The sequence below is a fragment of the Brassica napus genome, chromosome C9 (genome assembly GCF_020379485.1).
Source record: "Brassica napus cultivar Da-Ae chromosome C9, Da-Ae, whole genome shotgun sequence".
Classification (NCBI taxonomy): Eukaryota; Viridiplantae; Streptophyta; class Magnoliopsida; order Brassicales; family Brassicaceae; genus Brassica; species Brassica napus.
In genome coordinates, this window is record NC_063452.1 from 12,675,820 (window position 1) to 12,819,998 (window position 144,179).

Here is a 144,179-nt window from a genome sequence, read left to right on the forward strand (position 1 = left end):
ATTCGGGAAGTGGTTTAAATTTCATTCCACCGTAAAAGTTCATATTCTTTACCAGACAAAGATTGATTAGTTATCATTTATCAAGATTGAGAAACCATTTTTAATAAATAAGGAAGTTTTAAAGAGAAATTGAATATCACATTTTGATGTTGTATAAATATTGGTTTAATGAGTTGTAAATTACTTATTTATGTAAATCCTAAAACAGATTATATGCCTCAATCGTGTTTTTTTGCAAGTTGTTCTTGTTTGATTCGTGTTTGTGCACAACAAATCTCTTCTTGCTTTGTTTGTGTGTGTGTTTTTTATCCGAAAATAGAAAAAACTGCTTATAATTAGTCCACGATTAGTTCCTGCTTTTTACTAACTCGTTAGGTTCATACCAACAGTCCAACTCACATCTATCGTACTTACATTGATACTTCTACTGTTCTACATATTATGGGTAACTTAGGAGATCTCTACTTTCCTACTAGTGTAAATGGCTTTGATGGTGCTGAGAAATCGCTTATGTAAGCTGTTAATGTAAAGAAACCACCCTTGATAGTGCTTAGCACTAGGCCAAGACCGTAATACCCGAGAACCCGAAATAAACAAGAAAACTTTTAAGAAGATCTCTCAAAGAGATTTAGAGAACTTTGAGTAGAACACTCTTTCTTTAAGAAAACTTTCTTAAACTTTACTTGTTCAACTTCTTGTGTTACTACAAATGAAAGGATGATGAGGTATTTATAGCCTCCTAAACTATCTTAGAAAGATCTAGATTATTCCACCATCACCTCCTTACTTCTTAGATATTTTCTTATTCTCTAGATTTTTCTAATACAATATCTAGATTTTTTTTTCTTGAGGAGGTGATGATAATTCTAGAAAGATTCTAGAACTTGAGCTTAATTTTGGGTTTAGTAGTTTATTGGCCCATAATTAAGCATAACCCAAAATCAAGTTTAACTTCAATACTCTCCCTTAAACTTGATTTTATCCACCATTCCGAGCTTGGAGCGGAGTATCTCGAACTGACCTTTAGGTAACGACTTGGTGAAGATATCAGCAATGTTGTCCTCGCTTCGAACCTCCAATGCTTCAATTGTTCCATCAAGCACCTTCTCCCTTATGAAATGATGTTCCAATTCAATGTGCTTCGTCCTTCCATGGAACACTGGATTATTGGCCAGCTTAATGGCACTTTGATTATCTCCATAGATGGTAACCGATTTATTTATTGGCTCGAACAAGTCTTCAAGGAGTCTTCGAAGCTATATACATTCTTGGGCTGCGAGTGTTGAAGCTTTATACTCTGCTTCGGTAGTGGACAAGGACACCGTTGCTTGTTTCTTGCTGCACCATGAAATGCTTGTATCTCCACACAAGAACACAAAACCCGAAGTTGATTTTCGATCATCTAAATCTCCACCAAAGTCAGCATCTGTGAAACCATGAAGAGAAACCTTGGCATTATACTTGTACATCAGTCCCATGCCAAGTGTTGTCTTCACATACTTCAATATCTTCTTTGCTGCTTCTAGATGTGGCTTCCTTGGTTCCTGCATAAACCGGCTTACAAGGCCAACCGCAAAGGCAATATCTGGTCTTGTAATGGTTAAGTATAGAAGACTTCCAACAAGAGAGCGATAAGGTCGAGGATTGGCTAACAAGGATCCTTCATCGTGTTTGAGCCTTATGTCGGTATCCAGTGGAGTAGAACGTACCTTTCCTTGGTGTACTCCAAACCTGTCAACAATCCTTTTCGCATAACCTTGTTGGCCGATGAATATTCCATCCTTTACCCTCTCGACCTCTAGACCAAGAAAGTGATTCAGCTCACCTAACTTCTTCATCTCAAACCTCACCGACATATCCTCTTGTAGACGAGCAATTTCAGCATCGTCATTTCCAGTAATGATCATATCATCCACGTAGAGGAGAACTACTACATGAACTCTTCCACTTCTCTTGAAGAATTGGCTTGAATCAGCACTTGATGCCATATACCCGCAAAACTGAAGAAATTGAGCAAGCTTTCCATACCAAGCCCGTGGAGCTTGTTTTAACCCATACAAGGCTTTCTTTAGCTTGCATACATGGTTAGGATACTCTTGTGACTCAAAACCAGGTGGTTGCTCCATAAAAATTTCCTTATCAATCTCACCATAGAGAAAAGCATTCTTCACATCTAACTGCCATAGTTTCCATCTAAAGCTTGCAGCTAGTGATAAGAGTGAGCGTACCGTAGTCATCTTTGCTACCGGACTGAAGGTCTCATCATAATCTTCTCCGTACTTCTGAGAGAATCCTCGAGCAACCAACCTTGCTTTGTATCTATCGATGCTCCCATCCGCCTTTCTCTTTAGTCGATACACCCATTTACAAGAAACATGTTTAGCATCCTTTGGTTTCGGAACCAAATCCCATGTTTCATTTTTCATGAGAGCATCAATCTCTTCCTTCATTGCGATCATCCATTCTTCAACTCCTTTTGCTTCTTCATAAGATGATGGTTCATCTTCATCGAAAGGAGCTGCAAAGTAACAAGAGTAAGTGGTGACGAACCTTTCATCTCTGAACCGAGCGGGTTTGACAATGTTCCTTTTTGGTCGTTGATTGGCGATAGAACCATGATCATGCTCCTCTTCTTCATCTTGGTCAATGCTCCCCCTTTCACCTTGAGTCTCCTTTTCAAAGCTTTCATTACTACTTGGAACTTGAATAATTTGTTCATCTGTCTTGGAGGAACATGAACCATCATGCTCATCTAAGACTTGATGTGGTCCATAGTAGGATGAAACTTCGTCAAAGACAACATCACGAGACACTGTGTATTTATGTGTCTCTGGATCCATACACCTCCAGCCCTTTCGTTGTTCATCGTAACCGACAAAGATGCACTTCTTTGCCTTTGCTTCCAACTTTGTTCTTTGGGAGCACTACAAGAAATATGTACATTGTTAGCGCGAGAAATATGCTATATTAGATGTTTTATAGCGAATTCATAAATGCTATGTATACGGCAGCCATCATAGGTACCCCATCTATGATAGCGTTTTTTGAACGCTACGAAATGTGAAGATATGATAGCAATACTCGAATGATATTATTAACTTAACTATAACGCTTGATTTGTGCTATGATGTATTTATAATGATATCGATATAATGCTATAATTAGAAATAAAATAATTAAAAATTAATTTGATTATTTAATTAAAATTAATTAATTAGAAATTAAATCGAAAATTAAATATAATTAGAATGAAATTTTATTTATTAATTAAAATCAGTTTACAAATAAAATCAGTTTTACAAAACTAAACCAAAAAGTAAAAAAAAAGGTAAACCATAACAAATTAAACCAAACACTAAGTAAACACACATTAAACCAAAACCTAATTAACCAATCCTAAACCTAATCCGCCTCCTTCCTCAAGCACCACCGCATCTACTACGTCTTGCTTCCGCGTCCTCGTGCTTCATGCCTCAGGCTCAAAACACCTTTCTCTGAACCACATCTACCACTGCCTCCATGTCTGGTTCGTCACTACCACCATCTCCGCCGCATCGTCTTCTCCCTCTGTCATCTCCGCGCCACCTCCGCTGCATCTTCTTCTTCCTTCTTCATGACGTCGTCTCCTTTCACGCCTTCATATTCGCTACCGAACCAGAGGACGAGGCTTCACGGAGAAGGCGGCCGGAAGAGTAACACAGAGGAAGCTTCACGGAGTAGGCATCAGGGAGGAGAAGGAACCATCCGGATAGGAGGAGAGGAGGAGTGTATAGGAGTGATGTGTATTTGGATCTCATGTGTATTTGCAGATTGAAGTGGAGAAGAAAGACTTTGTGGTGGTTAATTCTGGATGGAAAAGAGAGAAGAAGATAAGAGTTGGCCAACGAGAAAAGAGAAAGAAATCACAAATGAATGTTTTTGAGCCATTTGATTAAAAATCAGTGGTCAGAAATGATAATCCTTCTTGTGCAAGATCAACCAATGAGAAGAGAGTACGGAGATAACAAAAGAATGCTTTTGGGCCTTTGGATTAAACCAATCAATCAATGGCCAATATAATTCCATGTTTTTATGATTACCAATAAAATAATTTATTTTCTTCATTTATTGGTGTTAATAATATCAGTTGTATAAATAACTTTATTTTTCATGTTTAAGCTGTTGTTATTAATAATTATATATTTGAGAATATGGTTCGTTTAAAGTTTAATGGTTACTTAAAGTTTTATGTGTATAAGTTTATGGTCTAGGGTTTGAAATAAAGTGTTAGTGATTAATTTTTTAGAATATAAAATTTATGATTTGGAGTTTATAATTAATTAAATTTAGTGTTATGATGTAAGGTTTGGAGTATGTGGTTTGGGATTTAGATGAAATTTGAGAATAAAATTTGAAAATTAGCTAGATTTGTAATTTATGTGTTAAGTTTGGTGTTTAAATTGGAAATATTATTTTTACTGAGTAGATTTATAATTTATGGCACATTAAATATATATTTTGGGTTTGAAGAATAGGGTTTGGAGTTTAGATATAGGGTTTGGAATTTAAATAATTTAGGGGTTATAAATGTTAAAATAAAGTATTAAATATAAATGTTAAGACTTAGTTATAAAGTTAAAGTTATAAAACTAAAGAATTTTAGAAATTACAAATTAGGTTTAGATATAAAAAGAGTTTATGAATTGGTATTTAGTTTAAGTTTAGAGTTTTAGTGTTTGAAATATAATGTTTGAAAATGGTTTTTCTTAGCGTTATGAAAATGCTATTATATGCTTTTGATATGATTACTGAAGCCGCTAAATAATGTCTTTGACGCTTAAGTATAATTTCCCGCTAAGTATTGGTGGGTTCAATAATTTTATCTTCCGCTCACTTAATTTTTAAAATAACATTAATTAAGTGCTATTTTAGGATTTACTCTATCATAGCATTTATCTAATGCTATTATAGAGTACCGAAATTTCAAACTCATCTACGATAGCAGTTTAGTAAAACGTGTTATAACAATGTGCTATCAATGTGAACTTTTTTTGTAGTGGAGTCGAACACATGAACGTAGCAGACCGATCTAAATATCCTTAGATGCTTCACCGTCAGCTTCTTCCCGTGAATCATCTCGTAAGGCGACTTCATGTTGTTTGGACTAAGTGGCATCCGGTTGATGACATAGGCTGCGCATCTCATGCCTTCTGCCCATAAGGCCTTTGGCAAATTCTTATCATGTAGCCAACTTCTGCACGTCTCAGTTAGATGTCTAATTTTTCTTTCTGCTACTCCATTTTGTTGAGGTGTATACGGACATGTATATTCTCTCTTAATATCATTCTTGTGGCAAAAAGAGAGAAACTCTTTTGACATGAATTCTCCTCCATTATCCGTCCTTAGAGTCTTTAGCTTCCGGCCAAACTCTCCTTCCACGGTAACCTTGAATTCTTGAAATCTTTGAAATACTTCTGATTTTTCCTTCACAAAGTATACCCAGGTGTACTGTGAGAAATCATCTACGCACAGCAACATGTAGCGAAACCCGGAATAGGAGGATGTTCTTGCTGGACCCATCAAATCACTATGGACCTTCTCCAATGGACCGTTGCACCTTGAGGTTGAATGATCAAATGGAAGTCTATGTGACTTTCCATATTGACAACCTTCACAAATTTTTCCTCCATCTTGAATCTTCAATTTTGGAAGCCCATGAACCAAATCTTTATTCACCATGACCTTAAGCTTGGTCATATTTATATGGCCAAGTCTAGCATGCCAGATGGAAGCATTGTCATTCGTACTCATCTTCTCCACATAGGCCTGTGAGGCCGATAAAACATATAAATCTTTGACGCGTGCTCCAGTGTGAACAACATCCGCCTTTAATTCTTTAATATTCCTTAAGAACTTAACGTCTCTTGGGCCAAATAGAACATAATTACCTGAGTCGACCGCATTCACCACCGAAAGAAGATTCTTCTTTACTCCAGGGACATGGTACACATTCTTGAGGGTGATCGGTTCTTCATCATCTCCTTTAATGACAACAGTCTCTTCTTTCTCAACTCGATGGATTGAATTATCAGCGGTAATAATGGCTTCTTTCCCGTCATGACGTTGAAGACTAGAAAATAACTTCTCATCTCCGGTAATATGATGGCTACAACCCGAGTCTACAATCCAATCATTTCTCAAGTTTTTAGTTGTGGGTGTACCTGGATGTGTAGCCTCCACCGTGAAACATTTCCCCCATTCTTCATCTTCCGTATGACTTTTTGACTCCACCATATTTGTTTCCTTCAACTTGACTCGACAATCCCTTTTGAAATGCCCAAGCTTTCCACACCGATAGCACTTGAACTTTTTCTTATCCATAGAAGATCCTTCACTTCCATCATTGTGTCTTGAACCTCCATCTTTGTATTTCGCCTTGAAGCTTTGTTGTCTCCGAGCTACAAAGGCGCTTCCCGAGTCATCATTGATTTTGACTCCTGACATTTGCATGGCTAATGACTCTTGCGAAGCTAGCAAATTTTCAAACTCTTCCAAGGAAGGTTGTGTAGTCCATCCTTGAACCGAAGTCACAAACGGTGTATATTCAGGCCGTAGACCTCGAATGATAGACCGCTTCAACCGTGCTTCAGAAATTGACTCCTCCGGATTTAGAGTATTAATCTCAGAGCATAGGTTCTTTACCTTGATAAAAAACTCCGAGATTGAAGACTCCCCCTGCTTCGCATTCGCAAGCTCATTCTCTAATAATTGTAGTTTAGCCTCATTCTTCTTGTTGAACAATTGATCTAAAGCTTGCCAAATGGAACTAGCGGAAGTACACCTTGAGACATGCTCAAATATGCTTGAAGATATGGACCTCTTCAAAGCAAACTCCGCCTTGGCATTCTTCCGTGTCCACTCCTTTGTCGCTTCCGGGGTTGCAGCATTTCCCCTTGGTGGTGTTGTGTTGTTACCACCGACGACATCCCATAAGTCCTCACTCACCAGGTATGACTCCATGCATGACTTCCATAACCGGTAGTTAGATTGGTTTAGGATTTTCATTCCCAATCCAACAACACGACCCGTTGATTCCATACTTATATAGACCCGAGCTCTCTTTAAAAACCGATCTTGATGAGCACAAGATTAGCTTGGCTCTGATACCATGTAAAGAAACCACCCTTGATAGTGCTTAGCACTAGCCCAAGACCGTAATACCCGAGAACCCGAAAGAAACAAGAAAACTTCCAAGAAGATCTCTCAAAGAGATTTAGAGAACTTTGAGTAGAACACTCTTTCTTTAAGAAAACTTTCTTATACTTTACTTGTTCAACTTCTTGTGTTACTATAAATGAAAGGATGATGAGGTATTTATATCCTCCTAAATTATCTTACAAAGATCTAGATTATTCCACCATCACCTCCTTACTTCTTAGATATTTTCTTATTCTATAGATTTTTCTAATACAATATCTAAATTTTTTTTCTTGAGGAGGTGATGATAATTCTAGAAAGATTCTAGAACTTGAGCTTAATTTTGGGTTTAGTAGTTTATTGGCCCATAATTAAGCATAACCCAAAATCAAGTTTAACTTCAATAGTTAAATTTCCTTTCTTTTCTAATTCGACGAACTAAACACTTCAAAGTTCCACGTCGATGAACTGGAGACCGTTCCAAACACATTTAAGCAAAGCTTGAATAATATAAATGTGAAAGGGCCATAACACAAGATTCGTTGTTTCTAGTTACTCGTAGACTTGGAACCGAACTTTGTTTTTCAAAGTCTTTACTACTTTAATAAATAGTGAGTGGTCTTCTCTTTTTGAAACATATTTATGTGGAACAAATGCATATATTAAAGTCTTGTGTACATATTTTTTTTCCAAGCTTATGTTGAGGACCCCAACTTAAAGAACTACACATATGTGCACTACAAGAAAACAGCAACATACTGAGGGAAAAAATCGTCGGTATGTCATCGGAATAACGTTATTCCGACGACATACCGACGAAACAAGTCCTCGGAAAGAACTCCTCGGAAATTCATTTTTTCTCGGAAATCCCTCGGAATTTTCCGACGGAATTCCGAAGAAACAAATTTCCGAGAAAATTCCGAGGACCACATGTTCGTCGGAAAGCTCCTCGGAATATACCGAGGGAGAGCTTCCTCGGGATATTTCGATGGATTTTCCGATGGTCCAATCCTCGGAAGTTCCGACGAAATGTTCCTCGGAATTTTCATCGGAAGATTCCGAGGAAAGTGTCCCTCGGAAAATTCCAAGGATCGGTGTCCCTTGGAATATTCCGAGGAACGATATCCCTCGGAATATTCCGAGGAACATGTCCCTTGGAATATTCCGAGGAACGGTATCCCTCGGAATATTCTGAGGAACATGTCCCTCGGTATATTCCGACGGACCCCGTTCCTCGGAATTTAAAAAAAATATTTTTTAAAAAAAAATAAAATTTTTGAAATTTAAATTCGAAAATATAAAATTTAAATTAAAATTGAAATCATTAAAATTAAAATTAACATTTATATTAAAATTTAAATTCGAAAATATTCAAAGTTTCACAAATAAAAATAAAACATTCCAAGTTTTTGGAAAAAAAAAACTACGGGTCTGGCACGTCCGGGAACACCTCGTTCGGGTACATCCTCTGCATCATCTCCATCATTTGCTGGTTCAGCCTCCTCTGTGCCTCATAGCCCGTCTGTTGAGCCGCCATCTGGGTCTCCAACAAAGATATGCGATCATCCTTGTCCTTAAACTGAGCCGTAAGTACTTCTGGATCAACAAAAGGCGGTGGTGCAGAAGGAGGAACCGACCGGGTGCGACGACCCAAACCGACCAAACGTCCCCTGTTCTTTGGAACCGACTGAAATAGAAAATAGCCAAATTTACAAATTTAAATCAAGAAATAAATGAATTGAACTTTAAAAAAAAAAAGAACTTACGGATTCAACGATTTCGTTGATTCGAAACCTGGACAAGTTGGTCGAAGCCGTCGAAGCGTCATCCTCGGTTTGAAGCTGAGACACTTCGTCTTGCACCTGAGTTTGGACCAGGCTGACCACTTCCCTCACAAGACCATCATCAATCTGGCCGGTCTTCTTGTTGGTATACGCCCTCTTCATTAGAGCGAGATCATCAACCGGCTCGCCATCATTTTCTTCCGCCTTGAAAAAAAACATAAATTAAAGAAACATTAGAAATTAGAAGAAATGGACAAAAAATAAAATTTCAAAACTTAAATAATTGAAAAAAAAAGCAGCTGAACTTACCATGCGATCTCCCAGAGAGGCAATAGATTGAGCACCCAGGTTATACTTGAAGACGCCCTTCCCTTTACGGTCGCTCCTGCGGTTGGTGGAGTTGGTGTAAGAAGTTTCTTTCGTCTCTTCCTTATCCCGATGCGCACACAACTCCGTCCAGACCGTGTTGTTTATCGACTTTGGGACCTTTTAATAAAAAAAAAATAGTTTAATAAATTAAAAAATAGTTTAATAAATTAAAAAATTGTTTGATAAATTAAATCAAACCTTATTGATTTATCACTTCTTCTTCCACTCGTGGATCTGCTTCCCGTAGTTGTCCATAACTTTATGGACGAAGTGGTGATAGATAAAGAGCGTCTCATCGGAATTCCAGTTGAACTCTTGCTGAAAAAAAAAACACAATCAGTAGAAAATTTATATTAAAGATTAAAAATATAAATAAAAAATTAGAATACTTACCGCAAACTGACGAAACCACAGATGCTGCTTGTCGGTAGGGAAGTGAGTGAAAATCGGATGTCCATTGTCGATGGCCGAGTACATCATACGGTTGATCCATGTGCTGATCCCGTTCCCGGATCGGTTGAACCTAATAAAAAGAACAAACGCTTAATAATGAATCAAATTTTAATGAAAAAAAAAATATGTTTAATTACCATGTTTGACCCCGTCCATGTGGATACGGAGTGAGATAGGGAAGATGGTCACGACCAGGCTGTCGAACCAACTCCGTAACACTCATCACGCCTGGAGGACCCGGAGGAGCAGGAGCGGCTGCAGCAGCGGGAGCGAGAGGAGCGGGAGCGGGCGCAGCAGAGGGAGATGTATGGTAGGAGCTGTGGGGCGAAGGAGAATCCTGAAAATGGCTGGAATCCCGAGACTGGCTCCCCGTACCATCACGACCACGACGTTGTCGAGGCCGAGTCTGATCATCATGAGACCTGTAAATTAAAAAATATATATTTAATAAATATAGAAATATATAAATTAATTTTATATTTTTTAAAAAAAATCCCAAATAATAGTTTTTAATCACAAAAAAAGTTTTATAGATATTAAAAATGTTTAATAAATATAGAAATTTATATAATATAAATATATATATAAATTTTTTTTTTTAAAAAATCCCAAATAATAGTTTTAAATCACAAAAAAAGTTTTATAGATATTAAAAATGTTTAATAAATATAGGAATTTATATAATATAAATATATATATAAATTTTTTTAAAAAAAAATCCCAAATAATAGTTTTTAATCACAAAAAAAAGTTTTATAGATATTAAAAATGTTTAATAAATATAGAAATTTATATAATATAAATATATATATTAAAAAAAAAATTCCAAATAATAGTTTTTAATCAGAAAAAAATAATAAAAAATTCTAAATCAATTCAACAAAACAAATTATTCAACCAAATCACAATTCTAAACCTATTATACAACCAAATCACAATCCTAACCAATCACCCTAACAAAAATCTATCAAATCTACACAAAAACCTAACAAATATAACCTAAGAGAGTGGGATAGTGTCCTTACATGATTTGTGTAAGAGAAGGGGGAGATCGCCGGAGATATCGTCGGAATTCAGGGGGAAATCGCCGGAGAGGAGAGAGGAGCCGCGCAGAGGAAGAAGAGAGAAATGGGGAAGAAGAAGTGGCTCGTGGTTATAAAACCTAGGGTCCGACAGATACTATCCGTCGGAATTCCGTTGGAATTCTAATTTCAATTTTCGCGAAATATTTGCCCGGTTAAATGAAAATATTCCGAAGAAATTCCGACGGATACTAAAATATCCGTCGGAATTCCGTCGGAATATTCCGAGGAAATACCGAGGAACTAGTGTTTGGGGTTTCAAAACATCAATTTTTTTGCCGTATTTCATTTCTTATACAATTGTAATGCATACCATTGAGGATTCTTTGTATAGATGATCATAAACCATGAAATAACAAATTTCAAAACGAATTGAAAGTATTCCCTTTACCGTTCATTAAAGTGTATAAGTGTTTCTCTTATGTTGTGGGGATTTCGTTCATACAATCGGAAAAGTGTTTATTATAGGGTAAGGAACAAATTTTTGACTTCATAATCAGTCTAAGACACTTAATAAGGGTTATATAAGTGTTATTCAAACCGCAAAACGTTGTTTTCGGTTTAAAAACCCTATTTCCTCGGAATTTCCCCGGAATATTCCGAGGGAATTCCGAGGAAAACCTTATCTTCCTCGGAATTCCGTCGGAATATTTCGAGGAAATACCGAGGAACTTGTGTTTGGGCTTTCAAGACATCAATTTTTTTTTGCCGTATTTCATTTCTTATACAATGGTAATGCATACCATTGAGGATTCTTTGTATAGATGATCATAAACCATGAAATAACAAATTTCAAAACGAATTGAAAGTATTCCCTTTACCGTTCATTAAAGTGTATAAGTGTTTCTCTTATGTTGTGGAGATTTCGTTCATACAATCGGAAAAGTGTTTATTATAGGGTAAGAAACAAATTTTTGACATCATAATCAGTCTAAGACACTTAATAAGGGTTATATAAGTGTTATTCAAATCGCAAAACGTTGTTTTCGGTTTAAAAACCCTATTTCCTCGGAATTTCCTCGGAATATTCCGAGGGAATTCCGAGGAAAACCTTATCTTCCTCGGAATTCCGTCGGAATATTCCGTAAAAAAAAATCGATGCTAATCTGTTTCTGAGTCATCATCACCAGATGAATCTGAATCTGGATCTTGGTGAAACTCTCCAATCACTGGTTCATCCTCTACGTGAATGACGGCTTCCTCTTCGAAGTCGGTTAAATCGACAACAAGGCCAACTCCAGCTAAATCTTCTGCTGCACTTAAGTTGCCGGATGTGCTTGGTTGTAGTGGGTCTTCCAGCTCAGAACTTCCCTGAACTCGGTCTCTCGGGTTGAGTCTTGTAATAGTAACCCATGGATCATCTCTGTTCCTTACCCGGGGGTACTTGATATAACAAACCTGTAATATTTAAAAAATTATTAGTAAAATTATAAATTAATACACATGATGATGAATCATTACACATGATGAATCATTCTAAATAATTAACATTTAATTACCTGATCGGTCTGAGAAGCAAGAATGAAAGGATCATAATATTGCAGCTTTCGCCTCGAATTTACTGATGTAACACCAAATGCATCTGTTCTCACACCTCGATCTAGAGTGTTGTCGTGCCAATCACAATAGAAAACAGTACAGCGCAATCCAACTATGCCCAAATACTTGATTTCCAAAATCTCACGTATGTGTCCGTAGTATACATCATCTCCTGATGCAGAACAAACGCCAGCATCATAAGTCGTACTCGAACGTCTCCTCTTCTGAGTTGTGAATGCATATCCTCGAGTACAAAACCTCGGATATGACTTCACAACAAATTTTGGTCCAACGACCATCTCGCATATCCAATCGTCAAATGTTTCACCTCTGGCCAAACCAGCAGACACCTATATTAATAACACATATATATGTTATATCAATAAATGTGAATTAGTATAAATATGTGATAAATGATATTTTAATTTGTTTAAAGCACTCACATAAGAAAACATCCATCCAGATAATTCTCTCTGCTTCATTTCTTCTAGCTCGTCCTCTGTGGCGTATCTATATTCGAACCGTTTTTCTGCCATGAAAATCCTGTACATATGATGACAATAATGTAATTAATTAAGATTTAAATTTCAACTTGTTAAAATAAAAATTTGTAAGCTAATTTATTTACCTCTCATATTGAAGAACATCTTCGCAGTTGGTGAGCAAATATGTTTGCAAATTACTGCGCTCCTGCTTAGTAAGTCGACGGTCCTTTGGTTTTCCGCTAAGTCGTCCAACGTCTGTGAAAATGTCTGGAACCGTAACATGATATGTTGCTCGTTCGCCTCTATCATCATGCCGAGCAGGTCTTCTGTTTTTGGTCTGAACTTCTGCTGGAAAGTAGTACTCGGCAAAGTTTGAAGTTTCTTCATTGATCATCTGTGCGACTATAGAACCTTCCACCCTACTTAAATTTTTCACCATCTTCTTCAAATGGAACATATACCGCTCATACAGATACATCCATCTACACTGCACAGGACCTCCAAGTTCCAATTCTCTTGACAGGGGAATAACACGATGCTCCATAACATCAAAAAATGAGGGAGGAAATATCTTCTCAAGGTTGCACTGAATCACGCCTATGTTAGTCTTAAAATTTTCAATACCTTCAAGAGTCACTGATCTCGTGCATAAATCGCGGAAGAAACCACTTATCCTTGCAATTGCTTCATGAACATTTCGTGTTAATAGTTCCTTGAAGGCAAACGGAAGGAGGCGCTGCATCATTACATGGCAATCGTGGCTTTTCAAGCCAGTAAACTTTCCTTCCTTTCTGTCGATACAGTTACGCAAATTAGATGCGTAACCTTCTGGAAATTCCACATCGTTTGAAATCCAATCAAAGAACGCATTTTTTCCCTCTGCATCAAGTCGGTATATGGGAAAAGGAGCCCTACCATTCTCTTCAACATGAAGTTCTGAACGAGCACATATATCGACTAAATCCAGTCTTGACTTCAAATTATCCTTTGTTTTACCTTGAACATTAAGGATCGTGTTCATGAGATTGTCAAAAAAAGTTCTTCTCAATATGCATGACATCTAAATTATGCCTTAGCAGATGATCCTCCCAGTATGGCAGATCCCAGAAAATACTTTTTTTGTGCCAGTTATGTAGGTCTCCAACAGCATCTACCGGAAAACGCTCATGTCCACCGACGTCTGGCGTCCTTTCTGCACCAAAATCTCTTAGTTGTGTCTTCAAATCTTTCCCACAAATTTCCGGAGGTGGACTGTCAAACACCCTCTTGTTCTTCGTAAACAAATTCCTACTCCTACGATATGGATGATCAGGTGGTAGGAATCTCCTGTGACAGTCAAACCAACACGTTTTCCTTCCGTGTTTTAGTTGGAAAGCATCAGTGTTATCTTGACAATATGGACATGATAGCCTTCCATGCGTTGTCCATCCAGATAACATACCATATGCTGGAAAATCACTTATTGTCCACATTAGTACTGCCCGCATTTGAAAGTTTTCTTTACACGAAACATCGTATGTTTCAGCACCTTGAGCCCATAGTTGTTGCAACTCATATATTAGTGGCTGAAGAAACACATCAAGTGATCTCTTAGGATGCTCTGGTCCGGGAACGAGAATCGAGAGAAACAAAAACTCTCGTCGCAAGCACAAGTTTGGGGGTAGGTTGTATGGTGTAAGAATGACTGGCCATAGAGAATACTGTCTTCCACTCTTGCCAAACGGGCTGAAACCATCAATACATAATCCAAGGTAGACATTTCTTCTCTCATACGCAAACTCGGGATACTTTGATTGGAAATGCTTCCACGCTTTTGCATCTGAAGGATGTCTGATCTCACCATCTGTTGAGTGCTCCGCATGCCATCTCATTGGTTGCGCTGTGCGTTCAGACAGATACAACCTCTGCAACCTTTCCGTCAAAGGCAAATACCACATCCTTTTATATGGCACTGGAACTCTTCCACTCGTATCTTTATAACGAGGCTTTCCACAAAATTTGCATGTAACCCGCTGTTCATCCGCCCTCCAATAAATCATGCAGTTGTCGCTGCATACATCTATTACCTGATACGATAAACCAAGACCGGCTACGAGTTTCTGAACCTCGTAGTATGAACCAGGAGCTACATTATCCTTGGTAGAATACCTTTTACAAAATCAGCAATCGCATCCACACAGTATTCAGCCAAATTATAATCTATTTTAATGCCCATCAATCTTGTAGCAGATGATAAAGCTGAATGATCATCTCTGCAACCTTCGTACAATGGTTGCTTTCCAGCATCCAACATATCATAAAATCTCCTAGCTTGTGCATTGGGTAAATCTTCCCCTCTAAAATGATCATTTACCATCTGCTCAGTACCTACACCATAATCTACATCCATTCTAATTGGTTCTTCTAATCTAACCGCTGGCTGAGGTTCGCTAGTACTACCATGTTCATAATCTGTTTCCCCTTGATGATACCAAATTTTGTAAGTTCGTGTAAACCCACTCAAATATAGATGAGTCCAAACATCCAACTCTTTAATAACCTTTCTATTTTTACAGTTAGAGCAATGACATCTTAACATACCTGTTTTTGCTTCCGGTTGTCGGTGAACTAACCCCATGAATTCGGTTATACCTCGTTGGTATTCTTCCGTAAGCAATCTCGTGTTCGGATCCAAATGAGGTCGATCGATCCAAGAACGAAAATAATTTGAAGAAGACATGTTTTTTATGAATCAAATTCGTGTGTAAAGAGAGTAAGAGGGAGGATGAAGATATGGAGTGAATGAAGAGGAAGAGGGGTGCTTGTATTTATAGTTGAAATCCTGCCGACATACCGAGAAAATTCCGACGGAATTCCGACGGAAAAGGCTAGTTCGTCAAAATTTCCTTGGGAATTTTTAAAATCGCCCAACGGCTCTCTAACGGCTATAATATATCCTCCCTCGGTTTTTTCCGAGGAATACATTTTTCCTTGGTATTCCATAAGAATATTCCGACGGATTAATATTTCCTCGGAATTCCGTCGGTATATTCCGAGAAAATTCCGAGGAAACCAAATTTTGTGTTTTCTCAGAATATCCTCGGAAATTCCTCGGGATATTCCAAGGATTTCATTTTTCATCGGAATGTCCGTTGTTTTCTTGTGGTGGTGGTTGTAGTTTGTGTACATAGCTTAAAGTCTTGAGGTAGAGAACAAATCAATCTTCCTCTCTTTTAAGTTCAAGACTCCTCTCTCATAAGTCAAGATTTTGCCTCAATACACAGAAGGATCTAAGAATTGATCTGGTAAAACTTTTAAATTACTTAGTAAGGATCTAAGAATTATGGGTTCAATCATGCGGTGAGAAGTCTGCTCTCCAAAGAAAATTAAAAGATGGAAAGTATAAGCTTTGCCGTAAGGGATCGATGTATAGACTTAAAGATCCAGTATTTTCTTGTCATTGAAAAAACATTTCTAAGTCACTTGCGCAAGCAGTTTGAAGTAAGATAAGGTACTCATGTTTCTTATGCGACTTGAAGAAAGACATGTCGTAAGTAATAACCAACATGTTTGCTGGAGTTGCTCAGTGTAGGAAAGTAGGAGATACCATTCTTTCATTATTTTTTCTGTCAACTTTTTCTTTTCATATATAACTATGGTCGATTGGAAAGGGTGAAAGCCTCCTAAGTTTGAAACCCCTAGATACTCATCTTTGTGACTAAGCGGCATGGATTTTTAACTTCCACGTAGAACAAGAAGGTTTGCCTGTCGCCGGTGGACCAGCTTCCTAGAAATTAGTCTGGACTTCGGCCATAAAAAGCCAGATGAATACAGGATAGTATACACAATTTAAAATTTATATCTGATCATGACTCATTTTTTATTTTATTTTTCTCTCAAAATCTCTTTTATATCGATAATAAAAGAATACAAATAATTAGGGTCCAAAATATCCGAGATTGTTTTTCCTTTGTACGAATAATGAAAATTTCCAATTGTGAAATATCCAGGTAGCAATTAATTGGTAGTTTCCAGTAAGATTCTTACTTAAAGTCTTTTTAGGGAACCATATCTTACTTTTCAAAGGTCTTTTGTGAATTATGCACAGATGCTTAGAAATGAACGATAGCGAAGATTATTAGTCATGCCACAATCATTTTGTGACATTTTAAACTTTAAACGACCACCACGTAACAACTAACATTAACAACTCCGTAAATACAAAGAAGCATCCTTTTTTTTTTCTTGTAACACAGAAGCATCCCGTTTAATTTTTGTTTTTATATAGCTTTCCATTACACATTTAATTTCAACATAGCTGATTTTATTTATCTTAAGACTACTCATTACACATTTCCCTATCTCTTAGCTTGTCTCTCATGGCTTCTTCTTCCTCATTTACGTCTCGTAACTACAGCTACAATGTCTTTGCGAGCTTCTACGGTCCTGACGTCCGTAAAACACTTCTCAGTCACATACGTGAACAGTTTACCCGCAGCGGGATCACTATGTTTGACGATCAGGAGATTGTGAGAAGCGCAACCATCGCCCCTTCACTCACAGAAGCTGTAAGAGAATCGAGGATCTCGATTGTGATTCTCTCCAAGAACTATGCTTCGTCAAGCTGGTGTTTAAATGAACTAGTAGAGATATTGGAGTGCAAGAAAGCTATGGGGCATATAGTCATGACAATCTTCTACGGAGTGGATCCTTCCGATGTACGGAAACAGACCGGGGAATTCGGGATAGCTTTCAGTGAAACTTGTGCAAGTAAAACAAAGGAGGAGAAGCAAAGATGGAGACAAGCTTTGAACGAAGTGGGTAACATTGCTGGAGAAGACTTCTTAAGATGGTAGGTCTTTCTTAATTTTACTTTATTATTTCTTAGTCTTTAAAGTGTTAATTTTAAGTTTTTTAACTTTTCTTTTCATTCTATTTTCTCAGGTCAAATGAAGCAAAAATGATCAAGAAAATTTCCAGAGATGTTTCAGATAAACTGAATGCTACACGGTCTAGGGATTTTGATGGCATGGTTGGACTTGAACCTCATTTGAGAGAAATGGAGTCTTTGTTAGATTTCGATGATGATGGAGTTAAGGTGGTCGCAATCTCTGGTCCTGCAGGCATTGGTAAGACTACCATTGCTAGAGCAGTACATAGCTTGCACTCTTATAGGTTCCAACTTACTTGTTTTGTTGACAACCTTAGGGGAAGCCATCCCATCAGTTTTGATGAGTATGGTTTGAAGTTGCGTTTACAAGAAGAGTTTCTTTCGAATATTTTGAAACAAGATGGTATTAGGATATGCCATTTAGGTGTGATAGAAGAAAGGCTACACGACCAGAGAGTTCTCGTCGTTCTTGATGATGTGAACAATATAAAACAATTAGAGGCGTTGGCTGGAGATATTTCTTGGTTTGGTCCTGGAAGTAGGGTTGTGGTTACCACAGAAAACAAAGATCTTCTGCATCAACATGGTATCAACAATACCTACCATGTGGGGTTTCCATCTACAGAAAAGCTCTTGAGATCCTGTGTGGATATGCTTTTAGAAATAGCTATCCACATGATGGTTTTCAAGAGCATGCATTAAAAGTAACTGACCTTTGTGGTAACCTTCCGCTGGGTCTACGTGTGGTGGGTTCATCTTTACGCGGGAAGAAAGAGAACGAATGGGAAGATGTAATGAAGAGGTTGGAATCTGTTCTTGATCGAGATATTGAGGAAGTACTAAGAGTGGGCTATGAAAGTTTAGATGAGAATGAGCAAACGCTATTTCTCCACATTGCAGTATTCTTCAACTATGAAAACGGCAATCTAGTGAAAACCATGTTCGCTGAGAGTGACTTGGATGTCAAATACGGGTTAAAAGTCCTTGAAAACAGATCTCTAATAGAGTTATATAACAAGAAGGAAACAATAAATATGCACAGATTACTACAACAAGTGGGTATAAAAGCCATCCATAAACAAGAGCCTTGGAAACGTCGGATCCTGATAGATGCTGCGGAGATACGTGATGTTCTTGAACTCGCCAAAGTAAGTCCTTTCTCTTGTGTGTTATATTCTTTGTCCATTGGAACTTTATTGCTAACAATATGTTATCATTTGGAATGATAATGGTGTAGGGAACTAGATTTGTCTCCGGTATATCATTTGATATATCTGATATCGATGAGGTATCTATAAGCCCAATAGCTTTTAAAAGAATGCCAAAACTTCGATTCCTCAGAGTATACAAAAGCAAAGAAGGTGGGAATGATGTAATTCATATACCTGAGGAGATGGAGCTTCCGAGTCGTCTAAGATTACTAGAGTGGAAGGCATACCCAAACAAGTGTCTTCCTCCTACCTTTCATCCTGAATATCTTGTGAAACTTGATATGCAAGGTAGCCAGCTAGAGTACCTCTGGCAAGGAACCCAGGTTAGTGTTGCATTTTCATCCTGAAGATATATGTTCTTTCCTGTGTTTTAAAAATTGCGGCACTAGTCAGCAAATCCGATGTGAACGGAATGATTTTTTTTTAAAGTTGGTTTTGGCTTCAAAAGTCTGTCTAGACGCCCGCCTAAACACCACCTAACAATGTATTTAACAATTAGTTTTTTCTCTTCATGTTATATGATGTTCAGCCGCTTACAAATCTCAAGGAGATAGATTTGCAGAGGTCTTTTCAGTTGAATGAGCTCCCTGATCTCTCAAATGCTACAAATCTTAAAGGATTGTATCTAAGTTATTGCCAGAGCTTGGTAGAGCTTCCACCCTCTTGTTCAAGTCTCGATAAACTAAAGGATTTGTGGATGGATCACTGCACAAACCTACAAGTCATTCCAGCTCACATGAAATTGGCATCTCTTAAACGTGTCAGTATGAAAGGATGCTCAAGACTGAGACATATTCCATTTATGTCAACCAACATTAGGCAGATGGATATATCAGAGACGGCGGTTGAAGATGTGCCTGCATCAACCAGCATTTGCGCTCGTCCTATGGATTACTCCATGATCGGCTGCCAAAAGCTTAAGGAAATAACACATCTCCCTCTATATGTAACTGAACTAGACCTAAGAAAATCTTCTGTTGAAAAGATTCCAGATTGCATCAAAGATCTTCGTCTACTACTTAAGCTAAAGATCTCTGTGTTGGAATGAAAAACTTTGTAGAGATGGAGAAAGTGTTTTAAGTGTTTGAAGAGAAAGAAATTTTGTGAAGAAGAAAGATTTAATAACTTAGAAGAAGATTTTTATTACTTGTTACAAGCTTTGTTTATTTCTTGGTGATACAAAATGAAAGGGGAGTGGAGGTATTTATAGCCTCCAAAATACAAAATATCTTACATATTTTAATCATAAATCTAGAGAATTCTACCATAATATCTAAGATTTTTTTATTATAATTATCTAGATAATTCTATGAGAATGTCTAGATTTTTATTCTAAGGAGGTGGAGGATAATTCTAGATATTGGACTAAGTTTGGACTAAAATGATTAGTAAATTATTAGCCCAAAATGTGATCCAAATCAAGTTTAACTTTCAACACCCCCTCTTAAACTTGATTTGGTTACTCCTAGCAAACTCCTCATCTTGATAAAGTCTTCTCGCTTGAGTGGCTTGGTGAAGATATCAGCTACTTGATCATTTGTCTTCACATACTCTAACTGCACATCCATCTTGGTAACACATTCTCTAATGTAGTGATAACGAGTATCGATGTGCTTACTCCGATCATGGAAGACTGGATTCTTCGCCAATGCTATTGCCGACCTGTTATCCACAAAGATCTTTGTTGGCTCCTCTTGTGGTAGGTTCAACTCCTTTAGCAAGTTTCGTAACCAAATGGCATGGCAAACACATGAAGTAGCTGCCACATACTCCGCTTCACAAGTAGAAAGAGTGACAATTGGTTGCTTCTTTGACATCCATGTGAAAGCGGTTTCTCCAATGAAAAACACGAAGCCACTTGTGCTTTTCCGGTCATCTACGTCTCCACCCCAATCGCTATCGCTATATCCAACAAGCTTGTAATCGTCAGAAATAGAGTAATACAAGCCAAAGTTGATTGTACCTTTGATATAGCGTAGGATCCTCTTGGCTGCCTTGAAATGAGTTGTTGTTGGATGCTCCATGTATCGACTCACAACTCCAACTGCGTGTAGGATGTCGGGCCTTGTGCACGTTAGATATCGTAAGCTTCCAACCAAACTCTTAAAAGTGTTGGATCCACACTCTCTCCTTCTTCTTCCTTTGATAACTTGACTCCACATTCCATTGGCGTGCAAACTGGATTTGAGTCATCCATCTTGAACTTCTTAAGCACCTCTTTAGCATAGCCTTCTTGAGTAATGAAGATTCTATTCTCTTCTTGCTTTACTTCAATGCCAAGGTAGTATGACATCAATCCAATGTCGGTCATCTCGAACTCCTTTGTCATCTCCATCTTGAAATCTTCAAACATAATCGGATTGTTGCCCGTGAATATCAAGTCATCAACATATAAGCATGCAATCAATATATCATTGTTTTGAGTTTTGATATAAAGTGCATGCTCATATGGACACTTGATGAAGCCTTTCTCCTTGAAGTACTTATCAATCCGAGTGTTCCATGCTCTTGGTGCTTGCTTTAATCCATAAAGCGCCTTCTTCAGCCTTAAGACTTTGTCTTCTTCTCCTTCAACCATGTAGCCTTGTGGTTGCTCAATGTAGACTTCTTCCTCAAGGTCTCCATTTAAGAAGGCTGATTTGACATCCATTTGATGTATCCTCCAACTCTTTTGGGCTGCCAATGAAATGATTAGTCTAACCGTTTCTAAGCGAGCAACTGGAGCAAATACCTCATCATAGTCGATCCCGGCTCTTTGACTATAGCCTTTTGCCACCAATCTTGCCTTGTACCTTTCAACTTCTCCTTTAGAGTTCTTCTTTGCCTTGTACACCCACTTCACACCAATTGCCTTGTGTCCATTTGGAAGTGAAGCTAACTCCCATGTATCATTCTTTTGAATCGACTTGATTTCCTCATCCATTGCACTTCTCCATGACTTCTTTTCTTGGGCTTCTTCAAAGTTCATAGGCTCGCAATCCGCAAATAGACAAAATAGAGTAAGATTGTCTTGATTTTCGGTTACCTCGTAGATGTCTTGTAGACTTCTAAAACGTGGAGTCCTTTCACTTGAGCTTTCATCTCCTTGAGAACTTGTTGTTGGTGAAGTTGGTGGTGTAGCTGGCTCTTCTCTCGGTTGCTCCACATTCTCTTCTTCAAAGGATGGAAAGAAGTTGTAGTCTTCATTATTTGATCTCCAATCCCATTCTCCTTCTTCATCAAAGATGACATTCCGACTAATGATTGTCTTCTTTGTTTCAGGATTGTAGAGCTTGTAGCCTTTGGAGTTAGCGTCATACCCAATGAAGATGTACTTCTCACTTTTATCATCTAGTTTGCTCCGCTTCTCGTCTGGAACATGAGCGTGAGCAATGCTTCCAAAGACTCTTAGGTGTGAGACTCCAGGCTTCCTTCCGCTCCAAGCTTCTTGTGGTGTTTTTTCTAAAACACTCTTTGTTGGAGAACGGTTTGATATATAAACCGCACAAGCAACTGCTTCTGCCCACAACTCCTTTGGTAGCTTCTTACTCTTGAGCATGCTTCTTGCCATCTCAAGTATTGTCCTATTCTTTCTTTCCGCTACTCCATTTTGTTGAGGGGTTCTTGGCACCGTCAACTGTCTTCGAATGCCATTATCTTCACAATACTTCAGAAACTCCTTGGACATGAATTCTCCTCCTCGATCTGATCTCATGGACTTGATCTTAAGACCACTTTCCTTCTCAACATGGGCTTTGAACTTTTTGAAATTTTCAAACACTTCTGATTTTTGTTTCAAAAAGTAAACCCATGTTTTTCTTGAAAAGTCATCAATAAAGAGAAGGAAATAGTTACTCTTACCAAGTGAACTTGGTTTGATTGGGCCACATACATCTGTATGTATGAGTTCTAGTGGCTTTCTTGCTCTTGTCTCCGACTCCTTTGGAAAACTCACCTTGAATTGCTTTCCAAGTAAGCAACCTTCACACACTTGATTTGGATGATTGATGCAAGGTAATCCTTTCACCATTTCTTTCTTGGAAAGTAGCTCTAAGCCTCCGAAGTTGAGATGACCAAATCGAAGATGCCAAAGCCAAGATTCCTCCTTGTAGCACATCTTGAGACATCGTGCAATGTCATTTTGAATGTTTAGGACAAACATTCTATTGCTTGACATTGGCACCTTTGTGATGAGATTATTTGCATTATCTCTTAAAGAAAGGCTATTATCTTTTAGTCGAATGTCATAACCTTTCTCTAAGAGTTGTCCTAGGCTCAAGATGTTGGTCTTCATGCTTGGAATGTAGTAAACGTTGGAAATGAATTGATGATCTCCATTCTTCAAGCGGATGAGAATATTTCCTTTACCTTTTACTTCCATCCTCGATTCATCTCCTAAAGCCACATCAGTTTTCAACGATTCATCAAGCTCCACGAACATGCTTTTATTTTCACACATGTGGTTGCTTGCACCACTATCAAGGTACCACTTGTGAACCTCATTTGGTTCATCCTTCTTGTAAGCCATCAATAGCATATCTTCTTCTTTACTCCTTTCTTCAACATAGTTGGACTTCTCTTCAACTCTATTGTTGTTTGGAGTTTTGCATTCAGAAGCATAATGTCCAAACTTTCCACAACTATAGCATTTGATGCTTGATTTATCGTACCTTGATTTTGGGTTTCCTCTTCCACGACCTCTTGATGAATTATCTCCTCTTTGGTTGAAGTTGTCTTCATATGGTCTCCAACCTCGTCCATTTACACCACGACCTCGTCCTCGAAAATGACCACCACCACGTCTCGGATGATTTCGGCCACTTTCTTCCTTGTGATCAATTCTCATCTTGAGAACTTGCTCCACAATATCTTCTTTTTTCTTCTTCTTTTCTTCATAAGCTTGTAGTGATCCAAGAAGTTGCTCCATCGTCATAGTCTCCAAGTCTTTTGTCTCTTCAATAACGGTGACGATATGCTCGAATTTTGAATCCAATGATCTAAGAACTTTCTCCATGATTCTCACCTCATCTAACTTCTCACCATTTCTTTTTAGGTTATTAGTAACCGTCAAGACTCTTGAGAAGTAATCTGAGATGAGTTCTCCTTCCTTCATTTGTAATGCTTCAAATTCTCCTCTTAGAGTTTGAAGACGTACCTTCTTAACTTGTTCCGCTCCCTTGTAAGATGTCCGAAGCTTCTCCCATGCTTCTTTGGATGTCCTTGCTCCAGCAACCTTCTCAAATGTATCTTCATCTAATCCTTGATAGATTAGACAGAGAGCGTTCTTGTCTCTCTTCCTTGAATCTCTCAAACCATCCTTTTGTGTTTGAGATAAACCACCATCATTCTCCGGTTCAACGAAGCCTTTCTCGACTATCTCCCACACATCATGTGCTCCTAAGATAGCCATCATCCTAAGACTCCAATTGTCATAGTTGCTCTTAGTGAGCAATGGAACTTGGAAGGGAACACCATTGTTTGCCATCTTCAAAACGAACTTGTGGCTCTGATACCACTTTGTTGGAATGAAAAAACTTTATAAAGATGGAGAAAGTGTTTAAGTGTTTGAAGAGAAAGAAGTTTTGTGAAGAAGAAAGATTATATAACTTAGAAGAGGATTTTATTACTTGTTACAAGCTTTGTTTATTTCTTGGTGATGCAAAATGAAAGGGGAGTAGAGGTATTTATAGCCTCCAAAATACAAAATATCTTACATATTTTAATCATAAATCTAGAGAATTCTACCATAATATCTAAGATTTTTTTATTATAATTATCTAGATAATTCTATGAGAATATCTAGATTTTTATTCTAAGGAGGTGGAGGATGATTCTAGATATTGGACTAAGTTTGGACTAAAATGATTAGTAAATTATTAGCCCAAAATGTGATCCAAATCAAGTTTAACTTTCAACAATTCAATAGTCTCTAAGGCAGGGGTTTCTTCCGTCCATATCTGCGCGCCACATTCAGTAATCTCGAAGTCCGGTCCGCTCTCGATTTTGAACAGTATCTCACTGAGGACGCCAAGTGAATGGTCTTCTTGATCCAAAACATAGAGAAATACGAACAGATGCTCCGTTGAAAAGTGAGCTAACACTGAAGATATTGAGATTTTGTTGTAAACTGGGAAGTCGTAACATGGGCAGGAGCAGACGAGTTTGTTCATGCGAAAACACATTATTTCTGGAAGGTTAGATCCTACCTTGTTCTTCGGAGAAATCACGACGCAAATCTTGAAAATTGCTGAAGCGTAAAGAGGCTTGTCACTACTCTCAGGAAGAATGGTCAAAGAATTTCCTTTGGCTCTGTGATTGAACTCTGCAGGTACTTCGTTTCCAGGTAAGCATGCCCACCCAGGTAACCTTGCCCACCCATTAGTAGGCCGAGTCCCCACATATTTTCGGCCGTCCAGAAATGATCTTTGGATTATTGATTTTCTTGCTTCTTGGCTTAGATTGAAGCACTTAGTGAAATTTATAAGAAACCTCAATATCACACACAAGATGAAGAAAATAAAGTTTTAATCTTTATTCATTTCACCATCGGAGGCTGTTCTCTTACAAAGGTTGCATATTTATACAAAGAAGAGAAAGCAAGTGAAAGCCCTAAGCTAAGACAGATGGCTTTATCCGGTATCAGCGTCTCCATCAATGGCTGAGAATGCATTGGACAGCTTTACACAAAACGCTCTATCCGTACTGGTCTTGAGCTGTGTTTTGTCGTCAAGCTTCTTTTGGGAAAGACTAACTCTTTGTGACCGTTGATCACTTGAGTCTGAGCTGTCACACTTCGATTGGAGAACAGCACAAGGTATATCTTCTTCATACATCTTAGCTTTTCCCTTTTCTTCTCGAGTAAGTCTTGTTTTGGCGGGAGTTTGAGATGATGTTTGAACTTGAGCTTTTTGTAGAGCTAAGTTCACTAATATCCCCCCTCAAACTTGGTGTAGGTGGAACATCAATACCCAGTTTGAAACGAAGAGATTGGAAAGCAGCAGTAGGAAGAAACTTGGTAAATATGTCAGCAATTTGCTAATGAGCCGGAATTTGCTTGACCACCAAGGCTTTCAGTGCAACTCTCTCCCTAACGAAATGATAATCAAGCGCAAAATGCTTTGATCTCTTCTGATAGGGTGGATTAGCTGTGAGATGAACAGACGAAAGATTGTCTCCATGGAGCTCTGGTGTATCAGGGAGTGGAACACCAAGTTCTCGAAGAAGAATGCATAGCCATGTTATCTCACAAGCTGTTTCAGAGAGAGAACGATACTCAGCTTCAGTAGAGCTTCTTGAGATAGTAGGTTGTTTTTGAGAGGACCAGGAGATTAGATTGCTGCCAAGAAATGTGCAGTATCCTCCAGTTGATCGTTTAGTAGTTGAGCAACCTCCCCAGTCACTGTCGCTATAAGTGCGAAGCATGAAGTATGTATCTTTGATGATGCTTATGCCCATTGAAGTAGTACCTTTAACATACCGGAAGATCCGTTTCAGCAAGTTGATGTCTTAAACCATAGGAGAATGCATCTTCTGGCAAACATAGTTTACAGCGAACTGAATGTCAGGTCTAGTGAGAGTCAGATACTGCAACTTGCCTGCGAGAGTGCGAAAGAGCTTCGGATTGGAGAACTTCATATCATTCTCAATGATGAGATTCAGTTGCAGAGGCAAAGGTGTGGCTACTGGCTTGCAATCGGCCATAGATGCAACGGCTAGAATGTCTTCAGCATAGTTCTGTTGGCTCAAGAACAATCCATCTTTGTGGTGTTTGACTTGAATGCCAAGAAAGTAGTGCATAGGGCCGAGATCAGTCATACGGAACTGAGAGTCAAGATCAGCTAGAAGTCTCTCAAGAACCGAAGAGCTATTGCCAGTGATAAGCATATCATCGACATAAAGAAGGAGCATAATCACATCCTTGCCTTTTGAGTAGATGAAGAGAGAAGGATCCTTGATACTACAGATAAATCCAAACTGAAGAAGGTACGAGCTGAATTTGTCGAACCATGCTCGAGGCGATTGCTTGAGACCGTATAAGGATTTGTGGAGCAGACAAACGTGATCAGGCTTGCTCTTGTCAACAAAACCAGCTGGCTGACACATGTAGACAGTCTCAGCAAGATCACCGTGGAGAAAGGCATTTTTGACATCCATTTGTTTGATGTTCCATCTCATGACTGTAGCAATGTCAAGCACTGACCGTACTGTTGCTGAGCGCACCACAGGACTATAATTCTCGAGATAGTCGACGCCTCCAGCTTGTATGTTGCCTCTGGCAACAACTCTAGCTCTATGCTTCTTGAATGTACCGTCAGCATTGAGCTTGTTTCTATAAACCCAAAGGCAACCTAGGACATTCATACTCGGATTATGAGGTACTAGAGATGAAGTTTTAGTTGCTTGACAGTTATCAAATTCTTCTGTCATTGCATTGTTCCACCCCGGATGATGAAGAGCTTCTGAGACAGTCTTGGGAGTTGGAAACACAGCTTTCTGAGTAAGAAGCGCATAACGAGGATTGGGCTTCACTATACCAGCTTTAGATCGTGTAATCATGGGTTGAAGAGGAGGATCTGACTGAGCCTGAGATAGTTTTGGCCAATTTTGTGAAGAAGCAACGTTTGTTGCTTATAGAAACAGGATCAGAGCCTGACGGACACCCAGTACGATGCTCTATACAAGACGTAGTACTAACAGACTGCTTTGGATTTGAAGTAGGAACTTGTTGCGGAGACCTCAAAGGTAGAGGAGGAAAGTCTTCAGGGGAGAAGATACTGGAGCTGGTAGATCCAATAGAAGAAGCTACAGGAGATGAAACATTGATGATACTGATTGGTTCCAAATTAGACCTGATAGGCTTCTGAACTTCAGGTGGCTTTGTCTGTCGTTGAACAAAGCTGTCTTGCCAAGCTTTCAAGAGTGTAGACTTGGTAGCTGAATGAAGATGAGAGTAGCTGTTGGCAAAAGGGAACGAAGTCTCATCAAAGATAACGTGACGAGTAATATAAACTCTGCCTGTAGTGGGAAGCAAGCAACGGTAACCCTTAAACTTCTCATTATAGCCCAAGAAAAGGCATTTGAGAGATCTTGGATCCAGCTTATAAGAAGTGTAGTCACGAAGCATAGGAAAGCAAGCACAACCAAAAACTCTAAGTGATCTGTAATTTGGTCGCCTGTTATGAAGAAGCTCAAAGGGACTTTTGGAGTCAGCTAGAGCAGTGTGAGGCAACAAGTTACTAAGAAAATTGGCTGTGAAGAAGGCTTCTACCCAATATTTTTGTGGAATCTTCCCATGAAACATAAGAGCAAGACCGATCTCTGTTATCTGACGGTACTTACGTTCGGCCAATCCGTTTTGTTGGGGAGTGTGAGGAAAAGAGAGGTGTTGCTGAATTCCATGAAGTTCTAGGTGATTCAGAAACTTATGACTGATGAATTCACCTCCACCATCACACTGAAAGGTACATATTTTCTCTTGACAAATATTTTGAGCTAGAGCTTGAAACTTTAAGAAGATTTCATAAAAGTCTGATTTGTTTCTTAAAGGATAGAACCAAGAGTATCTAGTGTAGTGATCAATGAATACTACATAGAAACGAAAACCTTGGATAGAAGAAACGGGAGAAGGGCCCCATAAATCACAGTGAATCCTTTCCAAAGGTCTAGTAGCTACAAAACTAAAATAAAAAAAAGGTAATCTAGAGCTCTTTCCAAGATGGCAAGCTTCACAGATAGTCTTGGAGCTTTTACTGATGAAGATTGCCTTATTTGCAGAGAGCTGTTGCAGAACAAGCGGATTAGGATGGCCAAGTCTCTGGTGCCACACTTCATCACTCGCACTGATCTGTCTGTTGGAGTAGAAGACCTGAGGAGGTGAAGATCGCAAAGAGTAGAGACCACTAGTGTGAGGCCCTTGAAGAAGAAGCCGCTTTGTTGCCTTATCATAGATACGCACATTATCACAATCAAAATCAACAGAGCAGGGATAGTCTGATGTAATCTTAGAGACTGAAAGAAGAGACTTAGCGATCTTTGGACATACTAAGACATCAGAGACAGGAATCGTACCTGACGTGGATTCCAAGCTAGTGGAGCCAGTGTGCGTGATAGGGAGGTACTCTCCATTACCTACCATAACAGAGTCAGACCCAGTGTAGACCTGAGACTGATGGAGGTGATGAGGAGAGTTAGTAACATGAGACGATGCTCCAGAATCTGGAAACCACTCATGGCCATTGTTGGTAAGGTCAGTTATGCGGAGAGAAGTGAGTGCAGCAGGGAGATCATCTAACTGATAACTGTTGTCGAAGCGATGCTAACAGCGTAGAGCGTTGTGGCCTGGTTTACCGCAGATCTGACAAGTTGGTCTGTTGTCTGAGTCTGAAGCAACTGATGAACCCGAAGGAGAGCTAACATGTTGATGAAAACCTCTACCATGAGTTGAGTAAGAGCCTCGGCCTTGGCCTCTTCCTCTGGAGCAAAATTTCTGACCACGGCCACGCTGAGTGTAGAACGCTAGATGCAGAGACATCAGACTGACTGTTGTAGCTCTGTAGTCTGTCATCAAAGCTTGTTAACCGAGAAATGACGTCTTCAAAGGTTGGGGTGGGGATCGTGTCCATTGAGCTCTCTATGATAGTTTTGATAGGTTCATAGTCTCGACCAAGACCATGAAGAGCAGCAAAGACTTTCATGCGTTCGGGAACTGGACTACCAATAGACGAGAGTTGAGAGCAAACGAACTTAATCTCTTGAAGATACTCGGCCATAGGCTTGGTGAGCTTGAGAATTGTCTGGAGCTTCCTTTGGAGTTCGAACAACCGAGAAGATGTGGAGCGGTTGTAGTAGCAAGCTAGAGAGATCCAGACCTCATGAGACGTTTGACAATCGACGACAAGATTGAGGATATCTTCAGAGAAGGAGCCTAAAAGCCAAGACTTTACCACTTGATCCGTTTGAAACCATTTGGTAGAGTCAGGGTTTGGCGTTTGAGTAGCAGAGCCGTCGATGCCAGTGACGGTGAGAGTAGCAGCGGGTTGAGAAGATTGACCAGTGACATAACCGAGAAGACCTTGACCATTGAGAAAGGCTTCAAACTGTGATTTCCACAGGATGTAGTTCTTCTCTGTCAAAGTGACAGTGACACTGTTTGTGATGCGAAGAGAAGGAGGATGATAGACCTCTAGATGTTGAGCTTCCATGGCTCTGATACCATATAAGAAACCTCAATATCACACACAAGATGAAGAAGATAAAGTTTCAATCTTTATTCATTTCAGCATCAGAGGCTGTTCTCTTACAAAGGTTGCATATTTATACAAAGAAGAAAAAGCAAGTGAAAGCCCTAAGCTAAGACAGATGGCTTCATCCGGTATCAGCTTCTCCATCAAGGGCTGAGAATGCATCGGACAGCTTTACACAAAACGCTCTATCCGTACTGGTCTTGAGCTGTGTTTTGTCGTCAAGCTTCTTTTGGGAAAGACTAACTCTTTGTGACCGTTGATCACTTGAGTCTGAGCTGTCACACTTCAATTGGAGAACAGCACAAGGTATGTCTTCTTCATACGTCTTAGCTTTTCCCTTTTCTTCTTCGAGTAAGTCTTGTTATGGCGGGAGTTTGAGTTGATGTTTGAACTTGAGCTTTTGTAGAGCTAAGTTCACTAATAAAATTGAGTGCCACTTTTGTAGAGTGAAAACAGTTGGGTACTCTTTAGAGTGACTGGCAATTGTTCGCAATTAGGGTTATGAGTTCAGTAGAAACAGTGTCTGGCAATGATTGGAGTTTCTCGCAGCTGGTAAGAAAAATATGTCTTAGGTTGAAAGGCATGAAACTTTGGGTAAAGGTTCTTAATCGTAAGCACCCCACCATATTGACTGTTTCAATAGACATCAAGTTCAACCCCTCTGGAATTACTTCTAGGTTTATGCAGAACATCATCATCAGTTCCTGTAGTTTATGAAGATTTGAAATAGAGGATGGAATCTCTACCAAACTCATGCAGCCGCTCAGATCCAATAACTCGAGGTTCGTGGCATTTGAAAGATCTGGAACCTCTTTCAAATCCCATGACCCTGACAAATTCATCTTCTTGAGATTTGCAAGCGGCTGAAAGATGAAGAATTTATACAGCAGATAAGTGAAGGAACTTGACAAGACAAGAGTGTAATTTTGGATTTTTCAACACATAAGACTAACCTGGGTTCCTTCCCAAAGCTTTTCGAGCTGGCTATGCTGCATATCGAGTTCCACAAGATATTCAGGGTGAAACGTAGAAGGGAGACACTTGCTTGGGTATGGCTTCCAATGTAGAAACCTCAGTCCATGTGGAAACTCCATCTCCTCTGGTATGTGCACTTCAACATCTCTATCAATTCTGCTTTTGTAAACTCTGAGGAATCGGAGATTACACATTCTTCTAAAGGTTTTCTTGCTTATAGACACTTTGCTGATTTCAGTTATATCAAAAGATATACCCATCACAGTACCAGTACCCTAGAAATTTTCCCAAGTATTTGTTAGCACAATATGTCAGATAGCTTAACAAGGAAATATAGTATCTGCAAAATAGTACTCTCTCCTTTTCATTTTAATTGTCGTTCTACGTTTATGCACACAGATTAAGAAAACATATGATTTTATATATTTCCAAAATAAAAATGCAATTACTTATACACGTAACCATATTTCAACTAATAGAAAAATAAAATAGAGAATCTTATTAATAAATTTTGCATTGAAACTCTAAAACGACACTTATTTTGAGACAAATTTTTTTCCCTACAACAACAACTAAATCGAAACGAAATGAGTATAAGTTTCTGTTTAAGAAGTAAATTAATGAAGATCTTACTGTGCTAGATTGAAGGACATCACAAATCTCATAAGGGTCAATTAAGATGTGTCGTTTCCAAGGCTCTTGTCTTTTAATTTCTTGTGTACCCACTTGTTGTAGTAACTTGTGCATCTGTATATCCCCATTGGTAGATATACATATGAGAGATTTATCAACTAGGGTTTTCAACCCGTCTCTTTCATCTAAGTCAGCAAGCATGGCACTCAAATGGTCACACTTTGTATAGTTGAAGAAGACTGTAATGTATAGAAAGAGAGCTTGATCTTTCTCATGTAAACCATCATACCCGATCTTAAGTATTCTCTCGATATCTCGATCAAGACTAGTTTCTAGTCTATGCAGTACAACTTCCCACTCGTCCTCCTTCTTCTTACGCAAAGATGAACCCACAACGCAGAGACCCAAGGGAAGATTACTGCAAAGCTCTGCTGCTCGTTCCGCAAGCCTCCCAAAACCATTAGGTGGAGAAATTTGTTTGAAAGCAGATAGACAAAAGATCCCAAGAGCTTCTTCACTAGATGGAAAAGCCACATTGTATACATTGTTGATACCATGTTGCTGCAAAAGCTCTCGATCTTCCGTTGTCACAATAATCCTACTTCCATGACCGAACCAAGAAATATCTCTAGCCAAGTGCATCTAACTGCTCAAGATGATCCACGTCATCAAGAATGATGAGAACCTTTTGGTTGCCTAGCCTTTCGTATATTACATTTAAGTGACTTATCTTCATTCTTTTTTGGTTCAAAATTTTCTTAAGTAGTTGTTCTTGTAAACGCAGCTTCAAGCCATGCTCATCACAATCAGTTCTCCTATAACTCCCCTTAACATTTCCCATAAAATATCTAAGCGGAAAAGAAAAAGAGAGTTGATTGAATAAAGCTCTCGCAATGGTAGTCTTACCAATGCCTGCCGGACCAGAGATTCCAACAATCATCGCTTCATTGTTTTCTAAATGTAACAAAGACTTCATTTTTTCCAAATGATCTTCAAGTCCCACCATGCCATCAAAATCCCTTGACAATGACGCATTTAGTTTGTTCGAAACATCGGTGGCAATTTTCTCAATCATATCCGCTTCGTTTACCCTAAAAATGAGATGAAAAAAATCATTATATCCATCATGTCTATATGGCTAAGTGTAAACTTTAAGCCGAGTTTTGTAGCATAACAGCTAACCAGTTCAAGGAGTGTTCTCCTTCTATGTTGGCGACATGCGTCAGGGCTTTAGTCAAACTCTGTATCTCCGTCTCCGTTTTCCTTTGGCAAGTTTTCTTGAAAACCTTCCCAAATCCTCCGATTTGCTTCCTCACATCAGATGGGTTCACTTTGTAGAAAACTGTCATCACTATCTGTCCGGTTTCCTTGCAATCCAAAATCTCCTCCAGCTCGTTCAAGCACCAACTCGAAGAAGCATAGTTCTGGGAGAGCACCACAATCGAGATTCTTGATTCTTGTATTGCCCGAGTGAGCTCGGGTTTAATGGTCTGACTTCTCTCGATCTCTTGATCATTGAACGTTATGATTCCATTGCGTTCAAACTGTTTGCGTAAGTGACTGAGATATGAACTGCGGACGTCAGGCCCGTGGAAGCTTAAGAATACGTTATATCTCCAGCTACGCGAAGATGAAAGAGCCATGAGAGACTAGAGAGATGAGAGTAAAGAAAGGTTGAAGAAAATGAGTACACAATACAAAACGAGGGTAGAAATTTCAAAAGTGTTATAAATCATATTGTGGATGTCCATAACCGGCCCGGTTCATAACCGGCCCAATGCTAGAGAGAGAAAGAGTCGACCGTGAGGAGAGAGAGAGAATCGGCATCTTTCCTTTTCTTTATTAGATTATGATTTGTACTCTTTCCATATTTGTATTCCCTTTCTTTAGTCTTTCCATTATTCTATGACGGTGTAATTCCCTATATATATAAAGGGTTCCTTATGTTTATAAATAATACAGAAACATAAATTTCATTCTCTAGTTTCACAACACGTTATCAGCACGATAGAATCTAAATCCCTAAGCTAAAACAAACCGCCTAAAATCCTAACCCTAATCGGCGAACATCCTTACCGGCGAACCATCCTAATCCCGATCGCGAAACCTTACATCTCGATCCTTGTTTGCAATTCATTCCCGATCAGCTTCAGCTCAAGGCGTTCCTGATCCTAGCTCAGACGATCTCGGCTTGTTCAACCTCAGCTCGCAAACAAGACGATTTCAGACAGCTCGCGGACAGCTCGCGTTCCCGATCTCAGCAATCAGACAGCTCACGACAACATCAGCTCGCGTTCCGATCAGTTTCAGCTCGCGGTTCATCTCTTTGGTGGTCCATTCAACCCTACTTGAGGTTAAGGTAATTCGAAACTTTAAAGAGAACCCATAATCGAATTTGATTGTTAGATAAGAATCGAAACCATAAAAACTACAAACCCTAATAGTATGATCTAATGTTGAAATCAAAACAATAGGGTAATAGATCAAAACCCCAATGAGTAAATCGAAGCTCATAATAATAAGTTTGATACCACAATCCCTAATCGAGATTGATTGTTTGATCAATTAAAATCGAAACCTTAATGGTTTTGAATCTCAAAACCCCAATGATCTAAGATCAAAATCGAAACCCTAATATCCATGATCCTAGCCGCATACATGCTTATTGCATGAATGCATGAAATCGATTTTATTTAAAACCCTAATACTAAAACACATTCGATTTTATAAACCCTAATTCGAAATCAAATTGATTGATTGAATGAATTAAAATCGAAACCCTAATCTAATGCTTTGAATCGAAATTGATTGTTTGAATGACTGTATGTTTGGATATAGTATGCTAGCCTTGATTAATTAAAACCGTATTGAATTTGATCACATAGAAATCGACTGCTAGGATTGATAATCTCATTCTTGAATTTGGTTGTTTGAATTGATAAAACCGATTGAATGATTTTCAAATTGAACTCGTATTGATTGTTTGATCGAAATCCTAATGTCTTGAAATTAAAATCGAATACTATCTTGTTTGATTGATTAAAACTGAATGCTTGAATTGAAATAGAAATCGCTTGCTAGGTTAAATGATTTATGCATTCTCGTCATGATAATGATCTGCTAGTATTGATAGTTTTCATACATTCTCGAATGAACCCTAATTGTTGCATTGCTCGACTGTTGAATTGCAATTACACATTGAACTCTTAGAAAACCGTTTGCTAAGATTGAAAACGAATAACTATTGTATTGATTGCATTAAAACTGTTTGCTAAGATTGTAGCCGTGCGGCTTGTTTGCATCATGCATGCATAATAGTACAAACTGATTGCATATAGAATCTGAATGCTAAGATTGAACATGTATGCATCATATAAGAATGACCTATTTGCATCATACCTAGAATCCGGATTGCTTGAGCATACTGATTGCATTCGCTTGAACACTTTTAAATCTAAATTATGAAACATATGATTTCAGATGTCGAAAATCAACAACTTGGATTTTGCTGCCCTAAATCTCTCTGGAGATAATTACTTGCAATAGGCACTTGATGCTAAGATCATCCTAAAATCCAAGGGACTCGGTGAATGTATCGCCGAGGGCAATAATGCAAGTGAGAAAGATAGATACAGTGTGATATTAATTATACGCTATCATCTTATTGAGAGTCTCAAATATCAGTATTTGACTACTGAGAATCCTCTAGGCCATTGGACAGAGTTGAAAACGAGATATGATCACCAGAGAACGGTGTTATTACCAAAGGCTATGTATGATTGGAGGAATCTCAGAATCCAGGACTTCAAGTCCGTGGACGAGTATAAATCGGCCCTGTTTAAAATAGTTTCAAAATTGAAACTGTGTGGTGAGGATATAACGGATAAGGATATGCTTGAGAAAACTTTTTCCACCTTCTACACAAGCAATGTGTTGTTAAAACAACAGTACCATGCGAAGGGCTTCACAACTTATGCTAATCTGATCTCTTGCCTCTTGCTCGCTGAGCAGAACAATGAACTGTTGATGAGAAACAGTGAATTGAGACCTCTTGGAACAAACCCATTACCTGAGGCACGTGCGACCGTAGAGGCTAAGAAAGAGTCAAACCATGTCCAGAGTGATAGCCAACACAACCGTGGTCGTGGAAAATGGCATGGACGTGGTGGTCGAGACCGAACCTCGTTTGGTCGAGGCCAAGGCAACTCATATGGCTGTGGCTCCTATGGAGGCTGTGGACATGGCCGAGGCCGTCATACATCTTTCAAGCCACAAAACTCGACCAAATCCGTGTGCCATAGATGTGGTATGGATAATCATTGGGCTAAGACATGTAGGACTCCCAAACATCTTGTTGACCTCTACCAAGAGAGTTTGAAAGGAAAGAATCCTAAAACTCATATGACTTATCAAGATGGTGAAGATGATTTCAATCATGAACGAGACGATCTTATGGATTATGAAACTTCAGATTGTTTAAAAGAATGAAGTTGAATTCGACATCTATGTTTTGTGTTCTTTGCTTTGTGTTTTCCATGTTTTGATTGCTTTGAACTTATTTTATTAATGAATGAAAGTATTTATATGAAGTCTCTAAAGTATCATTCCGGGTATAGCCAGTCTCATAGAGGGCTACGGCCAGGCTAACATCCTGTTGCCTAAGGGTACGCATCTAGAGATATCTAATGCATTGTATTCACCCAGCTCTAAGAGAAGCCTATTGAGCTTTAAAGACATTCGAATGAATGGTTTTCATATTGAGACTAAGGGCGAAGGAAATAAAGAGTTCCTTCAGATCATAGATATCGGCCAACGCTATAAGAAAGTCCTAGACTCTATACATGCGCTCTCTACTGGCCTTTTACTATGCTAATGTCGGAATGATAGAGACCAATGCTGGTGAGTTCACGTCCCAGGCGTTTAATGATTACTGTATGTCCATGGGGGTAAGTGTGGAACACTCCGTGGCACATGTACATACACAGAACGGCTTGGCCGAATCATTCATAAAATGAATTCAGGTAATAGCTAGACCATTGCTTATGAGGTCTAAGCTTCCGGCCACAGCTTGGGGACACGCAGTCTTGCACGCGGCCGAACTGATTCGTATCAGACCGTCTAGTGAACATAAATATTCTCCATCACAATTGCTTACGGGTCATGAGCCAGACATATCACATCTTAAGACATTTGGTTGTACCGTCTATGTACCAATTGCTCCACCACAGAGAACAAAGATGAGACCTCAAAGGAGGATTGAGATATATGTTGGATATGATTCCCCCACGATTATAAAATACCTTGAGCCAACTACGGGTGATTTATTTAAGGCCAGGTATGCGGATTGTCACTTTGATGAATCCGAACATCCAACATTAGGGGGAGATAGCAATAAGCTGGTAAAAAAAAAAGATTACGTGGAATTAAACATCTTTATCTTGTCAAGATCCTCGGACTCATGAATGTGATTTAGAAGTCCAAAAGATTATACATTTACAAAAGCTAGCTAATCAATTGCCAGATTCCTTTGCTGACCCGAATAGAGTGACTAAGTCATATATACCAGCTGCTAATGCACCAATCAGAATTGATGTTCAAGAAGGACACAATCAAGTTGCTACAGAGTCTAGACAACGTTTGAAACGTGGTAGACCAATAGGTTCCAAAGATAAGAACCCTCGGAAAACGAAGAAATGTGCAGATAATGAAACTGAGGTTGTTGAAACCCTAGACACGACCGCGGCCGTTCCTAAATCCCGGGACTTAACCGCGGCCGATCCCAAAACCCTAATAGCGATCGCGGTCGATCATGAATGCTTAGATGCGGCTGGCCCTGATGTATCTAATACTGATTCTTGGGACGCCAAGATTCAAGGTACGGAAGGTCCTGATAATAATGAGATCTCAATAAACTATGTCTTGTCTGGGATACAATGGAACAGAAAGAATGTCGACATTGATGATATATTTGCATACAAGGTAGCACTTGAACTTATGGATTTGAATGAGGATCATGAACCCACGTCTATTTATGAGTGCACTCAACGATCAGATTGGATCAAATGGAAAGAAGCTATAAACGTGGAGTTAAACTCTTTAAATAAGAGAGATGTCTTTGGACCAATAGTCCGGACACCATATGATGTTAAAACAGTCGGCTATAAGTGGGTCTTTGTGAGGAAAAAAAATGAACACGGTAAGGTCGTGAGATATAAAGCACGGCTTGTTGCACAAGGATTCTCACAGAGACCAGGAATCGATTATGAGGAGACATACTCCCCTGTGGTGGATGCTACTACTTTTAGATTCCTGATAAGTCTGGCTATAAGAGAGAAAAATTAGACTTGCGGTTAATGGATGTAGTAAGTGCATACTTATATGGTCCACTGGATAATGAGATTTATATGAAATTCCCAGAGGGTATTGAATTGAAAAACAAAGAGAGTTCTCGAGAACAACAATGTATAAGGTTGAATAAATCTCTTTATGGACTGAAACAATCAGGTCGAATGTGGTACAATAGACTAGTGAGTACCTAGTAAAAGAGAGCTATAAGAACGACCCGATCAGTCCATGCATTTTCATAAAGAAATTTGAAAATAAAGGATTTGTGATCATAGCGGTGTATGTTGATGATCTGAATATCCTAGGAACCTCTGGAGAGATTTTCCAAACAGTTGAATATCTTAAGAAAGAATTCGAAATGAAAGATCTAGGAAAAACGAAATTCTGTTTGGGATTACAACTTGAGTACATTAAAGATGGAATCCTTGTGCATCAAATGGCATATACAAAAAAGTACTCAAGAGATTCAACATGGCCGACTCACACCCTTTATCCAGCCCCATGGCCGTGAGGTCCCTCGGCCTGGACACTGATCTGTTCCGTCCTCAGATGGACGATAAAGATGTTTTTGGTCCTGAAGTGCCATATCTCAGTGCCATAGGAGCTTTGATGTATCAGGCTAGTCACACGACCAGATGTATGTTTTGCCGTGAATCTATTGTCTAGATTAAGCTCCTGTCCAACCCAAAGGCACTGGAACGGGATTAAACATGTTCTTCGTTACCTGCAAGGAACGAAAGATTTGGGTTTATTTTATACTAACCAAAACAAAGAAGGTTTAGTTGATTTTGCTGATGCAGGTTATCTTTCGGATCCACACAATGCTCGATCACAGACAGACTATGTTTTCACACATGGTGGAACGGCCATATCATGGCGTTCCATGAAGCAGGCGATCGCGGCCACATCTTCAAACCATCCGGAGATCTTGACTGTTCATGAGGCCAGCCGCGAGTTGTTCAGAACAGGGGGAGTAATACGTGTTATACTCTTTTTCCTTCACCATGGTTTTGTTCCACTGGGTTTTCCTGGTAAGGTTTTAATGAGGCAACATCTAAAGTGTATTACAATCCATGTATGGTTATGGCATCCAAGGGGGAGTGTTATAAATCATATTGTGGATGTCCATAACCGGCCCAATGCTAGATAGAGGGAGAGTCGACCTTGAGGAGAGAGAGAGAGAATCGGCATCTTGCATTTTCTTTATTAGATTATGATTTGTACTCTTTCCATATTTGTATTTCTTTTCTTTAGTTTTTTCATTATTCTATGACGGTATAATTTCCTATATATAAAGGGTTACTTATGTTTGTGAATAATAGAGAAACATAGAATTCTAGTTTCATAACAAAAAGAGATTAGTTCCCAGATTATTGGTTTTTAAAGACTTTCGGTCCCTATGATAATGTGTGCAATGACGCAGAACTCATGATGAAAGGAGAAATTTCAAAAGAGATTATATTCTCTTTTTCTTTTTTAACATCACGAAACTGTGTTATCAAATTTCAAGAAACTACGACAACCATCATGTTTCTTAGTCAACCTTGACGTTTAAACAAAATAAATAGAAAAATGGATCATTTTCTTATATGGTCCTCTAGAGAGCCAAAAAAAATATAATATAGATCCTTGTATTTTGTTTTTTAATTTAACATTTTTTCTATTTAAATAGAAATCATAAAATTATTATAAATATTGTGAAAATTATTGACTAATAATCACTTACAAACACTATTTTCAAGGGGGAAAAGGCATCAGCATTAAAAATGTTAAACTCAAAGAAAACAGGTTTAAAATACAAAAATTTAAAAGAAAAGAAAAGTTATTAATTCAGAACCAAGTATTTTTGGCCTAATGGTAAGAGTTCACAGCTGTGAGTACTGTCATAGGTTTTATTTTCCTTGGCCACTCGGAGCACTTTAAGTGGTAAGAAAACGTAGATTATGTGGATTCATGGTGATTAGTTTTTGGGCGTAGAAAATCTTCGTGAGGGATCAGATGGTTTGACTATTGAGAGCGCTCAATTGTCGTAACAGGCCGAGCGAAACACTCTTCTCGCATTATTAGCGAGTTATTAACCACTCATCACTTCCCTTTTAACTTGCCTGAAGGATCATGCTTTAAAACTAATTCAACGCTAATCCTTTTATACCCAACTAATCATTCCCTCATTTCCCCCAACTAGTTGATGTGGGACAACTCTCAATTTCTTTCTTTCTTTATCAAACTAATTTCCTGATGTGGGACAACTTTCAATTTTTTTTTTGAACGAATGTGAAATTATATTCAAACAAGACTTTTGTTACATCTATTGCTTCGTTTTTGAGAAATTTTCTATAGCTTAAAGAATGTAAAAGGAATCTAAGAAAGGATGAAATAAATGCTCTAAGTGTTCATCCTCGAAGCAAACCACCTTGACTATAAAACTGTCTTTTGAACCACTGTGTAGTTTTTCTGATTACAAAAAACTGTCTTTTGGGTACATGTTTTGACTATATACTTTCTCTTACACTTGTGTCATGGAATTTGCAGCTAGGAGAGCTGACACTTCCTTTCCCTGCTGAATAGCTGCTAAGGGCATTGGTATTGGTGGGACTCAACCCACGGGCCCTTAGCATTTTTTATTAAGTTTATATGTTAAGGTACCTAAGCTAAGAACATTGAAAAATTTGGTAGATTATTAGTGGGACTTTTCTGATCCCTTAGGTTATTATTTAATTAATTTATTATTTTAATAATGAATAACATATAAAAAGAAGTTTTAAATAAAATATATAAAAGAGAAGTTTAACATTAAAATTGAAATCTTAAGAAAATTACAAAGTTGAAAAAAAAAATATCAAACATCATAATAAAAAAAAACACACACACACAAACATTTATTCCAATACAAATAGGAACTTATAAATTATATGTTATGTGTAAGATGTCCAAATTTAGCCCAAATATTTTCAATCAAATCATATTTTAAATGTTCATGGACTTGTCTATTACGAACGCTTATTCGACGATTAATTGTACTCACGATAGGTGAAGGCATATTGACGGAAAATGTAGCAACCTCCTCTCTTTCTTCAAATTCATGAACGTTGTCCTCAGTTCCTGATGATCGTTCATCTTCGACAATCATATTATAGAGTATGATACATGCTCTCATAATATTTCATATTTTTTCTTTATCCCAAATATTAGATGAATTTCTAACAACGGCAAACCTAGCTTGTAGGACTCCGAAGGCACGCTCGACATCTTTTCGCACAGCTTCTTGGGTTTGAGCAAATAATGAATGCTTCTGACCTTGTGGTAGTCGAATAGATTGAATAAAAGTAGCCCATTTTGGATAAATACCATCCGTGAGATAATATGCCAAATAGTATGGATTACCATTAACATAGAAGTTAACTTGTGGCGCTATTCCGTTAATAATGTCATCAAAAACGGGTGATCGATCGAGAATATTAAGATCGTTCATAGTACCTGGAGCTCCAAAAAACGCATGTCATATCCAGAGGTCATATGAAGCTACCGCCTCCAAGACAATCTTTGGTTTTCCGGTTCCTCGTGAATACATTCCTTTCCAAGCTGTGGGGCAATTCTTCCACTCCCAATGCATACAGTCGATGCTTCCAATCATCCCTGGAAACCCACGTTGTTCTCCAATATATAGTAGTCTTTGCAGATCCTCCGGTGTGGGACGTCTTAGGTATTCATCGCCAAACAAGTTGATTATTCCCGCGGAAAAATTGTGCAAACATTTTCGAGCTGTTGTTTCACCAATTCGGACATATTCGTCAACTGTGTCAGACCCACCACCATACGCCAATTGACAAATTGATGCGGTAGATTTTTGGAGCGGAGTTAGACTCGACCGTCCGGTTGCATCTACTTTGGGTTGAAAATACTCAACTTCTGTAGAGAGACGATGCACAATACGCAAGAATAATGCCTTGTTCATTCGAAACCGTCGCTGGAATACATTGTGTGGGTATGTTGGAGTTTCGCTAAAATAATCATTCCAGAGCTTCTAATGGCCTTCCTCCCGGTGTCTCTCGATAAAAACTCGTGTTTTCCGCTCTTTTGGTTTTGGATTGAAATCAAATTCTTCAAATAAATCTTCAAATACGTCATCTAATTCATCATCATCATCTTTGTGGTAATGATAATGGGAAGAAGAAGCCATAGACAATTTTTACAACAGAAAAAAAATGTTTAGAAATTTAGAGAAGATGAGACTTTCCACATTTGTAATGAGAGAAGAAGTTTCAATACTTATATGATAAAGAAGAAGTCTCTACGAATCCTCCCGTGAATGAATATTGATATAAACTCTTTAGTACATCTTGTGACTTATTGGTAAAAAGCAAAATAAACATGTGGCTTTGGATCATGTAACTTATTTTTACAAAGAAACCCAACTTGTGACTTATGGTTATAAATGAAATAAACATGTGTATAAACAATCTAACTTATGACTTATGTTACAAATAAGATCATGTGACTTATGGTCAACCATTCTATTTGGTTACGAGCACAAATAAGATCATGTGACTTATGGTCAACCATTCTATTTGGTTACGAGCACAAATAAAAGAGTACAAAACCATATCGGTTACATCCGAGAAAAGAAAAAACAAAACCATGTCGGTTACATCCGAGAAAATACATCGATTACATAGTTAAAATTATCCAAACATAACCACCAAGCCTATTACAACAACAAGAACAACTATGCCTATTACAAAGCACTCAAACCCATAACTAAAAGAAGATTTCTACTTAGCCATATCACCCACAATCTTCTCTAGGTTTCTTATCTTCTGCTATGTGTCATAGTCAGTCAAAAGGGTTAGGCTTTCTACCTTTTCACCCAGCTGAAGCATGTGTATATCTCTGGCTCTCATCTCCTCCATCAGCGCCTCATCCCACCATTTGTAGATATGGCATTCGCCGTCGTCTTTCTTCGCACAAGTGTAATATCTTCTCCCTGTTTCACATACGCAAGACTAGCTAAGCACATACACAAAGTAGCACATAAGCAAGTCAGTAACTAACTAGCACATACCTTGATAGTGTTAGACGTTGCAAGCAGTGGCTTAGCACCACAATAGCAAACCTGCGGGAAACCAAAGTCAACCTCCGGTTGCGGTGGGTAGTGAACTTGTGAACTACATTCCAAGCTTAACTCAGCTTGGTCACGTCGTATGAGATCATCCGTCTCGCTGTAGTCAATGTCGTCATTGTTTCCAAATAAATCCTCGTCATCTGATGGCTGCGTATAGCTGTAATGTCCCATAGTTACTTAACCTGCATACATTGTCGAAATTTAAATTAGATACACATAGAGCTATAAAGTTAGAAACATAGAGCAAACACATTAAAAGAAAATGATTCATTTATAAGAACCCATTTAAGGAAACCGGAACTACATAGAGCAAAACCAAACAAGAACATAGAGCATACAGAAAATTAAAGACATAAAGAGACATCTTCTTCATAAATTTTTTCAGAATAACTCGGCTAGGAGCTTATTCTTCACAACATCTTCCGCCTCACTGAATGGTTGAGTCTTGCCAAGGAGCGTGTCTAGTATTGCTAGCCTCGACAGTCTCTCCTTCCTCACTAAATCGTCCTTCTTCATTTCCCAAATGGTCGCAATCTCAGCCACGGACTTCCCTTTACCCGTATTTCTTTTAGCCTTAGCAGCCTTGACACCTTCGGGCCTGCTCTCAACATCAACGAAGCCTTCGTTGGTAGAAGTTTGAGAATTTATCTCCACATTCTTCCTCTTCGAAACGCCACCCGCCGTGGGTGTGGTAAGGCTGAGCCACTTCTGTTCATACCTCAACACACACCAAGCATGTTCAAGTGTGAACTTGTGCTCTTGATCAGAGAAGAAACTGTCATGCGCCTTCTTCAGAACGTCAGTGTCAGTCTCACCACTTCTCATTTGTCGCTCTGCTGCCGAGTATGCGGCACAGAACTTGTTAACATCCTCATTGATTCTGTGCCACCTCTTCTTGCAACAACCGTGTTCTCTCACACCATCCTCTCTTCCATGAGGACTTGATACATAATAAGCAGAAACCCGTTTCCACAAGGCCCCCGACCTCTACTCATTTGCAACAATAGCATCCTTGGAAGTGTTAAGCCACGCACTGATCAGCACCTCGTCATCTGCTGGATTCCATTTGCGTCTTACAACACGGGCTGCTGGTGTCTTTACTGGTGTCTCCACTAGTGCGTCTTGAGATTGTTGTGAACTGAAAGCCGGAAAAGTCTGTGATTCTCCAAAGTTAACACTAGAATGAAAACTTTCATAAGGAAAGTTTTCATGGAAAACGCTACCTTGTTGACTGTGAAGCAGTCCTACGTAGCTAGAGGACTGGCTACGAAGATTGCTTGGATCCATAACAGTAAGAAAATATAAGAGATTTCTTGGAGAAAGACTAATGAGATGATAGAAGAGAGAAAAGGTAAGATATTTAAATAGGAGGAAGTGAAGAATAAAAGTACATCACCGCCTTAATAGCAAACTCCGAACAAGAAATCTCAAATCCCATGTTGTTACACAACTAAAAAACTATCAAATTTCTTTTTAAACATCAGTGGCTTAAATATATATCTAGCATTTAATATAAACATTAATCTATAAACTACAAACTATGGAAAATGCAAAGTCTCATGAAGAAAGCTAATGAAGACAAATGACATGAGATATTTAAATCTATACGAATCAAACTCTAAACTATTAGTCTATACGAATCAAATCTATACGATTACTGAGGGCCAATTTGCATATAGAATATGACAGTATACCGTCTTGACTTAAACTATGAACTCTTTCTACAAAAAAAAGTCAAAAGGTATAACCAGAAAGAGTTATCAAAGACATTCACGTACACAACAAAGAAATTTTATAACCAGAAAGAGTTATCAAATCTATACTAAACAATCAAACATAGAAATTTGAACCGAACAAGGATGTTTTTTTACCAACTAAATAATCATACAATCAAAACGAAACAATCACACAAGCTACAACGAAACAATCATACAATCGAACCATAGAAAGCTTTTGAAATCTATACGAACTATCATAAATGGCCGAACCCTAGAATCTATACAATTGTTCTCAAACCAATGAATCTATATCTTTTTGCCATCGAATCTATCAAACAACATCGGATAAATACCATTTTAGTCGTCGAATTTCGAGAAAACCCTAAAAAAAATTTGAAATCAGATCGGACTTGAAAAACAAACCTTGTTTTTTTTTTGTTGCTGGGACGATTCTCAAAGGTTTTGGAGAGGATTGGTTCTCGTCGTATTGGAACGGAAGCGAACCGATGTGGATTGAGCATTGGAGGAGGATCGGGGGATCAAACGATGCCGGAAGCTGCGACCTCGCCAAGGGAGATAAAGAGATCTCCCACTCTAGTGAAAGAGAGAAGACGCAGGGTTGGCTTTCGATTTGAAGAGATGGATTTGGAGATCAAGGCTTCGCCATCGCCTTCGCCATCGCCATCGAGCTTTTGATTTTTTTTTTGAATTCGATTTCGGAATTCTCGAGGAGAACAACAGCCCAACAACACGGATTCCATCGCCCACTCCCGTGCTGCCACGTCGCCTACGGGACGAGCCCGAACAGCCCTTACTAAAGGCCCGTCCCACTCTCTTCTAATTTCTTTTTCATTTATTACCGATCCATTTAAAACAACGGGACGGGCCTAAGGGCCCCCGATACCGATGCTCTAAGGTCGGAGCTAATGGCACCCTTACCAATGAATCAAGTAAAGCAGAGGTATGAAAAATGTATTGATAAATACTTTCTTCATTTCTATATGTAAGTAGTTTTAGCAAAAAAATATTTGTTTCGCAATATAAGATGTTCTCAAAGCCCAAAGAAATAAAACAATTTAAATAAACAACATTCCACTAAAAACTTAAAACCTTGTCGTTAGTTTTCAATTTTTTTATTAATTTTATTACTAACAATAATCTCTCTCTAATTAAATGTTGCAAACAAAACGTATGTGTGCAATAAATAAATAAATGTTTTTATTGCTGCTTTAGAAAAGGTTAAAGTTTCTTAATACCCGTGCTTTTAAGCAAAACTATTTACATAACGAAACGGCGGTATTAGACCCAATTTTGGTCCATGTTCCGAATGGGCCGAAGGAAGTGTGGGCCGCGCGACCCAGAACAAAGAGGAGGCCCATGTCGAACATACGAGCTCGAGGCGGAACATTCTTCCCGATATGATTTAAATAGTTTAAAGACTAAACCGACGATAGATGAACAAGTCAAAGAAAGGTAACAACACTCCACGAGAAACGGTCTCGACATCCCTAAAAATAAGGAAGCATGTGCTGTATTTGAGGAGCACGTGCAGCAACAAACCAAGGGGGACAGAGGCAAGATCTTCTATAAAGGGCAGAGACGTAGCTCTGGTAAAGGGGGTCCGGCGGGAGAGAACGAGAGCTCCCATAAGAGAACCTGAGGAAAAGAGATCTCACGAGCTCAACAAAACACAATTATATTATTCTACTTGTAAAGACAAAGAGAGGGGATCAACGACGTGCTGCTGAGTGCTTTACGGATCAAGTACAGCCATGTATTTGATCAGACTAAAGTTCTTCTCTCAAGACACCTCAACGAGAAGACGGGTTGTAGAGACGTTATCCTTACGTCACGATGATACGCATCCATGATTGATGAAGGACGAGAGCCCTTCATACTATGTCTGATCTAGTATGTAACCAGCCCGCCCGAGTCCTTAAGGACTCATCAAACATTCATAAACGGTACGAGACTGACAAAGCCGATCTCTCGCTCGAGATAGCCAAACCGATATCATGATAATGGCCCGAGCTTGTATTTCATACAATGACATTTATATCTCACTCAATACCGATGAAACCGACCTCTCATTCGAGATGAACATAATCGAACTACGTTTAGACTTGATCCCTTAACAGGTACGTAGGCAGCTCAACCCCGAGTTCAGTCACGATCTTTCTCTCCTCCGAGATCTCGATGTTATTCGGCATAAGAATAAAGTCCATTCTTGTCAACTCGAATCCAATTCTATCGTTGTGTTCTGAGGATATTGTCGTCCACGAAGTTCTTTCTTCCCTAGTTTTATATCTCAAACACTATCAAATACTTAGTGTAGATTTTAGGATCTACCGGAAGGAGTACCTTTTCTCATTGGGTTCATGCGTTTATTAATGTGCAAGTTTTGGAGAATGTGAAAAGCGTTTGTAAACTTAACAAGCTCAACTGTAATGTAATCTTATACCATTTTTCACTTTCGTCAACTTAACAACTGCCAGATAAATATTTGTTATCTACGTTATTATGCGTATACATTTGTTTGTCTCCAAGATATTTGTTTTATGGGGTTTGGATTACCATCTTCAAGAGGTATTAACATTGGTACAATATAAGATATACTTTGTTAACTCTTTGCTTAAAGTCAAACATGTCAAGGAGGATGGGAGAGGCTCTTGGATGTGGCGAAAACTCTTGAAGCTGAGGTCGCTGGTGTATGAGTTTATGAGGTTTGAGGTAAATGATGGAAGAACTGCATTTTTCTGGTTTGATGATTGGCTGCGTATGGGAAGACTTATAGACATCACGGGTAACGTCGGAACTTGTTATCTGGGTATAGCTCGCAATGCTCGGGTCAATGATGCAGCTAGACAATCAGAGTGGAGGGTTAGGGGACAGAGAAGCCAACACTATCATGAGCTTCATGCCCGTATACAGGCTGAGCCGGTACCAGATGAAGAACGAGGGGGAGATGTAGTGCTATGGAAACATTCAGATGACAACTATAAGACATGTTTTTCATCAGCTAAAACATGGGATCAAATTAGAGACCGAAGGCCTGTAGTATTCTGGAGTAAGAGTGTTTGGTTCACACAAGGAGTGCCAAGGTTCTCCTTCATTGTTTGGTAGGCTGTGAAAAACATATTATCTACTGGTGACAGGATGAGAGCTTGGGGGATTCAGCAGGGTTGTGTTCTTTGTGGAGAGAGGGATGAAACTAGAGACCATATCTTCTTCGCCTGTCCCTACCCATTTACGGTATGGGATACTCTTGCGAACAGACTTACATGTAGCAGAACTGATCCAGATTGGATGCATACTGTGCAGTTTGTGAGCAATAACAACCTTCAGCTGCTAGACAAGATCCTGGTAAAAATGGTCTTTCAAACCTGCATCTATCATGTGTGGAAGGAAAGAAATGACAGGAGACATCAGACTGGCTATCGTACAGTGCAACAAGTCGTTCGAATCGTCGACAAGGCAGTGAAAAACAGAATCACATCCCTTCGGTATAAGTCTGAGCATAAGTTGGCTGGACTGATGCAGAGATGGTTTGCGGTCACAGGATAATACTATGGCAGAAAAAGTTTATACTTTGTAAAGTTTTCTTCTAGAGTTTTGTAGTCTCTTATAAATGGTCATTCTTTACACAGATCAATAAATTTCACATTTTATTTAAAAAAAAAAAAAAAGTCAAACATGTCTATCCTGAAGATCAACCAAGAGCTTTTACATTTTCACTACAAGAAAACAGCGGCATACTGAGGGAAAAAATCATCGGTATGTCGTCGGAATAACGCTATTCCGACGATATACCGACGAAAAAAGTCCTCGGAAATAACTCCTCATAAATTCATCTTTCCTCGGTAATCCCTCGGAAATTTCCGACGGAATTCCGAGGAAACCCTATTTCCTCGGAATTTCCAAGGACCACAAGTTCGTCGGAAATTCCTCGGAATATTCCGAGGAAGATGTCGTCGGAATATTCCGAGGGATAAACTTCTTCGGAGTATTTCCAAAATTAAAAAAAAAATTATAAATTTATTTTTTAAAATTGAAATTCGAAAATATAAAATTAAAATTAAAATAGAAAACATATTTAAAATACAAAAAATAATAAAATAGTTTTTATAAATAAATAAAATGTTTTATAAATACAAAATTAGTTTTAATAAATATGAAATCATCTTTTTATAAATACAAAATAGTTTTTATAAATACAAAAAATAATAAAATAGTGTTTATAAATCAAAAAATGTTTTATAAATACAAAATTAGTTTTATAAATATAAATATTTTTATAGATATGAAATCATCTTTTTATAAATACAAAATAGTTTTTATAAATACAAAAAATAATAAAATAGTGTTTATAAATCAAAAAAAATATTTTATAAATACAAAATTAATTTCAAAATATGAAATCATCTTTTATAAATCCAAAAAACGAATTTATATACAAAGAACGAATTGTATATTTAAAAATAGTTTTTATAAATACAAAAATAAAAAATAGTGTTTATAAATCAAAAAAATGTTTTATAAATACAAAATTAGTTTTAATAAATATAAATATTTTTATAAATATGAAATCATCTTTTATAAATCCAAAAATCGAATTTATATACAAAAAACGTTTTGTAAAATCGAATTTATATAGAAAAAACGTTTTGTAAATAAAAAAATAATGAACAATTTATAAAAAAAGTTCTAAATCAATTCAACACAACCAAATCACAATTCTAAACCTATTACACAACAAATCACAATCCTACCCAATCACCCTAACAAAAATCTATCAAAAACCTTTTAAAATCATCAAATCTACTTAAAAACCTAACAAATAGGACCAAAGAGAGTGGGATAGGGTCCTTACATGATTTGTAAGAGAATGGAAAGGATTCGCCGGAGAGATCGTCGCGAGAGAAGGTTGAGAACGCCGGAAGGAGAGAGAGATCGCCGGAGAGGAAGAAGAGAGAAATGGGGAAGAAGATGCGTTTCGAGTTTATAAAACCTTGGGTCCGACGGATATTTTCCGTCGGAATTCCCTCAGTATTTTCAATTTCAATTTTCGCGAAATATTTGGCGGCTTGTTTGCCCGGTTAAATGAAAATATTCCGAGGAAATTCCGACGGCCACTTAAATATCCGTCGGAATTTCCTCGGAATATTTTCATTAATTCGAGGAAAAAGAATATCCTGTGCATGTATTTCTATTAATTTATATTGTTCCTCAGAATTTCCTCAGAATATTCCGAGGAAATACCGAGGAACTAGTGTTTGGGGTTTCAAAACATCAATTTTTTTTGCCGTATTTCATTTCTTATACAATTGTAATGCATATCATTGAGGATTCTTTGTATAGATGAGCATAAACCATGATATAACAAATTTCAAAACGAATTGTAAGTATTCCATTTACCGTTCATTAAAGTGTATAAGTGTTTCTCTTATGTTGTGGGGATTTCGTTCATACAATCGGAAAAGTGTTTATTATAGGGTAAGGAACAAATTTTTGACTTCATAATGAACGTAAGACACTTAATAAGGGTTATATAGGTGTTATTCAAACCGCAAAACGTTGTTTTCGGTTTAAAAACCCTATTTCCTCGGAATATTCTGAGGGAATTCCGAGGAAACCCTTTTCTTCCTCGGAATTCCGTCGAAATATTCCGAGGAACTAGTGTTTGGGGTTTCAAAATGTCAATTTTTTTTTAAACGGATCGATCGATGGATATATGTCCAAAAACGCATCGATCGATCACTAAGATGGACCAAAGCGTAACAATGTGATCGATCGATGAGATTATCCCATCGATCGATCGAGGATATCAAGTGTTCCTCGGAATATTCCGAGGAAATTCCGAGGAACTAGTGTTTGGGGTTTCAAAATCTCGAATGTTTTTTTATAAACGGATCGATCGATGGATTTATGTCCAAAACGCATCGATCGATCACTAAGATGGACCAAAGCGTAACAATGTGATCGATCGATGAGATTATCCCATCGATCGATCGAGGATATCAAGTGTTCCTCGGAAATTCCGAGGAACTAGTGTTTGGAGTTTCAAAATCTCGAATGTTTTTTTATAAACGGATCGATCGATGGATTTATGTCCAAAAACGCGTCGATCGATCACTAAGATGGGCCAAAGCGTAACAATGTGATCGATCGATGGGTATATGTCCAAAAACGCATCGATCGATCACTAGTTCGTCCGAATTTCCTCGGAATTTTGTAAAATCCCTATAATATTTCCTCGGAATTCATCGGTTTTTTCCGAGGAACACATTTTTCCTCGGAATTTCCTCGGAATATTCTGACGGGTTGATATTTCCTCGGAATTCCGTCGGTATATTCCGAGGAAATTCCGAGGATTTCATTTTCCGTCGGAATGTCCGTCAGAATACCGTTGTTTTCTTGTATATACACATCTGTAGTATACCCTTTGTTTCTTCAGGTAGTCACTGTTTTTGATGTCCGTATCAGGCATAACGTTGTTAATGAAGATATTAGCTTCAAGACCATACTTGAGATTGAAAACATTTGCTAATGTTCTTTCTGTTATGGCATGATACCTTCGAGTCTTTGTTTATGTACTTACTACAAACTTAAAATGTCCTCAAATGGTGTACGTGAAGCAATAGATTTTCAACATCATTTTAGTAGTACGAAACAAGAAGACAAAGAACCTCATCTAGATGCGTGATAAATTGACCAAGATTATAATCAGAATTAAAACCGTAACAAAAGCAGAGAAAACATAGAGAAGGGTTCGACTTCAAAGTTACTTTTCAGATACATTGGAAATTAAGAAAACTTAAGAGAGAGAGATGTACAAAAATCGAGCTCTGCTTCAATCAAAATGAAAACTACTTCCAACGATCATGTTCATGCAAAAACTAATTCTAATCGTGATAGATGTCTTAAATTCCGATAAAGCTTGCACACCTCCCTCCATTCATCAATCCCCAATCCCGAGTTCAAGACCTCAGATTACCTTCACTTTTGGATTTAGATTCATCTTCTTCCCCATTGTCTGATCCTTAAGAAACAAGGCAAAGGTAGACGTGGAATAAACACATGGTTTAACAGATCTCTCAAGAGTTATCAGTGGCTGAAGCTATGTTTCTTAGCCGAGCAGGCTCCTCCTGACTCTGTTCTTTCCTTCTCCAGAACGCCCGTCTCCACCAAACTTCAAAGCCTCTCTGGATATTAGGACAGTCGTTCGAGTTCAAGAACCGATCAAACCACGCCAAGAAAAACTCTTGCTGCCAAGCAAGAGGAAGAGTGAGAATGGTATTGCTCAAACCATCCTCCACTAAATACCGATCCAGCCCTTTCGACGCCCTCTTCATCCACGCGAAATCGTCATAGAAAGGTGTCAACCAGTTCCTCAGCAACAAACACCTCACTTCCTTCGGTGTCAGAATCTGCCCCTTTCCAATCCCAACAAAGATCCTCGCCGTCACTCTGCTAATCTCAAACCTGTGAACAACGGGAACCTTACCGTGCACGTCAGACAGCTCAGAGAGAGAAGCCCACATCACAAGAAAATCCTCTGCGATCTGTCTATCGATCAAAATATCCAAAATCCAATGCAGGTTATCCGCTTGTCTCGCTATCTGATCTACATTCTCCAAATCAGACTCCGCCGCTTGTAGAAACTGACGCTTAAGCTTATGCAAACAACCATCACAAGCCAGATACAGTGACTCTTTCCTAAGATCATTACCAGACGAGTTCTCTCTAAGCATTTTCGAAACAAGCGTCTTCATGTCACGCCTCGCCTTCTCGTCTTTCCCCTCGAGAACTATATGCAAAAGATTCAGAAGCACCTCATCGTTGCTGCCATTGTTCTGACTAGCTTCTACAGAGACCCTTCTCAAAACTTCTGTTGCTCCTACGTTCTCAAGGTGTAGCTCAGACAACAACGAAGCAATTCTATGTTCTTCATCTTCAGACCACGGTGCTGCTTCCAAATACTCCAAACACGACAGCACTCCAGCATCAAACCCAATCGCTGCCGAAACCTGAACAGAAACAACAATCTGAGATTTCAAGATTCCAATCTTTCATTATAAAGTTTTTAACAAATAACCTTCAAGATACCAAGAACCCTAGACACGTCCTGCCTCATCATCTTCTTCCTTAGATCCCTACAGTACATTAACATCAACGTCTCTATATAAACCTCCACGTCATCACAATCAGAGATCTCGACAATGTAGGGAGACGACGACGGCGCCATCTGCTGCTTGGACCATCGATCAGACAACTTCACAGCGAAGAACCTACTGTGAGCTACGAGAATCTGCCTGTGCACGCACATCGTGATGCTAATCCCGTCTTTAGAGCTCAGAGTCAGCTTCACGTCGCTCGAAGCCGGGTCGTTGAACTGGTTCCCGGGGCTCCGAGTCATTAAAAGATTCGAAATCCGCTGCATTGCGAGCGCCTGCTTGTCCTGAGCCGAGATGACGAGATGGCTCCTGTTCGCGTTCGTCGTCCTCGACGAAGACGGAAGCGCGAGGTTCTGGATCTGAACCGGAGATCCGGCTTCGCTGGACATCATCTCGAATAGCGTCGGGCTCGCTCGGGACTTGTCGAGCATCGCCGGAGGAGGAGGAGGAGGAGACATCGGATTGAGAAGGCCCGCCGTTAAAGCGGAGTTGAACTTCGTGAAGCTCGAAGGGATTGATGAGTCTCGCGGCGAGCTGTAACCGTTCGCCGCCGTGGAAGTAGTCGTCGTCGTTGTAGAGAAGTCCATGACGGTTAGGATCGAAAACCGGGTCGGGTCGGGTCGGGTCAAAATCTCAGGTTCAAACTAGAGAGAGACTGGCGATGGTATCACTGCGGAAGGAGCATAAAAGACTGAACCCGGGTCGGGTTTTCGGGTTAAACCTAATCGGGTCGGGTCAAAATCTCAGGCTCAAACGAGAGAGTGGCGATGCTCTATCACTGCAGAAGGAGGATAAAGACGAAAACCGGGTCGGGTTTTCGGTTAAACCGGGTTTTAACGGACCCTGACCGGAGATTTTGGAGGTAGTTGCTCGAGTCTCGTGAATGTAATTGACAGTGCCAGAAGTTAATAAATGCGCATCGCTTAGATTTTAGTGCTGATTTTTAGTTTACAATTATTATATTTACTTTCTGTGGTTTTTATCGATGGGTTTATCGTCATCACTGTGGATATTATTGGCCTTTGGTAATAACAAAGATGCTCGTTTTTTCTCGAATTTATCATTATCCCGTTAAAATCTGAAATGTTTTATTATTGTTTTCTTAATTTGTTACTTTCTTAAAAGAAGAAAACGATGTAATTTATTGATAAAAACTCGAAAAGTAAATTGTTTTGCTTGTCGAGAAGCGATTAAATTTTTCAACGACATTTTGTTTGTAGTGTGGGCCAAAGCCCAAAGGACTCATGAGCCACGACACTGTGATGACGACTTTTATTTTGGAGGTTGCAAGGTACAATGTGTGGAGACCATCTCACTACACTATCATCAATCCTTTTTGTTTCATTCCATTTCAGTAGCCCTTTTCTTAGATTTAATCATATTTTATGTTTACTAATCATTAGATATCGTTTGATTTAAAAAGTTTCTGGATCATTAACTATCAATGTATAAATCAAAGAAAGGGATGTAACACTAACATCTACAATATAGGGATAGTGATAACATTACAGTTTTTAACTCACATACGGATTTAACTTTCCTTATGGTTTTTCCGAAAATATGTTGTTCTGTTATAGTATACTCTGATGTGTGATTCTGCTACATTTGATCATCTTGTAATCAATAGTTAAATAACTTGGTAGAAAATTTAATAACTTTAGAATATGGTTGTGACTTGTGAATGTATTTGTATGAATTGTTTCTTGAATTGAGGCTTACGAATATTGATTTTAGACTTGTTATGGGTTCAGAAATTTGGATATTCATACCCTCGTAAGGCGAGTGTAATCAAGCATTAAATCCCATATATTATGGTTGTATTGTATTCCTATGACTAGTGGGCTCTTCCAACATGTGACCCAATTTAATTATGTCAATAAGACATGCGCAGTATAAATTTATCTCAAAATTATTTAAAAAATATAGTATGGAAAATAAAATTTATATTATTAATCGAATTAATATTTTTGGTCTTTAAACAAAATTTTAAAAAAAAATTTATTAATTACATAATTTGTTTACTAATTAACTGATCCCTTTTAAAAATATTTTATGTCAAAATATTATTTATCGCATAAAAGCCTAACATTTGGGCCGAATAATCTCATACCTACTATTTGGTTATAATGAAATTATGTCAGCTCGGTTTTATATCATGATTTAACAATTTAAAAGTTAATTATAGTTATGAGAAGTTTACGTTCACGTGCCAATCCTATATATCTTCGATATTTTTTCTTTTTTGTGTCATTTTGGTTATTGTTCGATATAAATATTGATTTTTGAGTTTATTCTCATTTCTTTCTTTTATTTTGGCCTGGGATTTAGAAAATGTTTAAGATTCAAAATTATTAAAGAGATACATACTTAGGTTAAGATATGCGTCTTGTGCAGATAAATATTTTATACTTATTACTTATAATATATTTTTCTGCATATTATGAAATAATATAATAATAATTATATATTAAATAACTAAGAAATCAGTTACTATTATGTAATAAATTGGCTTGCACATATAAATCAAATGACTGCTCGTGTTTATTCACAATCATTTTAGGATAAATAAATCAAAACAATCAATCTTATATATCGTATATGATATATAATTAAATGTAAACGATATGAAGTATATATATATATATTAACATAAACACCTATTAAAATAAAATTATTTATTTATATGATTTTATTATCGTTGTATCTTATTATAGAAAAAAATTAAACATTGATCACAAAAATTTATGTGAGATTTTTAACAGTTTTAGTAATTTATACTCGTTTTGAAAAATTCAAAATACAACATATACAAAAACAATAATTTTTAAATATATGATTAATATAATTGTGTAATTTATTCTAATAATAAATAATTAAACAAAAATGATAGAAAGTATACAGATTATTAAATCTTCGTTATTTAAAATCATTAATTATTATATATATCATAATCATATTAAGTAATTCCGTAGGTTTTATTTAAGGAAATAATATATAATAAATTTCAATTTGATAAATGAATGGTCCATAATAGACATACTATATAATATAACATTCTCTACCAATTTAATTTTGGACTAACAAAATTCCCAATTGATTTTCAAGCCGCCATATAAACAAATTAACATTTTAATTACGTGACAACTCAGCATAATATTTTTTTAGTTAGTACAAACTACATGTTCTAAACTTTTTAAATGTTTCTCTATTAATATATGAGGGATGTTAAACCATTGATCATTAATTTTTAACATAATAATTTTAACAGTTTTAGTAATTTTGTCGCTTTTTAAAATTTAAAATATAATATATACGAAAAAAATTATATTTTATAGCTAATTTGATTGTTTAACTTATTTTAATAATATAAAATTAAACAAAAAATGTGGATGAGATATAAATTGTTATCAAATCTTTATTATTAGAATCATTAATTGTCATATATATATTAGTCATATTTGGTAATTCAGTAGTTTTTATGATTAGTTTAATGAAAAGTATAATATATACTTAATTAGATGAACATATTTTCTAAGGATTTTGAATTTCATTTTGGTGATGGCACGTGGCTATACTTAAAGGTTGTAATGTTTCTCAATTAATATATAAGGGATAGGTGTATGTTCAGCTGAATTAATTAGTTTTTTTTTTAAGAATATAAAATTTATACAAAAAAAAAATTACATCATGTGTGGTATGGTTGTCATTGTTCTAGTATGAATAGAAATGGAAAAAAAGTTGAGCCTAAAGTAGTTTGCTAGGACTGTCGGGAAGCAAACCAAGCTATCATAGCCTTATCAAAGCGGGTTCGTCTTCCTCGGATGAGTGACGGATCCTTTTCGAACCAGTTTGTGGATGAAACCAAAGATTATAGTCGCAGTCTGATGATTTTTGCCATGTCTGCGTCCAATTCTCTCCCTCCATATCAAATGTACAGCTGCTTGAAACACATATCGTAACAGAAACATATGTGTCTTATCTCTTACTCCATTAACCAGAGTTTTCATAATTATGTCCCAAGAACATGAATAGCTTGTTCGAAGAATACTCCTGGAGAGATTACTCCATTTTTCTTCCGAGAAAGGGCAGCAGAAAAACAAATGTTCTAGCGTTTTAAGTGGATGGGAACAAAGTATGCATTTCGCGTCTGCCAGCGAATTCTATTTCAGAACACGATCACCAGTACAGCCAGCCTGTTATGCATCACTATCCAAGACAGCCAGACAGGACATGTCACACCCATATCTCGCTTAACCGAAACGGCATGAATTCACATTGCCTTCATCAATAAAAATACTTAAATAGGCCAACGCAAATCTCATTCCCAAGGATCGAATTCAAATGTTTTACAAAAACGTACTAAAACGAATATGAAACGCTTAAAATCAAATCACTAAGTCTTAAAATAAAATAACTTAAAGAAAACCAAACACCCGAAAACCAGCACCACACCGAGACGATCACTCCTGCACTTCCTCGAACTCACCTGAAAAAGAAAGGAGGGCTGAGTATTTCGACCAATACTCAGTGAGGAAAGCTCCAGGAGCCCCGAAATCAATCACCAACAATCATCACACAACATAGCATAAGCATCTAACTTTAACATTCAGTAAATCAAAAGCAATCAACAAGAAACGAGGATAAACCCCGGCGGTGCCAACAATGAGACCACGCCACCTAAATCGGTACCCGCGTTCCTCATGTTGTCGCGTGAGAACTTTCATGTTGCGTTGTCTCCACGACATCACGCTGTATCACGCCTTCACGCAATCAAGTTACCGACACCGGTTCACGCTTGATCCGCCACCATGTTCATACGTTCCACGTTGTCTCCACGACATAATGCTTCTACGTTACTTCATTTACAGGCACGCCGCATGCCCGCTCCGGCGATGAATCATGCCAACTCAAATGATTGCCACATAACCCAACAAGAAACGATGTAACGCCCGAGACATACATATATGTCATTCCACCACGTTACACCGGCACACATAGGCCTTAAAGCCTTTCTCTTACTCATTTACATCTCCCAATTATGAAGATATCATCCTCTTATAATAATAACCCCAATCAATACAATCATCACATTCAATCCTCAAACATCATTCAACCATATTTTAACAACCTTAGCAATAGATCTATGTTTTTCACACATCAAGCATCAAGATATTTATATATATCCACTACAAGAAAAACGCGTTTTTATAGCGGACGAATAACGCTATCTAACGATAGGATAGCGGTTTGTTAAGCGTTGTATCATCGCCCGTCATAATAGGTCGAGGACATTAAATAGCGGTATTTCGTTGTGCTATCTTTTCTTCCGCTACGATAGCGCTTTTATTTCTGCAATTAAATATTATTTAATAGCGTCTTTTTACTGCTATTACTAATTTTATAAATAGCGTTTTCTGTTTGTTTTAGTTAATTCTACTATAGCAGTTACCAAAGTGCAATGTATATATGTACTACTATAGCAGTTTCATTTGTGTTGTATATATAATGTTAATATATTTATATATTTTAAATTTTAATTTTTATATATTTATATTTTTAAATTTACACAAATTCGTTTTCTGGGATTTTGAAACAAAACATCAACTTATATAAATAAACATAAATTTCATAGATTCAACTTAAACAGATTACATAGTTGTTCACACATCCTTAGAGATTACATTATAAGTTCACACTAAAGCAACATTGTAATCCTTAGAGATACACAATCTTATCATTTGGCCAAGCCACGGTGCTTCCTACTGCATCACCCATGAATTCGATTTCAGAGTTTGGCCTCCACACTCGAGCCCCATCGAACTCGGAAACCTCTACCCAAACCTTCGTAGCATTGGGACCTAAAGGAACGAAATGCACTTTCTCTGCTGGATCAGTTGAGAACACACGACCTAAAGCAACTCTCTGTCCTAAGTTATGACAGTCCAAGAGAGCAACCTTCTGTTTGCCACCTTTGTTGCTACTACTAGTGCTGTTACCACCACTCTAAAACCAACAAAGAGAAACACATTCACCACAATATCAACACCGGCAACCTAACAATTCAATATCTAATCACCTTCTAAGAATTTACAAACTTACCTGATTGGATATCTTGTTTGATTCAGTAGGTGAATGTTGATCAGTAGGCGAATTTTGATCAGGTAGTCATATCTTATCTAGAGGCCACACTATTGTCCCATGTACTGCATCACCCATCTTTGTCATTTCAGGTGTAGGTCTCCAGATATAGGCATTAGGTTTAAAAACCATTTTGACTCTAAGAACTGCTGCATTCGGTCCCAGTGTAATTTGGTTGACGAGGTGAGTAGGTTCGGTTGTCAACAAGACACCCTCAGCTATCAACTCCTCTTCTATTTTCCAGTAATCAAATATTTTAACATTTCCTAAAGATGCAGCTACATCCTGAATCATGTAAAATATATTCACACATTTCAGGAGTACATTAATGAATGATTATCAAACGTTGGAGGACGGAATTTATTTATCTCTGACTCGTCGTTGTTGCCATTGTTTGAAATGTCAATGCCATCATCCAAGATGAGCTTCTCAGATGGCCATGCAATTTTGACTCCAACAGCCTGACTAAGCGATACACAAGTTGGAGTAGGTCTCCATATAGGCGCTGTTACGACTGATACAGACTTCACTATAACAGCAGCCGCATTAGAACCCAGTTGAATGCGACCAATCTTATATGTGGACTCACTAGAGTAGAATTCTCCTTCAGCAACAACCAAATCATCATTCGAAACCCAATCCAGTATTTGGCACCTTATTCCTCCCCCCTTGCTCACATCGCTTCTCTCAGAATTAGAATCAAATCCGTTTTTTTCCTATACCCAACAACCACAATCATTTTTGTTACAACCTTATACATATCAGAAGTTTGAATAATAAAACAAGAAGAATAACGAAGTTACCTTTTTACCAGCCAAGTCTTGAACCACATTTTGCAAATCTTGAACCTTGTTGATTAGTTCTGCTTGAGTTGCTTCAAGTTGCTTGACATGTGAATCTCTAGCATGTAAGAATGCCAACTTGGTTACAGTAACCCCTCGTCCCAACCCCCTAATTCTTCATGGCTTATCTTTTCTTAGAACCTGAGTGACAGCATCTTCACCGATATTATCTGCTGAACTTGATTCCATTTCACTGTCAATTCTCTTTATCTTCTCCTGCAATTAAAAATTACACAAGTTATGTAAATTGTATTCTATAGCCAACAATATTATTGTTACAAGTAATCTTACTATTGTATCTGCAAATTCTTGACGAACGGGTGTTCCATCAAAATGTGTATGACCAGCGACCCAAACCTTAGTTCTAGTGACTAGCTTAGGATCAGAACTGTTTTTTTTTCTACAAGTTAAATAAAGTAGTTGTCATCAGATCTCATAAACCCAATAACACACCAATTATTATTTCAAATTGTAAAACATACCATCTCCTCTGCAAGCCGATTCATGTCTTTTTGACTAGTGGTGTGGGGAATTTGAGCCTTCCTGAGTTCCCTGTACTTATTACTTTGCTCCTACATAAACCAAATACCATTTTTTAATAAATGTTACTTACATAACCCAAATGTAAATACGCAAGACACAAAATGTTACCTGAAAAGCTGCGGTACATCTTCCTTTCACCCAATTGTTCCAAGCTGTTACCGATTGTATGTTGCTGGGTTTAATTATCTGTAGTTGCGCCTTGTTTTTTGCTGCTCTAACTATGGAAGAGAGTCTAGATTTAGAGGCCCTCCACAAACAACCCATCTGCTTAAAGACTACATCCTTTTGCCAGTCTTCTGTCAAGTTGAATCGTCCCTGTACATAATATTCATATTAATACTGAACTCGTGTGTATGTATATACATAGGTAACAGAATTACCTGTATTTCCTCCCACAGAGCGTCTTTTGTTTTCTCTTCCAGATGTCTCCAGTCATCTAGCAATACAGGCACATGCTCTCTCACAAGAGGACCAAGGAATGAGGACAGTGTCACTGATCCACGGCCAACATGCTCTCCCAAAGAATTGAACTCCACATCTACCTTGTCCTCTATATGTTTCGCCACTTTTCGTATTTTAGTTGGACCTCTAGTCTTCTTCACTTGGTTATCAGATTGCTGTGTTTGTGTCTCAGAGCTAGGAATGACTTCTTCTTCTTCTTCGTCTTGTACATTTTCCTCGTCATGTTCTTCTTCAGCTGGTTGTGTTTCGTACTGATCATGTTCTTCGGGTGGTTGTGCTTCATCATCATCATTTTCTTCTTCGGCTTCTATAGTTTCTGGTTCTTGTTCCACTTCTTCTGAACCGGTATGTTGCTCGAGTTCATCGTGTTGTGACTCCTGTTCCACATTCTTCTTCGGGCAATTCTTCTTCTGTTTCTTGGTAGTTAAAGACACCACATGACTAACAGCAAGGCCTGCTTGACGTTTACTGCGACGCGCCTTCTCAGTAACAGCATTCTCGTTCATTGTATCAGTTTACCTGTTACAACAACAAACTTATTATTAATCTCAAAGAATAATACCCCCACAATCATTCCTAACACAAAACTCTCGTCATCTGAAGCGTGATCTCCAATATCTTCATCATGCTGGACTGTTAACGTTGCAGGGAAAATTTCCTCTTCAGTCTCTAACTCATGATATCCTCTCGGAGGTGCTCTCATAACAACATACCAAGGAGAGCTGTCATCCTCTCTTGAGTAAAAAACTTGTTTAGCTTGAGAAGGCAGAATGTATGGATCATTAACAAATGCTGACTGGTTCGTGTGGAGATTCACAAGTGTAAAACCGTCTTCCTCTTTAACACCTTTCCCTTTATGTGCCCAACTACACTTAAACAGAGGCACATGAAACATGTGGTAATCAAGCAATATGATCTCCTTTATGACTTCATAGTATGCTACCATGTCCGCCATTTGATTAGAATCTTTCGCACTAGCTCTGCACATGGAGAATGCTTCATTTGAAACCCCACAGTTCTGAGTCTTCCTTTTGACATCGTCTGTCTGGTATCGATGTCCATTAACTATATATCCCTTGTAGGTGTGTGCGACATTCCTTGGTCCAAACGCAAGCCATCTGAGCCGCTGAGAATGATCCTTTGAGTTATTTGGTATCTAGCATGAACAGATCACATATCAATATCATTACCAGATCACATATCAATATCATTACCATGACCAGATCACATACCTTATCTTTTATCCATGTTGAAAACCTTTCTGTATGAGTTTTCCATAATATGGTACCATTTCTTGCACATCTTCCATCTTTTGCTTGAAGTTCCTCTAAATGCATCCTGTAAAGGCAAAAATATCTTCATCTACAGTTATCTACACTGATAGTAAAACATAAAATATCTATATCCACACTTACTGAACATAAGGATCCATCACTGCAGTATTCATGAGGACATAACGATGAGCTACATCTCTCTCCTTATCAGTAAGTTTCACTTCTGTAGCTTTTTGCAGAGGGCGCCCTTCAAGTACATTATCATGTGCCTCTAAATCTTCATTTCTTGTCATTGGTTCCTCAACTGGTACCGATTTCTGTAAGAACTCCATAAAAAATGCAAGACATTCACCAGCTAGATAACCCTCTGCCATACAAGCTTCAGGTCTTGCAAAATTCTTCACAAAAGCTTTCAGTGTCTTCATATACCTGCAAATCAAGATGGTTAAAATATTGAAATTCGCTTCATATAATAATTAAGCTTCTAATGAAAACAATATACTTACCTCTCAAATGGATACATCCACCTGAAGTGTACAGGGCCACCCAATCGTGCTTCTCTCGCCAGATGCAGTGGAAGGTGGTACATGATATCAAACAATGAAGGTGGAAAGAATCTCTCTAACTGGCACATTGTCTCCACAATCTCTATTTCTAGAGCAAGTAGCTTCTCAGGATCAAGAACGCGTTGACAGATTCTGTTGAAGTAATTGCACATACGACTCACTGCAATCCGAGGTCCTTTTGGGAGTAAACCTCTCAACGCAACCGGAAACAGATTCTGCATAAGAACATGATGGTCATGTGACTTCATGCCGCCAATAGAAGGAGGATCCAGTGAGACACAATTGGATATATTTGCACAATATCCATCAGGGCCTCTGAAGTTGGATAATCTTCTGCAGAATTTTTTTTTTCTTCTTTAGAGAGCCAATACGCAGCTGGAGGCAGATAAATTCTCTTCCTCCTTACTTGTGTATGTAAGCTGCTTCGAATACCCATATCTTCTAAATCCTTTCTCGCTTTCAGGCCATCATTTGATTTGCAACTATTCATCAGAATAGACAACAGGGCATCGCTCACACTCTTCTCCACGTGCATCACGTCGATGTTATGCCTCACAGGCATATCCTACAAGAAATTTTACAAGTATTTAGCATAAATAATATTAACAATTTCAGACTAATAAGATAGGTTAAAGAAGGTAAATCAAATAAAATACCTTCCAATAAGGTAACAAAGAAAATAGATTTTTTCTTCCACCGCCACATATCATGATCTTCTTCGTACTCCTCAGCTGAAACAACATCATCCTCACCTCCTTCACTCCTCTTTCTCTTACTCTTCTTAGGTAAGAGTTTTCCAAAATCGTTTTTAAAGTCCCTTATACTGTCTAATATTTCTGAACTGCTCTGAATCCTCTTTGCAGAACCAACCTCAACCGTATTGTCAAACCATCCTTTCTTTCGTCTGTATGGATGACTAGGCATGAGCCGCCTCCTGTTCTTCATGTTTACGACTGAACTTTAGCCACCTATGTGGTGTATCCTTCCCACAGACATTACACGCTTGCTTGCCCTTCACTTTACAACCAGCTAAAGTTCCTAAACCAGGGTAATCTGTGATACTCCACAGCAACATGGCTCTAAGAGTGAAACTCTCCTTCTTAAAGGCGTCATAAACTTGTATACCTTCTGTCCACAGTTCCTGCAAGTTTTCCATCAATGGTTGTAGATATACATCAATATTGTTGCTAGGTGCGGTTGGGCCAGGAATTAGCATGGTCAACATAATGTTCTCGGACCTCATACACTGCGTTGGAGACATATTGTAGTTGACCAAGAGAACAGGCCATGTGTTGTGGTTGGTGTTCTGGATGGAGAATGGATTCATGCCATCGGTTGAAATACCTAGTCTTAGGTTTCTTGCCTCAGCTGCGAACTCTGGCCATTTGTTGTTTATCTGCACCCAAGTCAACGAATCCACTGGATGTCGCATAGTTCCATCTTCAGAAGCATTAGTGGAGTGCCAACACAACTCCTCAGCCAACCGCTTTGATCTAAACATTCTCCTGAACCTGTCTTTGATCGGGAAATACCTAAGCACCTTAGCAGGAACCCCTTTCTTCTCCTCACCAGATTGCTTATCCTTCTCCCATCTTGATTCACTACATCTTGGACAGCTGACCGCATCTTCATACTATTTTCTATATAAAATACAGTCATTCTTGCAGGCGTGGATGACGTCGTAGCCAAAACCAAACTGTTTCAGAAACTTCTTCATCTCATCAGTAGACTTAGGTAGCACATTTTCACCGGGAAGCATGTCATGAACCAAGGACAGTAGCTGATCAAAATAGTTCTCAGACATCCCACTCTTCACCTTTATCCCGTAAAGTCCCATGATTGCAGCAACTTTTGAAAATTTCTCACACTCCGGGTACAACGGAGTTTCTGCATCCTCTAACTTCTTTCTGAACTCAGCCTCTTCTGGACTGTCAGGCCCCTCAAACGCTCATGCATTCTCTTGTTCAGCAGTCTCATTGCCTTCACTTGCCAAGAAAGTCGTTCTGAACAACTCGTAAGCCTCATTTTCAGATGAGTACACATCAGCTGACTTATCTGGTCTTGTCTCCCCGTGTTTTGTCCAAAACACACAACTCTTGTACTTCTGATCCATTCCTCTAATCACCAGGTGCTCCAAAACTGTCTCACAAGCTTGATGGCAGACATTGCGACAATCAACACAAGGGCAGAACATTTCAGCTGGATCTCCTAAACGTCTTGATGAAGAAGACACAAATTCACTAGCTCCAGTCTCATACTCAAGGATATTCCTGTCATGTAGAACAAATGAGAATACAACATTCAGTCTACCAAATAAATGAGATCAACACAAAACAATTTCTAAAAGATAGTGAAGTGAAGTTAATACCTTGGTAACCAGACCCACGATTTATCCATGTTACCGCTCCGAGCAATTGTACATACAAGACGCTCACTTTATCAACTCAGAAAACCAAAACAGAACGAGTTTTGTAAATAAAAGATGATAGTGTCACTTGTTTTTACCTTTCGATAAAATCTCTTCAATTTTGCTTCGAGTCAGCTACAAAATAAGAGAATTGTGTTAAAATAGAAAGAAAAAAAACTAAGTAAAAGAGAGATGAAAAGAAGAAAATGGACCTTAATCCGAAGATCTACAAACGAAATCCTTCCTGCAAAATAGTATACAGAAACACATCAATTGACAATGCAATAACACTAAAACATATATAAGAAAAAGAAAATCAAAATATAATCTGATGGGTTAGTAAAAGCGAACTCACCTTCGACGGATTGGGAATGGATTACGACAAGAGAAGAGGAATTGAAAATGGATTCGACATTACGAGAAAGTGGATTCGAGATGAGAAAAGGTAAGAGCTTAGGAATTAAAAATGAAATTAGAAGTGATAGAGATTGAGATTGATTCTTTCCAGCACAAAAGAGGCAAGGAGATACGAGAGAGAGGGAAGATCGTAACCCTAATCATTTGGGTTTTTTTCGACACTAATCTTGTTTAGGAGCCAAAATTTTACCAAGTGTCCCGGGTATAACCGCGAAACTCAACCATAACACTTTTAATCATTTATTGCTATTATACACTCCTATTTCATCTTTAAACATACCCTTAATTTTTTTTCAGTTCACAACTCTAACATAGCGTCTCGAAATATACAAACGCTATTCCGGTCTGCTATTAAAACCCATTTTTCTTGTAGTGATCATATGTATAGTTATTTATATTAGTAGATCTATAGAAAGTAACAAATAAGGATGAATGATCAACCTAGACACTTCTACCATGATGAGATAATAATAGAAGGAGATAGAGATTGCAACAAGCCCTCACCTTAGCCTAGATCTGCGAGATGAGATGAGAGTTGATGTAGATCTGAGTTCTATGGATCCTTACTAACCAGATCTACAAGAAAAAGAGTTGGTTTCCACCCAAACCCTAGATCAGAGATCAAGAAGAAAAAAGAGATATGAGAGATCTAAAGAGAGTGATGAGGGTTTCCTTACCCTCACCAGTTGCTGGATCTAGAAGAAAAATAGTAGAAGACTCAAGAAAACGACGAGAAGGGATCGAAACACGGCGAGATCTCCTCTCCGGTGAGATTACACGGTCGCCGGCGGTGCTCCGGTGACTCGCGGTGGCTCCGGTGGTGGTTTGGTGGCCGGCGGCTGCTCTCTCTCCAACTGGGCAGGGCTTCGCTAGGTTTTGAGTCTCTGGAGAAAACCTAAGGGGCTGCCTCCTTTTTATAGAAGAGGAAGGGGAAAACCCTAGGGTTTTCTCTACATGGGCCAAATCATCACGGGCCTTGTCACTAAAAATTGGGCTCGGGCCCGGGATGTGACAACTCTCCCCCACTAAAAAAGAATTCGCCCCCGAATTCACGTCAACCTCCTCTGGTACCTCATCACTTGAAAACAACTCTGGATTAAACGATCGCATCTGTGACTCTGGCTCCCAAGTCTCCTCACATATTCCATCTCTTTCCCAGCTCACACGGATCATCGTGGTCACTTTCCCTTGGACATCCATGTCTTTAATCTCTGAGACTTTAACTGGTTTGCTTTGAGCTGTTAAATTGCGACTAACATCTTCTGGTGGCTGCTGTAAAATCAACTCTGGTTCTCGAACAACTTTCCTTAGAACTGACACATGAAACACATTGTGGATATCCGATAACTCTTGCGGTAACTCAAGTCGATATGCTACTGCTCCAATCCTCTCAATGATGCGATACGGTCCTAAAAATCTTGGCTTCAACTTTTTCAACTTGCGGTACTCGGCTGTTCCTCGGTAGGTTCTCATTTTCAAGTATACTTCATCTCCTACTTCAAACTCCAAAGCTTTTCTCCTCTGGTCAGCATAACTCTTGTGTCGATCGTGAGCCTCTTTCAGTCTAGACTTGAGCAATTCCACCTGTTCTATGGTTTCCTTAACCATTTCCGGCTCTAAATCTTGGCTCTCCCCCACTTCTGTCCAACATAATGGAGTTCGACATGGTCTCCCATATAGAGCCTCATATGGAGACATCCCAATGCTCGAATGGTAACTATTGTTGTAAGCAAACTCTGCCAATGGTAGAAATTGGCCATATTTTCCTGCCCAATCAAGTACACAGGCTCTTAGCATGTCATCAAGTATCTGTATCGTCCGCTCAGACTGTCCATCGGTCTGTGGATGATAAGCCGTGCTAAGGTGTACCTTTGTACCTAGTGCCTTCTGAAATGCCTGCCAGAATGCCGAAGTAAACTTTGGATCACGGTCTGATACGATACTTACTGGCACTCCATGCAATCGTACCACCGTTTCCAGATACTTTTGCGCTAAACGATCTGCTCCATCAGTTTTCTTGATAGCTAGAAAATGTGCAGATTTGGTGAGTCTATCCACAATTACCCAAATCGCGTCCTTATTCCCAGTTGTTATTGGTAGCCCAGTAACAAAACCCATTGTCACCATATCCCACTTCCATTCGGGTAATGGTAACTCTTGTAAAAGCCCACTTGGTAATTGTCTTTCTGCTTTAACCATCTGGCAAGTCTGACAATGCGAAGTCCAAGTAGCAACATCCCGCTTCATACCTTCCCAATGGTAATAGCGTTTCAACTCCTGATACATCTTAGTGCTTCCTGGATGGATAGAAAACTGAGAGTTGTGCGCCTGTCTCAAGATCTCGTCCTTCAGATCCTTACTATTCGGCACACACACCCTATTTTTGAATAGATAAGTTCCATTTGTGGTGGTACGATATCCAACAACCTCCTTTGAAATCATTCTCTGCAATGACTCATCTCCTTGTTGAGCTTTACTGATCCTTTCTAACAAATCTACTTGATCTAAGGCATCCAATGCAGCTGTCCTATCCTCAACAGTAGTAGCACATAACCGTAAACTAGCCAAAGTAGCAACCAACTCTTGCACCTCTTTTGCCTCCGAGACGTCGACCTTACGTCTGCTGAGGGCGTCGGCCACTTGGTTTGCTTTTCCTGGGTGGTAGACGATATCTAGATTGTAATCCGCTAATAACTCTATCCATCTGCGTTGTCTCAGGTTCAGGTCTCCTTGGGTAAATATGTACTTCAAACTTTTGTGATCCGTGAACACTTGCACCTTCTCTCCATAGAGATAAGACTTCCAAATCTTAAGGGCAAACACAACTGCACCTAACTCCAAATCATGAGTCGGATAATTGACCTCATACGGTCTCAGTTGTCTTGATGCATAAGCGACCACTTGCTTCTCTTGTATAAGCACACATCCTAGTCCCGTTCCAGAAGCATCCGTATAAACTGTGTATTGTACACCTGGCCTTGGTAATACCAATACTGGAGTTTGGGTTAGTTGTTCCTTCAGCCTTTCAAAACTCTTAGTACAAGCGTCTGACCACACAAACTTCACATCCTTTCCCGTTAACATTGTCATGGGTTTAGCAGTACTTGCAAATCCCTTCACATACTTCCTATAGTATCCTGCCAGTCCAAGGAAACTACGGACCTCAGTAGCACTTCCAGGTGTAGGCCACTTTGTAATGGCGATAATTTTCTCTGGATCCACAGCCACTCCGGCTTCAGATACAATATGCCCAAAAACCCAATCTCTTGCTGCCAAAAGCTACACTTGCTTGACTTTGCGTACAACTGCTGCTCTCGCAACTTGTTCAATACTACTCTTAGATGCCAATCATGCTCTCCTTTGCTCTTAGAGTATACCAAAATGTCGTCGATGAATACAATCACACACTTGTCCAAGTATTCCTGAAACACATTGTTCATCAACTTCATAAACGCTGCCGGTGCGTTAGTAAGTCTAAATGGCATTACTACGAACTCATAGTGCCCATAACGTGTCCGAAAGGCCGTCTTCCTTACGTCTTCCTCCGCTATCGAGATTTGGTGATACCCAGATGCCAAATCTATCTTTGAGAACCATGACGCTCCTTGTAGTTGGTCCAACAACTCGTCGATTCTTGGCAGAGGGTACTTATTCTTTATCGTCACTTTGTTCAATCCACGATAATCGATGCAAATTCTAAAATTTCCGTCCTGCTTCTTGACAAACAGGACAGGCGCTCCCCATGGTGAGCTACTTGGTCTAATGAATCCCTTATCCATTAGATCCTCCAGCTGCTTCTTCAACTCAGCCATTTCTGCTGGTGCCAAGCGATACGGTGCCTTCGACACTGGTGCCGTACCAGGTTCTAATTCTATAGTAAACGCATCACCTCGCGTTGGTGGCGGTCTTGTCAAGGGTTCAAAAACATCGGTATACTCGGCTACAACCGGAATGGTGTCTAAGTCGGCTTCCTTATCTGATCCCCTGATGTTGATAGTGGCGAGATAAGCTTCACTTCCTTTCTCCAATAACTCTTCTGCTTGCATCATGGATATGATGGGGATTCCCGTACTTCTCTTTATCCCTTGGAAAACTATTCTCCCTTCAGTCCTAGGGATGTAGACGCGCGTCTTTGGGCAATCCATCACGTCCTTGTGATATGTCAACCAATCCATGCCTAAGATCACCTCGTAGTGGTTTAACTCCATCTCCACCAAATTTCCATTAAGCTCAATGCCTTCTATGAAGATGGGGACATCCTCATACGTTCCAGTAGACCTCATTAACTCAGTCCCTGCGGTTTCTATTCCTTTGGCGTTCGAAATGAACATGCCCACAAAGGTCCAACACTTTGTCAAAGTGGGAGACACAAAACTATGTGTTGCGCCAGTATCAAATAAGGCATGGACATTTATTCCCCCAACTAAAACCGATCCTACACAATTTGAACTATGTCTAAGTCTACTATACTTGGACCAAACAAGACTTGTAACTAAACATCTAGACTAGTAGGTATAGGAAACATACCAACGATCGGTTCTCCTCCTTCGTGGTCCCCGACTACGAAGGCTCGTCCAGCCACATCTTGTCTTTTTGGTGGTGGCGGTAACTGCTCATTGCGCCCAGCTCCCTGCTGCGGTGCTCCCTGCTGCGGTGCTCCCTGCTCTGGCATACGACATGCATTCGAAGTGTGTCCTTCTCTAATACAACGATAACATCGAACATTCAGTGGGAATCTACAATCCTTTACGTGGTGTCCTTTCTTATTACACCTATGGCAAGTTACTCCTCCTTCACTTTTTGCGGCTTGTGGTGTATTAGCGACTTCCCAAGTTCGCTTGGTCGCCTTTGACTGAGTGCTCCTTGTAAGCTTGCTTTCTTCTTCCAAGCCAATCTCCTGTAAAGCTGATGTCTCAACAAGTTTCGCAAAACGGTCATACTTCCTAAGGGAACACCTGTTCTTCAAATCAACCCTTAGTCCATTCATGAATTTTCGAATCAGATCTTGCTCATCCATGCGTCTGCGGGCGAACCTTCTCAAACGATTGAACTCTTCCTTATACTATTTCACTGTCTTGTTCCCTTGGCGCAGATTCTCAAAGTCGTTCTCCATCTTGTCTGTAGCCTCAGGGGGAACATACTCTCGGGTGAACTCATCCTTAAAGTCCTCCCAAGTCAACTCATAGCGTCCTCGCGCTAATTCCACGACACCTTCCCACCATATCATGGCTTCGTCTTTCAGGTAATGAACAGCCAATTCCCTACGGAACTCGGCTGGACACCTGGCTGCATCCAAGTTCTTCCCCAGCTTCCTCCTCCAGTTATCTGCAGAGGTGGCACTGGCCTTCCCACTGAAATGATCCATTTGCATGTCCCACATATACTTCATCACTTCCCAGTAGGTGGGTCCACGAACATGAGCTGGCACAAACGGTGGGGGCGGAGGCGGATGACGGTGACACACTCCAACACCCGGTACATACCCGCGAGCATCAGCCTGGTGTGGTGTTCCATCAGCGGATTCTTCACGCATTTGATCTCCAAAACGCTCACGGTATCTTTGTAACTCTGCCATCATTTTGGCATATCCTGCTGGTTGGTCACTTTGCTGACTCCCCTTTGTTGAGCTTCCACCATCAGTCTCAGTGTTAGTTCCATTCACACTTTCCACAGAATTGGTCGGGCTAGCTTCCCGAACCACACGTGTTGCAGTGCCTCTTCCCCTAGTGGTTCTTCTTCCTCTTGGTGCCATCCTGTTCACGCAAAACTAACACTTAGAACTTTTTCTTGTTTATGAATGACGAATGAATGAGTTCAAAGTAAAGGAGTGGTCTCGATGGTGCTCTTGACCTAACTTTTAAAATCCCCATTTATCCTTCTTTAAAATCCAAACCAACTTTAAAATCCGAAAGTTTTTAAAGATCTTAAACTTTATTCCGATAGGAACCGGACAAAAAAATGTTTCCTCTCTACAGCCTCCCAGGTTAGGACGGGGGCTATAACCTCAGCTATGATACCACTTGTCACACCCATATCTCGCTTAACCGAAACGGCATGAATTCACATTGCCTTCACCAATAAAAATACTTAAATAGGCCAACGCAAATCTCATTCCCAAGGATCGAATTCAAATGTTTTACAAAAAAGTACTAAACGAATAGGAAACGCTTAAAACCAAATCACTAAGTCTTAAAATAAAATAACTTAAAGAAAACCAAACACCCGAAAACCAGCACCACACCGAGACGATCACTCCTGCACTTCCTCGAACTCACCTGAAAAAGAAAGGAGGGTTGAGTATTTCGACCAATACTCAGTGAGGGAAGCTCCAGGAGCCCCGAAATCAATCACCAACAATCATCACACAACATAGCATAAGCATCTAACTTTAACATTCAGTAAATCGAAAGCAATCAACAAGAAACGAGGATAAACCCCGGCGGTGCCAACAATGAGGACCACGCCACCTAAATCGGTACACGCGTTCCTCATGTTGTCGCGCGAGAACTTTCATGTTGCGTTGTCTCCACGACATCACGCTGTCTCACGCCTTCACGCAATCAAGTTACCGACACCGGTTCATGCTTGATTCGCCACCATGTTCATACGTTCCACGTTGTCTCCACGACATAACGCTTCTACATTACTTCATTTACAGGCACGCCGCATGCCCGCTCCGGCGATGAATCATGCCAACTCAAATGATTGCCACATAACCCAACAAGAAACGATGTAACGCCCGAGACATACATATATGTCATTCCACCACGTTACACCGGCACACGTAGGCCTTAAAGCCTTTCTCTTACTCATTTACATCTTCCAATTATGAAGATATCATCCTCGTATAATAATAACCCCAATTAATACAATCATCACATTCAATCCTCAAACATCATTCAACCATATTTTAACAACCTTAGCAATAGATCTATGTTTTTCACACATCAAGCATCAAGATAGTTATATATATCATATGTATAGTTATTTATATTAGTAGATCTATAGAAAGTAACAAATAAGGATGAATGATTAACCTAGACACTTCTACCATGATGAGATAATAATAGAAGGAGATAGAGATTGCAACAAGCCCTCACCTTAGCCTAGAACTGCGAGATGAGATGAGAGTTGATGTAGATCTGAGTTCTATGGATCCTTACTAACCAGATCTACAAGAAAAAGAGTTGGTTTCCACCCAAACCCTAGATCAGAGATCAAGAAGAAGAAAGAGATATGAGAGATCTAAAGAGAGTGATTAGGGTTTCCTTACCCTCACCAGTTGCTGGATCTAGAAGAAAAATAGTAGAAAACTCAAGAAAACGACGAGAAGGGATCGAAACACGGCGAGATCTCCTCTCCGGTGAGATTACACGGTCGCAGGCGGTGCTCCGGTGACTCGTGGTGGCTCCGGTGGTGGTTTGGTGGGCGGCGGCTGCTCTCTCTCTAATTGGGCAGGGCTTCGCTAGGTTTTGAGTCTCTGGAGAAAACCTAAGGGGCTGCCTCCTTTTTATAGAAGAGGAGGGTTTTCTCTACATGGGCCAAATCATCACGGACCTTGTCACTAAAAATTGGGATCGGGCCCGGGATGTGACAACATAGAACTTTGGAGTATCACTAGGAAACCATATGCATTTGTGCTAGTAAACTTCAGGCGATATGAGTCTCGTCATCTGCCATGTCTGACCTGTTTTAAAACTTGGTTTGAAATTATCACCCTCTCGTCTCCAAATTTTAATATCCTTAGAATGCGTGTGCATTCGCAGCTGCATAATTTCCTTTTCAATTAATACCAGCTTCTCCATGCAATGGCTGCGACAACGATAAGTCTGCACTGCATTTCCACCGTGGCATCAATATATATTCCAAGCATCCACGAAGGCCTGTGAGTTCAATTAATCAATTCAAAGAAGACCAATCATCGAACCAAAATGAAGTAATTAATCAGTTTTGTATATAAACAATGTAAAATTTTGATTTTGAAGAATATTTAAAACAATAATAATAATAGACAAAGATCATGTGATGAAAATCATAAAGACAAGAAATGGAGCTTTTTTTTCTTTTTCTTAAGGACAGGTGAAATTAACAACCAACATTACAGATTTAAAACTATTTCATCAGGTCATATTTTAAAATTTACGTGTTTGGTGGGCGATAAAAATATGGTTTAATGCAAAAGTAATTTGTCACTTTGCGTAGACATAGCCAGTTAAGATAATCGATTCCACTGGAGGCCTAATATTAACCATACGTAGTTTCAAAACAAACTAAAATATTATATACTGTATAGTATATACTATCTTATAGTTATGTAGTTTTTTTTGTGCTAAATCTTATAGTGATGTAGTTGACAGGAAAAAAGGTATTACACTAGAAAACTTCTATTAAAAGACACAAATCCATTTTGATTTTAATTTTAAACATTTATACTAGTATAGCAGATCTACTATACCGCTAAATATATGCATATATCTATAATATTTTACCTAATATTATAAGGGGATTTAGTAGTAAACCCCTTCAACTAAAAATGGATTACAAAATAACCTTTCAACTAAAATTTTGATGAAAGAAATCCTCAATCTTAATTCCGTTAATGTTTGTCAATGCTTTCCGTCTAAAATACCGTAACGAAAGGTGACTGAAATTAAAAAAATTAAAGTTAATTAAAAGTTCTTTTCGTCGAATCTTTAGTTGAGAGTTTTTTTTCTTTACGATTTATCTTCAATTGAAAGATTTTATTACTAAAAATCCATATTAAAACCAACGAAGAAAACAAGAAGACATTAGTTTGGGGAAAAGGTACAAACTACAAAGAGTAACGTGAATGGAGAGCACGTTAGTTTGCCTGGTACAAGGAGAGACAATAGATTCGCTGCTTCAGCTCTTGTATTAGCTAGCTGTCTTTGTACTATTTCGGTAACTCTTTTATTTTTTCAACTATTTGTTATTAAAAGTGTTACTATATATATACCAGTTTACTCGATAATATATATATATATATATAATGGTTTGATAAAAATAAAATAAATATATATATGATCCATTGTAAATTTTAAATTTAATTGGTGGCTGTGTTTGTCGTGGTTTGGATAAATGCATCTACAGACTACAGAAAATATATTTGATAATTTTTAGTGGTTTTGTATTGATCTCCCTAACTTGCTATTATATAGAAAATTAGCATTCCGTTTACCTTTGATTTACACCTTTTGTTATTATAAGTTTGAAAAAAATGGTAGTGTATTAGTTATTTTATCAACACGAAGTATTATATAACTGCATAAAATTAGTTAGCATTTAATAGTTATTACATGTTTTTAAAAACTTAAGTTATTACATGTTACAGTTTACAGCTATGTTTGTTTCTTTGAGAAAGGACTATTTTCAGTACAGTATGTTGCATTGTTTCTTTGTATAATTAATCCCATATGATTTTGATACAACCCCAGTATGTTATATATCAATTAACAGATACAAATTTTAACTACATATTCGTTATGCAGTTACTAATAGTAGATGTATTAAGTGTCCCTCGCCATACATGATTTGCGTATCCACAGAGGCAAAGGTACGGTCTGACCAATACGGATGATAAATTATTATGTATAAATGTGACTGCCAATAAAAAAAGGAAATAAGTTTTTTTCATTTTCTTCCTAGCGAAAAGGAAAAGAGCAGGCTTTCAAAAAGAAAAAGCGTGGTCCAAGTCAGTCAGTCTACATGACCAATCATTAACATAGTGTGACTTGTTCACATTTGAGAACTAATTACAGAAGTAACAAAAATAACAACAAAGAGCTCCATTTTATTTTTTATTTTCATTCTAGGAAGAACTCAAAAATCTTAAAAAGCAAGCAAAAATCAGGTGTGTTTACTATTACTAAACCAACAATATACCTGCGCAAGTATAAAAATGAACTAAAATCAAATGAGTTTTAACCGGTTAAATATGGAATCATTAACATAGTGTGATTAGTTGGTCGCTTACTGACAAAACGACAATGTCTGACATGCAAAACTGGAATGAACTTTGTAGCTATCCATTGAATTAGCAGACAAGTTTCGAGTTAAAGATGTTTAACTCTACTTTTAAAACTTAAAAGCAAAATTCTTTTAATATTTGTTTACTGTCCCCCTTTCTTATAATAGTTTAAGTTCTGCAAAGCATGTTGCCTCTACAGTAATCTCCGTACATTACCAATACAACAAAGTCTCTATATGTATAGTAAACTTTTATGTTTTACATAATAGATACTACGACAGTGCATATCATATCTTTAACATTTTACAAAACCACTCCATTTGTTCAAGCCAGTGCTGATTATTGCAAATATTATACTGTAATTTATGGTTTTAAAATTATATTTTAATTGATTATTATGAACTTACGTAACATACATACGAGAGAAACTTAGGGTTTTGATCATAATCCAGTATATATAAAGAGTATATTTCACTAGCCAGTAGCACGCTGGTTAAGGGTTTCAAAAAAAAAAACTCCCTGGCTCAAAGTTTGAAGTTTGTACTTAGGGTTTTGATCATAGTCCGATCTATAAAGGGCCCGAAGCTTAATTCCAACAAGTTTGAATGTAAAAACTACGTTGTAATTTATCTAATTTCCCAAATTTAAAGTTTTGATATTTTCATTTGAATTGAAAAAAGAAGAGGTAAACAAAAGAAACTATGCTTAAAATGGGTCAAATTTTCACGCCCACGCATCAAAGATCGTTAAATCTTTATAGACATCTGAACGGTTTGACAAACTAAATCCAAACAGAACCTTGGATGTAAATATGTAATTATCTTAACTTTTTGAACAAAACTCTTTTGTAATATTAACCAAATTACCTAAATAATTCAAATTAGAATGTTTCTCTCTTTAATAACTTAAAAGAAACGTTATTTCCCCCTTAACTTTCTTAAACGAATTTGGTTGTTAAATTAATTGTCCAGACCGAAGGAATTAATCTTTGCTGAGTTCAGCTGGCCTTTCTGTTAATATATATCTAATAACGCCAAGAACTGACAGTGAAATTAATATAGTAGACACTTTTTAATTATTCTATAAACTCATCTTTCTATATAATATTCACATGATTGTGTTGTAATCTTGATCTGCTTAAATGTATGTGGGAGACAAGAGTCTGATGATTTTTGTACTCTCATACCCGGCGCCGGTCCTACAAGTCTGAAGGTTAGAAGCCAAAATAAAATAAAGGCCAAAATTAAATGTAAGTGTTACTGGGACGTTACCCATGACCTCTGACAAGAGCCATTAATCTCAAGACCGCTAGACTACAGTCGCATTTGGTAATTTTGTGGCCGTTAAAATATTTAATTTTGTGGCGGCCGGAAGCCCATGCTTCCCCTGCTTGTGGCCAGGGCCGGTATTGCTCATACCTTTAAACATGTGGTGAACTCAAATTTTCCAAAGTACATTTTTAAAATGTTGACTAAACATAAAAGCTTAATTAATTGGGAAAATTTATCCAATGAAATATTGGTAAAGTTATATACATGTTAATGTATATATACTTGCAACAAAAAGTGTTAAATAGGGGAATGTGAAATGTTGGAGGAGAAGATGGAGAAGGTGTGAGGTGGGTCAGTGCTGCTTTGGCTCTTTCGTACATATTAGTCAGATACCCATATGACCCCCTCTCTAAAATAGATCCCCAAATATTCTTGGTTGGTTAATCAATATTGTATTCTAGACGTATATCAAACGGAATCAAAATCAAACTCGAGGAGCTACAAAAGTCTTTCTACGTAGTTAATTTTATGTCATAATAATACCTATTAGAAGTCAATAAGTGAAGATTCAAACAAGAAATGACAAATATGTGGATTGATGATATCTCAACTAGTCATGTGAAAATAAATAAATATACTGATTTGGTTTTTAATGCAAAGTTCATCAAGAATTGTATATTATCATTGTGCTATCCAATAAATCAGATTTTCTGGTACAACTTTATATATAGAATACATTCTAATGTTGATTCTTTATGTTTTGCAATTTTAATGGATGTGAGAAGACCCTATTTTCATGGATACTTTTTTCGAATGAAGCTATATTCCTACAATAAAAAACTTAATTCGCAACGGATTGTTTTCAATTGGTGAAAATGTTTTCAGAACCAGAAGAATGACCAGAGTTTGCAAGTTATTTGGAAGATATAAACAGCCTGAAAGAGAGTTTTTTCCGAGTAGAAATTATCTATGTACCAAAAACGCAGAACAAGATGACGGATAGCTTAGCACGCAGCGATAGGAAGGAAACGTCTTTTGTAGTTCACATGGATTAAGATTTACCAGTGTGGTTCACAGAGTAATATGAGTATGTAATGTCGTTGATAAAAAAAAAAAAAACTTAATTTGATGGTAACCAAAAACATATTCCAATAAAGGTTAGAGAAATTGGAATTAAACGAACCCGACGATCTGCCTTTACCTCAATTATCTGGCATGTTTCCGGATTTACATTAAATACTTTAATAGTTCTCTGAGAAGAACATTGAAAATAGCCAAATTTCAGTAGTCACGCGGCATGCTCCATTATTTTTAGATTTCAATATATCAGGTTTATAAGGCTTAAAAAAAAATTCATAACCATTTAATTCTATTCCATAAATTTGTTACGTGATTAACATAACAACCCCATTTAACAAATTTATCGAATAGAATTAAATGGTTATGAAATTTTTTTTAAGCCTTATAAACCTGATATATTGAAATCTAAAAGTAATGGAGGAGCATGCCGCGTGAGGTTGGTGGTGGCTCGGGCCATGAAGATGAAACCGGTTCAATATGAAACCGGTGATAAAAGAATGCACATCACAAAACTTATATAATATATGGCATGTAGAAGAAAAGAACTGTTACTATAAATATGAGCAAAACACAAGTCAATAATTAGTCATATATTATTTTATAACCTAAAGAAACATCATCACCACATTCCTCGTTATATCCTTCATCAAGCAAAATATAATTAAATAAAAAAGAACAACACGCAAAATAAAAGCAAATTATTGACTACTAAATTAACAAAGTAATAATTAATTAACTAAGCACTTCTAATATTGATATATACATATATACACACTCAACTATATATAAACCCCACCCTCTTGATCTTTTACTCACAATCCAAAACTCTCTCTCTCTCTCTCTCTCCTGTATATTATCTTTACTTGTTACCATTTTTCTCTCTGACGACGAGTCAATGGGTTTTCCGGTGGGCTACTCCGAGCTCCTTCTCCCAAGAATCTTCCTTCATTTACTCTCTTTCTTAGGTCTGATCCGAAAACTAATCTCCACTATTTTCTGGCTCATTGGTTTACCCGATTTCCTAGAACCCGAACCGGTTTCATCTTCATGGCCCGAGCCACCACCAACCTCAAGCCACCAAGACTCTCACTTGTTTTCAGCAGCGCTTCTAGCTGGAGATATCTTGCCCGTTGTCAGATTCTCGGATCTAAACCTACCCGAGTCCGAATGTTGTGCGGTGTGTCTCTACGACTTCGAGAACCACGATGAGATCCGACGGCTGACGAATTGCAGGCATATATTCCATAAAGGATGTTTGGACCGTTGGATGATGGATTATAATCAGATAACATGTCCACTGTGTCGTACACAGTTTATACCTGATGATCTTCAAGTGGCGTTTAATCATAAGCTTTGGTCTGAATCTAGTGAAGTTTCTGAACTTCTTGTTGAATCATTTTAGGACAGTTATTTTTCTATCTCTTTAAATTGTTATATATTTTTTTAGTATTTGTTTTATGGATTATATAAAAAAGATAGTGATTACAATTTACAGGCTAGTGAAAGAAGAAGACGAAATTTGTTGGGAAATTTGGGAAAAAAAAACAAAAGAACTAACCTATTGTCCCCTTAGAATAATTTTACTAATCCATGTCCCCTCAGTACAAATTATAAGGAAAACCCAATTTGGTCCTTCGTAATTAGATTTACAAAAATAATTAAAATGTAAAAACATAAATAATAATTAAATAGAGTTATAATATGGTATAATAAATGTAAATAAAGTTTAAAAATTCCAAAATCCAACTGTCTCCAACGCTTCTCTATGGAAGGTCGACGATTCCAGTGTACGCCGTCAACGTGTTCTCTCCGGCGCATCTTGGTTCGCCTGCGAACTCTAAGTTGTGTGCCATATTTCCTTTTTCCTTTCTCCTTCATCTGTGGTATTTTTTTGTTTCCTCCTCCTTTGTTTTTCTAACCTTATTTTCTCTATGAACCCTAAGAGACCTTGTTTTCTCTAACAGCGTAAATCGGCGTTGGCACGAGGCTGACGAAGCTTTCATATCTGATTAAGAACGTAGATGTTCGATTTTCATCTCGGTTCTTTTTTCCCCAAAATTGAAGGTTAGGTTTTGAGATCCCCTTTTCGAGTATGATTTTTTAAAAAGATTTTGTTGATGTGCATGTATTAGTAAAATACTGAATGGCTTAGAAACTCAAATTGATTCAAGTTTATTGTTGGAACAATCCTTTGATTGTCTCTAATAATTTTTAATTTCATAGTTCAAACCAGCAACTGCAGTTTTTGGTGCATCGTGAACTGATTGGCATCGTACATTCGCTTCGATAAAGTAGGTTATATATTTCTGTAACGTATTTTCTTCTTCTTTTAGACCAAGTGGAAATACATAATATATTATTGTTATTCCAGCATATGCAGAAATTGTTCGAGGATGGTTTGGAGCTTAGCCTATGCGACTCGACTGGGAAAGGCCGTGGCAGGTAATATATCTTTCTCTGGAACTACATCTGAGAGCTTGGTATGCTTATACCAATTATTCTTTTTAACAGGAGAGGCCTATATGTGTGTGTTATGGAGCTATAGGAGGCTGCATTGTTGGACAGATTCTCTCATTGAGTTTGATGGTTTTGCTCAGGAAACACAAGAATTTGAAGGTAGCCTAGAAAAGATTGATGTGTCTGGATCTGCAGAATGAGTTTTGTGTTTTTTTTTTATTTGATTGCTAGGTAGATTGAGAGGCAACAATAGGGCATTGTTATCGTTGGCTTGAACAAAAGTTAATTGATTTCCCACACAGTGAATCAAGCGTTTGAGAATTGCAAAATTCTAAAGTCAACAATCTGCAGACTTTAAATTCAACTATGTTTTGGTAAACGTAAATGATAAAAAGCCCACCACCGTCTTTACCATATAAAATGGGAGTTTTCACACATCGGAGTTACCAGAGCAACTGACTTAAAAAATAATACGCCCACCATGGGGACTCGAACCGACAACCACAAGGTTAAGAGCATTGAGCTCTACCAACTGGAGCTAGACAGGCTTGGTGCTTATAAATTCTGTTAACACAAACTTAGTATATCTAGACGCAAGAAACTATTAGCACACACAAATGGCATTATAGAACCACTGAATCAATAAACGGAAAAAAGAACGCAGTAGTACAAGAACAATTTATTAAAACAATTTGAGTTTCCCTTTAGAGATGGCTTTGAAAGATAGCCTTGTTGTTCCCAGTCAAGCCATAACAGGAGGAGTGCCTAGCACCTAAAGTAACAGCAATGTAAAGATAAACGGTGCAGAGGAATGCCAAAAGAAGCAATGCTGTTAAGAGATATCGATGCCTGTTAATAACCGTGGAGCAGCTTCCCAACTCTTCCCACTGCTTCTTTAGAGACTGGTGTCTCCTTAATGTGAAGATACAATCCCATCAAGAACTATTTCTTTGACAGAACCATCTGGATTTTCATCAATCGTAAGCCACTAATACAACAATTCGAATCTTAATCTAGAGATCAGTTATGTGAACTTTTCGACCTGCTAACCAATTGGGAAATGATATTATTAGTCTTTATAATTGGCATCACGGGCACAAACCAAGCTTAACGTCATTTCAACCAATCATCAACCATGGATCCCGTCGTCCAATGAAAAAGACTCAAATTTAGGGAACAATATTTTAAAAGGAAACCAAAAAAACATTTTAATAGATTTAGGAAATATTCTGTAACTGTCTTTTTCCTAAATTTTTGGATTTTGTTTAAAAATCTAGTAGAACTTACATTCTACCAATGTTAGAAAAGAGATGAACTCGTAGATAGGGAATACTGAGTTTATAGATAAAAGAAAACCGCGTAGAATGTATGTTCTGTCAAGACAGATATGAGAATATTTAGTATGTCATGTGATCTACCAAAAATACAGAACAAAGAAGGAATTGTAGATTTGTTATTCTTCCACACTAGATAGATATGTTTTCGGTGTATTGCACATTCTACGTATGGTACATCACTGTGTTTTTGGTGTATTGCGCATTCTACGTATGGTAGATCATTGTGTCTTATCTAGACTGCATTTTCTAAGTCTCCGTAGATGGTAGATCTGATATTCTAACACTTTTAGCCCATTTTTGAACTTACTATTCCAATTTATTTTTGAATCCAAAAATATTTTTCATATATGAACATGCTTGACTACTTCATGTTTTATATTTTTCTTAATTTTTTTGCACGGTAAATATAATGGTATGAATTTTTAGTTACAAAAAGGCTAGTGAAAGTCAAAAAGTGGAAAATTTGATTCTGTACCAAGGGAACAATAGCATAGATTAGTTGTTCTTTTTTTTTCGAATTTTTCAAATTTGTATCATCTATTCGGAAAAAAGGAAATTAAAATTTTGAATTAATATCAATGTGTAGAATTTTTTCCTGTTATTGAATGAAAATATATTTACTCATTAATAAAAATTTTGTCATCTAACTTTTATTGATAGTCTTGATCAAAACAAAACCGGATTTTGTTAACCGATTAATAAATGTGTTATTTAAAAATATTTCCTATTTTATTCAAACTTGTCACAAAAACTAAAAAAACTTCCAAGGTACAAAACCATAGTTTTTTTTTAGAGGGTATGGTTTATTTGTTAGGTTTTTGTTAATAAAAAAAAAGAGAAATTCTAAGCCATTTCCCACTACAAGATTTAAATGACATTAAAAGAGTTTTAAATGTGGCACAAGTTGATGGTATTTTAATGGGTATTCTAACCCGGAACGACCTCTTCTTCTCATGCATCTACTCTTCAGAAGTGTGGCACAAGTTGATGGCTTTTCTAATGGAAGAAGAATATACTCCAGAGTGGGGGAAATTGTAGACCGCCTACCTGATACTAAACTGCCCAAGTGCCCACGATCCGTTTCTTTCCGATCCGATATGTTTTTCAGGCATGATTTGGAAAGAAAGAAATGCGCTCAAGCATGGGGAAGACCACGTTCACCTATGACTCTTTACCAGATTATTAACAGACTTGTTCGCAATCGTCTCCTGTCAATCTACCAACAGAGAGATCAAAGATTTCATACTGCTCTCCAAGAGTGGCTGGGAGCAATACAACCTTCTCCTCTGTCACATTGAGTTTCTTTAGGCCTCTGATGCCAAAACAAAAATAGTTAAGATCTCATGTTAGATTTGATGTAAAACTGTATTTTTTTAATCAAATGTAACATTTTATTCAAAAAAATAAGAATTTTAAATGTATCAAGAAGCTAATCCTTAAGTTTGCATAACCATTCTCAATTAATAGACCCATGAAGCTATCTCCTTCCGAAAGACATAAGCTATGAGATCAGGTGAATAGATCAGAGATTTGTGAATAATCAACAATGGAGGCTATATGCTCTTCACTCAAAAAATCAAGGAACTGTTATTGACGTTTTAAAATTTTGTGTTTTTTAATTAGACTATCTCCGATGGTTTACTTTATTTTTTTCTCTAAAATAGAGTAACTCTATAACAGAGTTGGATGTTGCTCCAATAGTATTCTATTTCAAAATGAAAAATAGAGTGATAAACAAAAAATAAAAAAAACTACTCTATATATAGAGTAAAAAATAAGTTTACACTATTATAGAGTAGAAAATAGAGTACTATTAGAACATTTTTATTTTAAACTCTATTTTAGAGAGAAAAATAGAATGAGATTGAAGATGCCCTTATACTTTGAACAATTTTCTCCAAAGAGTTTTTAATAAGATGGCAGAGAGCGTACCAACGAGGAGAAGCTTCCCATGTGTAACGTGTTGGAAACTTTGGAATCTCTTATGCTGTCGCCACGTGGCATTGTCTATGCGTGTGCTTATTTATTTCTTACTTATACGAGCCCACACGCTTCTAATCATTTCTTGCTTTCGGTTTACCACAAAAATAAAAACAATCTCTTGAGAAAAACTATGTTGAAATAAATAGCAAAGTTTAACTATAATTTTAAATTACAACAATACCATTCCCATTATGAAGATATTTCAACTAAATCGTAAAAGGTAAACTTAACATGCTATTTGAAAAAAATAAACTAACTAAATTTTAGATCATGTATTCTTCTCCACCATTCCCATTATGAAGATATTTCAACTAAACTTTGTGTGGTGATACGAAGCTTTCTAGCATAGCCCTTGATTATTTATTCTGAATATGTTGTTTAAAAATATATGTTACAATTGATGATAGTTTTACAACTTGATAAAATTTAATATGATAATTTGTACATATTACTGTATATGTATGAGATAGCTTTTCTTAACATTTTTTAACGAATACACTGAATTTTCTAATTAAAGTGGGAGAAGTCATTTAATTAAATGTTTTACAAAAAAAAAAGTCATTTAATTAATGAGTTGATTACACTAAGGGGCACTTTTTGACTTTCTATTACATCTAAAGACACTTCTTACATGTGACACATTTTGTTGTGGGTCAGCGACAAATTATGGACAATTTTGCCCTTAATGATTACGACACTTGTGGACACTCAAGTAATATGTAGATGAATGATTTGTGGACGGGTGATGCGTGGTTGGGTGATTTGTGGACGGGTGATGTGTGGATGAATGATGAGTAATATGTGGACATGCGATGTTAATGTGTTTATAGTAGATAACGTGGACAAACTCTCTGTTTGATTCCATAAAACTATACAACAATACGTGGACATGGATTCATGTTACTAAAATTATACCACAAAACATGGACACAGACTCTGTTATCAAAACCCTCACCAAAAGATTTTTTTTTTGTCCATATCTAACTTCTTTGTTTTTGTTTTGATAGGACAAGTTGTGGAATGATACAAAGCCAATACATATGTTTTTGATACAATTGGTTGTCACTGCAAAGAACTTCTAAGGAATACCATTGATTTGCATAGAAATTCCACTATTTTTTTATTCTTCTCTCCCGTATGGACCTTCTGAGATTCATTACAAAAGATAATATTGAAATTTTTATTTTACTAAAAATCCCACTAACCAACTATTTGAACGGCTTTCTCCTTAGATTTAGTACCGCCACCAACGAGAGTAAAGCAGTGGGTTCGTCGTCTCCAACACGAGCACTTGGCTTCTTCAGCCCAATTGATAAATTATCTGTAATTAAACTTCAATCAAGATGAGAAAGAGATGATATTGTGAGTATGAGCGGAAAGAAAAATCGAAGAAGCGTTTACCTTCTGTCGGAGAGTAATAGATCTTGCATGTCAGAAATTTTTGAACTAAGGGATCTGCACTTTGTTATGATGTGGATGAATGCAAATTTGATTACAGTTGAATTTAGATCCTGAGATGATGAATGGAATCGAAGGAATGTTGTCCATGTCCACAACTAGTTTATAATTAATTTATAATTCTGTTAAGATATACGTGTCCACAACTAATTTATAATTTTGTTATCCACGCTTTGTGTCCACGTCCACATTTAGTTTTGTTTACACATTAATATTTTCATAATATATATATATGAAAATGGATCTTAAAAGATAGAGAATTTTATATATAGTTTATAATGACTGTTATTTTTGTTTAATATATTTTAAAATTTGAGATAAAAGTAAATGAAAACATAAAGTAGAAAAAAAAAGAAATAAGAAGAGGAGAGATATCCTCTTTAGTTTAAGGTCATAAGAGTCTTTTTGACAAAGAAAAGTGTGTCTCAAGTGATAAGTGTCTTGTAGTGTAATTGGAACGTGAGAAAGTGTCTCTAGCTGTAAAAAATTCTTAATTAATGTAGATGTCTTCGAATACTTGTTGTGGGTGACCCACTTTGACTAGAAAGCGTAAGTGCAGTAAAAAAAGTATGAATGATGAATCATTCTTTAGCTTTAATATATTTGTATTTCGACTTTTTATAAGACCTAAACAAATCTTTCCAAGCAATTTGCCCATCCTCATGGTTCCACGTCCACCCTCGTGCGCCAGTTGAATTATAAAGAATCGATAAATAAGTTACAATGAGCATAAGATGTTTGGTTAAAAATATGTAAAGAACAATCATGTCCTGGAAAAACAGAACATACTACTCAGGCTCCCATGTTAAAATTTGTTTACGTTATTTCTAGTGTTTTTATATAATTGATTAGAAGAACTCAAATAAAAAAAAGATACGATTTTAGTTTATAGTAAATCTAACTATCATATTTATATATCTTTTTGTTTTAAGAAAAATGTACATATTATACCATTAGTAATTCTGTTTACTAGGAATGATTTGATTCAAAATGTATTTTACTCAGGCTGCTCCAGAAATTTTGACAAACAAGAATTGCAGACTAATCTTTGGAAGCATTTAGCACACGTCTCATATTCCTCATATGGCTTCAGCACAGTGCCGGTTCTAAGATATTCATGGTCCAATACGAAATATAAAAATGAGGCCTTTAGATAATACATAAAAAATTGTCGATAAAAAAATCAAATTTATGATTAAAAATTACAATATCTTTAAAACTAGTAAATTTTTTTATCAATTCTTAAATATTAGTTTTTTACATTTTTTCCTACAAAATCATCTATCAAACTTTCATAATCAAATGCTTTGATCTTTGATCTATCTCTTTTAATCGATAACATTGAAGACAATCTTTATGTTAAATTATTATATTCCTTTTAATCCACTCATATTAAATAACACGAAAGGCTATATAAAACTTAGTTGTCTTTTATCTAGAGATGGTCCATCACCTTATTAACTTATCGAACATATTAACACATAACATATTGATATGTTAACAAATAACAACATTGAATAATTAGGCCCTAAAATGTTTAAATAAATAATAGGTTCCATACTAATGTATCATATATATGGGGTCAAACCCGGGCCTGCTTCAGCATGAGAGGGTTCCAGTGATAAGATTCAAACAAGTATTCAAGCAATGGAGATCCACAATACAATCCAAGAATTTCCAAGAAAGACAGTTGAGCTGTCGTTAGAAATCTGTTATGCGGAGGCTGGAGATTGATCATACTAAAAACATAACATTATCATCATCAGTTACCCAAGTCAAGTTACCTATTAAGGAGCGTTTTGTTTGTTCCAGTAGTTTTGATGATCTAGTATGCCTCTTGCATCACTGGGATGTGCCGATCCTGGCCCCTAATTTTTTAAGAGGTAATTTTATATAGATCTTTAAATTTTCTACGTTTTGACATGAATTTTTTTTTCAAAAGTAAAGTAAAGAAGTTAATATTCGAAAGAAAATTAAAATTAAGAAGTATATATAAAAATATAAGTTATAGTGTATTATATTTATTTATATAAAATGAGTTCCCACGTGAATTTATGAAAACTATAACATGTTTTAAAAAAAAATCTTTGCATCTTGAATAACAAATTTATGAAATAATATATTGTCATAAATGTAAGTTTGCAATGGTTTCTTCTTCTTATTATTTTTAAAAAAATATATATACTGATTTTGTAAAAGGTTACTTTATAAATTATGACATCTTTATTTTTATAAAATGAGTTTCCGTGCGATATCACACGGATTACTTATCTAGTTTATATAGATATATTGATCTCTAAATTTATGTAAAAGATATTAAAGTTCCTACAAAATAGTTATGGCCCCAAAATCTCAGAGGATGTCCTTCTGGTGTATTGTGATCAATCCAACTACTATATGGCATTGAACTCTCCCCCATCCAAATTTCAACAAGGTATGTCTCCCTCTTCCTACCATTTTTCTTTGACTAGATCGGGTATACACCCATTATCTTCGCATGGATTCGGTAAAGATTGATTCAGTGGCACCTACAAACCAGTTTGGCTATATAACTCTCAAGAGTTTGACGATGTTACAACTACATGTGAAGTTTTCGATTTTAGCACCAACGCTTGGAGGTATGTCACTCCTGCATCCCCTTGTGAGATTACTGATGAGCTCCCTCCTGTATATGAATATGTAGAAGGATCGCTTCATTAGTTCACAAAGTATGAAGAAACCTAAGTATTATCATTGATTTACTTGATAAACAGTTTCATGTTCTCACTCCCATTTCATTTTCTTCACCAAAACAAGAGGTCTAATCCAGTGATATGTGTACCTGCACAAGTTGAGGGCATTTTCTTTCTCCATATATCCAGCACTAAATTGTTTATGGCTTAAAATCTCATGACCGGCCCTGAATAGGCAAATAACATTTCAGATGTATGTATCAAAACATACAGAGAAACAGCAACAATCATTCATGTAAGAAGGATCAAGAAATGCATTTGTTTATTCATTCGTTGGTTCTCTAAAAGATCAGATTAGAAATCTCATTGGTTTACTTTTGAAGGAGAACAATTGTCTCTCTAATTCACTGCATCATTCAATACCAAAACCACTGAAGCAAGTTCAAATTTTTCAGTATTTGCTAAATTGATTCCCAACATGAAGCTAATTAGACTATAAACATATGCTTTACATTTCAAATGGTAAGTATTAATATTTGAAGTCAAATGAATAATGGAGGAAATGAAACAAAAAAAAAATCAAAGTCTAGTTAGCTTCATGTTGCAAAATCCACTGAATATTAGTACAAACAAAGAGTGTCCTTGACAGTACAGCTTCCAGCTTAGATGTTGATTATTCAGATACAAATGAGAGGGAATATAGGCCTTTACAGTATCAAGCAGATGAGTGAATAGAAGCACATCTTGGAGTGGTCTTTTGTCTGAGAAGAGTCTTGAGCTGAACCTTTTGACACTCGATCTTCGAACCCCATTTCTCACTTTTTGATCTTATTGCTCTCATAACTCTAGGGAACTCCACAAACCCTTTGATCCCTCTCTTTATGTGCGGATTCTCACACCTCCCACTCGCAGGTGTACTACTCGCTCTATCCAGTATCTTTGTTTTCATGATCATGTTCCTCTCCTTGTCTCTTTCTTTATTAGACTCCTCTAACTCAGATAGCTTCTCCTCCAAGAAAAGCCTTGCATCCGACAGCTTCATCTGAACTCTCTCTTCCCTCAGAACATCTGCCAACCTATGCATCTGTCTCTCTTCCTCAACTTCTTGTCTCATCCTAACCATCTCTGCTTTCTCAGATGAACTCTCCTTTAAGAGCCGCTTGTATTGCATCTCCTCAGCTTCTCTACCCTTTCTCTCATCCTCCACATCTTTGGCCAGCCTCATGTTCATCAGCTCTGCCCGTCTTCGAGCTTTTCTCTCGTAGTCCAGCTCTGCCTTCATCCCCTTGATCTCGGCTCTAGCTTTCTCTAGTTCAGATTCCATGAAGACTCTTATGAAATTCAGATCCCAAATAAAAGACTTGCGTTGGTGTTGATGCTCTTGAGACTGTGAGCAACAGTAGTAAGGGTTGTCATAAAGTTTCCATACGGAGTCCATTATATCTGAAGTGGTGGTATTGTGAGGATCTGAAGTGGGGATTCTGGTCATCATCGTTTCATGACTCCTCTCCATCTTCATATCTAAGCTTTAGCTGTAAAAGGAGGTGGTGAGATGTCTTTTATTTTTAAACAATGTATTCAGTATAAAGGAAAAAAGGAAATAGAAAGTTGGGTTAATCTATTATCACTTTAGAAGATGGAAGTGTGTTGTAAAGCTGAAAGACTCATCACATGTTTATCAGCTCTAATCATTCTTTCTCGAGTCTTTCTCTCTCTCTCTCTCTTGACCTCAAAGTTAGCTGCTATCTTTAGAGAGTAAGAAAATTGGGCAGAAACAAAGGCTGTCTTACTCTTTAGGTAACTAACAATAACAGTTCAATGTCTGTGATTGTTTGTTGGGCCAACCAACTTCCATGTGCTTTCAATGAATCACCTCCCAATCACACTCTTTTCATTCTGTTTGTACTCTTAGGTGTGGCCCATTCAAATATTAATGTTTCACCTGTTCAGTTTTGTACACCCTAGCTATAGGAATTAAATCAGAAATACGCTTCACGGAAAAGTGGAGAGAGAGGTATACGCTCAAGTGTATGTGTATCATAAACTTTCACAACTCAACTAGAATAGTAACAAAGAATACTAACTAGTATCAAGACTCTTTACATTGTTGACTTTTATCTGTATATGTTTATAAAAAAGTATGTAATGTATATCTCTTGGAAAAAAACACATCTGGCTGGTCAAATGCCGTTCATGCTTGTAGTTTAGGGCAGACTGGCGAGCTTGGATTGGACATAGAACCTGCATGCAGGTAGGCAACATCATCATGTGTTAGTTTAAATTGCATACTAGCTACATCTAATTCAGTCTGAGACTTTGCAAGACGTACATATATATGCTAGACAAGGTTGTTTGGTGGCTGGATCATCCTCAAAGGCAGGAGGCGCTTGGCCGTATATCATCTCGCAACTCATATCATCAAAATCTACAACAGAAAATGAAGAGAATGGGCAATTATGTTGAGGAAGAAGAGATTATATGGTGAGAAGGAGATTACTTACTCGGGTTCATGGTGAGTGGGAGGCCAAACTCATTGGTGAAGAAATCTTGTGTTGGGATCTTGCACATATTCACACACATTCCTACACACCCACTGTTCTCCAGATACCTTCAATATTAATAGAAGTAGCAAGTATGTGAACGATTTTGGGAGCTACGAATAATTTAGTAAAAATATAAATAAAATTTTTGAGGCTTTATGTTTATGTATATTAGGTTTTAAAATTTTGGAAATCATACACCAATGTTTCAGTTGCCGTGCCTATGTCCACAACAAGTAGTAATAGTCAAAAACAATTTGAACTTAATTGCTACCTGCATTTCTTTATACGAACGCCACTTCTCTGTTTCACCCCATTCACTTCCACTTCTATGACCTGAGAAAGACCAACCAACCAGTGAAAGAAAGGCACTGTAAGAGCTGCATTAAACTCTGCTGCCCATTTCGTAGGTGGAAACAGTTTTCTAAACTGTTCAGGAGCGCCAGGAGGAAGCATGGAGAGAAGAACCTCCCTCACAACCTCTTGCTGCTGCGTCCTAGATCTTCCTTGCATCACCCTCTTTGAAACCTCAACGAAGCTCTCGTAGTCGTAGTCCCAAAACCCTTTCTCCTTCATCTCATTCTTCTTCTTTGAGCCACCAAACTTTTCCATCTTTGATGTAGCGTACATCCTTATTCCCCTATGATTTGGCTTTCCTTTTTGTTATTTTGGATAAGCATTAGTTTTCCTTAAAAGATTAGGATTAAGACTTAAGATTCTAATCCCTAAGGATTTAGGATTTTATGTTTTATATATATAGTGATCTCTTGATTTGTAAGAGACACAACTTTTGAATTATTGATTAATATACTTAGAGCTTTGGTGTTAACAAACTCTTGAATCCTTATTTCCGGGCATTCTTAGAATTCAACGGTATTAAGAAGGCTAAGTTAACGGGTATTCTTAGAATTCAATGTTACCTTCGCGTTATCGGTTACTAGACGGTACTTCCGCTCCGTCAATTGGTATCAGAAACTTGGAACTTTTGATTCTTATCGTTTGTTTTCGATCTTGTGATGGCTCCTCGACCAGGCAAAGAACCAGCTAACGACTGGACACACTTTCAACAATTCTTGGAAGATTTTCAAGAGAACTTTCATGATGAAATCCGCAGAACCTTGGCTGAATTCATTCAGCCAGGAGTTCAAGCCGGAGTTCAGGCCGCATTAACAGCAAACGCTCCACTTGCGCCAGCACCCCAGCGGCAACGTCGCAACAACAACCCAGTGTTTGAAGAACATGAAGACGGCGACATTGAAAACCCTTTTGGAGATCAAAATCGTCATCAACAGCAACATCACCATCAGCAACGCCAGAACAATGACGATCCTCGTTGAACTTCGGGGATTAAAATTGATATTCCTAAAGGAGGATCACAACCAGAGGAGCTACTTGATTGGTTTGTGACCGTCGATGAATTTATTGAATTCAAAGACGTTCCAGAACAGAAGAGGGTGCCTCTCATCTCAATACGTTTTCGTGGACATGCCGCGTCGTGGTGGAATCAACTTAAACTGTCACGTACACGACGAGGAAAAAAAAAATCACGTCATGGGACATGTTAAAGAAACATATGCGAAAATCATTCATTCCTTACAACTTTGAGCGTCTTCTGTTTCAGAAATTTCACAATATACGACAAGGATCACGCTCCGTTGAGGATTACGCTAACGAATTCTACCAGATGTTGACAAGAGTCGATATTCATGATTCTGAAGATCAGTTGGTAGCTCGTTTCATTGCAGGACTACAACCACAGCTACAGAATATGCTTCATCAGTTCGATCCGTGTTCTGTTTCAGAAGCGCGCCAACGGGCGTTACTCGTCGAACAGAAAACTCGCCTCAGCGCAAACCAATGGTCTGGTAACTCCAAATCTCGCAACACAACTACAGCGGAGGACACCAAGTCTGTGAATACTCAGACAGCAACAACATCTTCAGGATCCAAAACCACGAACCACACTGACGAACAAACGGACGCGCGACCAGCACGACCTAATGCTCTCAGGTGTTTCACGTGTGGAGAACGGGGACATATTCAGACAGCTTGCCCGAATCGGGGCCGAAGAGGGTTACTTGCCACTGATAAAGAATTCATAGGTGATACTATCTATGACGAAGATGAAGAACAGTTCGATGATATGGAAGAAGAACAAGTCGCGGGTGACACAGGTACTTTCCTCATGATACGAAGAAATTGTTTTGCTCCAAAAACAAGCGAAGCATGGCAACGGACATCATTATTCAGCTCTACTTGCACGATCAAAGGAAAAGTATGCCGCTTCGTTATTGATTCAGGATGTTCAGCGAACATGGTTTCAGAGGAAGCGGTACGCAAACTCTCTCTCAAACCGGAGGCTCACCCACACCCTTACCGACTCCTTTGGATGCAAACCGGAGCCGAGGTATATGTCTCTCAATGCGCCCTGGTTTCTCTTTCGATCGGAGCCTTCTACAAAGATGAGCTTTACTGTGATATCGCCACCATGGATGTGTCTCACATTATTCTAGGACGGCCGTGGCAATATGATCGAGAAGTTATCCATAATGGAAAAACGAACACACATTCGTTTCTATTCCAGGGACGTAAGATCACTCTTCTTCCTTCTCCGGACGCTAATAACACGATCAACATCACTACCCCGGCATCTTCATCAAAACAAAATTTGATGATTATTTCGAGATCCCAGTTCGAACAGGAGTTACAAGAAGCAAGGCCATTATTTGCTTTGGTATCAATCCCTCCAACGCCTGCACAGCTACCGCCTTGTCCACCTGAGTTTAGTCCGATTCTCACCGAGTTTGAGGACATGTTCCCAGAGGAGTTACCAGCGGGGCTACCTCCACTCAGAGATATTCAACATCACATAGACCTAGTTCCGAATGCAGTCTTACCCAACCGAGCGCACTATCGCATGAGCCCAGAAGAGCATGAAGAACTTCGATGCCAAGCTGAAGACTTACTGATTAAGGGTTATGTTCGAGAGAGCCTCAGTCCGTGCGTAGTACCAGCACTGCTCATCTCCAAGAAAGACCGGTTGTGGCGCATGTGTGTTGACAGCCGAGCGATCAACAAGATTACAACACGTTACCGGTTTCTCATACCATGGCTTGATGATCTCCTTGATCAGATCGGAAAAGCCTCTATCTTCACAAAATTAGATCTTAAGAGTGGTTATCACCAGATTCGTATTCGCCCGGGCGACGAGTGGAAAATCGCTTTTAAAACTCGTGAAGGTTTATTTGAGTGGTTAGTAATGCCGTTTGGGTTATCTAACGCGCCAAGCACGTTTATGAGAGCCATGAACCAGGCTCTTCGCCCCTTTATTGGCCGCTTTGTCGTCATCTACTTCGACGATATCCTGATCTCTAGTACAACAATGAACGGCCATCTCTCTCATCTTCGTGATGTGTTGCTGTCTCTGCGTAAGGAAAAGTTGTTTATTGTTAAACAGAAGTGCGAGTTTGGTGCATCCGAGGTCCTCTTCCTCAGCTATGTCGTCTCTGCAAGCGGTCTCCGGGTCGACCCGCAGAAGGTTGAAGTAGTCGCATCGTGGCCTACACCAACGAAAATCTCGGAGGTTAGAAGTTTTCACGGTCTGGCTTCGTTTTACCGGCGTTTCGTCCACAACTTCAGCGCCATTATGGCTCCAATAACCGATTGCATGAAGGGTGGTTTGTTCTTTTGGACAGATGACGCAGCACGGGATTTCACTCTTATCAAAGGAAAACTCACTTCGGCTCCGATCTTAGTCCTCCCATACTTTGAAGCACCTTTCGAGCTTCATTGTGATGCTTCAAAATTGGGCATCGGTGCTGTTTTAAGTCAACATGGTCGTCCGGTTGCGTATTATAGTGAGAAACTGGCTGGTGCTCGTAGCCGTTACAGCACTTACGATATAGAATTCTACGCAATCATCCAGGCCATCAAGCATTGGCGCCATTACCTGGCCCATAAGGAGTTTATTCTATTCACCGATCATGTGGCATTGAAATATTTAGGGACACAAGATAAAATCTCGTCTCGACATGCCTCGTGGACAGCGTACCTGCAGCAGTTCACATTCGTGATCAAACATCAGTCCGGCAAGCTTAATAAGGTGGCGGATGCATTAAGTCGCAGACATGCTTTGGTATCTACACTTCGCGCCTCAGTTTTAAGAATGGAGTGATTTGCAGAACTTTACGAGACAGACCCATTCTTTGCTCCGATCGTACAAGATGTGGCGCGAGGTATGCGCTCCGAGTACACCTTGGTCGATGGCTTCATCTTCAACAACAATCGTTTATGTGTCCCGGATTGTAGCTGGCGGCTACAGATCATCAAGGAACTTCATGGTGAGGGCCACATTGGCCGGGATCGCACACTAAAACTGGTCACAGATTCTTATTTTTGGCCTACACTTCGCCGAGACGTTGAACGATTTGTACGTCGTTGCGTTACTTGTCAACAAGGGAAAGGAAACGCCTCGAATGCTGGCCTCTATCTGCCTTTACCGATTCCGACCCAGCCATGGACTGATATCAGTATGGACTTCGTTCTTGGGTTTCCTCTTACTCAACGTGGTCATGATTCTATCTTTGTCGTGGTCGATCGATTTTCCAAGATGGCGCACTTTATTCCTTGTAAAAAGACAACTGATGCTGTGCAGGTGGCTCAACTCTTCTTTTGCGAAATCTTTCGGCTCCACGGTCTTCCTGTGTCTATAGTGTCTGATCGAGATTCAAGGTTCATTGGGCATTTTTGGCGTTCGCTCTGGAAGTTGTTAAAAACAAGTTTGAATATGAGCTCTGCGTATCATCCCCAAACCGACGGACAAACCGAATTCACCAATCGCAGCTTAGGAAACATGTTACGATGCTTGGTTGGTGATAATCTAAGGTCGTGGGACTCGCTCCTGTGCCAAGCGGAGTTCGCTCATAATCATGCGAATAATAGAAGTTTGGGTTTCAGCCCTTTCAAAGTTATATATGGTGTCATTCCGAGGGCATCCCTGGTGTTGTCAACACTTCCTCGGCCTGATGAATTTCATGGTTGGGCGGTGGAACTGATTGATAAGATCTCCCGCGTTCATACTCAAGCTCAAGACAACTTGCAAGGCACAACTATAAAGTACAAACGTGCGGCGGATAAACGTCGGCGAGAGGTCCATTTTTAGGTTGGCGAGTATGTCTGGGCGGTGCTTATTAAGGAAAGGTTTCTGGTTGGACAGTACAACAAGTTGAAGCCACGAAAGTTAGGATCGGTCGAAGTCATTGAAAAGATCAGTCCTAATGCATACCGACTGGCTCTACCTCCGCATGTCAGTACCGCAGACGTTTTTAATGTCAAGCATCTGTTGAAGTTTGAGCCTGATGATGACATCCTTTTTGGATTCGTGGACGAATCTTTCATACCGGCGGAGACGTGATGTAGCGTACATCCTTATTCCCCTATGATTTGGCTTTCCTTTTTGTTATTTTGGATAAGCATTAGTTTTCCTTAAAAGATTAGGATTAAGACTTAAGGATTCTAATCCCTAAGGATTTAGGATTTTATATTTTATATATATAGTGATCTCTTGATTTGTAAGAGACACAACTTTTGAATTATTGATTAATATACTTAGAGCTTTGGTGTTAACAAACTCTTGAATCCTTATTTCCGGGCATTATTAGAATTCAACGGTATTAAGAAGGCTAAGTTAACGGGTATTCTTAGAATTCAACATTACCTTCGCGTTATCGGTTACTAAACGGTACTTCCGCTCCGTCAATCTTCTTCGCGAACAGTCCCATGAACACTCTCTCAGCTAAGCCATCGTTGTATCTAGTCTTCTGCCCTATAGGAGCTGGCTCTCCGCTCGGCTCCGAGATCCCACATCGGATACTGCCACGTCTCCTGAAGTTGAGATGAATTGCTTGGAGACTAGCAATAGCCGCCATGGATAAGATCTTTCCCTCTCTCTGTTTCTGCTCTTCCCTACCAACGCACTCTGCTTTTACTATATTAGTGGCCACACACATAATACACACACGCAAAAGGGTGAGACAGAGAGAAGATTCAACTCAAAACTTACAAGTGTCCCACTTTGTTTGCCTCTTGAAACAATTTTTCACTTTAGTTATTTTTCTACTTCTGCTATAATTTTTGTGGACTAAACACATCTCGGCCCATTGACATACAATTAGACATAACTGGCAATGTAAGCATTTTTTTGACAACATCAATGTAAGCATATATTTATATTCATCAGTCATCATCATTATTTTTTTAAATCCTCATTTTAATTTTAAAATATTTTTATAGAGTGTAAATTAGGGGTGGCAAAAAAATCAAACTGAACCAAACCGAACCAACCCAGCCGAACCCAAACAAAAGTAATGTCCCAAACTATTTGGTCAAAAATTTTGTCAACCCAAATGGTTCGGTTTGGTTTTAAGTTAAACCGAATAGAAAAATCGAAGTGTTTATTTAATTAAATTAATTAAGTATACTAACGATATTAAAATTAAAGATACTTAATCATTTAGCCTAAACAATTAAACATAATTTTTTATTTTTTTATTTCTAAATGAATAGAAGAGACACAGCTAATAATAAAATAATATGATTCTTATACACTATTATCAAAGCCAAAAAATACTATGATATTTATATTAGGTTTGAAAATAATAATAGAAAAATTATTGAATTGCATTTTCTACATTTTTATTGTGACGTTTGGCTTTTACGTTTAAACTAGGTTAAAATCTGCGCCTTGCGCAATATGAACATTATATATAAATTATTTTTTACGTATTATATATTCTCTTGCATATTATGAAATAATAAATATATATTAAATATTAAAATTCAGTAACTATTACGTATATTATCAAATTGATGTGAACACATAAACAAATTATTAATCTAAACAAACACTTTTTATTTTATATGGTCTATAAATAAATTTAAATAGTATTAACATATATAGTATATTTTTAATATTAATATTTATTAAATAATTGTTTTCTACTTATATTGTTTTTTGATCATTTGTATCATTTTATAAAAAAATTGAATCACTGATAACAAAATTGTGTGATGTTTAATAGTTTTTGTAATTTATAATTTAAAAAAATATTCAATGCAAAGTTTAAAATTTAACTATTAATTTGTCAATATTTATTCAAATCTTTTATCAAAAAATGTTCAATTTTTTTTTCAAAATTAAAAAATTAAAATATTTTATATTGTATATAGTTAATTTAAATGATATTAATATATACATATTTTAAACCTAAGCAAACCAAACCAACCCAAACCAAATTTAAATTTAAACCGAAATGTCTATCCCAAATGCAAATGAATAGATTATTTACTTCTTTTTTTTTAACCGTTTTTGTCAACTAAAAAGATTAGAATAAGCCTCTATAATAAAGGTTCCATGAAATTTTGATAGCTTGCTTTACAATTTTAATCTCAAAAGTATATGCCAGATTATATCTTAGTACAATTATATTTTATCTACACAGTTTTTCATCAGCGGTGGTAGCGGTAACAGTGGAAGAATTAGATTCTTTTTGTTTCTCTAGTAGTAGCAGTACGACTTCAAAAGTTTTCAATCAGTTTCTTACTTTTGATCATGTCATGCCTAGTAGGCTAATACTCTTAAGTAGACTGTGTATTAAAAACATGAGAGAGAGAATTCCTATCAAAGATTCTCAACACTGAATAATTTGATTAGTAAATTTATCGACTAAATTTTGGAATATTTTACATTTTAAAACCTACAATAATTTATCGAAAACAGTTCTAACCAATGTGTATACTAACCAAGAAGTTTATTATTCTGTTAATTTAGTTTTTTATAACTAAATTTAGGTAACAATTATCCTGAAAAAGCTGTTATTTGTGACACATTATAAGTTATATGGATAACATATAACCTTGTGTTTATGTCATGTTATGTTCTTTTGGCTAGAGAAACAACCTGAACATCTTTTAGAAAAAAAAATTCTACATCTAAAATATGCAAAATTAATATATATATATATATATATATATATATATATATATATTATAACAACTCGTCCCGTGGGAACTATCCACCCTATGAATCTTAGGCTAATCCTACAAAGCACCGACTCGAACTCCTCACATGTAAATCTTCATTGATTTCTCCATGTAAGTTATTGATGTGGTTGGCATTACTCGAACCCAATACCTCATCCTTTAACAATTCAATTATATAACATTTCGGGGCGTTATGTAGCCAAATAAATTTTTTTAAACGTTTCCATATATCACAATTTGGGATGTTACAATTCACCCATTTTCAAAGAACGCAACGTCCTCGTCACGCCCGTTGCGCCCCACGACAAGTCTCAAATCGCCTCTCGGGTCAGAACCGAAATGGCTAACATGGCTCTGATACCACTTATAACGCTCCGACCGCCCACGGTTAATGGGCCAGCCACATCTACTTTCTCGGCCCCGTGGATCCCATCCCAATCCAACGATCGGTCCGTTAATTTTTCAAGGCCCAAAATCATTTCCTTGTGCATTAGCCTCACTCGCACAGTATCGCGGATCACTTCATAATAGGTCACACATCCTTTCACTACTTCAGCCCAAGTACGCTTAACTCTGGAGTTCTAAACGAATGTGTGACGGAAAAAGTAAGTCAATTTTGGTGACATAGTTAACCAAATCAATTTCTTAAAATCTTTCAATATATTACAACTTCGGATGTTACATATATATATATGCAAAATTAAAGACTTAAATCTGTACAAAAATATTTAAGAATACAAACGAAGTTTAGCTAATCCTTAATTAATTTCAACAAATCCGTATAATCTTTCTTGCTTAGATTAACATAATCCAATATAAACCATCTAATTCCGTGTGCAATGCAAAAAAGCTCATACAACTTTTTTGAGCTCTAAACGTGCATGTTCTCATTTTGTTCCTTCTTTAAATGCCATCCTAATCTACAAATTGATCTATAATCAATCCAATATAAAATAATAATAATAATAATAATAATAATAATCCAATATACATATTTGACAAGTTGAGATTAGCGCAGCGAGAAGTCTCACGACGCTTTGATGCATGACAAGTTGATGAAATACAGACGGATTCATTTATAAAATATATGAAAACGAGGGCTTATCTGTCAAATTCATATTTTTGTCCACTATATAAACCAGCAGACCAAATAAACTGGACCTGTCATGGCTTGGTTCTGATACCAGAAACTAAACCAAGAAAGAAAAAAAAAACACTTTTTCGGAAAAAGTCCAAATTTACATTAATTCTTTTCTTTTTGCCATTTTTGGATTCTGGTGATTTTTCAAAAATAAAGATCACGAGTGTCACTTGTGCTCTCTGTAACCGTTTCATTTGGTCAATTCAATTACAGAAACAAACCAAAAAAGAAGACAGAACATAACCCAAAAGATTGAAGTGTTTTGCTTGCTGTCTTCTTCTTCTTCTTCGATTGAAAAAATCTAGAGTTTGTTAAGAAAAAAAGAATGGATTCTGAGCTTTATATCTTTGATGGGTCTTCATCTTCTTCCTCATTTTGCCACCATTCAAGTAGTACTGAACCAGATATGTTTTCTTCCGACACAACAACAACAACAACAACAACAACAACAGATCTCTTCTGCAACAATCCTTATCTTAATCCTATAGATGATCAGCCTTTCAATTTCTTTGACAACTTTACCTCTACGACTCATCATCTCCTCTCTTCATCTCCTCCACTCTCTCAACTCCAAACCCTTAACCTCTCCCACACTAACACTTTCCCCAGTTTCGAAAGCTTCGACGCCGTCAAAACAGAGCATCCTCTGTTTAACTCTTCAGTCATGGAAGATTCATCGAGTTTTCAGAATCAGAATCTCTTAAGCTCGCCTGAAAACTCCTTCCTCTCCGATCACATGCGACGTGTCTACAGCACTGGAGATTTGCAGGTATCAATTTACTGTTTTCCTCTGTAATTTCGCCTCTAAAACAAAGAGAGTAACTTTTTGTGTACTTTTAAAGAATCTGGGAATGGATACTACGGGACAACGATCATACTCGAGTCCTTTAGGTGTGGAGAGCTCATGGGCGACGCCGTTTCCCGGAGAAGAACAGAGTTTGAAGGTGGGGCGTTACAGTGCGGAAGAACGTAAAGAGAAGATTTCAAAGTATAGGGCTAAACGAACACAAAGAAACTTCACCAAAACCATTAAGGTAATATAATAAATGTTCATGCCGTCTTGACCTAATATTTTGTCACGTAAATAAAATAAATATATATGTTTTTTTTTTATTAAAACTCTCTTTTTCAGTACAATGGAGAAAAGAATTCCCAGCTGTGATCTTGATTCAATCAAACCTAACATATTGAAACTTCTTAACGAGTTGCATTTTGAATATAAAAGAAAACTTTAAAATGTTACAAAAAAAAAAAACTTTAATTTATAAGCTTGATATCTAGTATAGTAAGCCTTTTAACAAAATAAAATATCTAGTATAGTAATGAAATATATATGTTTGATTGATTAGTTATAATTAATTTGAAATTCTATGTATAATTTGAAAATTCACTCATTTAAAATGTAATATGTGGCTTTTAATATCATTATGGGATATTTTTTGTTGCATGGTTATAATTTAGTTTATTTAAATGAATTTTTTTTTTGAAGTATGCATGCCGGAAAACGTTGGCGGACAACAGACCAAGAGTACGTGGCAGGTTTGCACGTAACGACGAAGTTTTAGAGAACCCCAAGATTGCTTCTTCTTTCACTATACAAGAAGACGACGACCTTTGGGTAATTATCTAATAACCAAACTACATTAATTTTATTTACATAAAGATTGTATTTCAATTGAGCTTAAGTTAATAATAATCTAAGAATTATATATCTTATAAACTTGTGGCAGAATTTGAATGGGTTGCATGAGGAAGAAGAAGCTTTTTTGAGTAGCTTTGTGGAATGTCAGTCTCAGCCTCAACGACAAATGCAATACACAACAACTTCCTTCTGGTGAAAGCATATCTGTCTGAAGAAAGAAGAGATGAATATTATATTTTCCGACTTAATTTAATATGGAATATTGGAATCGAGTCGAGTCATATAATGGATATTTATTTTTGATTCTCACTTACATCAAGAACAAAAACTAATATATGACTCGATTGTATAGTACTGCACCAGAATAAACAATTCACGTTCTTTACAAAACAATAATAATAATTACAAAATATAGATTTATTTTAGGAGAATAAAATAGTGGTTTAACTAGTCACTTAGTGATAGTGGTGTTGTAGCTTTTTCATCGTTTTACTTTTATTAATATGGAAACTGTTTTTCAGTTGCCTTTATGTGAAATGTAGAAAGTTTAAATATTTGTATCACCTTCGGAGAAATATTTGACCCTTGAAGGAAGATTATTCGGTGAAATGATGTGGTTACTGAATCACTTTGAATTAGTGGACTACCAAACATTTATGTAATCTTAATTGTATATCATGAGAAGATTAATGTATTAATGGCCCGAATCATTGACGGTAGTCAAGATCCTCTCTTGTCATGTTGGTATCGTCTATTGTTTGTATATACAGTAATACCTCTATAAATTAATAATGTTGAGACTTTGAAATTTTATTAATTTAAAGAGATATTAATTTATAAAAGTTTCCTTATTTTTTTCTATTTTTAATATGTTTATATATAAAATACGAAAATATTTGATTTTATCGTATGTACATTATTCAAATTTTAGAAATTTGACTTTCATATTTTTTTTTATTATCTTATTTTGTGTATATTTTTATGTTTTATATGATTGTTAAATAGTTTTCGATATAATTTTACTAAATATTATCAAAATATATTAAAATGTTAAGAAAAATTAAGATATTTTCATTGTGAATATAAAATAAATACTATAAAAATTATATATAGATAGATTATTAATTTATGATTTTAATGAGACTATATATTTACATGCAAGTTTTAAAAATATTATTATCTTACTATTTTATCAATTTGTGTCATATTTTACATTGGCCTAAGTTGGGACCGGGAAAATTTATTAATTTATAGAGATTATTAATTTATCGAATATTAATTTATAGATGTTCTACTATATACGGTTTGTATACGGTTAATAGCTTTAGAGAAACACAATTCAAATATAGCATAATATGTAAGTTTGTCTGGTGTATTAGCTTTCATATGTCCAGTGATCAGTTGATTAAACAGATATCTTATATATTAAAATAGAGGTCACAACCTTGATTCATGTGTGATTTTTTTTTAAAATGAACTTAATGGACCTATTCCTAGAAAGTCATGTTACATTTAATATTTAATCTTATCATTTAAATTTTGAGCATACCAGAAATTTTTATTGGGCTATCAATAATTGGATTTAAACAATAGATGATCCATTGGATTTATAGATAGTATAAATTAAATAGATATAATTTAATGTTGTAATATCATACCTCCATTTGTTAATTATTTAAATATTTGTCGATGTTAACTTTTAAAATTATAAAAAAAAATTAAATAACAAAAATCATATTATCTAACAATGATTAATCTTTACTACCTTCAACCAATGAAAAAAAAATTTAAACTATATAGTTTATTTTAAACATTAAACAAAAACTAAATGTTTAATTATTACTCGATAATATAAATCTATGAAGAGAAAAGTTTAATTTTTTAAAAACTTTCTAAATTTGTGAAATGTTATAATATCTTTGAATATGACAATAAAACAATATTTTACTAATCTTTATATATATAGTTACGATTTTAATAATGAAATAAAAATCCGAAAATATATATATAGAAGAAGATATAAATACATATGAAAGTTTGAAACAATCTATTCAATGAAAAAAATATACCGTAAACTTATTATGTTTTAAAAATTGATAGACACATATATATTATAATATATACCAATTTAGAATTGAAAACAAAATATTTATATAAAAATAAATGAAAACAAAAATCCGCGCGGTTGCGCGGATCGAAATCTAGTCAACTTTAAATTTATAGTGCATATCTAGTTTCTTTAATATATTTTTTTTGAAAATTGATTTACTAACTTTTGTAAGAATAAGTTGAACGTTTTAAAAGGAGTTTTATGTTGTTTGAAATTGAAATAGTTTTATAGACTATTATCATGTATTTGATCAATACATTATAATCTAAATGACGGTTATAGATTCTAAAATCATTTGACATTGAGAAAATCCTTTTATGAAAAGTAGAAAGTTGAACTAAAATATCACCATTTCTTTTCGAGAGGTTAATTATTTTTGACGTATCTAAAAGAAGCAGCTAAATGGGTCAAAGCAGGATCATTTCAAAGTTCAAACTATTCTTACACCTATGTTCAATTTTTTTTCCTATGTGTTAATTTTCTTGAATTTTCATATTTTAATGTGTTTCGTTGAGTCTTGTTTTGTTGCACATATTCAAAACGGTATATTTCATTAAAAATATTGAAATATTATAAATTACAAATTGAAAACAATCAAAACAGCAATGGACTAATTGTATTACAGGAATGCTTCACCCCTGGAACCGATTCGTTCTTATTCTCCGTCATATGGCTGGAGAAGTATTATTTCTGCTAGATCTCTGGTTTGTAAAGGACTAATTAAAAGGGTGGGAACATGTTCGTCTATCTCTGTATGGTATGATACTTGGATCCCAGCCACTCGCCCGAGACCAGCAAACAAAAAAATTCACAACATTTATCCGGACCTCACAGTGGATTCCCTCATTAATTCAGAATCTCGCTCATGTGGATCCTACGGATGCAAAAATTATTGAAAGTATTCCTTTAAGTAGGAATCAGCTTGAGGATACGAATTGATGGTATTTTACTAACAATGGAAAATATTCGGTCCAATCAGGTTATCAAGTGGAACGAGTATATCCTGATAAGAAAAAACCACCAGATTTTTACGGCCCCACAGTGGATATTCTTAAAGCCTTCTGTTGGAAAGTGCGGTTGCCCCCCAAAAATAAAGCATTTCTTATGGCAAATTCTCTCAGGATGTATATCGATAATGAAAAATCTAAAGGCAAGAGGGATACAAGGAGATATATGTTGTGCTCGATGCGGAGATCCAGAAGAATCAATAAACCATGTATTTTTTGAATGTTCCCCGGCACGCCAAGTGTGGGCATTATCTAAGATCCCGTCATCTCATAATATCTTTCCTATCACATCATTATTTGCTAATATGGATCATCTTTTTTGGAGAGTTCAGCCAAAGATGGATGATCATCAGTTTGCATGGATTTTATGGTATATTTGGAAAGCCCGAAATAACAAAGTTTTTAGTAATCTGGATATTGATCCGAGGGACACTCTTCAATTAGCAGAACTAGAATCATCACTTTGGGCAGAAGCACAGGTGGAAAATGACCCAACGAGGGGGCTTTCGGTACAGATCAGTCCTCCCCTAGCGACACCAAGTCGATGGTGCTTCGTAGATGGTTCATGAAAAGATAAGGACTCATTTCCAGGGCAAGGCTGGTATAATACTTTAACCGGGTTTGATGGTCTGTTAGGGGTAAGGAATGTAAGAGCATGTCTTTCACCATTCCATTCGGAGGTAGAGACATTGATTTGGGCAATAGAATGTATGAAGAATTTAAGACAGTTTCAGGTAACGTTTGCAACGGATTTTTCTCAATTGGTGAAGATGGTTTCGGAACCAGAGAATGACCAGCATTCAAAAGCTATTTGGAAGACATCAAGCTTCTCAAAGGAAGTTTCCTCAACTCAGACATCGTCCATGTACCTCGGACGGCGAACCTTCTGACGGATAGCTTAGCATGTAGTGCTAGGAAACAATCGTTCTTTGTCGTTCACATGGATGCGAAGTTACCGATTTGGTTTACAGAGTCAATATGAGTATGTAAATGCTTTGCTGTAAAAAAAAAACAATTAAAACATATAATATAATTATTTGTATTAATGATATTTTGGCGATCATTGAAACTAAAATCTAATATAATATGGAGTTATTTTTGGGTTCACACCCTAGGATGAACATCTAGGTTCACCAACCAATATGATTTCATTATTTCAAATTCGATATCTTTTAAAAAAAGAAACAAATATTGTCAAATTAAATTATTTAAAAAAAAAAATACTAGTTACAGAAAAAAGAATTTTAAAACACATATTTTTAACATCGTCAGCAAAACACTAAACCCTAAATCCTAATCCCTAAACCCTAAATCCAAAACCCTAAACCTTTGGGTAAACCCTAAACCCTTAGATAAACCCTAAACCATTGGGTTAACCCTAAACCCTTGAATAAATCCTAAACTCAAAATAAAAGATACTAAACGCTAAAACCCTAAACCCTTAAATGTTTTAGTGTTTAGTGATTTTGATTTATAGTTTAAGATTTATCATAGAGTTTAGGGTTTACCCAAGGGTTTAGGGTTTAGGAATTAAGATTTAAGGTTTAATGTTTTGCTGACGACGTTAAAAATATTTTTTTTGTAATTACTACTATTTTTTATTTATTTCTTTTTACTTTTTAATTTTAAAAACATAATATAATTTGACAATATTTTGTTTTTTTTTAAGATATCGAATATGAAATAACACAATTCTATTGGTCGGTGAATCTAACCCAAGATTAAGTCTATAATACGATGATGTATAAATAAATACAAACAAGTTGCAAAATTATCAACTTGCAAATTCTGGCTCTATGTAGCACCTGCTTTCGAAATAATTGGTTACCTAAAAAGGAAAGTTGATGCTCAATAAGGAATATGTTCTTGCAATCGAACATTGATATATTTTCTTTTTGAAACAGTTTTATGTTTTCTAATGAAATGTAGAGTAAACCAGCATCATTCTATATTTAGGTTTCAGAATTTACGTACTTAAAGTTTAAATTTTTTTTCTTACGTACTCTATATATTTAAGATTAATTTGTGTGCTGGTTCGTCATTTAGGTGTTTCATTAACGAATATATATATAAATATTAAGTTATTTATATATCTATCTTTTCACAACCATACATCATATTTTTTTTTGAACTTTATGTACAAACCATACATCATTATCAGTTTTCTTTTATTCTTGTTTATTTGTGTCCGGAATAAGCCGGATAAGTTACCAACCGGATCCTCATAACCAACTTGGATATATATATACTTATGTTCTCCATTTGATTTTCAAACAAACTTCTAAAACTATATATATTATCATACCTTTTTAAAAGTAGATGTATACATCTAAAGTTTAATTTTCCTCTTATAAGGAAAACTTTCGCTAGAGAATAATGTGAGGGTATCTCAAGTTGTTTATCAATTAGCAGAACGTATTGTTAATTCTTCTTAATTGCCTTCTATCTACCTCTCTTTTCTTTTGTTAATTCTTCGTATAATTATTCGTATGAAAATATAAAAGTTGTAAATTTGCATTTGGTATTGTCCCCAGCTCGGACTCTCGTGCATGGAACTCGATGGTGAGTGTAAAAATGGTAACCGAAAAAAAAAAGAAATCTTAAAAAAAATGTGAAATGGTCAACTTAAAAATTAGCCCTCTTTTTGGAAGCTCTCTTTTGTATTTAGCTAAAAGTTTAATAATGCTTATGCACCGGTAAGTTTGGGTTTCGAGTCTTAGAAAATGCGGAATTATACAAATTAACGGAAAAAAATTATACAGTAAAAATTATACAAATTTTTTTCAGAATAGCGTAAAAAGTACAGTCAATCATGGATCTGATAGAACGGTTCAGAAAAATATAATTATAGATCAAAGGATTTGATCGCTGACATTGTGGACTTGATGCAATCATATGTAATCTTTATAAAATAAAATTTTCAGCCGTAAAATAATCTATAATATTTTTCATACTTTGTAATAAGATAGTTAGTCAACGTTAAAAAAAAATTAGCCGCCTAAATAAAATTAAAAATACATTGCACGGAGACGCTGAACGGGTTCTTTGCTAATTATGTGATGTGCTGACCCTTTATAATAACCACGTTGGTGACAAAGTAAATACTTTAGATGAACAAACAAAATGTTGCCAAGGCGGCTAGGCCTAAAGCAAATGGACAAGCTAAGATATGATTTACACACAATATTAAAATTCATTCAAAACAATTTTCTTATACGATTTGTGGTATGCATTGTTCTGAACTTTTGATTGTAATACTCTTTCAAGAATTGGATAGGTTGATTCTACGTGAACAAACATAGGTGAGACGAGGATATTGTCTTTTGGTACTGAGATATGCATGCAAGGAGTAGACGTAAGCCATCGCGAATGGGATCACATATTCCCGATAAAATTTTTGCTCTGTTAAAAAATCAGTTTAAATTTTGATTTTTAAAAACACTTAAGCTCAAATTCTATGAAATAGAGTCCAACTAACTCAAAATTCATCCAATCAAAAAAATCCCATCGCTTCATCACTGTGTGTCACAAGAATGGAAATATTATACATAGTGATGTAGCCACGAAAGTAAAAAATTATACATTTGTATTTTGAATTCTAGAAAGTTTTTTTTACTTTGCAGAAGTTGATCACAGCCTTTGAGTGCCATTTGTACCCCACACGCCTGTCTTTTTTTTCGCTCTACACAAAGTTCCATTTTTCTTTGGGGCAGAGGTTCAACGATCTCTGGCGATCTCGTTTATGATTCATTGTGCATTTTCAGTATACTTTAAAAGATAAATCTTGATTGTATCATTTATTATCTAATTCTTACAAATATAAATATCAAGGTTTAGTTTTCTTTTAATTCATAATTAATAAATGGAAATATAGGCATAGCCTTTGACACAAAATCCCTTGTTAAAACAAATGTTGATTTTGTTACAAAAATATGTTGATTTCTGATAATTATTTGCTGTAGTAGAGACTTTACATACATATCAAACCGTTTGTCAATATTTACCAAATCACCTGAAAATGTTTTTTTTCCTCGCTAACCAAACGCATATTTGCATTCATTGAAATAGTTATGAATATGATAGTGTTTTCTCTTGCAAAAATTATTTACTAGTTAGTTTTTCTTAAAAGAAAATTTAGTAATTAGTTATTATTATTTTTTTTGAACTTAAATTTAATAATTAGTTGTCCCGAGAAAGGATACAAACCTTTTTTCCCCTCTGAACGATTACTTTCATTAGAACAAAGGATTACAACAAGGAAGATCACAACAGCGGGCGAGATCCAATCTCCCGAAAACTAAGCCAGCGAACGATAGAACAATCCCTGGAGACAAAAGCAGGTGAGCAACAACCCATCACCGGAAACTAACTAACAACCAAAAAGCTTAAGTTTTACAAACAACAAGTTAAGATAAAGCATCGACAAACACTTAAAACGAAGAACGTCATCGAGAAAGGAAATAATACAAACCATCCTCATTTACTTTTAATTTTTTCTTCACTTGATGCTCCTATAAAAGATGAGATGTTCCAAATAATTTCAATAAATTATAACTATTGGTATGGTACATTGTGAGGCAAAGCAAGGTTCTCTATAATCTGTACATGCCAGCATACAAGAATATGACAATATCACAAGAAGACATCTGGACAAAAAAGGATACCATAAATAGAACATCTATCAAATGGACATTTTTATTTATTTCAAAGCAAAAATGAATCTCCAAGGAGTTTTAAGATATAAACAATGAGATATTCTTGACCAATCATTACATTATTTTATTTGTATAGAATCGATCCAATATGGGGCTTGTGTCATGTATGTACATTTTTGGCTTGAATGAATTATCAAACTTTAACATGGATGTTAAAAAACGTACAAGCACGAACAAACCCAATATAAGTTGATAGAACGGAAGGCTGTATTGGTTGCTGTAATTTTTTTCCTTTTACAATACAATCATAATATTAAGTCAAATAGTATGACTTGATAAGACTACACAAATCAATAACATTTTATAATTGATCAGGAAATATTATCTAAAATAGCTTGTGTTAGTGTTCATTACTGTGTTAGTTTGTGATCAGGAAATGTATCCTAATATAGTTCATTAGTTTGTTTTAGTTTGTGTCACAATCAAAATTTATATTATTGACTAAATACATAACATTTTACACTAGGGGGACAAAGGCACCAAAAGTCAATTGTCATCATTGATAAATTTCATTTATTGTACGTATTAGATGAATTACTTACTAACAGGAAGTAATCAGAAACCTTTTAAGTTTTTGGCGAATAAGAGTGGAAGTGTGTCAGTGTTACAAAAAAGAAAGAAAGAGTGGAAGTGTTGTCTTTCCAAAACATTCAGACTTTGTGGCAGAGGGAATCTATTGAGGCCAAAATGATTCCAAACAGCTTTAACCGCACCCTCTTTCGTTTAACAATTAATTGTATCTACTCAGTCACGAATCTCTATACAATGTCTGCAGAAGGATCCATTAGCACAACTCGCCATAGAATATCTAAAACTTAAATTTAAATTAATATTAGATTATGATTTATACTTTTAATGTAATAAAATATATATTTAATTTTAGTTTTTGTTTATATCGTAGACCGATTTAGTTTGTCTTAGTTATAATTTAAAAATGTTTTTGCAGTTCTCTTTTTCGTATAGATGTGTATATAATTTACTAAATTTTAGGGGGTTATTGGAACCATAATTTGGAAAGAGTTGAGTGATTTTAGAATTTGACAGATTTTTAAAAATTTAGTAGATTTCACAAATGTTTCCTAATTTCTATCAAATATTTTGTATTGATTTCTATAGATTATCATTGATTATTAAGAATTTGCACAATATAGTTTTTCAAAAAGTTTTTGCTTCTAAAGTACAAAAAAAGTTATAGAAATTTTTTAACAATGAATTTCGATGAGACACTATTATATTATCGTTTGGTGTGTTTACATAGACAAATGCATTTTAAGGTATTGGTTATTTGTGTTATGCATAGTTTGTTCTTAGTTATGTTGTGAAAATAATCATTTTTTATCTTCATACTACATGACATATTTTTAACAGTCTTGTTTTCATTGACATTTTTTTTGAGACACCACTCATACAAACGAAAAATTATGTTAGAACACACCAACTATGAAACTTACCGACAAAGAAATCTTCTGAAAATCACATGTCAAACAAGAAAAATATATCATAAAGTATGAGAATGTTTTTATTAGTACACAGATTTCAGAAATCTTATGAGTAGACATACTATTTTCAAAGTCTAGCTTATGAGTTAAAATATAAAGAATTTAGTTCTCAATAACCATAGATTTGAATAGAATAGCAAAATCAATAAAAACTAAACTTTTTGAATAACAAAAGATTTGAATAGAATTTACAAGTCTTAAAACCAATAACAATGGATTTTGGAAAGACTTTTAAAATCCATAAACCAATAACCATGGATTCTTAAAATTTTATAATTCTTTAAAAAATTTTAAACCAACCCCTCCCCCCCATAATTCATTTTCCATATATTTCTTTTTATTATAATATATTATAGTTCTAGGAAAAAAACGTGAATTTTATTTAGAAAGAAAATATAGCGAGCAAGAAAACTTCCCACATCTTGATAACAAAAAATGTGAATTTTATTTAAAAAGAAAATATAGTTCTATAAAAATGATACGATTATGTCGCATGTTTGCCATTGATATGGAAGATCCAAAATTAAAGGCCAAATTGTAAAAACATAAGCTCAGATCCTTGAAACTAGCTTTTCTTTTATCCACAACATCGACTTGAGAAGAACTCGGATTTTAGAGATCTGTTTCTATAAGATAATTCCCACCAATTATAACCTATGATATCCTAATAATGGCTAATAACTTATTAATAAAGAGAGAGAAAAAAACTACCATCGAATCGTCAAGGAGGTTAAGCAAATCAATAAAACACCAAAACCATCACTCCACAAGGATCCAGAATTTAATGAGAAGACCGTCGCTCCACCTAGAACCAAAAAATCCTAAAACCTCTGGTCAGAATCCAAATAGAAACCTGAGTAGACAAACACACAGTGCCACACCTCCGTAGTACTCGTCGAAAATCATCGGATCTGCCCGCCAGGTACAAAATCTGACCCAAGAATGACCAAAATAGATCACCACGACCACAAAACGCAGACAAAGAATACGAGAGGATAACATAGAAGAGGAGAAGACATGAGAAGAATAGAGAAGAAAAATGGTTGATTTCCGGCGACCGCGTGCACGAGGCGGCGGCTGCCAGAGAGAGAAGAGAGTTTACGGTTTTTTCCCTGGAAGAAAGATTAGGATATTGTTTTCATTGGTAATGGTAATTGATTTTGTTATATGAATAATTAGTTTGATAATTAAACAGACAACATCATTAGTTTAAATGGTTAGATAGATAGCTTGTTTTGATTGTGAGAGAGGTGGAGGGATCTAATAATTTTGATTACATATTATATATACTATTAAAAGGGAAGTATTCTTAAAAAATCTATTTAAACAAGGTTGTTGGACCATTTCATTAGACTTAAATATTTTTTTGGTATTACTTTATATTTCTCTAACTATATAAATACTTTACATAATTTAAATGAACTTATTTATTCTTCTCTCATAATCCATTATATAATTACTGTTACAATAAATCTCCATGAATATATGACAGATTATTCAAACATGTGTATACAAGACATGATCATTACCACAAATAGTTCCATTAATAGAATAAAATTTTCAATGGTTTAATTATGTTTAATATAGGTTGTAATGGAGAAACCTCTGGTGTATAACAAGTTTTCTTTTCATTTTTATGTGAATTGGAAACTAAAAGCCTTAATGTCAACTATTCAACTATGAAACATTAATGTAATTAATTACATGCAATCAATTATCAAGATTTGATCTTACATTTATATATATGAACTAAATGATTAATCTTATTGATATCTTGCATATTTGCATTGTTTTAAGCTTCCATTTTGTACATAATGATCATATAGATTAAGAGTTTAACATCTTTAGGATCCATTTTGCATTCATATGTCTTAATCAGGTAATGAAGTATCCTATGGAGTAATCAGAGGTGTTTAGAAGCATTGTGATCAAAAAAGAGATGAAGAATGGAGATTGATCAATCTTAAGGCGATCCACGCGGGTAGCAGCACCCCGAGTCCACTGACCCGCGTCACCAAAAGACTGACTCGGAGAAGCCACGCGGGAAGGATCACGCGGGGTCGACTACCCGCTCGCACGAGCTAGAAGAATCATCGAGGTCCGACGCGGGGAAAGCGACGCGGGTGATCCCCATCTTCCCTACCCGAGTTGCCGAAGATTTTGTTCGAGGAGTCACGCGGGTGAAGCAGCGCGGGATCACTCACCCGCTCGCACGAAGAAGGAGTATCGTCGAAGGTCCAACGCGGGGAGGATGACGCGGGTTGGTGCCGATCGTCTCAACCCGCGTCACGAAGAGAAGGAGCCGATAGAGTCACGCGGGACGGAGCCACGCGGGATCGCCTACCCGCGCGCATGACGGAGAATCCTCGACGATGATCCAACGCGGGTTGGCTGACGTGGGTTGTGCCCGTCCATTTTTACCCGAGTCGAAACTTATCTTTAGTCAGATTTTAATGTTTTTAAGGGGCTTTTTAGACTTTTTAATGGAAACCATTAGGTTTACCAAAGACATATAAATACTCTTGTAATCCCAAAGTTGGGACTTATCTTGTTTTCTATCTAACAACAAAGAACTTTTAGGTGAAAGATCTAATCTTGATCATTTTCTCTTGTGATTTGCTTGATTAATTTTAATCATGATTAGCACCAAATCACCATTGATTCTTGGGCTCATCATGAAGAGTAGTGAGTAGTCATCTTTGGATTCATGGGTGAGGGAGACTAAAGGTGATTAAGCTAGATCTAAGGTGTTTTAGTATAGATTCATCTTGTTTCTTGCTAGTAGAGTACTTTTAATGCAATTTTAGAGTTGGCTTCTCTAAAGTTGAGCTCTAGGCATTTCACACCTGAAAGGTGTTTGATGAAATGCATGAACCAACTCTCCTAAGCTTTTAACATTATTTACCAAAAAGATTTGTTGTTAAAGGTGTTAAGATGGCTAGTAAACTTGAGATTAATGATTACTTAGATAACATTCAACCAAAGAGATTTGATGCTTGAGTTATCTTACTAAATGAGCATTCATCTAGAGATATAGTTTGTTTAGGAGGGTGTCTAGGTCTAAGGTAGAAAGATTGGTTGAAAGTAAACATCTTTAGATTGAAACTTGTTCACCCAAAGTCAATTCCTTTAGCCCATGAGTTCTCTTATCTCATAAGAAAGTAAGTTTTGTCATTTATTGCATTTCAGTAGCATTTTGGTACAAAAATCATCTCATCAATTGATAGCACTTAGATTAAGCATGGTCTTGCATTCCCTTTGCTTTAGAATCACTTAGAATTGGTTTGAAATCTTTTATTCTACAACATTTGATTAGGAGCCTTGAAACTCCTACCATCACTTATCATAAAAAAATATCAAATGATCTAAATGGGTTGGAGATTTAAATGGAATTAGTAAAAAAAAAAGACTGGTTTAAATAGAACATGTTTATTTACTTTACAAATTCTAGCAATGCATATGATATGTTTTATTAAATTTTCACAAATGTAAAATATCTTGCTCTTTAAATCGGGTAGTTTAGGTTGTTTGGAAAAAAAATAGGACAGATAATTAACTATTAATTGTTTGAATAAAAACTATTCGAGTCATTAATTTGTTTTGGGCATAATTTGGTTTATAAATAGTATTTTTAGGATATTTGGTTATTTAGAAATTAAATATATTAATATTTGTACGTATATAATTTGTATTTTTAAAAAATTAAGTACTCATTTGGTACTCAGTTCATTTTCTATTTTTTCGGTTCCAAAAATATATGATATGTTCGGTTATTTATGAAATTCATTTTAATTTTTGTTTTTTTTTTCCAGTTTAGTACAGTTCAGTGCACTCGGGTAAATGTACCCAAACCTATACATTATCTTATATAGAAATTATATAAGAAGAATTCATTTAATTTCAAAAATAAATCCGCGCTTTCTAAGCGCGGATCAAAATCTAGTTTTGTCTTAAATTTAGTGACAACATGACTTAATTTTAATTTTTGTTAAATATTTAACATTTGACATATGTCATATACGACTGTTTTATGGGTTGACCTGTGAGTTTTTGATATTATGGTTTAAAAAAAAAACTATTTATGTTTTTTTTGTAGACAACTTCTTTTCATAATTTGTATAGACATATGCATACAACTACTCCGCAAGGAGTGTAATTATGTATTTATATTTTGCATACGCATTACATACATGTATACGTTTGTTAGATAAAAGAAAATATTACACTATATAGCAGTTTTCCACTTTCTAATAACACTATAATGCAATTTATGCTTCTCACACACTTTCTCTTCTCCCAATACACGTTTCACCTCATCCAATTCATAAAACAATTGAAATCTAATTAAATCTTAACTAAATAAGAAAATAATATTTATTTTTAATTTTTTTAATATGACAACTTATGGTTTCTACGGTTTCTCCCTCTTTTTATGTCTCTCTCTTTATTTATCTCTCTCTCCTACCATCATATTCAGAAATGTCTTCATGTCCCTGAGAATGATTAGTTTTTTTTGTAAATTAAGCTACATTTGCGTAAATTAATTTTTGTTGTTGTTCTTTTTGTTTTACTCTCTCACATAATAGTTTGAAATGTTGGGGTCGAAAACGGTTACGACGAAGTTAACGTCCAAATCCCCGCAAAATACAAGTATGTCTTTTCGCAACAAATCATGCTCGGTCAAGAGAACGTCACAACGTATGTTCCCGAGATAAAGCTTCGTTCGAATTCTATTCGGATCAAACATAAGCCATCAGAAACATACCCAGACCGGTTACGGATAGGTCCGAGTATGACGATCGGAACACAGACGAACCAAGCTCGGTCATTACGCTACTACCGCACATGCACGCTGTCCGGTCGCTACGTAGCGACCGAGCGTCTGTCCCGCTCGGTCGCTACGCAGCGTCTGTCCCGCTCGAGTCGATACAACATTAGTCCATGCATACTCGTCTACCCTTCGATGCTATCACCCGAAGACCGTAGCGAACCTATTTCACGTTTCCCGCCATTCTAAATCATCGATCAAACTTTACCGTAAAAACTGTGGAAAGTTCGTTCTTTATCGAAAGAAGCCGTAATAAACGCTTCGAGTCAGAAGACGGACCAAAGGGACCTAAGACATGACTCGAGGCCCAACTTACGATTTCTTAACCAACAGCCCGTAAGCCGCATGACGGTTCACGCTTGGTTCGCAAAGAAAGATAAATGTCAAGTTTCCACGGATAAATACGAAATTTTGAAGATAATTTCGAAGATCGGAAAAAATGGAATATCTCTATTTTTACGCTATGACGGCTTAAGGGCAAAAGAGGAAAAGCGCAAACCCACCTAGGAGCCAGTATATAAAGAGTCCTAGGCGAGAAGCATGGGGAGGACTTTTCTCAGAGCAAACTTAGTACTTAGAGCAATTAGGCATATTTCTGTTTTTGTTATTCGAGCTGCGACTCAACTAGGTTATTGCCGTCTTAGGGTTTTAGAACTAGGAATCTCGCCGACAGCTCTCGTAGCCCAGGCTCTTACCTTGTTGTAACGCCCAAACGCGAATTCGGAATAAGATCTACTTTGCTCTCTTTTCGATTTCTTATACTTTATCGTTGTTATTCTTGTGTTCTGATTGCTTGGCGTGTGGTATTAGCAGATATCCGGGACCACTGGGAAATTAGGGTTTTCCTAGTTTCCTTATTTCAACGGAAATCGACAGTGCGAATTTCGGTTCCCACAGTTTGGCACTAGAAGGAGGGGGGGGGGGTACGGATCAATCTAACTCTCAACCACATCACGCTCAACCAGACATGTCAACTGACGACGCGGATAACGTGCAGACTCCTCTTAACGGAAGCAGTGGCACTGACCTCCACACTCCCACAGCGGACGTATCCGCGGCCAACGCACCAGCCAACGCCACGGCGCTCGAGGAGTTTAAAAAGATGTTCGCCACCTACGAAAAAAGGTCGAAAGAACAGGATAAGCTCGTGAGCACCTTGACCAAACAAGTTGAAACTTTAACGGCAAGGACTCGAGCAAACCGCCCACGCGGGAAAAGACTCGACTTCGCAACCCCACTCGACAGGCCTAGTGCCGCGCAGGAACGACCTTTGGGTCAAAACCCTAGCGAGAAATCTCCCATCGAAACGGGAAACCCTGAATGTCCTCCGCCTCCCGCGAAAGCTTCGGAGGACAACAGAGTCTAGCACGTCGACCTAGATCCTAGCGATGTCTCCAACGATACTGATGAGGATGTCGACAGACATCAAAGGAGGACCAGAAGCCGATTCGCTCGGGAAAGCTCTCCGTTCGACAAACCAATGGCAGAAGAGGAGGAAATCCTCTATTGGAACAAACAAGAAGAGCTGGCTGAAAAGCAAACCGAGCTCACTCGCAGTAAACGCCGACAGGCTCGGAAATCTGCTGGCGAGACGTCGGATATCCGCGATCTTCGCGACTATATCACATGGACTGCGGCAGAAGTAAGAGCCGTGAAATCCCAAATCCATCACGCTACCAGCGCTGCACCCGAAATCGACATGCTGCTAGAAGGGGCTCGGAAGACCCCCTTCACCACTCGCATCTCAGATATGAGGGTATCCTATCCGGGAAAACTCAAAGTACCGAGGTATGATGGTACGACCGATCCGAAGGCGCACTTTCAGGCTTTCCACATCACGATGGGAAGAGCGAGGCTGAAGGACGGCGAAAAAGACGCCGGCTACTGCCGCCTGTTCGTCGAGAATCTGGAAGGGGCAGCTTTCAAATGGTTCGCACGCCTTAAGTCAAACTCTATCAGAATTTCCGACAGCTCGCATCGGAATTTCTCAACCAATACTCTATGTTCATAGATAGAGAAACTTCCGATGTCGATCTCTGGAGTTTGTCCCAGAGGGAAAACGAAACCCTCCGCGAGTTCATCAGCCGATTCAAGTTGGTAATGTCCAGGGTCAGCGGGATAAGCGACAAGGTGGCCATTGATGCGCTCAGAAAGACGCTCTGGTACAAGTCGAAATTCAGAAAATGGATAGCCCTCGACAAACCGCGGACGATCCAGGACGCCCTCCACAAGGCAACGGACTACATCATGATCGAGGAACCTCACTGCGATCCACTAGTCATAGATCTCGTCATACGAGATCTGGAAGTTGGAAGAGTACTCATTGACACCGGAAGCACAGTCAATGTAATCTTCCGCGACACTCTCAATCGGATGAGCATCAAATTCGGAGAAGTAACTCCAACACCGAAACTGTTCACAGGTTTTTCAGGCGAAGTATCGATGACCCTCGGGTCGATTCAGCTACCAGTCATGGCCAAAGAGATCACAAAAATCGTTGAATTCGCGGTAGTCGATCATCCTGCCATCTACAACGTGATCATTGGAACCCCATGGCTCAAAACCATGCAAGCCGTTCCATCGACGTACCACCTGGGTGTCAAATTCCCGACCCCAAATGGAGTCGTAACTATCTGGGGATGTCAGAAACAGTCGCGACAATGCTTCCTCGCGGAGCACAAGTTAAGGCAGATGACAACCTCTGTAACGGCAAATCGCAAGCGCACGAAGATAGATAAATCTTCGGCCAATAACGTTTCAAGAAAAGATGATTTAACATCGTCTGCTGACGTAAACGCTTCGGGTGTCGAAACTCAACACGAGTCCGAAGCCGACACTACGACTCAACCGGAACATCCGGAAGAAAATGCAGACCCGGCCACGGTCATCACGATCAAGGCGGTCAGCACGGCGATAGACGCCGAGTAAAAATGCTCGCGGCATAAAATAGAACTACGAGATGGATTGATCCTCGAAAGAGGTACGTAGGTAGCTCGTCGAAAGATGAGTTCAGCTATCCCCCTCTCTAAAAACGGGGGGGGGGGGGGGGGGGGGGAGTGGGTGCGTATACTCGTATACTCCCACATAGGAAAAGATGCGTTATTGTAATCGAGTTTTTTTTAGAGATTTCGAAAATTTTTACTACAATATGCGTCGCTCCTTTTTAAGACACTTGCGCTTAAATTAACGCAAAAGTCTCAGAACACGCTTAGAAAATCTACAAACGTTAAGACTCTTGTCAGCAGCCTCATACGGCCCAAAATCGCAAAACAATCCCTCTTCAACACCGAAAATATACGTATAGTCTTCGAAATAACTGCGAGACGTCGCCAAGTTAAAAGTCGAGACGATGCGAACAAATTGTCCGAATGCAACCACAAAAACCTTACACTTCGTTCGTCGATAGGCCCTGACGAACACATCAGCCGTATTAAGCAAACGCAACTTGATCACTCTTTTGATCTTCGAACGCCCAACACAAGGACGAAAGCGCGCTACAAAAAAATCCGAAATTTTGGTCTAGCACTTCCAGTTGGCTTAAAAATTATCTAAAGATGCTCGATTCGTACCATACAAGTCATATAAGCCGAGAACCTATCGCGGACTTTAAATCGGTACGAATCAGGTAGAAATCGCAACAGGAAAATCGAAAGCCGGCTAGTCACCGCACAAACCTTAAAACCGAGAGTAAACCTAGGTCTTGCCCTAAACCCATCGCATTGGTCTCAGACATCTCATAGACATGATATCTAAACGATACGAGATCCTAAAACATTTCTCTCCGTTCATATCTCAACGTTCCTGAAAGTTCGTAAGAATAAATAATTTTTACGAAAACTCACGCTCGAACAAACCAACAGATTGAACGCCTCAACGAAGTTAAATATGAGAAGACAACTCATGTTTACTTCAAACCAACTCGAAACAAAGTAACTCAAACAAACATCCATTATATATATAATCCGCATAGCGGTAGGGGTTCAAAGCCACCGACGGCCAGTCCCGATAAAAATAAAAGTGGCCAAAACAGGCCCATACGAAGTTCGAAGGCCGCACTCGGCCGGACATATATGAACGAAGGCCACACTTGGCCGCAGAATACTAGATAAGGGAAAAACTTCTTCCCGTCAAACACTCACCTCTCACAGATCAAAGTTAAAATTCCCGGACATGGAAGCTCCGAATGCATCCGTGGGATAGTTCACTTCCTCATCGTCACCAGCAAACTCGGTTGTGTTCTCTACGGTATCAGGAGAAACCGGGATGGGATACCAGAATCCCTGAATCCTCCCGTTGATCGGAGAAATGAGCTTCTCAGCGTGAGCATGATCCTTCATGCCGCCCTTCATTAACTCCATCTCCCTCTCGAAAACGTAGTCATCCGCCCGCGTCTTCCAAAGGCTCCCAACTGAACCGCGACACTCACGAAAGTCGCCCAGCGAGTTGAAAGCATCCTTGAGGTTCCCGTACTCGACTTGGAATTGAGAGGCGCGAGTCTTCATCCCCTCGACAATCTCCCTCTTGCCCTTCTGTTCCACCCTACGAACAGTCCTCGCATGATCACGAGCGAGTTGAGCATCTCCCGCCAACATCTCGTCTCGCATGCGAACAAGATCCTTTTCCGCCTTCTCCGCTTTAAAGTGATAGATCATGGCTTCTCTATGGCCCGCCTCAATGGCCGATCCAAGCAAGTTTAAGCCCTGTAAAACCGATTGACACGTTATAAGCAAAATATATATATATATATATATATATATATATATATATATATATATACACTTGAAACGATCGCCAAAATTCTTAAAGCCTATACCCCGTTGATGATACGAGATCCTTCCGCGATGACTTTCGGCCTCCCCGACTCGTTCGTGGACGGAGGAGCATCGAAGCCCAAGGGAAGACCAGCGAAGAAATCATCAAAGTCCAGAATAGGGACCTCGCTCGTACCGCTTCCATCGCCGAAAGCAAGGTCCGGATCCCATCCTGGAAGCATGCAATCGTCCACCGAAAACTCCAGGTCACCAAGGTCAATATCTTTCCCCTTTGAAGAATTCAGCCCCGTCGCAACCGCGGGAGCAGCGTCGGGACAATGGTCATCAGGCTCGGAATCACTCCATGTTTCCCCGCCCAAAGCAGGACTAGGATGCACAAACCACAACGCCTTTCGAACTCTTTTCGGCGTGAAGGAAGTCCAGAAGAAAGGACCGTTCCTGAGCAGATCCCTCACCGCGATAATGTCATCAGGAAACAGAGCAAGGGGATTGATGAAGGGACGATCGTTCGGCAACCTCTGGAACAATGGGATACAACTCTTCTCGACAGACACAACGTCCACACGAACGAAGAAGAAAAACTTCTTCCATGAGTTGAAGTTAAAAGTAAACCCCTTAACCACTGACATGAAGTTCCTAGGGACTAGCCTGTACTTGTTTGTATCCTTGATGATCTGCAACCTAAGAAGCGCTTCGAAATGATCGACGGTGAGAGAGAGACCATGCTCATAGCTCAAGATCAGGACTCCAATGAGGTGCTGGATACGAAGGGGATTCAGTTGGCTTATCGCCACCCCGAAACGATCCAACACACGAACGATAATTTCGGAAATCGGGAACCACAAACGACAGCGCACTACGAATGCTTCGTAACAAGTAAAGTAACCCTCTGGGGGACTACTAGCGCGCTCTCCTTGACGAGGAACCCTGAACTCCACCGCATCCGATATATGGTAGAACGACCGCATGACCTTGAGGAATTCGCTAGTACTCCTACTTGGTGCACCTTCCTCGACTGGGCGACGGTTCATGACCGGGAACAATTTCTCTTTGGGAGGCATGATCGAACCATAACACGCCACCCACCATGCCTCGTTCTCGGCCGGGTCTACCAAATGAGGAACGAACTCTATCTTTGGCACACAGAGCTCTTCAGAAATGTTCGCGGGCAAGGACCCTTTCTTCGAACTCCTCTTCTTACTCGACATCTCGGGTTTTTCTTTTTTATCAAGAAGGAAATGATAGAGAGAAAGAAAAACAAAGAATTTTTCAAGAAACCTCTCTATGAGAATGAGTAAGTGTAAAGATTGTGAAGAAATTACCTCCCTTCTTATAGGCATGAGAAATTACTATTTACTTGCGGATTTTCAGACACGAACTTTGCCCAAATACACCAATCTCGTCCGAACTCGCCATACCGCACGTTGGGATCTCACTAGAAATCCACGATCCTAACGAGCTGGGGGGCTAACTGTTGGGGTCGAAAACGGTTACGACGAAGTTAACGTCCAAATCCCCGCAAAATACAAGTATGTCTTTTCGGAACAAATCATGCTCGGTCAAGAGAACGTCACAACATATGTTCCCGAGATAAAGCTTCGTTCGAATTCTATTCGGATCAAACATAAGCCATCGGAAACATACCCAGACAGGTTACAGATAGGTCCGAGTATGACGATCGGAACACAGACGAACCAAGCTCGGTCATTACGCTACTACTGCACATGCACGCTGTCCGGTCGCCGAAGCTCGGTCGCTAAGTAGCGACCGAGATCGAGCCGAAGCACGGTCGCAACGTAGCGACCGAGCGTTCGTTCCGCTCGATCGCTACGCAGCGACCGAGCTCTTCCGAAACGTCGATACAACATTAGTCCATGCAATCTCGTCTACCCTTCGATGCTATCTCCCGAAGAACGTAGCGAACCCATTTCACGTTTCCCGCCATTCTAAGTCATCGATCAAACTTTACTGTAAAAACCGCGGAAAGTTCGTTCTTTATCGAAAGAAGCCGTAATAAACGCTTCCAGTCAGAAGGCGGCCCAAAGGGACCTAAGACATGACTCGAGGCCCAACTTACGATTTCTTAACCAACAGCCCATAAGCCGCATGACGGTTTACGCTTGGTTCGCAAGGAAAGATAAATGTCAAGTTTCCGCGGATAAATACGAAATTTTGAAGATAATTACGAAGATCGGAAAAAAATGGAATATCTCCATTTTTAAGCTATGACGGCTTAAGGGCAGAATAGGAAAAGCGCAAACCGACCTAGGAGCCAGTATATAAGGAGTCCTAGGCGAGAAGCATGAGGAGGACTTTTCTCAGAGCAAACTTAGCACTTAGAGCAATTATGCATATTTCCGTTTTTGTTATTCGAGCTGCGACTCAACTAGGTTATTGCCGTCTTAGAGTTTTAGAACTAGGAATCTCGCCGACAACTCTCGTAGCCCAGGCTCTTACCTTGTTGTAACGCCCAAACGCGAATTCGGAATAAGATCTACTTTGCTCTCTTTTCGATTTCTTATACTTTATCGTTGTTATTTTTGTGTTCTGATTGCTTGGCGTGTGGTATTAGCAGATATCCGGGACCTCTGGGATATTAGGGTTTTCCTAGTTTCCTTATTTAAACGGAAATCGACAGTGCGAATTTCGGTTCCCACATGAAGTATTTGATATGTAACTTAGTATTCTTATTTTCAAATTTTTGGCTATTCTAGACTTTGGACAAGATCTTGAAATATATTTCTTTCAGCCCTTTCAAAGAACCCATATTCTTAAAAAATAAGCTTCATGATTCTTCTATTGTTTCCTTGAAAGAGTTTCTAGCTAAGTATAAGAAGCAGAGTTCATGAAGTTTTGTAGTTGAGGAAAGTGGAAGCTACCAGCTTAGGAAGATGAACTCAAGTAAGCCTTAAAGGCTTGTTGATGTGTCTATCAGTATATCTGCGGAAAGACAAGACTTTGGTGGTTTTATTAGTAATGTCTCTGAATTATGTTCGTTTAGCGTTTGTCTAGAATCTATGAAGTTTTACTGGTAATGTCTTTGAACTATGTTCATTTAACTTGTGTAGATGGGATGAAGGTGAAACCGACAGAGATGAGTTCTCATCTTAGAGCATCCCCATTAGTGAAACTTGGGAGGGGGGGGGGGAGGGGCTCGATTCCCAAAGCAACATAATTTATTATTATCATTTTTATTTTTTTTCGTTTGATTTTTTTTTTTAAATAAAATAAAAAAAATAACCGAGCCAATCGTGGGCGGCCACGTGGCGTGGGGCCCGCGAAACAGTGATGAAACGGGTTCACAAGGAAGCACCTCTGCGAGACAGGTTCATAAAATCAGTGGGGTCCATAAATATTATAATATTTTTTTTTTTTTGGAAATGTGAGAGATTGGAGAGTGAACCCCTAAAGGGGATGCTCTTATGATGCTATGCTTGCTGCACAATATTTCACTCAATGATACAAATTAAAGAGGCTAGAGAATATGTATTTCCAAGCTCATCGTTTTAAATTGGTGTACAAGTGACATGTAAGGTTTTGGAAATTTATGTACACGTGAACAGTGAAAATTGTGTGTACATGTTTGATAATTATGTATACACGTTTGCAAGTTTTCCTTTTTTTGGACACATGTATGCCAAAATTTCTATTGTACACTCACAGATGTGCACAATTTTTTTATTGTCGATATATGAGATTATGTCGATATATGAAATTATGATAGAGATACGAAAGTTTATCTATGCTTTTATTAGAAATCATTTTATTATTGAAAGGTCGTGTAATCATTGGCCCATCAATTCTACATTGTACATTTTTACCATACCTGCAAAAAAATTTCTATGTCATACGTGCAATTTTGTTTTGTACACATGTACGCCACAATTTATATTGTACACATATACACTCACGGATGGGCTCAATTTTTTTTTGTTGTGGACATATGAGATTATGATAGCGAAGGGCAATATTGTAATTTTGTATATCTTCTTTTTCATCGACACTTCTCTTTCTACACAGTTTGCAGCCATTTTTGTTTTCAGATATAAATCACCTTTTTTGGGATGATTTGTTTTGATTCAACCTTGTTTCTTTATTATTATCATTCAACTGACTCTGTGGTCGACTATTCTAAACTCGCGGTAGCGGCGAAGTCGTGATCTTCCGGTCTTGGTGGTTGGAAAGAGTTTAGGATCAAATGAAGGACGACGAGAATGCTAACCCAAGAAAAAAATCCAAAAAAGCAAAACAAAAAAAAATTCACTCCCTTCTACTGTTTCTAAGTTTCAACATTTTAAGAAATTTAAAACAAAAGTAAAAAAAAAAATATTTTTTGTTGTTACACTTAGTTAGGAGCACATATAGCGAAAAGCTAACTACATCTATAATGGTGACATAAAAAGAGTTTATAGTTATATTTTTTCAAGGTCAACGATGTTTTTAACCTCCAAAAACTATTCAAATAGCACAAATCGCTCTTTTATGTAATAAAAAGTCAAAAACTGATTTATAGTGTAAATCACTCTAAATAAAAACGGTCTTACGTCAAAAATGCCAAAATATAACTTTACATGAATTAAGACTAGAGAATTTGGTCGTTCTTTACCGCAAATTGTTTGTTTATGCTCTTTTATACTTTTCTCTTGTTTGTTCTCCTTTTTCATATAAAAGTATAGTTTTAAACGCTTGCCAGACTAATAAAAGATAAGCTACATTACTTTGTGCTGATTAATATTTTACGGGAATCTTTATTAATTAATGATTTCATTTTACATCTGTTAGTTGAATTATATTATGTTTACATTTAAACAAAAAACAATAGATTGGTATTTTTTTAAGAGTTATTCTTGGGTTCACCCCCTAGATTCACCAGCCAATAAGATTTCATTATTTCAAATTCGATATCTTTTAAAAAAGGAAACAAAATATTATCAAATTATATTATGTTTAAAAAAAAAAAAAAAAAATAGCAGCTACTGAAAAAAAAATTAAAAAAATATTTTTAACGTCGTCAGCAAAATACTAAACCCTAAATCCTAATCCCTAAACCCTAAATCATAATCCATAAACCCTAAATCCTAAACCCTAATCCCTTGGGTAAACCTAAACCCTTGGGTAAACCCTAAACCCTTGGATAAACTCTAAACCCTTGGGTAAACCCTAAACCCTTGGATAAATCCTAAACTTTAAATAAAAACACTAAACCCTAAAACTCTAAACCCTAAATCCTAAACCCTAAACCCTTGAGTGTTTTCGTGTTTAGTGATTTTGATTTAGAGTTTAAGATTTATCTTAGAGTTTAAAATTTATCCTAGAGTTTAGGGTTTACCCAAGGGTTTAGGGTTTAGGATTTAGGGTTTAGGGATTAGAATTTAGGGTTTAATGTTTTGTTGACGACGTTAAAAATATTTTTTTTTGTAATTATTACTATTTTTTATTTATTTCTTTTTACCTTTTAATTTTAAAAAGATAATATAATTTGACAATATTTTATTTTTTTTAAAAAAAAATATCAAAAATGAAATAACACAATCCTATTGGTTGGTGAACCTATAGATTCACCCTAGGGGGTGAACCCAAAAATAAGTCTTTTTTTAATCAGGATGTTCGAAGTGAGATGTTCCAAAACATAACATTTATACCAGTCTTGATTAAGTTCGAAGTGAGATGTTCCAAAACCTAACATTTATCCAGAATGAATTTTCAACCAATAGCATTCAAATTGGTTTTAGATATTAAGTTAAACTTTAATTTTTAAACAAAAATCCTAAAATATTGAGATGAAACGAATAAATTACTATTAAAAATGTTTTTTTTTTTGCTAGATGAATCTTCTAATTATCTTTTTCAATATTTTATTAAAATAGTGATTAATTTCCAAACCAATAGGGAGTTGGCATTTCGAAGGGATTCTATATAATAAAGCTTGTCGAACAAATAGATAAAGAATAAAGTATGATTTGATTATTTACTATGACTTAATGTAAACTTTAGTTAATTAATTAATAAGAACTAGAGCACTCTTGAAAAAGTGGTCAAAAGCTACGTGCCAAAGTCTTTGTAGGTGCAATTTAAGCCAATTAAGAAATAAATTGTACAAAAATGTAACACAAATTATTCTTTCCAGCAACGTAAGACGCAGCCAAGTAATTTTCATTTCTCTAATTTTTATATGATTATTCTTCCATTTAATTTGTCTGCTTGAGTGTAATTTTCCTACTTCCTCCACAAAGACAAACTAGCTCCAAAGACACTGTAATCTATTTTTCCAAATTTGTAAATTTGTGTGTGTGTGTTTATAGGTTTGGTTGTCTTTTGTGTTAGACATTGATACTTTGTAAGTTCGTACTTCATAGCAGAGCCAGCCCTCATAGTTGTAGGCTTAAAAGCAAATTTTATTCTTGGCCCATAATCTACTTTTTTTTTTAATTTTTAGATAATTAATGTTTTGTCAAAAAAGAAGATAAATAATGTTTCGAGTTTTACCAAAAATTGAACCAAACACCTTTTTGTTAACAGTAGAGCTATTGGGCCTTAAATTGTTAAGAATATAATGTTTTACCGTCATAGTTGGTCTGTTTAATCAGTGATTAGACTTTGAGGTTTGGCTTTACAGGTTTGCAGAAAACGATAAATGCTACAGTTATTAGTATAGCAGAAGGTCCTTAAAGCAACATTATCAACGTCCCAAAGGCATGTCCTTAGCTATTTTCGGATTTTAAAAAAATGAAAAAGGAGGATTAATGTGTGGGACGGCCTTAGTTAAGAAGTTTTCTTAACCTTCCCAATAAGACACGTGTCGGCTGAAGGGAGTAAACGAAAAGGGGTAGGGCAAAATCGAGAGTCAATTGAGAAACCCTGTCTTTCTCGATCTCTCTTGTCTCTCGATCTCTCATCTCGCTCGCGATCTCTCTTCTCTCTCGATCTCTCATCTCCCTCGCGTTCTCCGGTTATCTCGATCTCCCCACGATGCTCTTCTCAACGCACGGCGGTTCTCCTCTCGATCTCTCGTGGGTTCTCGTCTCGGCGGTTCTCCTCGGCGGTTCGACCATCGGCGGTTCTCCTCTAGATCTCTCGACGGTTATCGTCTCGGCGCTTCTCCTCTCGGCGGTTCTCCTCGGCGGTTCGACTCTCGGCGCTCGCGATCTCTCTTCTCTCTCGATCTCTCATCGCCCTCGCGTTCTCCGGTTATCTCGATCTCCCCACGGTCCTCTTCTCAGCGCACGGTGGTTCTACTCTCGATCTCTCGTGGGTTCTCGTCTCGGCGCTTCTCCTCTCGGCGGTTCGACTCTCGGCGGTTCGACTCTCGGTGTTTCTCCTCTCCATCTCTCCACGGTTAGTGTCTTGAGCTTTGAAAGTAATTTCTGCTATAATGTTTTTTGAAATGTTGATTGTATTCTTGAAATTACTCGCTTGTATTCTTGAAATTACTCTATTGTTCGTAAAATTGTTTGTCATGAAACTGTTGTTTGTACTCTTGAAATTTTACTCGCTTGTAGACATAGAACTGTTGTTGTTGATAGTTTGGCATGTTTGTTTGCAACAAGATAGTTTGGCATGTTTGAAATTTAATGCTAGTTTGATTGCGATTCAACTTAGACTTGGACTCTAATGATAACTGAAAGGGTAGTTTGTTTGCGACTCAACTTAGACTTGGACTCATGTTTCTTTAATGAACTTGAAAGGCTAGTTTGTTTGCGATTCAATTTATAGATCGATCTAGTTTGGGTAATGAAGAAGGCTAGTTTTTTTTCATTTATTGGTAATTTGACAGTTTGAAATGAAAGGCTACTTTGACATCTTCACCAAGTTTATTTACGGGTACTTAATGCAATTGTGAAGTTGGTTGTGTAATGTGAATTAACTGAGTTGTACTTTGGTAGTTAGGTAATTAAACATGTCACTTAAGTTTACCTCGCCTATTAAACTGAGAATGGTTGTAGTAATTTTTACACCATCATCTTCTTTCTCTTCTGTTCTTTTGTCCCTTCTCTCTTTATTTCCTTCTATGAATCCATTGAATCAGCATAGTCAGTCCTCTGGCTATATGGGTCTTCTTCAACGTCAATAGAGCGGCGCTCTGCATCAAAACTCTCCTTATGAGAGTTTTCATTCCGAAGCTTCTGACTTCCCTCAATTCAGTTCTCAACAAGGCGAGGCTCCAACTCCACCTTCTGATACACCCGTGGAGCATGGGAAGAGACACAGATGGAGTCCAGCGGATGACGAACTTCTAATCAGTGCCTGGTTAAACACGTCTAAAGATACAATTGTGTCAAATTACCAAAAGGTTGGGACGTTCTGGGAGCGAGTAGGAGATTATTTCTTAGCAGCACTACTTAGTAGAGATGGTCGTCAGAGTAGTGAACATCTCCACTATAAACAGAGGTGGCACAAGATCAATGAGCAAACTAACAAGTTCTGTGGTGCATATGCGGCTGCGGAGAGGCAACTAAGGAGTGGTATGAATGATAACGATGTTCTTAAGGTGGCGCATGACATCTTCTATTCTGATCACCAAACGAAATTTACACTTGAGCATGCTTGGTGTGTGTTAAGGCATGAACAGAAATGGCTTAGCCTCAACACCACTAAAGCTTCTGCAAGTTCAAAGAGGAAACCCGTTGAAACAGACTCCCAAACTTCCCCAATCAATGTTGGTGATGAAGAGGTACGACCGGAAGGGGTAAAGGCAGCAAAAGCGAAGAGGAGTAATGCAAAGGGGAAGTCTGTTGCTGATATAACCACGGTCTGGGAGATGAGAAAGGACGATTTGGACAGGAAAGAGAAACTATCAAAGCTTGCAATATTAGACACTCTCCTTGCGAAAACCCAACCACTAACTGCGGCTGAAGAAGAAGCCAAGAACAAGCTGCTCGCGCAATATATCTAGATAATCATTTCATAAAAACTCTGTTGAAGAACTAGAACGCTGCTACTTATCCCCAGCTTCTTTATTTTTAAAGTCTTAAGTACTCGGCGGTGATGTTTTAATGTTAACCTTCTCTATGTGTTAAATATGGTTCGTTGTGGCTTTGTTTGTATGTCCTCTTTATAAATATATATTTTCTCTATGTTAACCTTGTCTCCACTATGAATGTTAACTGTTAAGCTTGTCTATGTTATAAATATATATTTTGAAATGCGCAATGTTAACATTGTCTATGTTTTTTTCAGGTTTCAGTAAACATGGGGCGTTACTTGTCACAGACTGATACAACCCGTGATAATTGCATGAGAGATTCTCCTCGTTTTAGAAATCAATAGGAGTCAAAAAAGTGGTTTCAATCCGTGAACAAGTACTAACAATATTCAATCAATATTGTATCACAAGTCGTGAACTTCTTCTCCTATAAATAAGAGTTACAACATGTTCGTTAAGATCACAACCTCTCTACTTCTCATTTCAAAACAAAATCTCTCCAACTCAAGTTAAAATCCCTTTCTTTTTATTCACTCAATATGATATCTTCTTCACATTATCATTATAACAAAAAAGATGATGATGATGATGAATTTGAGACTATGGTTGAAGAATTTTTAGAAATCCCATATAATATTCCCGAACCAAAAGAGCGAAAAAAAAAAATTATCAAGAGAAACCGAGAAGAAGGCCACATGAAACTTTGGAATGATTATTTTAGCGAGACTCCGACATACCCGCACAATATATTCCGAAGATGGTTTAGGATGAACAAGAGTTTGTTCTTGGCTATTGTCGATCGTCTCTCCCAAGAATTTGAGTTTTTTCAACTCAAAGAGGATGCATCCGGAAGGTCTACCCTATCTCCCCTCCAAAAATGTACCGCTGCAATTCGACAATTAGCGTATGGTGGTGCCGCTAATGCCATTGACGAATATGTTCGGATGGCTGAAACCACAGCTAGAAAATGTTTGCACCATTTCACTGCGGGGATAATCCACTTATTTGGCGATGAATATCTAAGACATCCAACACCGGAGGATCTTGAAAGACTACTAGCTGTGGGAGAACAACGTGGATTTCCGGGAATGATTGGAAGGATCGACTGTATGCATTGGGAGTGGAAGAATTGTCCAGCCGCTTGGAAAGGAATGTATTCACATGGAACCGACAAACCCACAATCGTGTTGGAGGCGGTAGCTGGACAGGACCTCTGGATATGGCATGCGTTTTTTGGAGCTCCAGGTACTCTGAATGATCTTAATATTCTTGATCGATCACCTGTTTTTGATGAAATAACTAACGGAAACGCTCCGGAAGTCCATTTCCATGTCAACGGAAGGGAGTACGATTTGGCTTACTATCTTGCCGATGGTATTTACCCGAAATGGGCTACTTTTATTCAATCAATCCGACTCCCTCAAGGTCCAAAACATTGTTTATTTGCTAAAAGACAAGAATTCGTGCGAAAAGATGTTGAGCGTGCCTTCGGAGTCCTGCAAGCTAGATTTGCGGTTGTTAGAAATCCTTCTAATTTATGGGATAAAAACAAATTAGGAAATATTATGAGAGCATGCATCATACTCCACAATATGATTGTCGAGAATGAACGAGATTCCTACCTCTGCACATCAGAATTTCAACAAGGAGAAGATGACGATCCCAGTTTTGTAGTCAGACGGACTACAAATATCCGTACTACATTGGGACGTCGAGCAGATGTTCGGGATACAGCAGGCTATCTACAATTAAAAGAAGATTTGATCGAACATATTTGGGCTAAATACGGACATTTACCAAATTTACCAAATGATATGTAATTTTTATGTTTGTATGAAATTAATAAAATGTGTGTTTGTTTTTTATTAATAAAATGGGATGTAAAATGTTTGTAATATAATGTTTGTAATTTTCTATTAAAGTAATAATTTAGTTTTTTCTTATATGTGTTATTAAATTTAAAATGGAATTTTGTTTAAAAAAATTAAAAGTTAAGGACTCAGAAAAAGTTCCACCAATATCATCATTTTAACAAAAAGTCCTAATCTACAAATAATAATTAAATACTCTAAGGACTTATCAATTGGCCTATTGATAATGTTGCTCTTATAGCTCAGTGGTAGAGCGTCAGTCTTGTAAACTGAAGGTCCGTAGTTCAATCTTGCGTGAGGGCACTTGTTTACAATTCTTTTTTATTGTTTTACTTTGAGCCTTAAAGGCCCATAATACTTAGTGGCCCAAAAAGCTTACGATCCGTTTGACCTTTTTATAGAAAACAAACACATTGCATCACTTGAAACCTTTTCCTAAAACCCTAAATCGCCCACCCACAACAAAACGAGTTCCTTCGTAGCCTCTGCTCTCCCTCTCTCTCGACGAATCAAGATGTTGCGCAGGAACGTTAGGTTAAGAAAAGAGTATCTCTACAGGAAAAACTTGGAAGGTAATGAGCGTGAGATCTACGACAAGAAGCGCAAGATAAGAGAAGCCCTCCAAGGTTCGACTGATCCGTTTACAATCTCTATTAAGGTTTCTCTCACTGTTCATTGATTTCGATGATTTGTTTATGTGTAAACAGAAGGGAAGCCGATTCCTACTGAGCTCCGCAACGAGGAGGCGAAGCTTCGTCAGGAGATTGATCTCGAAGACCAGAATACTGCCGGTAATAATTCTACTTGTGTCGTGGTCTTCTTGTATTGATAACTGAATCTTTAGTTAGAAGCTTAATGGTCGAAGAAGTTACTGTTGTTCCAACACATATGTTTTGTTTGTATTATGTTCTTATTGTATATTTGGTTATGTTGTAGTGATATGTATATGTTTTTTTTTTGCATTATTCGAATAAATATTTTTCTGTTTATATTATCACTAATTATTATGTTGTGGAAAATAGTTCCCCGGAGCCATATTGATGATGAATATGCAAATGCAACTGAGAAAGAACCCAAGATTTTGTTGACTACCTCTAGGGATCCAAGTGCTCCTCTTACGCGATTCGTCAAGGTATAGCTGCAAGTTTAGTTTTGTTCAGTGAATAACATGTTAATATTACTGTGATTGATTCTTTAATTGCGTGTGGAATCTTTTTGCAGGAATTGAACATTGTTTTTCCTAACGCCAGTAAACTGAATCGTGGTAGTCAGGTATGTGTCTTCTTCTGGCTTTTGTAATTCATACAAAAAAATGCAAGTATCTAATCCTTTTGGACCATTTTTGTTTCCTGGTCATATTTAACTGGAGTTATAGTGAAATTACACAACACAATGCCCATCTTTAATGTAGGCATTAGGATAATAATACTGGAACTTGTTTCTTTGTGCAGGTCATTTCTGAGATTATTGAAACGGCTCGTTCTCATGATTTTACTGATGTGATATTTGTTTCTGAGAACCGTGGTAAGCCTGATGGTCTTATCATCTCTCATCTCCCATTCGGACCTACTGCCTACTTTCAGTTACTTAATGTGGTAAGTACCTCTTCGAGTTTATTATGTTTTGAGAAACACTTTTCTTTGCTTAATCCAGAATACTCTTTTTGTTTTTAGGTAACAAGACATGAAATTCAAACCAAGAAAGAAATGGGAAAAATGTCTGAGCAATATCCTCATCTCATTTTTGAACGCTTTACAACCCAGGTCTGTATATTTTTGTTGAACCGATTCACTTCCTTTATTGCAGTTTGAACGAATTTTGTAGAGTTGATTTACTCCTTTTTTTTTTTTGGTTTCTAATGTAAAACATGGTTGATCTTTTGGCAGATGGGTAAAAGAGTTATGAACATCTTAAAACACATCTTCCCAGTTCCTAAACTTGATGCAAAGCGTATTGTAACTTTTTCTAATGAATCTGATTACATTTCATTCAGGTATACAAGTTTTCTCCGTAATAAACTAAGTTCTAGAAAACTATGTTTGCATGTTTTGTTTTGTGTCGTTTCTTGTTTGAAAATTCTAATGGGCGCGTATATATATATAGGAACCATGTGTATGATAAAGGAGAAGGAGGCCCGAAATCGATAGAGCTAAAAGAAATTGGTCCTCGGTTTGAGTTGCGGCTCTACCAGGTACTATACACTCGGTTTATTCTGTTTTGAGTCTTCTTCATAACTGACCTGAAACTCTCTTTTTCATTTGGTTTTGACAAAATTTAATTTACTTTTGTCATTTTTTGAAAATATGTTATATATATTCCGTGTATATGGCAGATTCAATCTAGTTCATTAATGTCAATGCTGTTTCTTTGCAGGTGAAATTAGGAACATTGGAACAAGATGAAGCAGAGGTCGAATGGGTTCTGAGACCCTACATGAACACTGCTAAAAAACGCAAATTTCTCGGTGAATGATATATGATAATATGCTAAAACGCACCATCCGTTACTTTCAAATTCCGTTTTACCTTCTGATTTTGTTGAAGGAGCTGTTTAACCTTTTATGTGATAGAGAATATTGCGGAAAACTTTTATGAGCTTATTATCGATTTGTTGTAACCTTTTTTGGTGAAAAACGTTTCGCTTCTAAAAAAAGGAAAGAAAACATGCTCTTAAACTGGTAAAACATTTGTCTTACTACGCAGACTGAAAAAGGAAAGATCCTATCTTTATTTTTTAAAACATTTATTTGTCTTTTGAAAGGCAGTGGTTTGGATACGATGTATCATGCGAGTATAGTTTGCTTGGCGAAGTTTACACGTTTCTGTAGCCCAATTGTCTGATATGAATTAGATGCTGGGTCGATGGCAGTGGAACCTTTCATGATGATATGATTATCCTTATTTCGCATTATCTAGGCTGGCTATCCCTGGCTTTTGTTGTTGGGAGGTCGAAGAAGCATCTACAGAACAAGAATAATCAGTTTGTAGAAGATGTGTTAAGTGGTTCCTGTCCTGCTGGGAAGGAATTAAGAGCTTGGGTAGTATATGGTTGCTCATTGCTCAAGACTTGTAGCTTGCTCACAGAGAGTATTATATAACGACCTTGTTGATTGTGTCTGGTATAACCCATTTTAAGTTTTTTTTTTTTTGGTTGAATAAAAAAAGTATTAAGTTGGGCGTGCATATTGGTGTTAGTGGAGTTTTGCGCGAAGATATATCTGATGTTGTCATGTAGGAGAAAAAAAGTCACCTGGATTTGATGAGCTCTATACACCAGATTCTATATCTCTTTCGATACACCGGCATTGAAAGAGGAGATATGGTTGACTGTGTAGTTTTCTTCTTCCCAATAAAATAGACAGGATGAATCAACTTTTATTCCTCCGTGTTGTAATGAAAGTGCTACTGGAATTCCTTTACGAGCAAGTATGGTTTGTTTGTCGCAAGAGATTGTAGCCTTATTTTACTGTGTATATAGTGCGATTAACCTTTGTCTAATATGCAATGATTAGGACCGCCCTTGATATTATGGAGAAGTACACAAGCCTTGTTAAAGCTGACAAGTCACTTTATCCCGTATTGTTATCCAATCGAAACCTCATTTCTCAAGGTAGATATAGAGGTTAGCAAAATTTTGAAGTTTGTTTTGGGGCTAAATGTCCTCTCTGCTTTGTCTTGACTGAAAGCATATCTCTTCGTTAAAAGGTAGGGAGGTCGGCACTATGCTGTTATGGGAGGATCGATCCATTCAAGAAACCGTGCTATCTATTTGCTCTAGTGGCTGGACAACTAGCGACCAGAGAAGATACATTTACCACACGCTCAGTTAGGGAGGTATCTTTGAAAATCTGGACTCATGCAGAAGATCTACCAAAGACTGCTCATGCCATGTATTCTCTGAAGGCAGCCATGAAGTGGGGTGAGGAAGCAAGTAGTTTCAAAAGCTTAGGATTTTAGGATTTAGATCATCTACAACATATGATCATTCAATTGGGACATTTATGTATTTCGTAAGCCATTAATGAAATAAAACCTTAGTCGAGGTGGAAAATCCATGTCCTCCAGATAGATGCACAGATTTCTTCACTTTCTAAATTTGTAAAAGCTAAACAAGAGCATTTGGGCAACAATGGCATCATCATCAACATCATCATCATCTTGTCTGCAGATGTATTCATGATGAACCAACTCATTTGAAAAGTGAAGGAAATTAATAACTAGTAGATAGCTAAAGTCCATACACAACTAGTGAACATTTTCTAAAAGGGTCGATACAAAGTCAATCAAAACAAGATAAACATTACTCGAGTCTTAAAACTATACAGAAATAGAACACTTGTAATCAAACTCAGAAGGAAAACAATGATGTGAAATAATGACATACTCAAGAAAGAAAATAAAAAAGAAATTGGAATCAGAATCCGAAGGAAAAAAAAGTGGGAGCAAATAAACCTAGCAAAGCATCATCAGTATCTACTCTTGATGCATCAAATTCAAGGCTCCCATGCAAATCATCAATGATCTTTACTCGTGATGCATCCAACTCAAAGCTCTCATCAGCGAGACTTCCATTGTCGTTGTCCAACACTTGTTCTGAACTGGTTTCTTCTACCAGGATCTGGACACCACATTCAATAATTTCGATTTCCTGGGTTGAGCTGCTGAATTCGAACAACATCTCGCTGTACTGTTCAACTTCGTCGTATTCCCTAAGAATTTCTGAGTAAAATATAGCTAGATGTTCTGATCGAACTCCACCGAGAAGAGAAACTATGCAATTTTCCTTAGGGCAACCATTTATGCTTATGCGACACATTAAGTCTATATCAATAGCATCTCCCATCTCTGATTTAGGGGAAAAGATGACACACATCTTAAATCCGCCGCAGGCATTTGAAGTGATGGTCAAGGATTTTCCTATAGCCCGGTGAGTGAACTCTGCAGGTATATCTCTTCCAGGTAAGAATTGATGACATGATCGCTGCTGGATAATTACTCTCCTTGCTTCTGGACCCAATTTGAAGCAGTTGGGGAAAAAGAGAATGAAAATCTGAGAGTCGGAAGGGAAAGGTACAAGCGTCTCCAGTGATTCACAATTCCATACTACTAGTCTCGTGAGCGACCTAGGAAGCTCTGGCAGTGATACAAGCTTTGGACATCCGATTATAAAAAGATCTTCTAAACAATGAAGATCTTTGATGCAATCTGGAAGTCTCTCAATATCTGCGCCACTTCTCTCTAGCATCAATCTTGCCACATGTGGATGTGTCAAAAAATATTCATTTGGAATGACACTGCCAACTATATAGAGATCCTCAAGACGAGACCCGAGCCTAATTGATGCAGTTAATTCTTCTAACATTGTGTCTACGATTTTGAGTTCTGTGATGGTCGCCGAAATATCTGGAAATTTCCTCAATTGATAGCATCCTGCTATCGAGACTGACTGAAGAGATGCCAAGTTGAAGAGACTCGGAACAACCTGTAGCTTTCCACAGTAATTCATCTTCAACTTCTCTAGTTTATGAAGATTTCCAACTGAGGAATGAATCTCTACCAAACTCTGGCATTTACACACATCCAAAATCTCCAGATTTGTAGCATTCCCAAGATCTGGGAGTTCCTCCAAATTATAAGACGAATTCAAATTCAGCTTCTTGAGATTCCCAAGAGGCTGAATGTGAAACAAACAGCAAAAATATATCAACACATGATGAGGAAGTACGAAAAATAGACATAATCGTCTGTTATTTTCTCTAGTAATTCCCAAAACAGAAAATCAGATCTTGTGTTTTTATTTGTTTAATGTTAAACAGCACAATAACGTAAGAATGATATGAGAGAAATACATACCGTTAGTTTATTGGTTCGTGCATATAAATTTACATATGTTCATGGGTTACTAATTTTTATTTAAATTGGGGTTATTATTTTGTTGATTTTTATTGGAGATGAATAAAGATTTCCTGTCACATACTTTTCATAAATGTTTTTCCAAGAAAAAAACATTTTTCATCCATTCAAGTTTTACCTTTTAGTTTTTGTAAAAATCATTTGATTTGCCAATCAATTTTTTTAACAAATAGATTCCCTAAAATTTAGGGAAACTAGTTTTTCAAAATTTCAACCAATTTGCGAATAAAAGCCAAAACCAACTTTTGTGGGTTTTCAATGCAAAAACGAATTTTGTTTATTTTACATAAAATATAATGAATAATTAAAAATAATATTTTCATATAATGAATAATTAAAAATAATATTTTCATAAATATTAAATTTCCATTTATTTTTTATTATTTAAACATTAATGTAAAATAATTTATTTTGTTTCATATCTGTAAATAAATAGAGATATTTTAATATTAATTGTACATAATTAGTTGTTAATTTCTATAAATAAAGTTATTGAATAATTTTAATAAATATTAAACACAGTAAACGACAACTAAAATATTTATAAAAACTTAAAATATTTTATTAATACAATATATTATATTAATTTGAAAATAGTCATTCAAGTTTTAAAAAATGAATTTTACGTAATAAAATTTATAAATAGTTTCCAAATTTCCAAATATTTTAATTTTTTTATAATTTATAGATTTTTATAATTTATATTTTTGTATAATGCTTAAAATAAAATAATTTAAAAAACATGCTATTGTTTTTATTATAAATAACAACCACTATTTTGATAAATTTTAGTGGTAATTTTCAATTTTTTATTGCTGTTTATTTTATTACTTTAAAATAATGTATTGATTATTTAATAAAAAGATCTTAAAACCACATGATTTGCTTTTGTTACATGGTTTGCGATAAGAAACATGCTATCTACGGAGGAGCATATGCGTGGTTGGAGTCAAGTTCAAGGTTTATTATTTTGTCGAGAGCCTAATGAATCAAGGTATCATATGTTCTTTGCCTACCTGTATACGTACACGATTTGGATAGAGGTGATAGGTACGCTCTTGGATCGGCCTCCTGATCCAGAATGGGATAATACTCTTCATCATCTCACAACCCATAGATTTGATCTTACCTACATTCTTTTGCGCCTAGTGATTCAAGCTACCATCTATATGCTTTGGAGAAAGAGGAATGAAAGGAAGCACCATAAGAAGCCAGGATAAGCTATAGCCAATTGGCTAAGGTGATTGGGAAAACAGTGAGGAATCACATATAGTCAGTGAAGTGCAAGGAGAAACCGCGTTTGCGAGGTTTGATGCAGCTCTGGTTTCATGATCACACTTAGACCTTAGAAATATATATTTTTATTGTACATGACTATTATTTTAATTGATGATTAATAAATTTAATATTTCATCAAAAAAAATCTTAAAATTAAAAATCAAAACCAAAAGCTGAAAACCAAAAACAAAAACTTAAAAGTCAAAAACCAAAACTAAAAACTAGTTTAATCTAGAATCCTGGAAACCAAAAACCAAAACTAATGGAAACAATCATCACCATATATATATAAACGATGCTATTTTTAATTATTTTTAATTCCATCTAGATTTCTATTTTCTAATGTCATTTTAAAATTTCACAAAACCAATAAAACATTACCGAACAATTTATTCAAAGTAAAGAGTTATAAAAAAACAAACCTGGGTTCCTTTCCACAAATGCTTGAGCTTGATCTCTTCTAAATAGAGTTTCACTAGATTTTCCGGCCTAAGTGTATGAGGAAGACACTTTCCTGGATATTCCTCCCAATGTAATAACTTCAGACGAGGTGGAAAATCCATGTCCTCGGGTACATGCACTCTAACATTTGTATCCCATCTTGAGTTGTAGATCCAGAGAAATCGAAGATTGCGCATTCTTTTCAAAGCTCTTGGGCTTATATCCATGCTGTCTTTGATTGTAGATATATCAAAAGATATCCCCATCAAACTTCTATTACCCTAAATAAAATCCAAAACAGGTAAGATTTGTGGGGCTTTGCCAAATGACCAAAAAGAAGAAAAACTTACAAAATCGTTTTCAAGAGCATCGAGAATATTATCAGTATCAATTAGGATTTGGCGTTTCCTAGGCTCCTGTCTTTGAATCGCCTGTATACCCACTTGTTTTAGTAACTTGTGCATCACTATTTCTCCTTTGGTCGATAAATGTATGAGAGATTTATAGGCGAGAGTTTTCAACCCAAGTCTGACATCCAAGCCACTGTCAGCGAGCATTGTTTTCACATGACCATCATCTTCGTAATTGAAGAAGACTGCAATGAGGAGAAATATAGTTTGATCGCTCTCATGTAAACTGTCAAATCCAACTCTCAGTAATGCATCGATCTTTGATATACTGCTTTTTTCTAGCCTTTGCAACATACTTTCCCAGTCATCTTCTTTCTTTCCGCGTAACATTGAACCCATGACTCTGAGACCCAATGGAAGGTTACTACAAAGCTCCGTTGCTCTTTCGGCAAGATTTTCGAAACCATATGGTGCCCAGCTTTGTTTAAAAGCATATCTGCAAAGGATCTTACGAGCATTTTCTTTAGGTGGAAAGTCCACATGGTATGTATTGTTGATACCATGTTGCTCCAAAAGCTCTTGATCTTCCGTGGTTACGATAATTCTGCTTCCATGACCAAACCAGTTAGTGTCATTAGCCAAGGCTTCAAGTTGCTGCAGATCATCCACATCATCAAGAATGATAAAAACTTTTTGGTCACAGAGCCTTTGCATCATCATACCTAAATGGTTTATCTTTATACCATTTTGGTTTAGAATCTTTGAAAGAAGTAGCTCTTGTAAACGCAGCTTCCATCCATACTCGTCAAGACCACCACTGTTACAGCTTTCTCTAAGATTCTCCATAAAACAGGAAAGCTGGAAAGTGCTAGAAAGTCGGCTATATAAAGCTCTGGCAATTGTAGTCTTGCCAATTCCAGCAGGGCCACAGATTCCAACAAGCATCACTCCATCCTCATCATCTAAATGTAACAAAGACTGCATCTTCTCCAGATGCGCTTCAATACCCACCATGTCTTCAAAATCGTTAGAGACAATTGTAGCATTTAATTTGTTGGAAACATCTCTAGCAATCTTTTCAATCATCTCCGATTCATTGTCCCTAATAAAAGAGAAAAGTCACCTTGCTTATGAGAAATTTAGGCTTCTAATGTTTTAATTTGCCCCGCACCACACCGCACTTAACCGTAACAAAAATCTTTACATATACGGTATATGATATACCATATATATATACGTTTTTATAACTGTTAAAACCGTCCCGTAGTTGTACTGCTCATTCCGCTTTTATGATCTGGAGCCTTAGATGTGGAAATGATTTGCATATTCTATTGGATAAGTAAAAGCTACAGTAAAAACTCTATAAATTAATAATAATTTTGGATTATGATATTTTACTAATTTATAGATTTCTTAATTTACAAAAAGTTTTCCTTTCTAGATTTTTAAATATTTTTATTTATAAAATAAGAAAATAGTTGATTTTCCTCTAATTAAATTTTAAAAATTTGACTTTTATATTGTTTTGTTATATTATTTGGCATTTATTTTTATATTTCATAGAATCAAAAAGATCTTATTGAGTTCTGAATGTTCATGAAGAAAATTAGTTGAGGGAAAGTAAATGTACCAGTTAAGAAAGTGTTCACCGGCTATGTTGCCAGCATCGGTCAAAGCTTGACTCCATTTACGCCTCTCCTCTTCGGTTTTACGTGTACAAGTTTTCTTGAAAACTTTCCCAAAATCTCCTGTTTGTTTCCGCACATCGGATGGATCTACTCCACCGTAAAAAACCGTCATCACTATTTGGTTCTTATCTTCCTTGCACTTGAAAATCTCCACCAGTTCATCTAAACACCAGCTGGAAGATGCATAGTTCTTCGAGAGCACCACGATCGAGATCCTCGACTCCCTAGTGGCTCGTATGAGTTCAGGGGCAATGGTTTGGCCTCTCTCAATCCCTTGATCATCGAACATCGAGATCCCGTTGGTGTTGAACTGTTTGCGTAGATGACTGAGAAAGGTTTTACGGACGTCTGGTCCGTGGAAGCTCGTGAAGACACTGTATCTCCATGTGCGTGGCCGAGAGGGAGAAGAAGAGGAAGAAAAAGACATGAGAGAGGACATAAAGTCTTTTGTGGATGGAGAAAATTGCAAATGGTAGTGACAACAGTTGTTGAGTGATTTAGAGACGGAGAAATGTCAAAGTTAGAAAAGTTAAAACGAAATTTATCATCGCAAACAAAATTTGAGAAAAGAAAAATGTCAGGCTCTCAAATTACTTATATGGTTTTTGTAAAAATGTTTACGAACGAAGGACAATCAACTAGGTGGGCTCCCGGCAACAAGTGGGCTTGGCTGTATTAACGCAAACGACGCGTAATGAGAGAAACAAAAGAGATAAGAACGTGCCTTTGCATTCGTTTTCAAGACCACTTTATACGATGAGATGTTGTTCCGTATGGGATTAATTCCTGATACATTCACGTTCAATGCATTTGTCAAAAGAAGGGAAGTTCTATCACTACAACAAAACACATGCTTAACGACGAAAATTAACGAGGAAAAACAATCCTCGTAAATTTGCGTCGAGTTTACGACGAATTTACGTGAAAAACTAAAGTCATCGTTATTTCCTCGTAACGTAACGACAAAACTGTTTCGTCGTAAAGTGGATGTAATTTTACGAGTATTTTACGAGGAAAAACTATTTCCTCGTAAATACGACGTAAACTTTGCGTGGTATTTACGAGGGAATAGTTTACGTGTATTTAGCGAGGAAATTTTTGAATCCACCAACTTTATAGGTGTTACACGTTTTTTTGCCCACCTAATTAATTTTCGTCGTAAATTCATAGCAAAATTACAACTACCAGATTCGAATTTTCCTATAAATATGGATGTTTGAACATCATTTTAAACACACCAACAACAAAAAACGTGAAAGAAAAAAAATGGCTGGCTCCGGGACTATTTACGAGTTGCGGAAGTGGATGTATATGCATAGAGATGCTAACGGGAGAGTGACGAAAGAATACCTTGCGGGTCTGGAGACATTTATGCATCAAGCAGATTCAACACCGCTCGCCCAAGAAAGTGGTAAGATGTTCTGTCCTTGTCGGAAATGCAACAATTCGAAACTGGCAAATCGTGAAAATGTTTGGAAGCATTTAATAAATAGAGGTTTCACGGCAAATTACTATATCTGGTTTCAACATGGAGAAGGTTTTAATTATGATCAGAATGAAGCTAGTAGTAGTAATAGCAATTTTCAGGAAAAAGAACCGGTTGATCATCATTTGCATAATGAACATAGTTACCATCAGGAGGAGATGGTAGATTATGATAGGGTTCATGATATGGTAGCTGATGCATTCGTAGCTCATGATGAAGATGAAGAACCTAATATAGATGCAAAAAAGTTTTACGAAATGTTAAACGCGGCGAATCAACCACTTTACAGTGGTTGTAGAGAAGGTCTCTCTAAATTGTCGTTAGCTGCTAGAATGATGAATATTAAAACTGATCACAATCTACCTGAAAGTTGCATGAACGAATGGGCGGACTTGTTTAAAGAGTATTTGCCGGAAGACAATGTGTCTGCTGATTCTTATTATGAGATTCAGAAACTGGTTTATAGTCTTGGGTTGCCTTCGGAGATGATAGATGTTTGCATCGACAACTGCATGATCTATTGGGGAGATGATGAGAAGCTAGAAGAATGTCGATTCTGCAAGAAGCCACGATTCAAGCCGCAAGGACGGGGACGTAATAGGGTACCGTACCAAAGGATGTGGTACCTACCAATTACAGACAGATTGAAAAGATTGTATCAATCAGAGCAGACTGCTGGAAAGATGAGATGGCATGCCGAGCATACTCAGACGGATGGTGAGATGACTCATCCATCAGATGCAAGAGCCTGGAAACATTTCAACAAAGTACATCCAGATTTCGCTAGCAATATCCGGAATGTGTATCTCGGATTATGCACAGATGGATTTAGTCCGTTCGGAATGTCAGGGAGACAATATTCATTGTGGCCAGTCTTTCTTACTCCATACAACCTGCCACCGGAGATGTGCATGCAACGGGAGTTACTATTCTTGACCATATTAATACCTGGTCCGAACCATCCAAAAAGGTCCCTGGATGTTTTCCTACAACCACTGATAAAAGAGTTGAAGGATTTGTGGTCAACAGGGGTGAGGACGTATGACTGTTCAACGAAGACGAATTTTACGATGCGAGCGATGCTTTTGTGGACCATAAGTGATTTCCCTGCCTATGGGATGTTGTCTGGATGGACTACACATGGGAGATTAGCTTGTCCATATTGTAATGGAACGACAGATGCGTTTCAACTGAAGAATGGTAGGAAGACAAGTTGGTTTGATTGTCACCGTCGATTTCTTCCCATTGGCCATCCTTACCGAAGAAACAAGAATTTGTTTAGGCACAAAAGGGTTGTGAGAGACACTCCTCCTCCATATCTAACTGGAGAACAAATTGAAGCGCAAATCGACTACTACGGAGCTAACGAAACAGTTCGTTGGGGTGGTAATTGGCATGTCCCTCGTAATATGCCAGATTCTTACGGTGTTCATCACAACTGGCACAAGAAGAGTATATTTTGGGAGTTGCCATATTGGAAGGATCTTCTTCTGCGCCACAACCTCGATGTGATGCATATAGAGAAGAATTTCTTTGAGAACATCATGAATACAATATTGAATGTCCCAGGGAAGACAAAAGACAACATAAAATCGAGGTTGGACTTGCCGGATATTTGCTCAAGAAGCGAGTTACATATTAAAAGCAATGGACAAGTTCCCGTTCCGATATTCAGATTATCTTCAGAAAAAAAGTCGGTGTTGTTCAACTGGGTGGCATCAGAAGTGAAGTTCCCCGATGGGTATGTTTCGAATCTCTCTAGATGTGTTGAAAAGGGTCAAAAGTTCTCCGGGATGAAGAGTCATGATTGTCATGTATTTATGCAACGACTACTGCCCTTTGCATTTGCGGAGCTACTTCCAACAAACGTACATGAAGCACTT

At 37.3% G+C, this 144,179-nt stretch overlaps 11 protein-coding genes, 2 non-coding genes and 3 pseudogenes across 26 annotated transcripts in view; 7 read left to right on the forward strand and 9 right to left on the reverse strand.

Annotated features, from left to right (window-relative positions):
* LOC125593415 (disease resistance protein RML1B-like) overlaps positions 1-84 on the forward strand; it is a 4,275-nt gene extending 4,191 nt beyond the window's left edge. Inside the window, exon 3 of the mRNA XM_048770011.1 lies at positions 1-84. This exon is cut by the window's left edge and continues 1,385 nt beyond it. The gene's annotated coding sequence lies outside the window, so the exon portion shown is untranslated.
* Positions 85-16,941: 16,857 nt separating this feature from the next.
* LOC106394981 lies at positions 16,942-20,148 on the forward strand (annotated as a pseudogene).
* Positions 20,149-30,147: 9,999 nt separating this feature from the next.
* On the reverse strand, positions 30,148-31,426 carry LOC125575566 (disease resistance protein RML1B-like). Its single transcript, XM_048767669.1, has 2 exons — positions 31,145-31,426; positions 30,148-31,054 (listed from the first exon to the last, which is right to left on the reverse strand). The coding sequence occupies exons 1-2, from the start codon at positions 31,424-31,426 to the stop codon at positions 30,659-30,661; spliced, it is 678 nt and encodes a 225-aa protein (XP_048623626.1). The 3' UTR covers positions 30,148-30,658.
* LOC106394313 lies at positions 31,309-33,612 on the reverse strand (annotated as a pseudogene).
* Positions 33,613-40,134: 6,522 nt separating this feature from the next.
* Positions 40,135-40,238, reverse strand: LOC125593735. The gene has a single exon (XR_007329629.1). It is a non-coding gene; the product is annotated as a small nucleolar RNA Z279/snoR105/snoR108 (small nucleolar RNA).
* A 3,409-nt stretch (positions 40,239-43,647) lies between these two features.
* Positions 43,648-44,553, reverse strand: LOC125592480 (glutathione S-transferase T3-like). Its single transcript, XM_048767670.1, has 2 exons — positions 44,311-44,553; positions 43,648-44,253 (listed from the first exon to the last, which is right to left on the reverse strand). The coding sequence occupies exons 1-2, from the start codon at positions 44,551-44,553 to the stop codon at positions 43,648-43,650; spliced, it is 849 nt and encodes a 282-aa protein (XP_048623627.1).
* A 937-nt stretch (positions 44,554-45,490) lies between these two features.
* On the forward strand, positions 45,491-48,548 carry LOC106394309. Its single transcript, XM_048767671.1, has 4 exons — positions 45,491-45,602; positions 47,623-48,085; positions 48,140-48,347; positions 48,390-48,548. Exons 1-4 carry the CDS (start codon positions 45,491-45,493, stop codon positions 48,546-48,548), a joined length of 942 nt encoding a protein of 313 aa, XP_048623628.1.
* Positions 48,549-51,691: 3,143 nt separating this feature from the next.
* Positions 51,692-54,077, reverse strand: LOC106392204 (BTB/POZ domain-containing protein At1g63850). Its single transcript, XM_013833002.3, has 2 exons — positions 53,080-54,077; positions 51,692-53,011 (listed from the first exon to the last, which is right to left on the reverse strand). The coding sequence occupies exons 1-2, from the start codon at positions 53,743-53,745 to the stop codon at positions 52,079-52,081; spliced, it is 1,599 nt and encodes a 532-aa protein (XP_013688456.2). The 5' UTR covers positions 53,746-54,077; the 3' UTR covers positions 51,692-52,078.
* Positions 54,078-68,715: 14,638 nt separating this feature from the next.
* Positions 68,716-70,824, reverse strand: LOC125592481. Its single transcript, XM_048767672.1, has 2 exons — positions 70,335-70,824; positions 68,716-70,242 (listed from the first exon to the last, which is right to left on the reverse strand). Exons 1-2 carry the CDS (start codon positions 70,822-70,824, stop codon positions 68,924-68,926), a joined length of 1,809 nt encoding a protein of 602 aa, XP_048623629.1. The 3' UTR covers positions 68,716-68,923.
* Positions 70,825-78,949: 8,125 nt separating this feature from the next.
* Positions 78,950-79,645, forward strand: LOC106394654 (brassinosteroid-responsive RING protein 1-like). Its single transcript, XM_013835220.3, has one exon. It carries the CDS (start codon positions 79,042-79,044, stop codon positions 79,546-79,548), a length of 507 nt encoding a protein of 168 aa, XP_013690674.1. The 5' UTR covers positions 78,950-79,041; the 3' UTR covers positions 79,549-79,645.
* Positions 79,646-81,285: 1,640 nt separating this feature from the next.
* Positions 81,286-81,720, reverse strand: LOC106394306 (annotated as a pseudogene).
* Positions 81,721-88,623: 6,903 nt separating this feature from the next.
* On the reverse strand, positions 88,624-97,203 carry LOC106392203 (protein BRANCHLESS TRICHOME-like). Of its 8 annotated transcripts, none has more exons than XR_007329325.1 (6): positions 96,310-96,669; positions 90,868-91,233; positions 90,555-90,661; positions 90,383-90,478; positions 89,682-90,294; positions 88,624-89,585 (listed from the first exon to the last, which is right to left on the reverse strand). XR_007329325.1 is itself a non-coding variant. In XM_048770014.1 (5 exons), exon 5 carries the CDS (start codon positions 89,570-89,572, stop codon positions 88,769-88,771), a length of 804 nt encoding a protein of 267 aa, XP_048625971.1. In that variant the 5' UTR covers positions 89,573-90,294; positions 90,383-90,478; positions 90,555-90,661; positions 90,868-91,233; positions 96,310-97,203; the 3' UTR covers positions 88,624-88,768. The 8 variants fall into 8 exon arrangements, 5 of the variants coding, with proteins under 5 accessions (XP_048625971.1, XP_048625970.1, XP_048625972.1 ...); XR_007329324.1 differs by having other exon boundaries at positions 90,868-91,249; XR_007329326.1 differs by lacking the exon at positions 96,310-96,669 and adding an exon at positions 91,514-92,102 and having other exon boundaries at positions 90,868-91,249.
* Positions 97,204-99,582: 2,379 nt separating this feature from the next.
* On the forward strand, positions 99,583-101,936 carry LOC106395628 (two-component response regulator-like APRR7). Its single transcript, XM_048770017.1, has 4 exons — positions 99,583-100,543; positions 100,617-100,808; positions 101,264-101,392; positions 101,505-101,936. The coding sequence occupies exons 1-4, from the start codon at positions 100,100-100,102 to the stop codon at positions 101,610-101,612; spliced, it is 873 nt and encodes a 290-aa protein (XP_048625974.1). The 5' UTR covers positions 99,583-100,099; the 3' UTR covers positions 101,613-101,936.
* A 29,436-nt stretch (positions 101,937-131,372) lies between these two features.
* Positions 131,373-131,444, forward strand: TRNAT-UGU. The gene has a single exon. It is a non-coding gene; the product is annotated as a tRNA-Thr (tRNA).
* A 114-nt stretch (positions 131,445-131,558) lies between these two features.
* Positions 131,559-133,824, forward strand: LOC106392202 (U3 small nucleolar ribonucleoprotein protein IMP4-like). Its single transcript, XM_013832999.3, has 9 exons — positions 131,559-131,767; positions 131,849-131,932; positions 132,164-132,273; positions 132,363-132,413; positions 132,593-132,736; positions 132,815-132,904; positions 133,028-133,134; positions 133,245-133,332; positions 133,515-133,824. The coding sequence occupies exons 1-9, from the start codon at positions 131,656-131,658 to the stop codon at positions 133,611-133,613; spliced, it is 885 nt and encodes a 294-aa protein (XP_013688453.1). The 5' UTR covers positions 131,559-131,655; the 3' UTR covers positions 133,614-133,824.
* A 1,550-nt stretch (positions 133,825-135,374) lies between these two features.
* On the reverse strand, positions 135,375-141,460 carry LOC106392200 (disease resistance protein RML1A). Of its 7 annotated transcripts, none has more exons than XR_007329329.1 (5): positions 140,753-141,457; positions 139,123-140,224; positions 138,754-139,053; positions 138,070-138,218; positions 136,438-136,814 (listed from the first exon to the last, which is right to left on the reverse strand). XR_007329329.1 is itself a non-coding variant. In XM_013832993.3 (4 exons), exons 1-4 carry the CDS (start codon positions 141,247-141,249, stop codon positions 135,555-135,557), a joined length of 3,159 nt encoding a protein of 1,052 aa, XP_013688447.1. In that variant the 5' UTR covers positions 141,250-141,460; the 3' UTR covers positions 135,375-135,554. The 7 variants fall into 7 exon arrangements, 4 of the variants coding, with proteins under 4 accessions (XP_013688447.1, XP_048625975.1, XP_013688449.1 ...); XR_007329328.1 differs by having other exon boundaries at positions 138,070-138,225; XR_007329327.1 differs by having other exon boundaries at positions 136,734-136,814; positions 138,070-138,373; positions 140,753-141,459.
* Positions 141,461-144,179: the final 2,719 nt, after the last annotated feature.

What these genes read in the sequence shown, in the direction of transcription:
- LOC125575566 (XM_048767669.1), bottom strand. Translation starts at nt 31,426, where the DNA reads ATGGGTATATCTTTTGATATAACTGAAATCAGCAAAGTGTCTATAAGC. An exon ending in AGCTTTGGGAAGGAACCCAG is followed by an intron (nt 31,055 to 31,144) that starts GTTAGTCTTATG and finishes TTCATCTTTCAG; the next exon opens with CCGCTTGCAAATCTCAAGAA.
- LOC125592480 (XM_048767670.1), bottom strand. Translation starts at nt 44,553, where the DNA reads ATGGATCCAAGCAATCTTCGTAGCCAGTCCTCTAGCTACGTAGGACTG. An exon ending in GGAATCCAGCAGATGACGAG is followed by an intron (nt 44,254 to 44,310) that starts GTGCTGATCAGT and finishes GCAAATGAGTAG; the next exon opens with AGGTCGGGGGCCTTGTGGAA.
- LOC106394309 (XM_048767671.1), top strand. Translation starts at nt 45,491, where the DNA reads ATGTGGATTGAGCATTGGAGGAGGATCGGGGGATCAAACGATGCCGGA. An exon ending in TTCACACAAGGAGTGCCAAG is followed by an intron (nt 48,086 to 48,139) that starts GTTCTCCTTCAT and finishes TACTGGTGACAG; the next exon opens with GATGAGAGCTTGGGGGATTC. An exon ending in AGCTGCTAGACAAGATCCTG is followed by an intron (nt 48,348 to 48,389) that starts GTAAAAATGGTC and finishes CATGTGTGGAAG; the next exon opens with GAAAGAAATGACAGGAGACA.
- LOC106392204 (XM_013833002.3), bottom strand. Translation starts at nt 53,745, where the DNA reads ATGGACTTCTCTACAACGACGACGACTACTTCCACGGCGGCGAACGGT. An exon ending in GGGTTCTTGGTATCTTGAAG is followed by an intron (nt 53,012 to 53,079) that starts GTTATTTGTTAA and finishes GTTTCTGTTCAG; the next exon opens with GTTTCGGCAGCGATTGGGTT.
- LOC125592481 (XM_048767672.1), bottom strand. Translation starts at nt 70,824, where the DNA reads ATGGATGAGCAAGATCTGATTCGAAAATTCATGAATGGACTAAGGGTT. An exon ending in AGGAGGAGAACCGATCGTTG is followed by an intron (nt 70,243 to 70,334) that starts GTATGTTTCCTA and finishes CAAATTGTGTAG; the next exon opens with GATCGGTTTTAGTTGGGGGA.
- LOC106394654 (XM_013835220.3), top strand. Translation starts at nt 79,042, where the DNA reads ATGGGTTTTCCGGTGGGCTACTCCGAGCTCCTTCTCCCAAGAATCTTC.
- LOC106392203 (XM_048770016.1), bottom strand. Translation starts at nt 89,572, where the DNA reads ATGAAGATGGAGAGGAGTCATGAAACGATGATGACCAGAATCCCCACT.
- LOC106395628 (XM_048770017.1), top strand. Translation starts at nt 100,100, where the DNA reads ATGGATTCTGAGCTTTATATCTTTGATGGGTCTTCATCTTCTTCCTCA. An exon ending in ACAGCACTGGAGATTTGCAG is followed by an intron (nt 100,544 to 100,616) that starts GTATCAATTTAC and finishes GTACTTTTAAAG; the next exon opens with AATCTGGGAATGGATACTAC. An exon ending in AAGAAGACGACGACCTTTGG is followed by an intron (nt 101,393 to 101,504) that starts GTAATTATCTAA and finishes AACTTGTGGCAG; the next exon opens with AATTTGAATGGGTTGCATGA.
- LOC106392202 (XM_013832999.3), top strand. Translation starts at nt 131,656, where the DNA reads ATGTTGCGCAGGAACGTTAGGTTAAGAAAAGAGTATCTCTACAGGAAA. An exon ending in GATAAGAGAAGCCCTCCAAG is followed by an intron (nt 131,768 to 131,848) that starts GTTCGACTGATC and finishes ATGTGTAAACAG; the next exon opens with AAGGGAAGCCGATTCCTACT. An exon ending in TTGAGTTGCGGCTCTACCAG is followed by an intron (nt 133,333 to 133,514) that starts GTACTATACACT and finishes GTTTCTTTGCAG; the next exon opens with GTGAAATTAGGAACATTGGA.
- LOC106392200 (XM_013832993.3), bottom strand. Translation starts at nt 141,249, where the DNA reads ATGTCCTCTCTCATGTCTTTTTCTTCCTCTTCTTCTCCCTCTCGGCCA. An exon ending in GGTGAACACTTTCTTAACTG is followed by an intron (nt 140,225 to 140,752) that starts GTACATTTACTT and finishes CTCTTTTATTAG; the next exon opens with GGACAATGAATCGGAGATGA. An exon ending in ATGCTCTTGAAAACGATTTT is followed by an intron (nt 139,054 to 139,122) that starts GTAAGTTTTTCT and finishes GATTTTATTTAG; the next exon opens with GGTAATAGAAGTTTGATGGG.